Source organism: Myotis yumanensis, unplaced genomic scaffold (genome assembly GCF_028538775.1).
Source record: "Myotis yumanensis isolate MYYU_CA2020_CCGP unplaced genomic scaffold, mMyoYum1.0.hap1 SCAF_4, whole genome shotgun sequence".
NCBI classification, from domain to species: Eukaryota; Metazoa; Chordata; class Mammalia; order Chiroptera; family Vespertilionidae; genus Myotis; species Myotis yumanensis.
In genome coordinates this window covers 26,288,405-26,432,583 of record NW_027223755.1, presented here as the reverse complement: position 1 = coordinate 26,432,583, position 144,179 = coordinate 26,288,405, and the positions used below count along the sequence as shown (strand labels likewise).

The window sequence follows — 144,179 nt, the reverse complement described above, 5'->3', positions numbered from 1 at the left end:
TCACCACTGATAGGCAAATGTGCATCCCAGATATATATATATGCCGTGATGAATTACCAGATTTGACCGCCTGCTTGCAGAAATTTCTTCTGTTTGACACATGCACAGAACTTTAGATTGTGAAGAAAAAAAAAAAGAAAGAAAGAAAATACCCTGACCTGAGGAGCAATATAGAAGTGTTAGCATAGGTAGCTAGTTAGTATTAATTATGGAAGGGAGCAAAGGGAATCAGACATTAATCATAATAAACTAAGGAGCTGAATCAGACAATAAGCCTGCTTCCCTAGGAATTTACAGCATTCACACACACTCTAGGGGGCTGCTGCATCTTCCATGCCCTTAGGACCTAATCTCTTAAGTGAGTGGAAAGAATCCTTACCAGTCTTTAGCAGGGATTAACCAAGAGAGGAATAGAAACAGCAGGAGAAATTCCTCTGCTGGGCACATGCGCAGTAGAAGCCAAGAGGGTGCAGAGGAAGATCCTCCTATATATGGGGGAGGTGTCCAATCTGGGAAAATGACTGATTGGTTAGGAAGAGGGGCCAGCACAAGCCCCAGAAAGACTGGAAAATTGATTGGTTAATTGGAAAGAGCATCTGGTCCCTTGCACGCCTGAGATAATATAATTCAAGTTTTAACAAATGCTGCTGGCTTTGTAACATGCGTTTTCCCAGTCATTTGTTTGGTCTCTCTGTAGCAGCCATGCAGGACTAGCAGTCACTGGGGCCCCAAGTGTGGGCCTGGGAGGGTCAACACAGCACTGACTGGAGTGCAGAAAGAAACAGAGGCTAAGCCAGCCAGATGTGGACAGAGACTGAACTGGACTGAACCAATGGCACTGAATTCCTGGACCCTGGCCTTTCTTCTGGGCTTGATGAAGACAAGACTGGACTTCCTCCACCTCAGAATGAACATCGGGAATCTGGGGCAGTTTTTCATTTCCAGTCCAATAAATCTTCCCATTAAACCTTGTCCTTCCATGTGTGGGTCCCCAAAATGCTTTTCTTGCGACTTCTTGAAAGGAACCCATCTCCACCAGCAACAAAATTATTTGTTAAAAAGTATATTATGGGGCTGCCACTTTCACTACACATTTGGAACTTTGCAGATGTAAACACATAATGTGTTCATTTGCTTCATTTTTCACTTTTGCCTAAGATTCCCTACCTGGAGTACATGAAACTTTGAAAGCAAAAGCCATAGCAATTTGCCTTTACAACCTTGTATTTAGCATGTCAATTCCTAAACGACATCCTAATGGAACCTAGTCCTTTGCAATGGCCCTCAGTAAGGCTGTCCTCTGTGCTGTGGGAGGCTGGAGTCCCCTCCAGGGAATCAGAGGACCCCTGGTCAGGTTAAAGGTATGGCAGTTCTGCTACAAAGAACCATGCCAGCTAGGCTCCACCATGTGTTTCTGAACTTTATCTGATCCCAGATTCTTTCCATTAAGAAACACCTGTTAGCACTCCCAGGAAAAGGCATGGGGGGGGGGGGGGGGGGGGCAGGGGGATGACGCTGGAAGACTTCCTTCTGTAGAGGAAAACATGGCTACAGATCACATTGATTAAAGACACCAATTTTTTTTTTTTAAATCTGAGATAAACCTAAATGAGCACAAGAAACAGAAGAAAATATGAACATGATAAAGCTTAATTACAGAGAGCATTCAAAAGCTAACTGCAAGGTCAGTCAGGGACTAAATCAGCATTTCTGTCACGCACAGTCCTGTGACTGGTTACAGTAGCTAAAATCAGGTCCTCACTTGTCACGTTGCCCCCAAGACAGAGGTGAGCCTTGAACACAATGGCAGAGGCAAAACAGGGTGCTTTCCAAAAGAAAATGAGCAAACATGAAACAAACACATGTTGATCGTTGATGTTCAGATTGGCAAACTAACTTTCATTCTTACTGCACTGTAAGGAACTCGGACCGTAATGTGGTGATTCCTTTGTATTTCCTCCTCATTTCAAAGGGAATAAGCTCAAAGCATGTGTTTGGCATAACAATTCATTGTTAGCCACCTACTTAACATCAGAAAGCATGTGAGTGATCAATTCCCTTGTAGAATTTAGGACATTTATTCTCAGAAAGCTATTTCTACACTCAGAAAGTCTACCAGCATTGAAGAGATGAATAATCATCATAAACACATTAGGTTTGTAAATCCTGACCAAATCACTGTTTTCAAGACGGTTATTTCTTGGTGCATAGTAGCCTGAGAGAATCAACAGCAACAGTGGCTTCTGCATCCAGAGCCAGCAAACCCAGTGGATACCATTAGACCACAGAGCTCTGAGCACCTGCAGGTGACCAGGGAGCCCAGTGGGGAGGATATTGCTAAGAGCACAGATGCTGAGGCCAGAATAACCAGGTCAAATCATGCCTTGCACCTCTGGGTCTCAGTGTCCCTACTTGTGAAATAGGGATACTCGTCTACCTCATTTCCCTCAAAGAGTGACGGTGCTAATTAAATAGGCTAATAAAGAGAGTCTCTGACACAGAGTAGGTGCCCTCAGACTGTCAGCTGGAAATCTGTAATCAAAATGAGTAACGGTGCTTCCTGGCATTCATAGGAGCCATGTTTACTGGGTTGTTATTTCCCTGCCTGGAGCCACCCCAGGGGGAGCAGAGAACATGGAAGCCACATGGGAGGCTTTTGTAGAAAAAAGAGAATTTGGAATTCTCATTGCTGCTACCCCTGCCACACCTGCCACTCAGAGCCTTGTCACCAAAGAGAAGGTCAGCCTTGCTCTTGGTGTTGCCACCAATGCACTGGCTTTGCAGCAGTACATTTGTTAGATCACGTTTCCCCCAATATGGGCAAATACATGCAACAAAAATCCAGGAGCCTGATGGAAGCCAAATCTCAGACAGGAAAGCCCCTGGTGTCCAAACCCCTTGAGGTTGCAGGCTTTAGAGCTCATGGACAAGATAGAGATGCTGGTGTAAGCTGGGGCCCTGGGGCCTGGGAATAGGAATCTCTGCGCATATGACCAGCACCACCACCAAACAGGACAGCTCTGGGCAGTGCCAGGACCATGTTCATCCCTCCTGTTTAAGTTTCAGTACATATTTAAAGGTTGGCTTTGAACAAGATGCTTTAGCATTTTCACCTTGAAACAGCTAGATGCCTTAGGAAAGTATGTTCATAAGCCAGAGTCAGCAGCACCCCAGAGGAGATGGGAGGCACTTCCTCTGTCTCCCTACATGGTGTGCGTGTGTTGGTGTCAGTTCATGTGGGGAGTACACCTACTCAGGCGGGATGGCATAACCTCAGTTGTGAGCAATACCCCCTTTGCCACTTTCAGAACCAGGATGAATGGATTGTCCCAAAGCCTTACCCAACCTCCTTGGTGCTCCACTGCCCTCCTTGGGGTTTAGGAGTCCACTCTGCATAAAACATTAATCTTTTGGCCAAAGGGAAAATGATTCTCAACATGACGTATGGCACAGAGGCCTAAGTAGAAACATTTGGAGGGGCTGTGGCGATGTGTTTTGTGTTCACCCCCAGTTACTCAATGACAAGGTCAGTCACTGGAACACTTGAAATAACACTGGGGTCAGGAATAAGTTATGAGAAGAGTGAACTATTAACGGAGGTCGGGAGTTCTGAGTAACACAGACCTCCCTGGCATCGCCATGTTTTCCAGCAAAAAGAAAAGGCAGCGCTGGGTCTGCTGAAAGGTGTTTCACAAGACCCACTGCTGTTCATCATATAAAGCAGCGGTTCTCAACCTGTGGGTTGTGACCCCTTTGGCGGTCAAAGGACCCTTTCACAGGGGTCGCCTAAGACCATCCTGCACATCAGATATTTACATTACGATTCATAACAGTAGCAACATTACAGTTATGAAGAAACAATGAAAATAATTTTATGGTTGGGTCACAACATGAGGAACTATTTAAAGGGCCAGAAGGTTGAGAACCACTGATAAAGGGCATGTCAACATACGGAGCTTGGCCACATACGGAGTGTCTTACATCCTCGGTGCCTCTTCTGCATGCCCTCATGCTTGATGGAGACAGTGTATGGACAGTAATTGTGGGATCCCAGTGGGGAGGATATTGCTGACACTTCACTCTGCAAGCTGAGCTCACACACTCCCATGCGTCATGCCCCATGCCCAAGGAAAAGCAAAGGTAATATATGCTGATGTCAAACAAAGTAACAGTCGTTCAAACCAGCTATCTGATTACAGCCACAAACAGTAAGAAACACCACAATGAAGCCCTAGCGGGTTTTGCTCAGTGGATAGAGCATCCGTGTATAAACTAAAGGGTCCTGGGTTTGATTCCAGTCAAGGGCATGTACCTCAGTTGCAGGCTCCTCCCTGGCCCCAGGGCCCTGGTCAGAGCACATGCAGGAGGCAACCAATCCATGTATTTCTCTCACATTGATATTTCTGTCTTTCCCTCTCCCACGCTCTCTAAAAAATCAACAAAAAAATATCCTTGGGTGAAATGTAAAAAGAAAAAAAAAAAAAGAAAGAAAGAAAGAAAAAGAAACACCACAATTAATAAAATGAGAGAGACTTACATACAAATACTAACAGAAATGAAGAAAAAAATGTAAGCTGTTGTAGGGTGCGGCTATAGGGTTAAGCCTCGGACTGACCTGTTGGCAAAGCCACAAACAAGTCCCAGCTTAGAGGGCACAGTACTCTTAACATAATTAGGCTTGACCTTATGACACTCCCTAGATCCTATCTGGTAATCTAATGGATTTAGGGAGATGTAGCAAGTGCTGCCAAAACAAGTGAAACTCACAAGAACATTGCAACTATGGTGACCACTACCTTGTTTACCTCTGGCTATAAAATAAAGGCTCAGCTTCCCTCTGGATCTCTCTCTGTGGCCTCAGCCAGGCACAGGAAGATCCACCTAGCCTAGACCCAGCTTATTCTTTGTCCGTCATTTCTTCATCCTTTCGCCGCCCTCACTCAGGCTTTCGAACCCTTGGCTGAACTGGCTCGGCACATGCTGTTATTTCAACCATTAACTCAGGTTCAAATAGTGAAATGAATTTCTTGTTATATCATTTCAGAATATTATTGTTCCCTTTGTTTCCTGAAATATCTGCTCCCCCTTCATTGTCATCTCTTTCTTTATATGTAACTATGAGTCATTCTGGGAGTGAGTAGCCTCCTAACCTAGAAGTGACCTATAGAATAGTGGTCGTTATTTCTGTCCCTGGAAGAAGTGATGTGTCTTTCTCCCTCATCAGAGAGAAGTCCGGACAAGCAGTGGCGGGCAGGGGGTAGGCTTCACAGGTCTTAGAGGCTCCTGCCATCTCAGTGCCACCGTTCTAGGACATAGCACACAGTGCCACCTCAGTGTCTGAGACTGCCATTGGAGCTCCCACCATTGTGTCCACTTTCCAGCCAGCAGGAAGGAGGCAGCAAGGAGCACACCCATCCTTCAAGGATTTCACCTCTGCTGACATTCTACTGGCTGGAACTGCTCTCCTGACCTTGCCAAGTGTCATTGAAAACTGGGACATGACGTCTTTACTTGAGGTAACCACATGCCCAAATCAGAATAAAATAATGCGGGTCAGATTAGTCAGGAAGAAAGGACAACAACTGCTAGGAGTTGTTCTTGTTATGATATGAGAAGATGAATCAAGTGGTCAAAGAGGTGACATTTATCATGAGGTACAAGTTTAAGTTTCTGGGTCATATGAAGGCAGGACTGCATACTTGCTTTCTATTTTTCTGACACCCAGGTTGTCCCTAAGAACACCACTTCTTAGCACCCAGTGAAATCTGTCCTTCCATTATTGGAACTTCATCCAAGTGTATTTTGAAAGCACAACTAAAACTGTTGTCCAAATGAGAGTTGCCATTCCAAGCCTTTACTTCAAACCTGCCTGGCCATCGATTAGGGATTTTACTTTAGAAATAGACTTCTAGACCAGCCCCTGAGGAACAGTAGAATCAAAACCCCATGCCTGCACATCCCAGGTCATTTCCAGAAAGTAGTGGACTCCATAGACGGCAATGTTGTCCAGTGAACAGGATGACCACCCACGTGGCTTCTGCTGGCAATCCTAAAGAGTTCTTCCTGCAATTACTGCTTTCACCTTTCTCCACTGTGGCAGGTGTGTGTTAAGTTGTTCCATCTTGAGAATCTACAAATAGGTAGAATTATTATCCCACCCTGTTTTACAAATGAGGAAATTAAGGCTTAGAGAAGGGGAGTGACATATCCTGGTTCATGCAGGTTGGTGGTGGGGACTTGGGCAAGGTGACCTCAGAGCCGCAGTCCCCACCACCATTGTGGACACGGTCAACTCCATGCCTGTTCAGGCCAGGCAGGGCCTCATACTGTATCCTTGAAACTTGATTAAACTGAAATATAATTTTAGAGAAGAAGGCAGCAAGATGCTGTACACTTTGTGTAAAATTTCCTATAAGTATATTCAAGCCAATTTATTGTGGCTGCAAACCAAATTTAGTGGCTTCAAACCACTCTTCTTTGCATTAGTATTGTTTCAAAGCCAATGATGGATTTGTTAATATGATTTTTATATGCCTAGCTTCTCTCCAGCTTTCTCCCTAGAGATGGATTGTTGGGTAGGGAGTTTTCACATTCACATGTGTCTTTTATTGTAATTGTATTAACCAATACCTGCTGATTTCCTACTTATGGCCCCTGGGACTCTGGTCTGGAAGCTGCCCCCTGAACCAGCGTGGCCTTTACTGCTGTGATTCATTTTTTATGGGTAAAAAACTATCATTATCAACTGGTTTCTAAAAGAGCAGTTGAGCCCTGGTCTGAAGACACCTAGTGGGTGAGAGGCCAACATTGTGGACTGGGTCCTTTCCTGCCTCTCCAGTCTTCCCTCTGCTCTCTCCCACCCTAATTTTCCTGCCACCTATTTTTCCATCACTGATAAGTTCTCATCTATATTGATATATATCTATATGGATATGAAAATCCACAATAGGTGTAGAGAACATTGCAATTATAAATAACATCATATTAAATTACTTAATGGTTTTTGGTGTTATGCAGTGAGACCTGTATTATCCCATGGAATTTTCAAGGTCAACGATGTAAAGTGATTAAGGAAAAAATATCCTCAGCTACCGATTACATTATTAATTCAAAGCAATTTTATGAGTAATGTACATTTCTATAGCTATAATTTAGAATGTCAAACTCAAACCAAAGTCTTACTTCTCCCCCAGTGTTCTCTCCTACATAACAAAGCACTTTAGCTCATGAACTTGACCTTCATAATCATTCAACCTTCTCACTTTACCAGCATGTCAGTCACTCAGAGAAGCCTAAAGAAGTGGAAATATTTTTCTAAAATGCTACTGATAGTGAAACTAATTTTTCCATGAGTAAAACTAATAATTCCTTCAAGTTTTAATGATTGAGGAGTCGATTCCAATTGAGATTGTAAACTAAGTAAAAAAAATAAATAATTTTTCTAAAGAAAATGTCCCTCAGTGATTCCTGTCAGACCCGTATGTATTGTGAATCAGACACTGAGGTTTAGGAGTCCAGATGCTAGGTTGATAATTCCTCAAAATTCAGACTTTGTTTCCTACTATAGTCTTAGGACAGATATATCAGTGAATAAATGATACCCATATGGTGGGATATTGCATAGAAATTTAAATGAATAAACTAGATACCCAGTATGAATACAGAGTGCAACAATAATAAAATGTTGAGAGGTTAAGAGAAAAACGGTGGGCCTCAAAAGTTATTAGATGGAGCAAATGAGTGGTCCAAGGTCTTCATTTTGTCAATTAAGGTACCTCAGGGGTTAAATGGCTTACCCAAGATGAAAAACATGGTCCCCACAGACATCCACAGCCAGCTGGCAATGTAGAGGCATTCTAGGTGGATTACTCTGGTCCATGACACCCATAGAGCAGACATGGCAAATCAGAGGACTCACATGTACCCCTGATAAAGGAGAGAAATGTTTATACTTTTAAGATCATGGTTCATTTCAAATGGATCTAGTAAATTCTGTGCCTATCACAGACACTGGTGGCCAGCACTAAGTTTGTATTGAAAGCACCATATATTTGGGGAGGGAGAGCCCTGCCCCAGTGCCTGGGTAAGACTGATTGGCTACTTGCATGAAAAGTGGGGTCCCATAGCTGGACCACTCGGTGTCTCAGTGCTGCATCTGATGACACGTGGCACCCATGTCATCCAAAGTCTGACGCCCAAATGTTTGCCATGTCCCCAACATGGAGAACCTCACTGTGATTCCATGAGCCAGAACTCAGTGGTGGTCCTCTGGGCCCTTGGAACAGGCAGACTTCATAGATTCTGGTCATGCAGGGTCTGTGCATGTGGAAAGGAATTCTCTAGGCAGCAAGCATATAGTTTCTATTCTTTCCAACAAGAGTTTTTACAAAGGATCCCTTTGGTGGCTATAACCTCCAAGAAAACCTTGAACTGCAAATAGGCCTGCAACTCTGGCCTCCCTTAATCCTGGGCTTAATGTGTGCACACATGTGTACATTCACTTTTCTTTCTCTTTTTTTTCCTGCTTCTTTTTCCAAAAAATTCTCCATAAAATCTATTTCTGTACATCAAGAATTCTTAATGGGTTTATTATTTTTGAGCCAAATGTTATATTCATTATTTTGTATTGTATGTGTTTTATATGCTTTTCTACATTAAAAACTTGCCCCCCAAAATAATGCTGGAATTTAATTCTCAAAGGGGGCAGAACATAGACCTCATTGTCAAGTAGCCATGTGCCATCATGAACCAAGAGCCCACTTTCCTAGAGCGAGTAGGTATGGCCCTGATCCTCACCACTCAGTCAACCTCTGACCGCCCTCTCACATGGGATCTCGCCCAGTTCTTCTTACCTCAGAGAAGTTGCCCTGACAGTTTATTCTCTTATACACACAAAAAGATTCCTGCTTCTGAGGAAAATGTGTCCATTATATAACTTTTATTTACTTGTGAGAAAATTAAAGTTTAAAAGGTTCTGGTAAATCTCTCTTACTGAACTTCCTTTGAAAACCTGATTAGATACTTTCCTTAAAACTAATAATTTTTAAAGTAGAGGAATGATAATAATAATAATCTATATATATAAAAGGCTAAGTGTCTGTCCATCCGTCCAGTAGCTATGATGTGAACTGACCACCAGGGGGCAAACGCGCAACACAGGAGCTGCCATGATGCACACTGGCCATTTAAAAATAAACCGTAACGTGGACGTGGTGCCGACAAACCAACACTTGGCTTCCCCCAAGTGGGACACAGGCCCGGCCACCACCCCGTAGCGACACCCTACCAAATCTCAGCCAACGCTGTCAAGACCCCATGGCGCAAAATGCAGCCCACAGCCCAGCCCAGCTCATGAACTTGACCTTCATAATCATTCAACCTTCTCACTTTACCAGCATGTCAGTCACTCAGAGAAGCCTAAAGAAGTGGGAATAGCCCTAACTGGTTTGGCTCAGTGGATAGAGCATCGGCCTGTGGACTGAAGGGTCCCAGGTTCGATTCTGGTTAAGGATGTACTTTGGTTATGGGCATATCCCCAGTAGGGGGTGTGCAGGAGGCAGCTGATTGAGGTTTCTCTCTCATTGATGTTTCTAATTCTCTATCCCTCTTCCTTCCTCTCTGTAAAAAAAATCAATAAAATATATTTTTAAAAAAAGAAGTGGGAATATTTTTCTAAAATGCTACTGATAGTGAAACTAATTTTTCCGTGAGTAAAACTAATAATTCCTTCAAGTTTTAATGATTGAGGAGTCAATTCAATTGAGATTGTAAACTAAGTAAAAAAATGAATAATTTTTCTAAAGAAAATGTCCCTCAGTGATTCCTGCCAGACCTGTATGTATTGTGAATCAGACACTGAGGTTTAGGAGTCCAGATGCTAGGTTGATAATTCCTCAAAATTTGGTGGACACTTCTATTATAGAGAAAGGGCAAATAGTGATATTAAAATATTTCTTCTAATTAATTTCCTTTCAATGTGCATGAATCCATGCACCAGGACACTAGTATTAAATAATAAGAGTTAAGAATAATATGTAAATTGTTCTTAACATAATTGTTAATCCTGTGGGGAATTCTGGGTATGAGTATTGCACAGACTTCCTAGTGTGCCCCCATAGATGGCTGGGAACAGAGCTGTTTACCCACCAATAGGGGTCAGTCATTGGTAAGGGGCAGGTGTTCCCTCATAAGTTCCATCTCCCATGTGCACTGAAAGAGCAGCCCAGGGGCCAAGAGAAGCAGGTGCCTGGCAGCTGGTGTGCACTGTGGTGATGGGGCTGCCACCAGGTGTCATCATGACATCCTCTTAACCTGTGTACCTAGTGTTAATTCTTTTTTAAGAGAGTGGGTAAACCTATTTTCTTCCTTAGAGAGCCAATGGTCCTCTATTTTAAGTGACACCAAGGAGGTGCACATTTTTTCATTGTGAATGAGTTTTACCATAAATTTACCACTAATTTAACTAATCATATTTATATAAAGTCCTTGTTAATATATTTTGCCAAATTTTCTGTAACAATTTTTTTCCATAAATTTATAAGAAACTTTAGTACTTATGTCAACCATTAGGCTTTCATGAAGTGTCTTTTTTGAGGAGTAAGTGTGTAATTTGTCTTTTGAATCATTTATTGTTTTACTCTGGCCTCGGCCTGTAGTCCCCCCCAACAGTGGTTTGTGCTCTTTGGGGACATTTTGCCTGTTGGTTGTCACCTTAAACCAGCTCTGCCTTGAGTTTGCCCTGCACTGTCTCTTCAACGTTTCTTCTCTGTGGATGGCACCTCTGTTTTGATTTTTGATTTTGTTTTACAGAAGTGTTCCATCTCCCTAAAAACCTTGAATAGAGAGAATGGAACTCAACACAAGTGATTAAAAGTACATGTTTTATTCCCTCAGATGGGAGGGTAAGAAAAGGTATTTGTTTTCATCATAAGGGAAGTGAAAGAGAGGAGATAACCTAATGTCTGACAATATCCATGAAGTACCAAGGCCACCTGTAGTGGATGGTGTCAGATCTTAATGAGACAGATGTCTTATCCCCATTAGGACCAGCCTGCAGGGTGGTTGGGCACAGGACAGGGGGCTGAGCCAATGGCTGCCCTCCAAAGATCAGGATGTGTACCTTTGCAGGAATCTTCTGCCCATGGAATTTTATCTCTTTATTTCTCATCTCTTCCTTTCTATTATTACTAAGATTCAAACACTTTCTGCTACTTGTTGACATAAGAAACATCCAAACCTATAAAGATCTTTTATGAGTTTATTTGAACCAAACTGCCAGGAAGCAAAATTTCACATGCTTCAGAGAATGACAGCTTTGCAGCTTCTTTTATGTATTTGAAATTAATGAGAGAGCATACAGAAGATTACAAGGAGGTGGAAGAAAGCAAGGCAGGGATTGGATTACAGAATAGTTAGACTCAGAAAATCTGAGCTCAAATACTGTATTTGCCACTCCCCTAAACAGTAAATAAATACCCTCTGGTTTGGGAGTTTAAGGTTTTGCTCTGTGAGAAATTGGAAATAATAGACCCCTACCAGGATTGATGTGTGATGTACAGGAAAGGTGAGTCTCAAGGAGTGGTAGTCAATGAAGAATCCAGAAGAATCCTGAGGGGCATTGTCACCGGGAGCACAGATGGGAGAAATAACATTGACAAAGAGAAGTGCTTGTCCACTTAAGGTGTGAGAGCAGCTTAGAACCCGTGACACCGCGGGCAACACCTCAGCGGCTCTGTCACTAATAGGTGAATGTGCTATGAAATTCATCTGTACAGAGATATTTATATTCAATTCATTGTGTTCATCTGTGGAGCAAGAGGACCAGCCCCATGAATGTGTATAGGAAAACGACTCCTCTGAACTCATGAGCCCTGTATTCTGGACAGTTGCACAGAAAGCTTATGCTGTACTTATTCCTGAAATCCTGTGCCTAAAAAGGAAAGTTTAAAGACACCTCTCTAGGTTATGTCCCAAATCAGAGCAGAGACAACCAGTTTCCAAAGGCAGTGTGTTGTTAAGGCTCAGCTTCAAAATCGCCTGGCCAGCTTTCTGCCTCACTTGGAAGCATTAATGAGTGTCTTGCATTTACGACACTTTGAAGTTGTTAAATGGAAATAGGTCATTAGATTAACACGTACTTTACAAATATTCCATTATTTCCCAGATTCCCCACTGAGTAAAAGAGGCATCTGCAAATCTAATTTGAAAGATTGGTTTGAAGTGAAGCTTTGGCAAACTTCCCGGAGTCTTTGGTTTTCTGGGTCCCTGACTCTTCGTTTGTCTCCTGGAGTCATCTTAGGGGTGTGAGCACTACCACCAAACCCAGGCCATTCCTCAAACAACCAGGAAAGAAATACACTTAGTAAGAGTTCACACTCAAAATAAACATGCATTTTATATACAACATATGTAATAGAAAAGTTGCATGTGCTCTTACTGTATTCAAGTTAATATGGGGTTTCCTAGGAGGTGCTAAAAATAAGGACCTGAAAATAAATATCAGGTGAAGGAAAGATAGGAATTGTCAAAAAAGAAGAGCTTATCCTTTAGTCCTTTATGAATTACTAGCACTTTTGCATTTCGTAAAGTTTCCTTTAGAGATTCAATAGAGTCAACTGTTACTAATCCATGTGGAGGTCAAATTCTGAGTCTTGCAGACAACGTATGCATGTTCTATTTAATTTTATTTATTGGTCCCCCTGTGCTTGCAACTCTTTATAACCAACCTCCATATCTCTGCTACTCTCTCCTCCCTTTGTTACATTCCAAGTAAAACTTCTATTGTGCTATCTTTTGCCCCCCCCAAAAAATATCTTTTGATTATTTACAATTAGCATTCAATACTAGTAGATGTTGCAAAATATATAAAATTGAAAAAGCAAGCATTCCTTTATTATGGAGGTTACTAAATGAGTTAGATGTTAAAAAATAAGGATACATGGCAAGATATACATGCCAAGAGAGAAAGAGGGTTTATTAATCATGTGTTTTCTTTTCTGTATCCTTGATGCTTTGAAATCTGAACCTTGTTAGTCCTGGGAAGAGAGCTCCTCACAGGGCTCACCTGCAAGTGCACCTTTCATATGCTAACCAGCCAACCCAGAGCCCTTTATCTGGGGCTTACACTTGGGACACTGCCTTAGTCAACCCAGATGCCAGACATCTAAGAATGACCCCTATCCCCAGAACCCACTGCAGTTATTCAAATTAGCCAACCCCAAGCCTTCCTGCACTACCTGACCTGTTACTTCTGGTGGAAACCACAAAAAAAGGTTCTTGCCCACTTTTTCCAGCTCTCCCTCTGCCTCCTGACCCTGATGCTCCCAAATGTGCCCATCATGTGATATGCACCCCCCGCCCGCTTTGGGGATCTGTGAGTAGCAAACTATATTTACAGTGAAGTCATCTCATGCTCTGTTGGCCTTACTGTGCCTGAAAAATAATAATTATAATATAATATAATAAATATAATATAATATAATATGATATAATATAATATAATATAATATATATTTTAAAGAGAGAGAGAGAGATGATAAGTGAAGTGACTGAGTAAGCGAGTGAGGCTTGAAGAAGGATGTAGTATCAGTCCAGTCTATAAAACATGGGAAGGCTTTGGCAGGCAGAGAGGGAAGGCACTAAGTCCAAAGAAAAGCACCAGAAGAGAAACCAATATAAGATATCTTGCTCGATCAGCAAAATGGTCAGTGGGGTGGAGTTAGATCACATGCAGCTTTATGTGGATGAGCTGTGGGTGGTGCAGATTAATTCCACAGTGTGGATTGGAGAAGACTGAGCCTGCGTTTACTCTGAAGGTCACTCTGGCACCGGAAATAAGTCCACCTTGTTAGATAGGTGGGTAGGTGGATTGAACAATATCTCATGCCATGTGCCTTTACATAAATCATCATCAGGTAGGATTTGTTTTGGGTGGTTAACAGGGACATGAATGGGGTGCAAAGAGAGATGAGGGAGGCTAAGGCCTGGGCTGCAGAGGCCAAGTCAGATGCTGCATCTGAGGACCATATCCCAGATCAAGGTCAGGAATCGAGGGAACAGGCTGAGAGACGTGGTGACAACTGAGTTAAGGCAAGTGACTTAGAACTGAGCGTGGGGTCATATGAAGGTCAGAGACTTGATGTTCTGGACAGCAGCCATGTGAGCAGGGCCTGACGAGCAATGAAAGGGTCTGTTAGTACTTTGTTTCTTGGACTTCCCTCAGCAGCAGCCTAAGAGCTGCCATAATTTAGCTCAGCCCAGTAGGTTCCTCCCCAATAAAAACTGTCTATGTCTTTTTTACTACTTCTGTCTTAACCCACGCCCATCACACACACATATCTTTCATTTTTAGGACCAAGTCCAGAAAGTACATAGCCTACCAGTTACTACTTTCCTTGGGCTCCTAAGGGCACAGGTAAATTGGAACCACCTGGGAAAGTGCTACCAAGTCAACCTCTAGACCAGTGATGGCGAACCTCTGACACGCGAACTTATTTTTTTGGTTGATTTTTCTTTGTTAAATGGCATTTAAATATATAAAATAAATATCAAAAATATAAGTCTTTGTTTTACTATGGTTGCAAATATCAAAAAATTTCTATATGTGACACGGCACCAGAGTTAAGTTAGGGTTTTTCAAAATGCTGACACGCCGAGCTCAAAAGGTTCACCATCACTGCTCTAGACCCTTATAAACATAATGTGCTAACAGGACCGAGCAGGAATTCTTGCTGACTGCATCCCTGCCGTTACATACATCTTGATTTGCTGCCACATTTGTGGGCAAATTTAGGAAGGGAGAGTTTATTATGGAACTGCAAACCTACTTTATTATAGCTATCAAAAATAATAATAAGCAAAGCCACTTTAATTTTTTTAATTGATTTGAGAGAAGAGAGGGAGAGAGAGAGAAAGAGAGGGAGAGAGAGAGAGAGAGAGAGAGAGAGAAATATCCATTTGTTATTCCATTTATTTATGCATTCATTGGACACTTCTTCTATGTGCCCTGACTGGGGATGAAACTCACAACCTTGGTGTAGCAGGATGATGCTCTAACCCACTGAGCTACACTGCCAGGGTTAAACAGAGTCACTTTAAAATGGAGTTGAAGTTGTCTTCCCAGAGGAACAGCTTTGCAAGTCTTATGCCTCAAATCTTTGACATGTAAAAACAGAACAAAATAACCTTTGGGCTAGTCCTAAAGCAACGTTATGTCCCAAATAACTTTTTTCAAAAATAACAAGAAAGCAGATATTATGACTACTAAACTAATGCCAACCAGACTGAAAAGTAAAGGCATTTTTTTACAATTAGCATTTACATATAGCATGTTATGTTATCTGCACCAATAGAAATGCCTTCCTTCTATTGATGTAATCGCCCCCTTCCCTTTCTCATAAATACCCCTTGCCTTTGTCTCCTAATCAGAACACTGTTTGGGCTTCTGTCTAAATCAGTGTGCCCTGAAAAGCTATTCTTATTGCTTTCAAATAAATGCGTGTTGCCTCTCACTTTGAAAGGTCTTGTATGTTTTGGTTAGCTTTAGACTGTGAGCCCCAAACATGTTGGGACTTATATCGAAACCACACATGGTGCCCAGAAGCTGCTGATTAAGTGGAGCAGCAGCCTCGCTGTCACTTCTTCAAAATTGTACAGCATCTCAAAGGGCACACACTCACCCCTTCATAGCTGTCATCTCTGTCAGACAACCAGGCTCTCATTGGTTAAATCTGCCCTCTGCTCTCATCTTCTGATTGGGGCTTTGCTCTTACCATCTGCTTCCATGCCTGAGCCTTCACCCCTGCCCTAGAGCCATTTTCTGCCTCTTGGTTCTGCCACACAGTTCTGCACTGAGCTGTTGTTCATGTGGCCCAGTTCTGAGCACCAGTGTCCCCTTGCCTGGTGCCAACTGAGGTCTAGCATCCACCTGGGCCTCCTGGGGTAGGTCCTTTCCTGGAATCTGATCAATTCTTCCTCCCTTCTAGTCAGTTTCTGCTCTGAAGTATGACAAAGGAGAAGCTCAGATGATGTAAAATATGTGGGCAGATTTTGAATTGAAAGGCTTAAATCCACTGTGTGTTCTAAAATGTAAACTTTCGAATTCTCGTCTCCCTGTGGTGACTTCTGCGGGGTATGGTCGGGAGAAAGTGGACATTGATTATATGTTCACAGTTAACAGGCATTTTACCTGGGAAGACCACGTCTTCTGTGTCAGCTGTTGCCTCTGGGCACAGAAATGTTATTCTTCCAACAATTTGCATCAGTGGTTCTCAACCTTCTGGCCCTTTAAATGCAGTTCCTCATGTTGTGACCCAACCATAAAATTATTTTCATTGCTACTTCATAACTGTAATGTTGCTACTGTTATGAATCATAATGTAAATATCTGATATGCAGGATGGTCTTAGGCGACCCCTGCCAAATGGGTCGCGACCCACAGGTTGAGAACCGCTGATTTGCATGCTAACATGCAAGTAAGAGCTCATGCCTTCTGCCTCTCACTAAAGCAGAGTTTGGGGGTTCTCAGGACAGGCTGGGAGGTAACTGCTCCCCTACTACTGGACTATTGTCTGGAGCCTGACAATCATGGCTTTTCCTAACATAAAAGGTAAGAGGAAACTTGAATGTAGCCCTGTTCCTTCACAGAGATAGTCCCAACCACGTGCTGGGACCTTGAGTGGGAGAGATATAGCTGTGAGCAAGACATTCCAGGAGAATGAAGGCAATAAACAAGGTTCCCAGCAAATACATGATGTGATGCCAGGTAGAGGAAGAGAGAGAAAGAGAATAAAGCCTGCTAAGCAGAGGGATACGATGATCTGTTCTGAGAAAAGTGTGTTTGATCAGAACTTCCCAAGTGAAAGGACTGGAAAAAAATGAGGATGATATTGTCCAGGACTGTCTGATCAACAGTTTAATTTTCTAGAAAGTGACTTTTCAACATCTAAATTCGCACTTCATAATCAGTGTCTGTCCCTGCTAAGAGGGATCTACCCAGTGTTTGAGGCAGATAGAGTTTGAAAAAGCATAATCTATATTTGCATTCACTTAATTTATCTTAGTTATTATATATTTAGTTTATTCTTAAATTCCAAATTGTATCAAAGTGTGGACGAAGAAAGGGCCACGTGCTAACCTAACTAACTCAGGAAAGGCCTGTGAGGTGGCCTTGCAAACTCAAGAGACCTAAATAACCACAAAGGGTGGTCTGAAATAAAAACCTTTAATTAAAAAGCAATTTATAGAGGGTAGTCATATCCTAGGCCAGTATCTTCCCTGACAAAGATCAACTTCAATCTTTACTGAGCCTATTGTCTTTTTGCATCTTTAACATACTTGTGAAATGTCAGGATAACTAGTAACTCCCCTTTTTCTGGACCCCCTTAGGGCACAACCAAATGCTCCTGGGTGCCAGGACTGAGACCATAAATTCCCTCGTTGTTATAGTTATCATGTTAATTGTTGACTGTTAACTACCTTGTACCCACCTAACTAAATGAAGTATGTGTCTATCATTTTACGTTTTATCCAATCCCAGAGCCCCCGCTACCACTTGTTTTGCTCTCTCCAGCCTCCCTAACCTATCACCAATGGATTTTATGTAACTCACTTAAGTCTTCTCTTTTGATTGTAATGTATGAAACAAGGTGAAAAACTGCCATTCTCAGGAGCATTATCCCAATACCTTGAGATTCTGTTTCCTGGCACTTGTTGACAGTTTGGCTCAAATAAACTCACAAAAATTCTTTATAGCTTTGAATGTTTTTTATGTTAACAAAAGGATGCTATCAGACTTGTACACTTACCAATCTGAATTTAGAAAGACCAGCCAAATGCGTCAGCTCTTTTGAGTGAACTGGTAGACAAAGCTAGAAAGTGAGAAGCTCTTTTTGAATTATACATAAGTAAAAATGGAGAATTCAGATTTTCCAAAACAAATTATTGCTTAGATCTCAGGAATCAACGGAGACATTTTCATCCTAGTGATTTTACAGACCCACACTTTCTTTTTTTTTTTTTTTAATATTTTAATAATTTTTATTTCTTAAAGTATTACAAAGAGTATTACATATGACTCCTTTTTTCCCTCCCTTGACATTCCCCCGGCCCCTACCCCCCGCCCCCCCCCCCCCCCCGCCCCGTGTCTTGTGTCCATTGGTTAATCTTATATGCATGCATATAAGTCCTTCAGTTGGTCTCTTAATCCCCCCCCCCAACCCTCCCCAGGCTTCCCACTGTAGTTTAACATTCTGTTCAATGTTGCTCTGCTTCTGTATCTACCCCTGTTCATCAGTCCATACTGGTCCCCTTTATTTGTCCCAACCTCACTGGAGTAATCTCAACCTCACCAGGGCCGTCTGAGCCTCACCAGGGCCGTTTCAACCTCACCGGGGCCGTCCCTACCTCACGGGGGCCATTTCAACCTCACCGGGGTCGTCCCTACCTCACAGGGGCAGTTTCAACCTCACCGGGGTCGTCCCTACCTCACGGGGGCCGTTTCAACCTCACCGGGGTCGTCCCTACCACACCGGGGCCGTTTCAACCTCACCGGGGTTGTCCCTACCACACCGGGGCCGTTTCGACCTGACCGGGGTTGTCCCTACCAGACTGGGGTCGTCCCTACCTCACGGGGGCCGTTTCAACCTCACCGGGGTTGTCCCTACCACACCGGGGCCGTTTCAACCTGACCGGGGTTGTCCCTACCACACCGGGGCCATTTCGACCTGACCGGGGCCGTCCCTACCTCACTGGGGCCGTTTCAACCTCACTGGGGTCGTCCCTACCACACCGGGGCCGTTTCAACCTGACCGGGGTTGTCCCTACCAGACTGGGGTCGTCCCTACCTCACGGGGGCCGTTTCAACCTCACCGGGGTTGTCCCTACCACACCGGGGCCGTTTCAACCTGACCGGGGTTGTCCCTACCACACCGGGGCCGTTTCGACCTGACCAGGGCCGTCCCTACCTCACGGGGGCCGTTTCAACCTCACTGGGGTCGTCCCTACCACACCGGGGCCGTTTCAACCTGACCGGGGTTGTCCCTACCACACCAGGGCCGTTTCGACCTGACCAGGGTCGTCCCTACCTCACGGGGGCCGTTTCAACCTCACCGGAGACCCACACTTTCTTCATTAAAGAAACATTACTAATAGGATAGTATGGACACTGGTCTTAATCTGTAAATACTACCATGTGGTTACTGATCTGGAATTTTGGAATTTGGGAGCTTGGATTTCTCCATCTCATGAAGATAGAATAAGACAGCTGAGCTAAAATTGCTCCATAATGGAGTCATGGTAATTAGCTGTAGATGGGGGGTTGGGGGGGGGGGGGAGGTTGCCATTTGAATCTGTCCCAGGGCACTAACTACCACATACACTGTGGTGTTTGCAACATTGCAGATGAGATTCTATATCTCTGAAAATCATCTGATGTTTTCCAGGCACTTTTATAAACAGTAAGACTGGTTCTTTTCTCCCATGATTTGTGAGTCTGATGGGCAGTCAGTCCACTTAGTCAAGGTATTCACACATGAGATGTGATATGGGAAAATGAATCGGATTGGTCACAACAGATTTGCTGTGTAGTTCTTGGTCTCCAGTTGGCAGAAATGCTAAACTCTGTTCAAGGAAGCAATCTTTATTCTGGAATAATCACTGGAACTACTTCTCATGCAAATCAACTAGATTTGGAACTACTTCTCACGCAAATCGAGTGGATTTGGAAGCAAAGTTTTAAACTGAGGAAATGTTGATATTCATGTTTAATTCGGTCTGTACTGATCTGATACTGCCAATTATCTTTCCCATTTGTTTTATTTTGTCAGAGTAAAGATACCATTGCAATTAGCTAGTTATTAATAATAGGAAAGAAGCAAAGGGGGAAGCCAGACATTAGAAGCATGTCATTTGGGCAGCTTCACCAGGAAGCTGCAACTTTGCACTCCCCAAGGAGCCCCCGTTCTATTCACTGCAAAACACTGGGAGAAGGGATCCAACAAAGGAAAGATAGATCCATGCCCTATAAAGTTGGGGTAACATAGGGAAGGTACTTGCCTGTCAGTCAAACCTGAGGACAGGGATGGTTGGCCAGAAAGGGTGTGGCCACTGCAAGTGCAGGAAAATTTGGGACAACATTATCTCCTAAACAAAGGAGTTCACTCTCTTGTTGCTCTTGACATGCTTGACTTGTGACTCTTATTTCTCTTGTGCTTTGGCTCACTCTTGGTTCCCTTGCATTTGCCTGTGTTTCCTCCATAGCCATGTGGCCCTGTGGACCCCACATGTAATCAACTAAGGACTGCAGCAGGGAGCACAAGCTAAGCTAGCCTGATGCTAGACTGGACATTGCTCCAACATAGAAAGGAAACTCTGGATACTGACTGATTTTAGTTCTGCTGAAACTAAAGCTATACTTCTTCTATAACTGTACCGAGGGAAATGGGACTTTGTAAACTCAGGGATTTGATTCCACAGAAATAAAATTTCCTACAATATGACATCCTCCCATTCAAATCTCAAAAAATTCTTTTTCTTGGGATAGTGCAAGAATTTAACCCCCATAAGCAACTGGAGGAGATGAGGCCCTCTCCCCTCTGTTAACAGTAGTATGTACTATTTTTATATAAATGCATTAAATTTCATTTAAAGTTTAATTCAACTTATATAGCAATTTCTACATTCCAGGCATTGTTCTAAGTTCTAAATTGATACTTACAAGTATCAATTTATTGCATCCTCATATCAACCTTCTGAAGAAGGTTCTGTTTTTATCATGTCCTTTACATAGATGGAAAAATGAAGTCTCCTTGAAGGGAAAAATAAGACATTTGGGGGGCTAGCTTTCTGAATCTGTGCTAGCAACCTGCCTTCTGACATACACCCTTGCTTGCTGATAACCATACACCTTTGCTTGCCGATAAACTCCATTCTTATCAAACTTCCTTCTTATCTGTGATGCCTATCCTGCCTTTCAGAACCTGTTTCCCAGAATACTCCCATTTTACAGAGGCCATAAACCGTGAACCATATAGAATCCCCGGAGGGGCTGGTGCCAGTGCTGGCAAGCCTCTGGGTGTAATCTCACTTCCCCCATCCCAACTCATGAGGGTCTGCAAAGCCCATGAAGGGTCCAGAAGCCTGATCCATATTTTTGGGACAAAGAAACTAAGAGTATAAAGGGAAAGCTTCGTCCATATTCATCACTCAGGATTTGGAGACTGATTCCCCTGAGTCACGGCACCAGTGCAATCTGCAATAAAGGCAACCTTTCTGAATATCCTCATGAGTGCCCAGCTGATTAATTCTCCCACACCACCTGGCAGCTTATCTGCAACATCCTGGGGGTTAGAAAATGTACCCAGGGTCATATTTTGGCAGTCTCAATTTTATTTTATTTCTCTGGAAAATATTCTAATTTAATATTAGTTGAGTAATTTAATATTTTAGTTTTTGTGTACTTTTAAGAGTATATGATTGAAGTTTACTACCATAACAAAATCTAAGACTTTGTTCTATAGTAAGTAAATTTAACCCATTGTATGTATTGTTATAATTTTTTGTATTTTGTTGTCACACCCTATACCTTCTGATTTTTATTTTCCCTGTTGTTATTCTCTATTTTTTCCATATATTCAAAATATATTATTTACTTTTCTATTCTCATATAATCTTATTTTAGCCACCAGTATTTACTTTCAACTTTTCAAGAGGATCTTAGCTTAATTCTCTGATGTTCAAAGTTACCAATAAAGCCTATATGTTGACTCCCTAATCTGTTGAATAGAATTTTAGTAGCATTTCATTTGCTTTTCTGTGCTTTCTCCCCTTTCTGTTCCTTGAAAATATTTTGTGAAACATGAAACATGCCGAAACCGGTTTGGCTCAGTGGATAGAGCGTCGGCCTGCGGACTGAAATGTTCCAGGTTCAATTTCGGTCAACGGCATGTACCTGGGTTGTGGGCACATCCCCAGTGGGGGATGTGCAGGAGGCAGCTGATCGATGTTTCTCTCTCATCGATGTTTCTAACTCTCTCTATCTCTCTCCCTTCCTCTCTGTAAAAAAAAATCAATAAAAATATATTTTAAAAAAATAAAAATAAAAATAAATATGAAACATGCTATTTCTATTTACCTCACTTAGTTGTATACATGTGTACATACTTTCTTTTTCAGTAATCATCTTTGTCATTTTATGTCAGCAATTATCTAAACTGTCTATTTTAGTACTAAATACCACTTATTAAATATCATGTCTCCCAAATAATAAGCACATAACTATCTATATCTTCCCAAAGCTGAAAAAAACCTACACACTTATGATGTTTCAGGAAAAAATATGACAAAATGCACAGCCAAACACATCCTAAAAGAACCCAAAAGCAAGGATAAGTGATGGTTCTTTGAGGATCCGAACTGAAGAACAAAATCAAACCTGCTTCCAGACTTCTCCGCAAAAGTAAATGCCAGATCACACAGTGTTTGGAAGGAAAATGCTGTGGTTTACACATGTTACTCCAAGTTGACTTTGTTGTGATGCAGGGAACAGGAATACATCGTCAAATGTGCTCTATTGTCCCTGGTGTCCCTCCTCAGTGAGTCTGACTTAAGTCAAACTCTTCCACCCTCTTCCTTGGGGACACTTAGCTCCAGGTTGATCTCCACTCCCAGTAGCTGGGGAAGGAGGAGGAGAACGGGGTTGAGCTCTTTCTTGCTATGTGTATAGATCAGTGCGCCTAACCCCAACACATCTGCAAGCCATCACTGCCATTCTTGTTGTGCAGATAGAAAAGCGAGGTCCAGAGAGACCAGATCAGCTGTAGAGAGCCAGATCAAGCACATGGACCCATTGACAAAGACAGAGGTGATTCCAGGTCTGCAAGTAGAGAGTAGAAACAGCTTCCCTTCAGGACTGGTATTTAGGAATTCACTATGTGGTTCTCCTGGCAACTAACCAACAGCCTAGGGTGCAAAGCCAACTCATTAGCATTACAAAAGACACCTTTAATGCTCTCAGCACTTGGGAAATTCCAAGGCTTTTAGGAGCCCTGTGCCACAACTAGAAGACCACGTGTGTGTGTGTGTGTGTGTGTGTGTGTGTGTTATCTTATTATAAGTCACAGATCATATTATTGCACTGTGTTCTTGGCAGTTCTGGTTACACCCAGTGTACCAGTTTCCCTCATCTCAGCTCCCAACCCAGACCCCCAGGCTGGAGTTTGCCTTTGGTCTGTGTGATCTAGAGGCATTCCAGGTGTAGGATGAACACTGAATTCAGTGAACAGCTAAAGGAACTGGAAAAATGCTCACTATTGTAAAAAATATTGTTTCTTTCCTCACAATGGAAAGAGACTCATATTGATATTACTAAAAAAAAAAAATTAAATTGAATCCTTTTAGGCCAGCCATTCTTCTTTTGTTGCATTTATTTAAACATAGAAAGAGAGCCCCTGGGTGTCTTCATGTCAGACTTGGGGAATCTGACTCCCTGCAGGCTCTATTTGACCTAATTAGAGATTATTAGAGATCCCCACTTACTGAGCATGTAGTGCTCCCTACTCACTCAGGACAAAGGGAAACTCTGCCCTGAGTGAAACTCACAACCTTTGTGAGACCCTTGGCTATACTGAATATGAGCCACAAAGACCAGAGAACTGCAGGATGTAAGTGGTCGAAAAGATTAAGAGCAACCAGTGGAGCAAAGTGGTCACAAGCAGTAACAGGTGTACTCATGCACAAGCTCATACACATGCACAAATGTGCACACACAGGGGGCATTGACATACATAGGTGCACACACAAGTGCATGTACACAGCGTTCACAATGAAATGTACACATGCGCATGTATACACACAAGCTGTGGAGAGATGCAGAACCAGGGTTGGGATTGTTGCCAGGCCCATGGCCGCCCTCCTGCCCCTCCTTGGGATCCAAAGGCTCCCCCAGAAGCCCCTGCACAGGCAGTCCCAGGCAAGGCCAGTCGAGGGCAGCCTAAGCCCCGGGGACCAGGAGCGCAGCTACATCCCCGGCCAGATGGCCCGGAAGTGGGAGCTTCTTCCATCTCCAGTTCACCCATCACCTCACAAGCCCCAGAGCAACGCACATACACGTAGATCCACTAGTTCCCCAGAAGGTTCGGGCGCCCCAGACCACACCCCATCTTCTCCACCAGGCAGGAGGGCGGACCCAGCAGGGCCCCAGCGAGTCCAGCCTCACTCCAACCAGCAGGTGTCTGCCCCTTCCACTGCGCAGGCAAAGCCCTCGGGAAGGGGGTCCGGAGAAGCGGTGCGCACAGCTAAGCACGGCCAGGTCGGTAGACAAACAGTAGGTCTGGAGGGCAACGGGCAGGCCGTTCAACCTGCTCACTGCCCAGCGTCTCCAGGCCCCTCTCCACCCTCGTGAGCACCGGGCGCCCTTTGAGGATCCGACTTCGGACAGGCGAGCATCCCGATCCTCCCAGTCCTCAATGCTCTCCTTCCCCACCCCTTTCTTCCCTGCCTCTTCCCTCCCCCTCTTTTCTGCCCTCCTGCCCTCCTCCTTCTCTCTCCGCTCCTCTCCAACTCCCCTTTCTCCCCCCTCTGCTCCCCTCCTCCGTCCCCTTCGCTTCTCCCTCCCCTCCCCTGTCCTCTCCCGCCTTCCTTCCAACACCCTCCCCCATTCTCCCACGATGCGGGCGGGTGCTCCGCACCGCCCCCGCCGAGCCGCGGTCGCCACTCCGCCCCCCGCGCGGTGCGGAGCCGCAGTAAAAGCCCCTCGCGGGTGGCGGAGTCGCGGAGGGAAAGGCTCCTGCACTCCAGCCGGATCGGGTCCCGGGTGCCCACTTGCACGCCACCCGGCTGGGGACCATCCCGCGGTCCTGGACCCTTCCGAGCTCCCCCGGGTGAAGCCGTGCTTTCTCCCCTCGGGGTCCGCTGCTTGGGCGACGGGCGTGGGGCGCGCTGGGCGGTGAGGCCATGTGGGGCCCCGGCTGCGCGACGCTCTTGGCGCTGCTGCTGGTGCAGGTGGGTGTGCAGGTGAGTCCCCGACGGCGGGGCAGGGTCCCCGCGGCTCCCCTCGCGCAGCCCCCAGTCTGACCGAGGTGTCGCCGCTGTTTTCCAGCAGGCACCTGCGTGCGCCTGGAGACCCCCAGCGGCCTCACCTGGGAGCCCGAGCAGCCGGCGTCCTCCAGGTCCTGCGGAGTGGCCCGCCGGGGTGAAAAAGGGCGGTAAGTCCGCGAGCGGGGTTCCAGTCCTAGCAGGGTAGCCGCTGGTGACCCCCTAACGCGAACGTTCATCACTTAGGAACTCTCTTAAGATACCTCTGCTTCCTATGAGGGAGCACCTGAGTCCACTCACCCAGACTTAGGTTATATTTCCGTGTGAACCAGCAAGAACTCACCAGCGTTATTACCACAAACATCAGAGGGAAAGGCAAGGGGATATATTTTATTTTAAAAAATGAAAGAGCCAAGGAGGAATCTAGAGGTTGTATGAATGTGCGCACCGAAGAATTTTTATAAAGAGCATATTACTCAATTCTCCACTCCGCCTCCCCCCCACCCTCCCCTCCCCCCCGCCCCCCCTCCCGCCGCCGCACCTGATTTTTAACTTAAGCTCTATCCTAGACTCAGAACCCGAGGCAGAGGTAGTCATTTCTGCTCAGCACTCACCATCTTAATATCAAAGTTGGTGCTCTTCAAGAGCATAGTGTGGCATCATAAGCAATGTCCATATCCTGTGCCACCATCTGTCATAAAAACAAAGCTGACCCTTTTGCACTGCGTGGTTTTACTTCCGCGGCTCAGAAGCAGCATTTCACAAACAGAATTGGGGAATTTCACATTTCCTGGGTGAATGGGAAAGCAGGTGTGGAACATCAGTGGCTAGATGGTTCTTATTTGAACCCAATCCATTGGGTATTAATCAATGTTAGTACTTCACATCATTTCCAACAATGAACGGTCATCTTAAATGTGAAAAAAAATGACTTTTAGAGGGAGAACAAGCTTTGATTATCACAGCATAATTTCAGAAATTTTTGAAAATTAAAGAGGTAATAATTCAAAATACCTGAATGTAATTTCTTCACCATGATAAAATAATTTAATGTCTGCATTTACTGTTGAAATTGTCTCCTTCTGGCCCTGGACAGTGTGGCTTAGTTGGTTGGAGCCTCCTCCACATGCACCAAAACGCCGTAGGTCTGGTTCCTGGTCTCGGCACATACCGAGGTTCTGGGTTCAATCCCCAGTTGGGGCTCTATGGAAGGCAACCAATCGATGTCTCTCTCTCCTTCTCCCTTTCTCTCTCTCTCTCTCTCTCTCTCTCATCAATTAAAAAACATCCTCGGGTAAGAATTAAATTTTTTTAAATGACATCATCTTCTGAACGAAGATATAAATCGTATATAAAGTGATAAAACAGATGAATGCGGGAACAGAGGACCTTTTCCGGGACCACCAGAGGGCGCTAGATGTAAATGATAGAAACTATTTAAAGCTCAGTTTTCACTGTGTATTTAAAGCTCACCTACTTGGGGCTGCCCTAGTCGTCTTTATTGTTTCTCTTACCGTGCATTATGCAATATACTTATCCACATTAGAAGTTAATTGCCCCCCCCACACACACTTAAAAAATATTTTTGTAAAAACTTTAGTTTTCTAAAATTATGAAAATTCCTGAGTCTCGGGAGATTTTCAGAGTACTTTATTAAGTTTCCTTTAAGATAAGAGTTTTATAGACAGAGAAACATTTCTTTCCAGGAGGAGAAGCCAAGGCATCCCGGCTAAGTGTGCTTTTCCAAACCCTGGGAGAATAGATCCCTGTGAGCTGGACTCCCTGCAGGCTGGCACGCAGCTCCAATCTGGCAGGCGTCACAGCCCAGATTGTCCATGACAGCCACTCACCTGGCTTGGTCAGAACCTGAAGGGGCAGGTGCAATCCATCATCAGTGAAGTCCAGCTTAGTGGACAAACCACCCTCATTCCCCATCTGCATTTGTTTTAGGTCTTTAATTATAATAGACTCAGCTGAGAGAGTGAGTGTCCAGGGGCGGCTTTCACAGAACCAGAGAAAGATTTTCTCCTCAGCAGTGTTACCTGTTTCCATGGAGAACAGCAGAGCTAGAGTACACTGTGTGTGATGCTGGGGTCAGTTTACTGTTGGAAATCCAGGCATCCGTTATGTAAGTTGAAATAACTCTTTTGGCCATAATGTTTGTTTAAAACATATTTCAAACTATACTGCAAGTTTTGCTGGCTATATGAAATAATTATGCCTCCATACACTTAGAGGCGACAAAGAGTAACTAAATTGAGATAAATTCTATTTTCAAACATTAGGAACACCCATTTTACTATGGCTGATTTAGCGTTGCTTTTCCTTATTACTGAGTGATTTTTCCTACAAATTTGCCACTGTAATAAAAATTGTGGCTCATTTTTGAGCAGGAACATATCACAGATTTGCTAACTTTTTAATTCTAGAGTAAGTTAAGCTCCTAGGAAGTTTTACAAGATCCTCAGAACTTTGTTTCATTGGGCATAATAGGTCTGTGTTTGTGCTCTGGAAATTTATATTGATTTACATTCAAGCATTCACATCACAGGAGGCAGGGCAATGTCCTTGAGGTTGGCCCAGTGGTGTAAATGTTTAACAAGAGGCTCTTTGGAGCTCTGATTTGGAACGTTTGCTGGTTAACATGGGGTCATTAATCCCATCATGGCAGATTTCAGGCTATCGATATGACATCCCTAAACACAGAATGAGGAGACAGTGTGCAAAATCAGCTCTCTGCAGCTGGTCAGCTCAGCCCGAGTACACGCACAGATGGTCCACACCCCACGTCCTGCGCTTGAAACCAGAGCAGTGGTGGGAAAACTGAGGCTCGGCAAACCGCGGCTCGTGAGCCACATGCGGCTCTTTGGCCCCTTGAGTGTGGCTCTTCCACAAAATACCGACTTCTGCGCATGGGCCACGAAGTTTCAATCGCACTGTACGTGCGCGCCCGCACGTGTTATTTTGTGGAAGAGCCACACTCAAGGGGCCAAAGAGCCGCATGTGGCTTGCGAGCCGTGGTTTGCTGACCACGGAACCAGAGTCTTCCTAGGCTGGTTGCTGTGGTCAAAAACCTTTCGACATCAAGTAGTCCAGGGTACTGACTGAAGCAGCCATGTGTATTTTTCCTTCTTTAAAAAAAAAAAAACCTGATTAGGACCAAGATCTTGTTTAAAGGATTCTCAAAGGTCAGGAATCACATTAAGTTTTTCTTGAAATCACAAACCAATAGTTTTGGGGATTATAATCTTAAAACATAAGATGAAAAGTTAGTTTAGAATTTTCAGTTTACTGCAATTATATATTAACTGCCCTCCAAATAATAATAACTGTATGGTGAGATTCGGTAGTTATTTTGTTCATTCATTGAATTCTTTAGCTATAACCTTTTTCACATTGATTTACTTTTTTCCTTTTTATTGAATTTAGTGGGTGACACTGAGTAACAAAATTATACAGGTTTCAGGTGCACAATTCCACAACACATCATATGTACACTGTATTGCATGTTCACCACCTCAAGTTAAGTCTCCTTCCATCACCATTTACCCCCCTATAACCTCCTCCACCTCCCATCACCACTCCTCCCCCCCCCCCAGGAATCACCAAAGTATTCTCCATGTCCATGAGTTTTTTCTTTCTCTCTTATTTTTCTTTTTTGTTCAATCCCTCCACCTCCCCAAGCCCCCCTACACTCCCAGATAACTGTCAGTCTGCTTTCTATCTATGAGTCTACCTATATTTATAAGATTACTAGAGGCCCAGTGCATGAAAATCGTGCACTCGTGGGGGGAGGGGTGCCTCAGCCCTGCCTGCAACCTCTCGCAGTCCAGGAGCCCTCGGGAGATGTCCAATTGATGGCTTAGGCCCATTTCCCACAGGGAGCGGGCTTAAGCCATCAGTCGGACATCCTTAGCACTGCTGCGGAGGTGGGAGGGGCTCCCGCTGCCACAGCTGCACTCGCCAGCCGTGAGCGCGGCATCTGGCTGAGCAGCACTCCCCCTGTGGGAGTGCACTGATCACCAGGGCGCAGCTCCTGCATTGAATGTCTGACCCTCGTGGTCAGTGCACATCATAGTGACTGGTTATTCCGCTGTTTGGTCGATTTGCATATTAGCCTTTTATTATATAGGATTTGCTTGTATAGCATCAGTAAGGTGGAGATACCATGTAACTGTCTGCTACTATGCGTCTCTTCTAAACTCCGTGTTCAGTGATTTCACACACTGGTAATCAAAATCAGCCATGGTGGGAGTATTTACACCAGAGAAATTGGAAAATTCTGCAAACCAGCCTGTTTTTCCCCCCAGACAACTGGTTGTCACACATTTATCAGTACAACATCACATGTGTTTATGCAAAAGGGGCTTATCAGTTATCGTTTTAAAAACTAGACAATATCTGCCATCCAAAATAAAGGTCATGAGAATATGGCTTATATCATCTGGAAACAATTTGATTTTTTTAAAATGGTAATCATCTTTTTACGTGCAATAAATTTGAGGGTTAGCCAGTGTTTGGAGCAGTCCACATGCTTCTGTGCTCACTCCAGGGCCTCTGTTGCAATGGAGACAGGCTAGTGGTTACTGGATAGTACTCCCTGAGAGGTCCAGAGTGCAGGATGACAGGTGATAACTGGGCCACGTCACACCAGCCTGTCCCCTTAGTCCAGAAATCCAGGAATGGGGAAGGCTGGTTGGCCATGAACTTTTCACTTCTGTTTTTCAGAATAGCTCAGGCTGTGATCATATACTTATGCCACACACACACAATCCTGACATGTTTTCCTTTTCTGCATACAATTTAACTGGGTTTGTTTTATTCTCTCATTCTCCTCAAAATTATGAAATGATTCCAATGTATTTTACCCTATGTGCCACAGTGCCCTGCTTTGATATATATTTCAATGGTTGGTTATCATGTTGTCTGCCTGAACCTGCTGCCTGTCTAATCTGCATATAGCCCATCTCATCAGTCACCCTCTAAGTGCCTGTGGGCCCAGCAATGGGCCTAGAGGGGTCATACACCAAAACTCTTGAGCAGAGGAAACAGAAACCTGGGGTCACAGAGACCACAGCCAAGGTCTCAGTTATTCTGCCTCTTGTTTAGATGGGCCCTCTGGCCTCAAACCCTCACCTGCTATGGGCTTCAGCACCAACACTCCATCCTTGGCTTCTCTGCCTTCCCATCCTTGGCTTCCTCTGCCTCTCCCAAACCTGAGGCATGCCTTTTCTGACCGTCCCTGGATGCCACCCACTCTGTTCCATGTAACCACAGCTATCTGCCGGGACAGCACAGGGACATGTGGACAGTTTTGTTTGTGAATAAAACCTTCTTTTTCCAGAAAATAAATAATTACTCGAGTACTGTTCAATTGTGACCAAATGCCACTTCTGTAGGGAGATGTTTTATTTTACCTTATGACTCCAAGAACTGTGTTCAGCTCACATAAAAGCTGTATAGAGCCCCAGTTTTAAGCATCTAACAGAACAGCCTCCTAATGACATATATTGGTAATAAGAGAGGAATATATATATATATATGACATTAGAGTCTGCATGAGAATATTAGTATCGGGGTCTCATTAGGCATGCAAGAGGTCTTTGAAGACTGTTCACCTCATTGCTGGGGTAGATCTTCCCATCCCTCTTTAGTGCTGCAGCCTAACATCTGTTTCAGGCCTGCTGGCATGCTAAGCTGCTATTTTCTGATCATTAGAAAAAATATGGGGTAGGCAGCAGGCCCTCTTGGGAGGTGTGCAGGCCCATCACTTGCATGCAGATGGAGGCACATATACCATTGTTTAAATAACTGAAAGGTGTAAATCAAGCTAACACATCATTAGCTAAGAAAATTTTGACCCCAGCCTTGACAAATGCAGCTTCATGTGGTCTCAAAGCCCAGCTCTGAGTGTGGAGGATGGCCTCACAGGGAGAGCTGCCCCTGGCATGAAGCCACCCGTTCCTAGACAAAGACCTGTCCTGCTTGGGATAGCAACAACCTTTCCCGACCTTTGAAGAGCAGAGGTGATATCATTAGTGATGGTATCGAGAGAACAAATCCTGGCTATAAAATAAAAATAAGCAGTTTTCTATAAGGGAGACACTTTTTAGAGAAGAAAACTACAATGTTTCCAGGAAGCCTCTTCCTGTACTTTTCACAGAGAGGAAGTGACTCAGGTGTACACGGAGTACAATTGTAAGACTGTGATCGAAGCTCCACAGACCTATATGGGTGCCCAGAAATCTTATAGCTCCTTGGAATTTTCTTGACTTAAAAAAAATCATTTATTTGAATTTGGTTTTGGCTAAATACTGTAAATTCCAGTGGGAAGAAGAGTGTGGCACATGTCTTGGAAAGGCCCTGGAGTGTGAAATAGGATCAAGCACTAAGAGCTCAGGCCAACTGGAGGGTCAACAGTGGCTTTCATTGGGAGCAAATACTCAAATCAACATTTAAAAATGTTCACATCTGGGAAAACCGCAAGTGTGTATTCTGCCTTTTCTCCTAGATGTTCAATGATTTAGTAACCAAATATCAAAAAATTAGAAGCAAAGAATGCCCGTCATATTTGTCTTTTTAACTGTTGTCTGAAAACTTGACAACATGATTAAGGCAAAATTTCTTAGCACAATGAAGATGTTTGTAAAAGACTGAAATATATGACTAAAGAAATGTTTACTGCTATAAAAATTATAGTAAAATTATTAAATATAATTATCAAAGTCAATTTTTTAGTTTTACTCAGCCTACCATCTGTTTTCCCTTTGAAGTGTTACAGAATTTGCTGGATTGGTTATAGGAACAGCGTGACTTCCCTTTGAAAGGCCACTTTTAAAGTTTTCCCTCATCTCTGATTTTTGTGCATTGTACAGTTTGGACTTGTGGATGGGTTGATATTGAAAATTCCTCCATCATTTTGTACTGAGTGAATGTGTCATCTGGTAATAGGTTACATTTGAAAGCTTTTGTATTCTGTTTTTTTTGTTGTTGTTAGCTATTTCTTTTTTTATCTTTAATTTCTTTATTGGTTAAGGTATTACAAATATGTCCTCATCCCCCCATTAACCCCCAACCCCACACACACACACTCATGCTCTCATCCCCCTGTTGTCTGTGTCCATTGGTTTGGCTTATATGTATGCATACAAGTCCTTTGGTTGATCTCTCCCCCTTACCCACACCCTCCCCTAGTTTCCCTCTGGGGATTGACAGTCTGATCGCTGCTTCTCTGTCTCTGGATCTGTCCCTGTTCATCAGTCTATGTAGTTCTCTATATTCCACAAATGAGTGAGATCATGTTGTATTTATCTTTCTCTGACTGGCTTATTTCACTTAGCATAATGCTCTCCAGTTCCATCCATGCTGTTGCAAATGGCAAGAATTCCTTCTTTTTTTACCGCAGTGTAGTATTCCATTGTGTAGATGTACCACAGTTTTTTAATCCACTCATCTGCTGATGGGCACTTAGGCTGTTTCCAAATCTTAGCTATGGTGAATTGTGCTGCTATGAACATAGGGGTGCATATATCCTTTCTGATTGGTGTTTCTAGCTTCTTGGGGTATATTCCTAGAAGTGGGATCACTGGGTCAAATGTATTCTTTTTGAGAATTCTGAAATTACTCTTCTACTTTCAGAATATGACCTGGTGTCTCCCTATGAGGTTGACTACAGTGGCAACTACGTGTCCCATGAAATCACACACCCTCAGAGGAGGAAAAGGGCACTGGCCCAGCCTGGAGTGGACTCTCTTCACCTGCGGCTGAAAGGCTCCAGGCACGACTTCCACATGGAATTGAAGACATCCAGCCATCTGGTGGCTCCTGGATTCATTGTACAGACACTGGGAAAGGGCGGCATTAAGTCAGTGCAGGCTTTCCCACCTGAGGATTTCTGTTTTTATCAAGGCTCCTTACGATCCCACAAAAATTCCTCAGTGGCTCTTTCAACCTGCAAAGGTTTGGTGAGTATAGCTCTTGCTACCTGCAATGAGATGGTGGGAACAGTGATGTGTGAAAGAGGAAAGATGACCCATTTCCCTTAAAATATTTGAGCTCGATTTTCTATTATTGCAGTGAAGACTTCTTTGATCTTAAAAGCTGGAGAAAATTGCCAAATAATCAGTTTAAAATATGTCATGCTGCCTTCTTTGGCCCATTTGAAAATAGCACACACATGTCTAGCCTTTTGTTGCCTCTGCTGTTCTAGAATAATTGTGGGAAAGCACTGCATCTTGAAAACTGTGCCTACGAATTTATGGCCACCTCTAAAGGCACTGACATTTTAGAAGATGGTTGCACTCTAACGGCTGGTCCATTATTAGTGTCCTAATTTTTAATAGAATGCAGTACTCAGCTGATTGGCCATGGCAATTATTTGATCAGTTGCTTGAAAGCACTACTGTCATTCTGAAGAGGACTAGTGGCCCGGTGCACGAAATATGTGTGTGGGGGGGGGTGGGGGGAGGAGGATTCCCTTAGCCCAGCCTCGGGCCTAAACCGGCAATCGGACATCCCTCTCACAATCTGGGACTGCTGGCTCCTAACCACTCACCTGCCTGCCTGCCTGATTGCCCTTAACTGCTTTCCCTGTCAGTCTGATCACCCCTAACTGCCTCTGCCTGCCTGATCACTCCTAACTGCCCCCCCCCCACCCCCCGCCAGCCTGATCTCGCCCCCAACTGCCCTCCCCTGCTGGCCTTATCTCACCCCCAACTGCCCTCCCCTGCCGGCCTGATCACTCCTAACTGCCTCTGCCTCGGCCCCCACCACCATGGCTTTGTCCAGAACAAAGTTGGATGTCCAGAAGATGGCTGGTCGACCTGATCTAATTAGCATATTACCCTTTTATTAGTATATATAACATGCTTGCAAACTTGGGTGTTCATTTCAAATGGGTTGATGAATTCATGGCAGGGCATTGCTGATCTTATCAGACTGATGATTCTATTGGTGCATCCCCCATTTTCTTAATATCAGAATGAGACATTAAGCATCATTTAGGTGCTTCATGTGGTCCCCTTTACTGGGACTCCTAGAGTGAGGGTCATCTGGGCAAGTTGAGAAGATACTGATCTTCAGGCTGACCTAAGCTGAAATATTAATGGTTTGTCTTTGACTTTCCTTAAAATGTCTTAATATTTTTAGGAAAGAAAATATTATTAGATTCTTTAGCATAATTTAATCAGTGACACACACAGAGATATAACTTAGAGTGAAAATGTGTGGTCCAAATGCCTTAAGGTCTTGACCATATTAAAGGTTTGGCAAACAGGTTTTTGAACATTTATTACATATCTAGAAAGTGATTTAAGTCTGCCTTGAATTTCTTTTCCTTTCTTGAAAAGGTGAAATCAGACTCCATATATCAGAAGAATTTTGTGCATGTATGTGAATAGTGGGTGCTGAAAGAGCATTCATAACCAACTTCTTAAATACTGAATATTTGTGGATGCTAAATCCTGTTAATATTTTTTTAAAAAATATTAACTTCTACTTTTTAGGGGAATTTGGTATGGGTTGGTCTCATGTCCCCTTTCATTTGTAAAAGGCTTCTGGTTTGAGAATGGATACAGTAGGAAGTGGCCAAGGATAAGGTGGTGGTTATTTGGCAAACTTGTTAAGCATGAAGAGAGTGTGGCTGATTTCTTCCATGCTTTCCCAAGAAAAATAGATCATAATTACTGGGCTAACCTCTTCACATAATGCACTAAAGGAAGATAACTGTTCCTTGGCTTTCTTCAACAAAGGTTCAGATCAGAAATGGAAGCCATCTGTGTGGTAGGGAGATGCGCCATGCCCTTTAGAGCTCAGTATGATTGGATTCCTTTACAGAGATTGGGCAAGGCGTTCCCTATAACCCAGCAGGGGTGCAGGCTCATTGGCTCTAGGGTCTCTGTGAGACCAGCCTCTCCCAGGACCTCTGAGCTGTGCCTGGAGTCTATCCCATGAATCGCCTTAGCTGGCAGCAGGTTGAGATTTCTGCCTCTCTTTGAACTCATTGAGAGTTAACAGTGAAAGTTGTAAATTGCAATTACATGAAAGATAAAGAATTGAAAAAGAATAGGAAAAAAGCCTCTTCTGGATAATAAACACTGGAATTTAATATTTTGGTCACTAGAATAGAAATCTGTATGATTTCACCATTAATCTTCCAAATACATTAATTCCGACTTCACTGACACTTTGTCTGTAGATGGCCATTACAAACATGACCTCAAATAGACTTTCGAGTGTGAGGTTCAGGGGATTTTGCCATATGATAAGACAAATCAAAGGCATATTTAAGGAGAAAAAGGGAGGATAAAGAAGTCCTCTCTCTTTAGCCAGATTTAAAAAAATAAAAATGTTGAATGGGAATGTCCCTCGTGTGGCTGCCAAGTCTGTTATCCGTTTTCTGATTGATGGTTACCCAGCCCTCATCTTCCAAATCTGTTAACATATAAAGAAAACTAGCATGTGTTTTAAGTTAGATGATGGGTCTTTTTTGTTATTGTTGTTGTTCTTGGTTCTTTCAGATTCTAATTAAGTTCCAGGTAGATCTCAGTTAAGTGTTTATTTGTTTGTTTGTTTATTTTAACAGGGTTTCTAGTTGACCCAGCCATCTTATGGGAGTCTAGAGTCAGTAGAATTCTCTTTTATCTGCTTTGCTGGAGCTAAACACACCTTTGTAGATCCTAGTGGAGACCGCTTTGAAAACGAGATCCCTGATGATGGGAAATAACCAATAGTCCATTCTTCTAATTTCATCTGTAGTATGGAACTATTTATTACCTTAAGTGAATATATATTGTTTAAATAAGAGTTTAATATGTTGTACCATTCAACTTAAAAAACTGGTTTACAATTAGCAATTTCCAAACTGATAAATAGTTTTTCCTCTGGTCATCAGATATGGAGTTTGGGAACATATTGCTATAGTCCTCTAATAAGTGATTTGAGGAACAATGTGGAATATATTTGGCTGTTGTGAGTAACGCTGCTATGAACATTTATTTACAAGTTTTTGTGCAGATATATGTTTCATTTCTCTTGGGTTTATACCTAAGGATATAATTACTGGGTCATATGGAAATTCTATGTTGAACATTTTGAGGAAGTGCCAAACTGCTCTTCACAGTAGCTGTACCATTTTGCATCTCCCCCAGCAATGTACAAGGATTCTAATTTCTGCCCATTTTGGCCGATTTTTGCAGTCCATCTTTTTTATCATAGCTGTCTTAGGGGTATAAAGTGGTATCTCATTGTGGTTTTGATTTACTCGATAGAGAGTATTAGTTGACAGAATTGTTGTTGTATTTGGGGTGTTTTTTTCCCAGTACTTTGGATATGTCATCTTACTGCCTTCTGGATCCCATTGTTTCTAATTATAAGTCAGCTGTTTGTCTCACTATAGTTTTTATGTTGCTATTTCAAGATTTTCTCTTTGTATTTCAGCATTTTTTACTATGATATTTATTGATATAGGCGTCTTTGTGTTTATTCTTTGGCACTCCCATTATGCATATGTTGGTGTGCTAATATTTCCAACATTTCTCTGAAGCTCCATTTATTTTACTACATTATTTTTTTCTGTCTTCAGATTGCATAATCTTCATAGATTTATCTTCAGGTGTCCTCATTCTCTGCTGGCAGTTCAAATATATTGCTAAGTTTCTGTAGTAAGTTTTCAACTTAAATATTGTACCGTTCAACTCCATAATAATATCAAGTTCTTGGCACAAATCTGAATGAACTTTAGTTCCTCTTGCAAAAAACATATTGTTTGTTATGGCATTAATACATAGAATACATATCACTTCTCCTAATCATTCACGTTTTTAACAATTTTGGAATACTTGTAAATGCCACATTTCTCAGGTCTCTTTAAGAATTTCCTCACTTGGTTGGAGACTTACTTTGGACCCTGGTTTGAATTATACAAGGTTTTATTTCCAGCCACAAACCCCAGGGATTCTCTGGAAACTTTAGTCATTGAGAGTTTCTCTAAAGCACCCAATAAATCCTAGGAAACTATCTGAAATATTGCCAAAATTTCAACTGATGCTGAAAAATGTTCATGAGTTTGAAAAATAAAATGGGAGTACAAAGAAAGAATCAACATGAAGATTTTCAGAAGAGATAATATGAATTTTAAAAGAAAAGTGTCACTATCTGAAAAGGCTGGTGATAGTAAACCCAGTGGAAAATATGTCAGTCTGGGAAGACATGTGAGAGAGTTATAGAAAAAGTAAAGTTTTTAGGTAAAGTATGACCAAAATTTGTGGATATTAGGAAACATAAAAAGTGAGTGTGGAGAACTGAATGAAAATACTTGATAATTCAATAAATTTCTGCTAATTAAGAAAAATATAGTTAGAAATTTGAAATTTATAAAAATGAATTTATTAATCACTAGAAATAGATCAAGGGAACATTTTATAAGATAAACTTTTATACTTGAAAGGACCAAATATTTTTCCAATAGCTTACCATTAGTTGTAAACAAAAATTAGAAAAAATTAATTATAAAACTTATGGTTTTGTTCCACTTTCCTTATAGATAGGAAGTATAATGGAGATGATTAAAAGTCCGTAGGAAGAAGACAGGAAGTCCACAGGGCAGACAGGAAGTCCAGAGGGGGTCAACAGGATGTCTACAAGTAACCAAAAGGAAATCCACAGGAAACAGGGAACAGGCAGAAAGTTTATAGGGATCAGACAAGAAGTTCACTGTGGGAAGACGGGAAGTTCACAAGGAGAAGGTAGGAAATTTATAGGGAGAAGACAAGAAGTCTATTGGTATAGTTAATTGACAGTAAATGGATGTATCCAATATGGCATTCACTGTCAATATATAAAGAAGGTACCAGAGAGATGCCCCAGTGAAGGTTGAAAAACAGAGTTCTGATCTTGTCATTATCCTTCTCAATATGCTCCCATTTTACTCGGAGTAAACCCCTACATCCTCATTATGGCTGACTATGCCCTGGAGGTTTGCCCTTACCTATAACTCCAGCCTAATGAGGAAAACTCTCTAGATTGAAGCAGCACCAACTTATTTCTTTCCAAATAAGGCTGAGCTCCTCACCCTCTCTGGGCCTTAGAAAATGCGGTTCTCACTGCCTGGAGCACAATTCCCACCCCTCTTCAACTGGCTAAGGGTCTCAATTGGAAAATTACTCCTGGAAGTCATATTTCTCTTCTAAGCCAGGGTAGGTTCCCATGTAATACATTCATGACTCACCTTGGTTTTCTCCTTGAAAGGAATTTAATCCTTATTTTGGTTACTAGATCAGTATTTACCCCTTATAACATACACTGAACATCCTAAGGACAGCACCATAACCTCGATGAATGATCCCTTCGACCACCAGCACATAACAATATTCCTTGCCCATGGAAGTAACTGAATGGATGGTAGAAGGAAGAGGGGTTGGATGAATGGATGATTGGATAAATGAATGGATGGATAGGTAAAAGGTTGTAGTTTCAAATTCTAGTTTCATTAATGCTGGAGAGAATCCCTGTATCCAGACAGAGGGTGCAGTGATTGTAAATAGCCATGTCTAGAAATGGTGCTGTGTAAGTTGTGTTCGGAAAGCATACGTTTCCTAGGCAACCACCACACAGACCCAAGCCAGTCTGTTGAGGCCTTGGGAGCATATTTACATAGCCCAAGTGCTCTTCACATTAGCATGATCTCAGGAAAGGCCGTCTGCAAGTGAGTACTTTTCCAGTCATAACCCTATAAGCAATTTTCTTTAAAGGGTAGCTAGAATCTCTAAACAAAATTCTAAATAGCAAATGTTGCATTGAGAGGTTATGATGCAACTGGCATTTGTTCATTGCTTAGCCTTTTATACCTTAGTGTGTGCTCAGATACATTGTCCCCATTTCTTGGACATATGTCTTGATTCTCAAGCTTATGACAAAGGTGGGTTGTCTATTGCACATTCAGATTTCTGAGAAATGGCATTCTTACCACCCCAAATCCTTCACAAAAGGTGATGAAGCAAATTTATTCTGTGTTAACTTTCAGAGGTAAAAAGATGTCACTTATTATAAAATAAGAAAAATAATACATATTTATTATATTAAGATAAACATATTAAGCAATTGTTTTATCAAAATCCAGAACCAACTTAGTCAACAAGCATTTTGGAGCACCTAAAATTTAAAGGCTGTGGTAGTTACCCTGATAAATAAAAGAACAGACATACATGAACTCTTTTTATGCAAAAAAGGTGCCTGGATATACATTCAAACAAGAAACAGAATAAAATGACTTCTTAAAATAAGCAAATGGGAAATATAATGGGGAAAAATGGCCTTTAGAGTCAGACAAATTGAATTTCTCTCACTAGCCAAGTGGCTCATGTGCAGTCCAGTTTTCTTAATTTGTAAATAACACTGGCCTCAGATAGTTGCATGAGGATTAAGTGAGACTATAGATATATATTTTTAAAAGCCCTTTGCACAGTGCTTGGTGCATACTAAGGGCTGAGCAAGTATTTGTTCTCTTCCTCCTACCCCCATTATTAAACTATGTAATTTGGATTAAAATCTAATTAGAGAATAACTGTGCATGTTGTAATACAAGCAAGTTCAACTAAAGTTAAAGAACCAAGAGATGGAGTTACACTGACCTTCAGAGAAGCCGCACAGATGAGGTGGGGAAAGGATTAGACCATATTTTGGTTACAATAGAAACTTTTAGGTGATTTATTGAAAGCACTTTAGGATGATAAAAAGACATATCATTTGAGAAAGCAATTTAAAATGCAAGAGCATTGTTTATGCAATTCTTAGAATTATTGCTTATGCCCACGTGGTTGATAGAAAATTTTCTATTCCCAACACCTGGGAGATTATTTTGTGCTTAGTGAGGTACCATAAATGAGGGAAGTGCCCAGAACAGCTGACATTTTGACTTTGTATTCCCCCTGCAGCAGCCAAAGGAGCTATAAACCTTTTTTTATGTGCATAGATTATCTCTAACTGCAGATTGGGAGTCTTGACTATTCCCTTTGCAGGTCATCATTAGGTAATAAAACAAAAAGTGATGTATTAAAGAATAATTAAGCCAAAAGAGAAGCTAGGATGTTTTATATCACAGTTCTGTTTCTGGTTGAGATGTACAAGTATGTGTAGAAGACTTGGGAGACTAAATATTAGATGTTGCAATATGCAAGGGCTGTGCCGTGTAAGTGTGCCATATATAGAAACGTAAGTCATTAATGTTCCTTAAGAAGGTCTATAATATAAGGCAGTCTTTTATTCACTATTCAGTATCATTACTATTAATTTTGACTATTGCTTTGATGCATACTGTAATTATATGTTTACTGCCTGAAAACTTTTTTTGGTTCTATTTGCAATCATAATTTCTTACCTCTGCCTCTAATAATCCAATATGTTGTCTTTCAGGAGTAGTTTATGAGTTTATACATTTAAATAAAGTTGAGCTCACTAACCCCCACCACTTTTAAGTTTCTTGTTATTAAATCTCTGAAAAGATATAATAATACATGTGTCATACCCTCCTCCAGCGGAAGAAAGACTAGACCCACTTGGTTTATTAAATTTTTTGAAGAAATACTGACACCCACGTATTTGAGGTGGGAACAAGTCTAAAGTCTCAGAATGACTGCAATCCAGACTGTTCAGTGCAATGACTTTATGGGAAACAAGTGTTTTCTCTGAAATTGGGTTCCAAATTCGTACTGGATCATGCAAAATTTTACATTTACTTAGAATAATGGATGCACTCCTTACTTAAACTAAGCAAACAAAGCTTCAACTCAGGCCTGAGTCACACATGTGCACTAGTGAGTGAAAGAAGGCAAATACAGCTTTTAGCCTCACCAGAATAGCCAACTGCTCCTGGATGACTGAGTCCCTATTTGTAAAGGGGACACACAGTGTTTAAAATGACCTGTGTACTTATGTCTTAAAATATGATGTAAATTAGTGAGAATAATTTGACAGTCTCACAGATTGCAATTTAAATGTAAAAATGTTGTAAGAACCCATAACTTAAAATTATATTGTTGAATGGCAGTCCTCGATTACATATATACCCAATAATTACATATCTTATTGTATATGTATGCTATAATAAAAGTATTACTATATACACTGTAATCAGGCGTTAACATCCATTCTAGCCAATATCCTTACCCAACTATGAAGGCCAACCATATTAATTACATGTTGACATTGTATCATGTTCTATTTTATAGTTTGCAAGTTAATCATCTCATTTGGCAATTATTCACAGTTTAGATTTCACCCTCATCTCATGCAATTTAAAATGGATTCGATTTGGAAACTTCCAAGATGTCTCTTTTGTTTGATCTTAGTTTCAAAGTCAACCCCAACCAACTTGCTTCTCTGATTTCAGCCCTTTCATCTACCCTTGGTCAAAGGTGTGACCAGCTTCAGGCTCTGACATGCGATGCAGTGGCCATGACATGGCTGTTGCACACACAATGCACATGTGCATAAAGTTGTAGAGTAAGCATAATAGGTAATTTATTCTTTTATATTTGGCTAGACATAGAGACAAAGATGCATGAGGGGAGTCTGGTTGTCATCGCCATCATTTTAGTTGGATCCTGTATGGAGAATTTCTTTTATGATGAGTTAACTTCCCAAATTCCTATAGTGCTTTGATTCACTTTCCATTCACATATTCTTTCTACTGTTTTTTATGTCAATAATCTCACAGCACACATTTATACTCTTGCCCAGAAAGGTAGCCTGTGATAATATTTTTCTGTCATAAGAAAAGTAAACACATCCTTAAGGCTTTGACATGCTTCAGTTATGGTGGTTCTTTGAAAATGGTGGTTCCTCTGTTCTTTGTAACCAGACAATGAGGAGGATTGTGATGGTTTTACGCAAAGGTTGTTTATCTCACCTACCCATTGCTTTTCTTCAACACCTAAACCAGAACCTTGGGGAAAAATTCTTAACCTAAAACTGATCTAATGCTTAGTGGACTCAAGTAATTGGAGTCAAAACTGTTCCAATGCTTAATGTACTCAATGCGTCATTATTTTGAAAAGACTTAGTTGCAATCTAGTCCATGTTTAGTTGTTACAAAACAAACATATATGGTGAATTCTGCTTCTTTATTATAGGATGATGTATGTTAAAGTATGTGTTAGTGATGCAATTTGAATGATTTTAAGAAATATGATAATACACCCATTATAAATAATGATGAACATTGATATTAAAATGAGCACTTACTGTATGCCAGGCTGGGCATTTTTGTAAGCAAATTAATTGCATGCATTACTATTGCATTCTATTAGCAATACTAGAAGAGGTTCTGTTCCCATTATGTACAAAAGGAATCTGAGGATCAGACAGATTATGTAGCCTGCCAAAAGCTGCCATCTAACAAGGGACAGAATCCAGATTCCAAGGCAAATCTGTTGGGTCTCAGAACAAATGATGAGCTTTCCACACAGCACCCATGTCTCCTTCCAGGGTCATTCGCCATCTGGTATCCTTGTGTATCCTTGTAATCTAATTGATTGGTTAGACAACATTGGATCTTGTCAGTAAAAACAAAAAATGTCCAAAACCTGCGCTTTTAATCACGTTGATGCTTGCGAGGGGGACAACTGTGCAATAATTGAGCACCACCTCACTCAGAAAACTGATTCCTCCAGAAAATTTGTAGGTGAGGGCTTTTATAGCTCTGTGTTTATAGCTCTAATGGTTATCAACTCACATGATTATAAAATTTGGTGACAAAAGACCAAAAAGAGAGGACAAGACAGAGAACATATGTTTAAAACATTTTTAAAAACATTTTTAATCCAACACTAATCAAGGAAGGCTATATAAATTTCCCATTGAAATAATGGCGGGTCCCTCTAATTCACCCTAATTCTCACTAGCAGACACTGTGCCTTCCTAATGGATAAGACAACAGTGTTTACAACAGCATTACTCCCTTTCATATGGCTGAGTCAGAAATGGATGTGAGAACTGGCAGAAAGGCAACTTCAGAGAGCATTGTGATCTTAGCCATCATTGGATGACCAAGAGAAGTGAATGTCTCACTTGGAAATGACTAGAAAACTGATTTTAGGATATTCTATTTTTATTTTGTGTGTGAAAAAAAGTATGTAAGAGATCATATAAATATCCCTCATCTATCTTTTGGGATATTTTGTGGTTGAATGGATTAGGAGCCTAAATTAGCATTAGCATCCAGTTATGGAACAGTGTATTTGAAGGATGGCTGTTTACCCCTCATGGGGCTGCACACTATTTTTATGGCCACAGAAGGGGAGGATGAAGCCGAGCCCACGCTTATTAGGAGTTGCTCTCTCTGAGCCACAGTGAGGATCGAATTCTTTCCTCACTGGCGGGCAAAGGTAACAGCTGACTGCCCTGTGAAGGTTTAGACAAACCAGCTGTGAATCACACTAAGGAACCAACCTAGCCTGTTCTTTTCATTATTTGTTTTGCTTTTGTTTCCTTTGTTTCCCTCTGGAAGTGATGGACCTGCCCGAGAGAGCTTTCCAATAGTGAGCTCTCCCCTTGTGCCGGTGCTGTTTGGAAGATCTCTACATTCTCATAGATTAATTTTGCCATAGCATTTGCCAATGTTTTATTTCTACAAAAAAAAAAAAAGATGGCATTTGCTTAATAGATTCTTCAGCACAGCGTATTAAGAAGGCAATCAAAAATACACCATTTTGAATATGCATTGCCACATTGTATAATGATTATAGGATTTGATCTGGCAGCCTGGGAATAGGACTGATCATAACTTTTATAATCCCCTTGAGATACTCTGACATGTGTATGAAAGTATATGCAGTCATATATATAACTGAGGCTGGAATTTGTGAATGGTCAACTTTGGTATCCAGAGTAACGGATGTTTAAAGGAGCTGCCTAGAATGTTCCATGCCTAACAGAGGTCATGTAGAACAGACAGTGTTGATATAAATGACCATCCCCAGGCCTTATGGTACAACAGCAATTATTTAGCTATCTTTTACTAGTAAGTCTATTCCAGTGAACTTAATGGATAGTGTTGTACTTGGTACTGCTGTTGATATTTACTAATATACCATCAGAAAATATTGATGTCTAAAGTCATCACTTCATTGCTTGAAAAGGAGGAAGATTAGTAGTAACAAACTTTATACCAAGTCACATTGTGTCCTAGAAAGCCAGCCAATATATGAAAGACATTGACAAAAATGGAGGGGTTGTGTGTGTCCTTCCTGAGCTCTGGGCTAGGAAGTGAAAGATGACAGTTAAGCACAGGATGTGTGGGCCTTGGCCCTCAGAACTCATGCCCTGGATGTGTCTTGGTGGTGGGTTTGTGAATCTTATTAAATAAACCTGTTTTCACAAACCCTCTTCCCACCCCAGAGCTGCTGAATTAGAACATCAGAGGATTGAAGGTAGGAGGAGCATGAATTTCAATGAGCTGTTCACTTACTTCTCGTGGACAGAAAGTTTTGAGAATCATGGCTGGATATGCAAAGGTTATCAGACTCTATGAATAATACCCGTGATCTATGGGCCCTTCTTCAGGGAGATCCATGAGTGCCTACTGTGTACCCACAGCTGGACACCCATAGGTAAAGTATATGTGTCGTCCTTTTCTTTTGGACTGCCCAGTTCGGTGGCAGTGGGAGGAGGAGAGGAACTGATTTCAAATCTTAATCATCTTTTAGAGTTGCTTTGGTGAAAATGAAACTGGACAGATTACTTTTCTCAGCCTTGCAATTTTCCACGCAATCAAGGAAGGAAGCTCAGACAGCTCTCATGCTCCTGGGGCTTTAGGCACCCTCTTGGCTTCATTATTTGCCTCTGTTTTCTTTTGCAAGAAACCTGACCTTTGAATGGCCTTGCAGTCTGTGCTGCACTGTTTGTTAGGCTGTTGTTTCCAAGAACACATCTTCGAATGAACTTCATCCCACTGTGCACCTAGGAAGCACCCAGGTGTGGAGGGAATGGCCATAAAAACTCAGCAGGTCTGGCCTCCTGTCCTAGTTGTGAGCCCTTGTTCCTGGTGCCTCCATCTTATTGTCTTAATGCTTTAGTGAGGTGTAATTTACACAACAGAAACTCACCAATTTATGTGCACAATTCAGTGATATTGTGCAGCCATCTCCTCAATCCAGCTTTAGACCGCTCCCACCACTCCGTGCCCACCTGTAGTATTCTCTGCTCCCAGTCCCAGTTCACAATAACTGTTCTGGTTCCTGCCTCTATAGTTTTGCCTCTTTTTCTTTGGCATGTAGTAGAAACAAAATCAGACAATACAGGGTCTTTTGCTCTGGCTTATTTTGCTTGTCATGATGTTTTTTGATTCAGCCATGTTCAGTAGTACTTCCTTGCCTTCCTTGCTGAATGACATTCCATTGTAAAACTATACCACGTTTTGTTTATTTGTTCACCAGTTGATGGACATTTAGATTGTTCTTTTTCCCACAAAAATGTAGCTGTTACTTCCTACCTTGCAAATCTGTTCTCAGGATCATTGATAATAGGGTGTTCAGCCCCTAGAACAGAGGCAAGCACATCGTAGGTGATCAATAAATGAATGCCATTATATTAATATGATTAACAGGAATATGATGTGACCTTCCTGGAGCCTTCAGCTTCAAGAGCACTAGATAACAACACCAAAGAGACTAGATATCAACACCAAGAGCACTGGAGAAGAGAAATACCCAGTGGCATAACTAAATAGAGAAAACAGCTGACTCATGAGCTAAGTGTCAGCTTGATGAGTTCATAGCAGAATTCGCCTCAAGCTGGCAACCTGCCACTGCCAGAGGGAAGGGTGCCATGGGCTTGCACGCTGGGATGGATCGAGTGTGTGTGGAAAAAACATGATAATTTCAGCAATGGCTTATAGATCCAGGTGACAACACCCTGGGGTCCCATGGCCTCTAATGAGAAACATGTGTGCCTGCCCACGTCATGACTGTGGTTTACCTCTCTCCCATGAGGACCTGTCAATGGCTGTCCCACTCTGCTGTGACTCTCTCTGCCATGACACACTGGTAGTGGCTGTCTAGCTCTGTTGTGACTCTCTCACTACCTTTGGCCTTTTGGTCTTTTTTCTTTTCAACCTGCACAGAGTCTTGTACACACACAACCTCCTCTTTTTTTTTTTTGCAACTTTCTATATGCTGCCCTCATTAAAAAATATATATGTATATGTAATCTTCACAGCCATGCTAGGAAATAGCTGTAGATGTATCATCTGCTTGAAAATATAGGAACTGGGTCTCAGGACACACACACACACACACACACACACACACACACACACACACACAGGAGTTCACCCTCTGAAGAGAGGCAGATCCAGGATTTGAACCATATATTTTGCTTTATGAGCCACTGCTTGCCATTATACCACCGCAGCGTGTGCCACAAGGCCGAGACTAACATCTGCTCCATCATTAAGAACATGATGGCAAGCAAATCCCTATACCTCACACTGTCACTCCAAACTGAGTAATGAGGAAGATCCAGGCCAGTAGAGGTCTGGTGGTGGTGTGTACAGGAAACAAAAGAGTGGGGGTGAAGGCTTTGAGGCCATGGGGAGTCCGTGTGTTTCTGGAACAGGAATAATGGCTGGCACAGCAGAAACATCCTGAGCCACAGGGCCTCCCTCTGGTGTCTTCACAGCCAGCTCATCTCATTTAGGGCTTTGCTGAAATGCCACCTTCTTAGTGAGGCCCCTGGCCACCTATCTAAAGCTGAACCCCCCTTTCCTCCACTTCTGATGTCCTTTGTCATCCTGGGTTGTTTCTTTTTTATTTAAATTTTTTATTATAGTTTACATTCAGTATTATTTTGTATTGGTTCTGGGCATACAGCTTAGTGGTTAGATAATCATATACTTTACAAAGCGATCCCCCAAGTGCCCACCTGGCACCATATATAGTTTTTACAATATTACTCACTGTATAGCTGTACATTCCCTATACAACATAGGGAATGTAGTCTTTATTTCAAAATAGACTTTACTTTTTAGAGCAGTTTTAATGAAACAAAAATTGAGCAGAAGGTACAGATATTTACCATTTACACCCTGCTCCCCACACAAAAAGCCTCCTCCATTATCAACATTCCCCACCAGAGTGGTACATTTGTTACAACTGATGAACTTACATTGACACATCATAATCACCCAAAGTCCATAGGTTACATTAGGGCTCACTTTTGGTGTTGTGCATTGTATGGATTTAGACAAATATATAATAACATGTACCCATCATTATAATATCACACAAAGTATTTGACCTGCCCGAAAAATCCTCTGTGCTCTGTCTAGTCATTCCTCTCTCCATATTAACCTCTAGTAGCCACTTTTCTTTTCACTATCTCCATAGTTTTGCCTTTTCCAGATGTCATATAGTGAAATCATAGAGGATGTAACCTTTTCATTTTGGTTTCCTTCATTTAGCAACGTTAATTTAAGTTTACTCCATGCCTTTTTATGGTTTGACAGCTCTTTTTCTTTACCGCGGAATAATATTCCATTGTCTGAATGTGCCACAGCTTACTCATCTATTCACTTACTAAAGGGCATCTATGTTGCTTCCAAGTTTTGGCAATTATGAAGCTGCTATAAATATTCATGTGCAAAGGTTTTTGTGTGAATATAAATTTTAACTCATTTGTATAAATACAAAGGAGTGTGATTGCTGGATCTTATAGTAAGAGTTTGTTTAATTTTTGTAAGAAACAGCTGAACTGTCTTCTAAAGTGGCTGCACCGTTTTGATTCTCACCAACAGTGAATGAAAGTTCCTGTAACTTACATCCTTACTAGCGTTTGATGTTGTCAGTTTGGCTATTCTAATAGGTATGTAGTGGTATCTCATTGTTTTAATTTGCATTTTCCTGATGACATGTGATATGGAGCATCTTTTCATATACTTATTTCCCATCTGTATATCTTTCTGTTGAGGTGGCTACTAAGATCTTTGGACCTTTTTTTAATTGAATTGTTTTCTTTCTTTTAAATGGGAATATTAATCCTCAGTTTACATGTTTGTTATTAGGATAGGAGTAATATATAGAGCAAATCACATGGCACATTATCTGCCACATAGATGGTGCCCAAGACAAAGTAACTGTTATTTTTATTCATATTTATATACATACACAGTCCCTGGTGGTCTAGTGGTTAGGATTCGGCGCTCTCATATTTATATACATAACTAGAGGCCTGGTGCATGAAATTTGTGCACTCGGGGGGTTCCCTCAGCCCGGCCTGTGCCCTCTCGCAATCCAGGAGCCCTTGGGGGATGTCCAACTGATGGCTTAGGCCCTTAGCACTGCAGCAGAGGTGGGAGAGGCTCCCACACCACCACTGTGCATGCCAGTCATGAGCCCAGCTCAGGGCTTCACACTGACTATCAGGGGGCAGCTCCTGCGTTAAGCATCTGCCCCCTGGTGGTCAGTGTACATTATAGTGACCACTGTTTGGTTGATTTGCATATTAGCATTTTATTATATAGGACTAGTGGCCTAGTGCACTAAATTCGTGCAGGGGAGAGTGTCCCTCAGCTTGGCCTACATCCTCTCCAATCTGGGACCCCTCGGGGGATGTCCAACTGCCAGTTTAGGCCCAATCCCCAATCCCCGGCAGTCGGACATCCCTCTCACAATCCAGGACAGCTGGCTCCTAACCGCTCACCTGCCTGCCTGACTGATCACCCTTAACCACTCTACCTGCTGGCCTGATCACCCCCAACTACCCTCCCCTGCCATCCTGATCTCCCCTAACCACCTCTGCCTCAGCCCCACCACCATAGCTTTGTCCAGAAGGATGTCTGGAAGGTCTGCCAGAAGGTCTCCCAGTCTAATTAGCATATTACCCTTTTATTAGTATAGATAGTATACATAATAATTAGTCTATTAATTAATAAACCACCTGAGAGCTAAAAAAGAATGTTGGGTTTTGAGATGGTCCAATACATAGCTTCCTTTTTTCTTACATTTTTCTTTCCCTTTTTGTTTTTCATAAATCCTGTATTCTCAGTTAATTATAAAATGTGAAGAAAAAAAAAGAGTAACTTAGATGGTAGACCTATGTATTTTTAAATCATGTTTAGAGAAAGTGGAATATTTATACAGGTGAGTGGCTTTCCTAAAACTGAGCTCCAATTTAGACCTATACACTGAGTTGCAGGAGGTGCTAGGTCCATGGAAGTGACCAACCTGGGACAGCTTCTCACCTATGCTGCCCATCTGGCAGCTAAACCTATCCTATGATCAAGATCCATTGAGTAGTTGAGCTTCCTCTAGGATATTGTTCATGAGAGGAAAGGGCTATACTACTCATGCCCAGTTTTGAGTTCAAATTTGCAGATAAGGCATTTTCTCCTTGGAGAGGAACCAGTGAGGGGCAAGAAGTGTGGTGCTCCTGGATCCCAACATGCTAAAGAAATGATAAAGTGGGGAGAAGTATTTACCTCAAACAGTGGGTCACCCTTCACTCTAGGTTTGTTGTTCAGCCAAGCATGCTACTGGGAGTCACAAATGATCATATTTATCTAAGCTCTAATCATAAGTTATGTCAGTACTAAGATTAGATCATAGGGTAAGGCAAGAAATGCTGATAATTTAATGTTCAAGTGAATTAAATTAATATGACAAACAAAAATATGAGAGCTCTTCAAATTTTAAGGAAAAGTGATGAAAGATGAGCATTCACTGTGCTGCACCCTTGAAGCTTCAGTTATGAGGTTTTAAGACAAAAATCACTTTATCAAACAGCAGATGAAAAGCATAGATTCCAGAATAGTCTTGAATAATTATTTGGAGTAGCCAGGGATCATTCTAGTGCAATGATTAATTGTACTCTAAAATTACAACTCTGCTTCCTCCTGCCATAAAATTTATTCAAAGCCTGATTGTCTAAAGGCTCAGGTGTGCTCAGCTCAGCTGTGCAGCCATTGATCCTGCAACGATGTGTGTTGGCACTTCATCCAAGTCCCACTTGTTGTCTTTGGCCTGATCACATGGTCCAGGTAGAATTCAACAAAGTGAATGAATTTGTTTGAGTCATGCAAGTGGGAAAGGCATAGAAAAAGTCTTGTGACTAGTGACCAAGATTTGGACTGAGCAAATGACTGAATTTGAAGACTGGACTGATTTTGGTTTGTGATGATGGGTGATTCCTATGACCAGCACACAGCCCCATTATCCTTGAAGGCAAGAGGCCCAATGCCTAAGCCAGGTGCACAGTAGGGACAGGAATAATAGGAATCAGATGCAAAATCTCCTGGGAAAGAAAGAACCTTTTGGTTATTTAACTTCTTAGGAGATTTTGGCTGAATTTTGATTTTCAAAGCATCACAAATAATTGTGCAACAAAGCTTACTGTGATTTTGGGCACTTAGCAAGTGATGGACTGGCCTCGGGCCAGGTTCATGTTTGACCCTGAGGTATAAGGAAATAAAAAGCAGAGTTTGGCTTTTATGAAAGTTCTATAAATGTTAAAATTTTCTTGTGTTTCTGAGACATCGTTAAGAAGACTAGAACAAGTAGAATATTCTCAAAACAAATAACACTTGAGAGTAAAAATGCAGTTACTAGGGAATTAAAATGCATGTTTCTCTTAATGAGCCCGATCATGCTTTCACTGTGTTTATTGACAGCTAGTTGTCTTGAAAATAGTTTATGGTGTCATCTGAGACAATCTTGGAACCAGTTCAGTGAGGACTTCTTACACTGCAGGAGAAACAGACTCAGTGGTTGGGCATTTATCTATTTCTTCTTAATTTCCATTTTATTTTTTGATTATGCAACTTTTATAGACAGTGTCTATAAATAGATACACAATAATAGAAATCTACCAACTTTTAATTGTGGATAACCGCACATAGATCACATAAACATCCTACTTTCAAACTTCAACACTTTCTTTACTTACATTGCTCAAAAGCAGCGTTTTCTCAGCGCTAACATGACACACATTTTTTCCTTCCTCATAAATGCAACATGAGTGTTTGGTAGGCTTCCCAGTGTGAAATGATTTACAGAATTGGCCATGCTAGAGTTGCAGGCCCCAGGAGAGCTCCTTTGCAGAACATGGAGGACATTAGCCTTTTCTGAAGCCTGGTTAATAATCCACCCAGCTGACATCCCAGTGGTTACTGTGGGCAGGCATACACTAGACATTTTATGAGTTTCCAAATAAATATGTTTGACTCAACAAGGAAAAACTTTGATAAGGAGAAAGCATTAATCTTCCATGATTTGCCTAATCTTTTAAATAAACTTGCAAACTAATAATGCAGCAAGATAATGAAGTAACCGTGTTTTTTCTTTTTTTTTTTTTTGGTAATTTTTATTATCTATTGATTATCAAAGAATGTCTTATCAGTTATTATGCTCTATGTATTTAATGAAATTTAGGATCGTTTAAACAGAATGTTGTAACAGACTAAATTACAAATGCAACAAGTACTGTGCTTGACCACTTTGTTAATGAAAATTCAAAAATCCACCAGCTGTGACAGGTCACTCCTGCCTGAAGATCTTGTCCCTCAGCCTGGGCCACCCAGAATATAGCCTTGAACCCAGGGAAAAGCAGGGGAGTCTGGAACAGCTGTTACAGAACACAAGTGTTTTAGTTGAAGCCAGAAAGAGTATAAAAAATAACGGATCAGGCCAGAAGCAAAGATGTGTTTGGGGCAACTGTGTCATGGGGTGCACCAACACTCGGGCTTTAGAAATCTCATACTATACAGTGCAAAGTCCCCCAAAGCCTCCTTAATTGTCAGGGTGACGTATGACATTTTACACTCTTTGTTTTATTAATCCAGCGTATTTTGTTCACACATTTATTGCAGGTCATATGTTTAAAATACGTTATTTTTAATTCTTATGTGCTCATAGAAAGTAGCGCTCTTTATATCCACTGTCCAGATGACAAAATGGCACAGAGAGGCTAAGTAAATATCCTCCAAGATCACACAGATGATATGTAGAATTAGATGATAATTCTACCTGGGATGTTTGCCTTATCTGGCCAATCTCTCTGAGTCCACTTGGGCTTGCATGAGAGATGCCGAATGCTGTCTACTCCAGAGAACCTAGAGAAGCTGGTAGTCTTCCAAGCGGTGACTTGAAAAGCAAGGAATTGTTTGTATAGCAGACAAGTTTTTTTGTGTTTTTTTTTTAAAAAAAAACAATGACTTTTCCTTTTTTTTTCTTTTTTAGTTTAATATTTAAGCTAGTTACCTGCAATAGAGTGCAATACCTCTTTGGGTAGTGTTATTACACAAGGTTGAACATATCCAAGATGGCTCTGCTACTCCTGGGTTAGTTTAAATGCATAAAGGATGAAACCCAACTGGCTTTGGCTACTATTTAATTTCAGACTTGGCTATTTCTTGATAGAACTGCAAACTTTAAAGTATTATTGTATTCTAGTTTAGTTGGTAGAGTCCTAGGAGGCAAGAAAGATTTCCAAGTCGCTCATGTGGAATATGGTGTGAGAGGCTGCTTTCTCTGTGATCCAGAGCATAAATTCCAAGTATTTCACTTTCCACTGTGAGGTGGCAGTTAGGCCCCAGGAGGTCTACCCCCCATGGTGCTGATAGCTTCATTGATAATTTACCAAGTTTACCTTTCCCCACCAGTAGGAACACTAGGGCCAGAGCTTAACCTCAGAAGGGGGGAATGGTATGCTTGTAAGCAAAGATACAAAGGAATGCTTGGAGAGCTGACTATGGCTCCAATTGGAAGTGTAATTGTGTTTTCTTTCCTCTCCCTGTTTTTCCAGTCAGGCATGATAAGAACACAAGAAGCAGATTACTTCTTAAAGCCACTTCCTTCCCACCTAGCAGGACGACTCAATGATTCTGCCGGGGGTGGGCCTCCTTCCCACATACTGTACAAGAGATCCACAGAGCCACAGGCTCCAAGGGGGCGCCAGGCAATGATGGTCCAGAGGCAGCGGGAGCTGGAAAATCACCACCTCTTCTACCACGAAAATCAAAATCTGCAAGGTGGCTTTGACCTCGGGCACCCACAAAAGCAGCATTTCTGTGGAAGACGCAAGAAATGTATGTAAGGGCGATTCTCTTCATGTGTTTAATGATTTTAACATTTACATAAGCCGATGGAATATTTTTAATTTTCATCAAATTATGTCTGTTTCCAAAGTGACATGTATTAACTGTCCTTACTAAATGTTAGCGACAATTCCAAAGAGAGTCCATTATCTGCATGTTCAGTATAAAAGCTCTCTCCATGATAGATGGATAGATAATGGTAGATGTTATCATTTTTTTAAAAAAAAGCTGTTCCCTGGACAGATTAAATGATGCACTGCTGACGAATACCGAATCTACCAGACGTCTTCAAAAGAACTCTGGCATGTCTACTCAGTAATTCTATATTTTTGAGGTCTAGATTTATTAAAGCCCACATAGTTTTCCTGCTGAGGTCATTTATCTCTATACATATTTATGTACTTGAATCACCACATCAAAAGACAGACTTGCAAGACATAAATTTACCTACAATTTATCACCAAGCTTTATCAAAGTCTTTTTTTGTCATGAACATTTAGGAGGTGATGTGTTATTTACATTGTATGTAGGAACCTCTCACAAATTCAAAATAGGAGTTCAGTGTTCTCTGGAACTTCCCTCACTTCCTTCAGCTTCTCCGTCCACCATCACTTCAGTAAGCCTTCCTCCCATGAGCCCATCTTCACCCAGCCCCGTCTTTTTCTGCTGTTTGGTTTCCTGTGTTGCTATACCCAATGTCCTAAAATAGAGGTGGGCATGAGCAGAAGCTCCATATATGTTGTGGAAGGGAATGAACCACCCATAACCAGTGGGCACCTATAATGAAAGAATAAGTACCATAATACCTGTGGATATTTTAAAGTCTATTTTCCCACGATACAATTATAACCACATTTTCTAAGGCATGCACTAAACCGAATTGTTTTTAACCTAGATTTAACTTACTGATTATAAATGCCAAAACTATTTTTTTAAAGACAGATTCTTCAACTTTTTTTTTTAATTGATTTCAGAGAAGAAGGGAGAGGGAGAGAGAAAGATGGAAACATTAATGATGAGAGAAATCATTGATCGGCTGCCTCCTGCATGTCCCCCCACTGGGGATTGAGGCCACAACCCGGGCATGTGCCCTGACTGGGAATCAAACCCTGACCTCCTGATTCACAGGTCGATGCCCAACCCTGAGCTCTGCTGGCCAGGCATCATCATTATTTTTAAATGGCTTGCTTCAAGAGGACAGAGTATATTTTGTCTTCTAATTAAGTTAGGTAAATATTTATGGTGCTTTCTAGGAAAGCCAGCTCTGCAGTGAGGTTGATCTGTCCCAAGTCATTTAGAATCTGTTTGAGACACTACAGACAAACCAGTCATGTGTGCAGACATAGGACTCAGCTTTAAAGCTGTCAGGTCATTAAAATCCTTCAAATAAGGAAATGATGCAAGACAACACTCTTTCTTGTAATTGTTAGTTTTATTGCTTTATCAATAATTCATTTGCACAGCCCATTCCATAAATTCTTATGCTAATAGTCTTTGAGCTTTATGTTTCTAGATGCTGGCACTACAGAGCAAAAATGACCTTCTCTTGTTTTAAATCAGGACAAAATTATACAAAGGTAAATAAAGCAATGATTTCCATGACATCTAGACTCTACAGACTTTATTTGAATTGTGTTCCACTTTAACACAAGTTTTGTATCACAAAGTTTTACGGATTATATGGTTCATATATAATGAACAATCACTTTTTAAATTCCATTTCTATATAACAAGTTCCACCACTCATTTTAGTGATTAATTTGCTCTAATTCACTGTCTATACATCCCTCATAGACATGCCCAAGCCTCCCAAGGAAGACCTTTTCATCTTGCCTGATGAGTACAAGTCTTGCTCACGGCACAAGCGCTCTCTGCTGAAGTCCCATAGGAATAAGGAACTGAATGTGGAGACGTTGGTGGTGGTCGACAAAAAGATGATGCAAAATCATGGCCATGAAAATATCACCACCTATGTGCTGACAATACTCAACATGGTAAGAACATCCATCGTGTTGAGGCTGAGTGTATAGTTACACCTAATGGGGTGTGTGTGCATATGTGTTTTACATTCTGCTTTTTACTTATGGATTTATGTCTCATACATAGAAATATTTTATCTGTGGTAAGTCCTTCAGTTTTACTATGCTCGGATCAAAAGAGCCATTTTTAGAACTTCAGAGAAAAAATTAAGGTGGATGAAGAATTTGATCCTCTCTGTAAGCCAGTAACCTGTTTTGATGTACTAATGTCTGAAATCTAAAAGTGTATGCTGAGACATTTTGGTGCATCAAATCTTTTTATCACCACTGTATGTGTGGTTTTTTAGATGGTTACATAGAAATACTCATTTTAGGAATGTTAATGTCCAGCTATTGAGTATACATTATTTTATCTAGAAAAGCAGAAAAAACAATACAGCTTTTTAGAATGTCATCTCAGATAAGGAGTGTCTGTCCCCAGAGTGGCAGCTATAGTAATTATGGAAGAGTGGTAAGAGGTATCTAAGGCTCATTTCACTTAAGTGACATCTAGGTAACAGTATATAAAATCTTGGGTCACCAAAATGTGTTTTAAAAAATAGTTAAAATTGACATATAACATTCTGTAAATTTAGGCTGTATAAAGTGATAATTTGACATACAAATATGTGGCATAATGATTACCAAAATAAAGTTACTTAGCACATCTATCACAACACATAGATACTTGTGTTTGTGTATGTATGCGGTAAGAACTTTTAAGACAAAAAAAAAAAAATAGTTGTGCCCTGGCCGGTGTGGCTCAATTGGTTGAGCATTGTCCCATGCACCTAGAGGTCACTTGTTTGATTCCTGGTCAGGGCACATGCCCAGATTCTGGGCTCAATCCCCAATAGGGGACATACAGGAGATAAAAGATCAATATTTCCCTCTCCCTCTCCCTTCCTCTGTCTCTAGAAAAAAAAATCAATAGAAACATATTTTAAAAAGAGTTGTGATAACAATATTTTAAAAATCTACTTTATGTTCTGCCTTAATGAACAGAGTACCCCTAAGTGTGTTTTATATTCCATTATGCCACATGCCTATTATGGCTAGGGTCATTTTTGGTAGGTTGACCCATGTGGTTTATGACCTCCTAGGGAACTGAGGGAGACAGTGACACTGAGGCACCTACAACTACACAGCCACAGGGCTGAGGACAGCAGGGCCCAGGATGCTCTGATTTGAGCAAGTGTCACCTCTATTATGTATAACTTTTCTAATGTTTCTACACCTCAAGTGTAGAGTGGGGAGAGGTATATCAGTGCCAAGTCACCTCCCTATTGTATCCCACACTGCCGACTATCATCACTTATCACCCCAAATGCCATCTCAAATGTTTGTGATCATCATCTCAAATGTTTGTCTCTTTCTTCGATCATCTTCCCATGTTTTCTTTTATTTCTCATGCCCTCTTGGTCTTTTCCCAGCATTTGTTTTATGCTTCTGGAATCTCTTGCCGGGAGAACATGGGGAGTACTTACCTACGCAGTTATCACTATGAGTAAAATATCTTCTATTCAATTCAATTGAGGACACTTTGTAATTCAGAGACCTTGTAATCCCCACATTGGGGTTTGAGAAGAAGTGGAACCTCCCTCCCCAAACTTCAGTTTTTCACTCCCAGCACCAATGACAGGGATTCAACAATTGGTCTTTTGGTAGAAAGATATTCATATACTTGTCTGTCGGGCAGTATAAGAAACATAATGTTGGTACATTACTAGGAAACATGGGGATTGGCCTTCAGCATCAGAACTCCAGGCAGACTGAGGGCAGGGGGAAAATGGTGTCACCTATGGAGGCTGACATGGATTACCTGTCTTTTTCAGGTGTCTGCTTTATTCAAAGATGGAACAATAGGAGGAAACATCAACATTGCAATTGTAGGTCTGATTCTTCTAGAAGAAGAACAGGTATTCTGTCTTTAAAACATCAACTTTTCTCCCAGAAAAATAAATGCAAAATAACGCTTTGTTTTCTTTAATATGGATTCTTTAATTCTCTTTCCCTTGGGGACAAAAAATTTTAATATTTTGTGTCTTATGCAATGGGTTGATTGTCAGTTCCTTTAATGATTATTTGACAGTTTGTGTTTTTTGTGCAGAGGTAGTAAGAAGTACTCATGTAATTGCTTTATGAGAAAATGGAATAGAAAAGCTGCCTTTAATATATGGGTGGGAACCACACTTGGGAGACAAAGTGCAAACTGTGTCTTCAGCCACCGTGAGCTTTCAGGATGCCACATGGAACTGAGCCCCTTTTGTCTTTTGCTAGAAGACTAAGAATGTCCTGTAGAGTAGAAGTTAAATTGTACTGTGTCGCATTGCATTGCTTTGCTCTGTTGTCTCCCAACTGCTAAGACTGATTGATCCCACTAACCCTCACCATCTTTAATCCTAGGATTTTATTTTCATAGAGATTCTGAAGCGTTGAGCACATTTCTCTCATTACATATAAAAAAATCAAATTATGCTGGATCTTAGTAGCATTTGGTAAAAGCACCTCCTTTGCCTCCATTCCAGAGTCCCAGTCTAAATGTCCAGACATACATTTCAGTTCACAAGAGGATGCATATGAACATCTCGTGGCATAAGTAACCGGGCGGGGCAGGGTGGGGGGGAACATCTCAGCCATCAAAGGCTCTCGCTTCTATTCTGGCCCAAGGTGATCATTGACTGGGCATGGGAGAGTGAGCCTGGGACCCGAGTCAGGCACCCTGCATCCAGTTCCCCCATTGCTGATGTCTTAGCAGAATCTCCTGTTAGCCATAGTTTATTTGTTTATTTATAAAACAAAAGATTTTTAGATGAAATCTAAGATCTAAGATGCCCACGGGCTTTAATATTCTGGGGCTCTGCTTTTTTCCTGGGCAGAGTGGGGGTAGCTAGGACATGCCTGTTTCTAGCCTGAATAGTCAGGAAGATACAACCTCATTGTCTTTGTGTAAGTATGTGTCTGGGGAGGGGGTGCTGAGCCAGCAGGGTTTCTCAGGTGACAGGTTAATTATTCCTTGTATTAAATTGTTTTCACCTTGGAATTCCTCCAAGCTGCAAAGAATAGGAGAGGTTATCTTTTGATCGTACACCTGTGTTAACTTTGATTAATGCAGTGTTCCTGGAAATCGCCAGCTGAAGAATGGAAGGCATGCCCCAGTTTTGATGTACAACATCTAGCTCAGGTGTATTTGACTTTCTGGAAAGACAAAAACTTGTAAAGAGAAAACATATTGCATGACTGAAGGACAAAAATTCCAACACAACATTCCAGTCATGAGAGCCTTACACAGGTTGTCCTAGAATTGAGGTATTTGATCTGGTTTTCTGTGACCATTATAGGAAAATATAGCATTGCTATAAAGAAGGTTCACACCTTTCATTGCAGCCTGTTCTGGATGTTCCTGCGGCTCCCAAATTCGTCATTTCCCAAGTGTTCACAAGTTCTTCTGATATTTCAGTTACTTTACTAGACCTTGGTATATGCAATTAAGGTCACATGTTTTCTATGTGGTTTCCTTCCATTTCCAGTCTATTTTCCAGAAATAAAGCTTTCCCAATTGACCTGCCTTCCTCATGAATATGATGCCTCTGTGGTGACTTAGTAACACTGCAATAATAAATATTAAAAGGGCTATAAGTTGGAAATCCCACTTGCTCAACTTGCTAATGAAGTAAACATGCAGTGACTAGGTGTGCTTTGTGTATGTGTTTAGTCACATGCAATTGATCCTATTGTCTTATATAATTTTGCAAACTGTTTTACAAAGATTTTTAACGCAAAAATTTGATACACAAAAATAATCTTTCATGGCTCACTGAAAATGCATTCAGGGTCAGCTAAATGCATCCCAACTGTTTTAGCACAGAACTAGAGAAATGTACACTAAATCTCTATGGTTTTATGTAACATACTTTTTTGTGTTGTAATACATAAAATGGATGCATTAGTACATATGCTATTTGGATCCATCTATGTATTTGAAATCCAAGTTAATGAGAGTTTGCTGTGATACCAATGCTAGTAACAATTGCATTATACTCTGTTTTCTTTCTGTTCTCATGGTGGTCTTGCTCTCTCTTGCATAGCCAGGGCTTGTGATAAGCCATCACGCGGATCACACCTTAAGTAGCTTCTGCCAGTGGCAGTCTGGTTTGATGGGGAAAGATGGAACTCGCCATGACCACGCCATCTTACTCACAGGTCTGGACATATGCTCCTGGAAGAATGAGCCCTGTGATACTTTGGGTAAGATCATCCAGCAGAGTTTTGAGGACCACAAATGTGCTATGCACCTTCTGTGGCCATATATAGTGAATTCTTGCCCCTATTCCCAATCTATAAGTGGTAGCCACTGCTGAGTGCAATTTTAAAGAAGAAAATGGCATCCGTCTATGAACTTTGGCCAAAAATAAGAGTTTGAATTTATTCATCAAAAGTGATTACTTCACAAAGGAATGTTCGTAACATATTCAAGAGTTTTTGTCTATTCGAACTTAAGAAATAAATTTTTTCATTTCTTCTTCTGAGAGAATGGGGTCAATAGAGTCAAGGGTGTCTTATTATGTGGCAGAAATGGTACATTTATGAATATCATAGAGATATTACAACTATATTATATTCCTAATTTTTAAAAATTCCTTTATTAATGTTTCAGTCATAACAATCTTATATGTTTATAGGGCTGAGTAGATCTTAGAGGCAGTACTTTGACATTTTTTCCAAATAGTTAGTATTAAGCATAGTGTGCTCCTGACCAGAGCTCTCCTGGACATTTTTCCCTAACTCTCCATTTTCCCTAGGATTTTAGTGAGAAAGATCCTTTATTATAAAACCACTCAGATAGGACTTAGTTTAATATAGGTTAACCTGACTGCTTGTCCTAGGAAGACCTGCTTATGAGGTTGACCCTTAGCTGGCCTCTGAGAACTTATATTTCAAGAAGGTTCCCATCATCTTACCTCACAAGTGTGGCTCACTTTGACAAAATTGTTTGTACAAATAATGTGAATTACATGGAACGCCTGCTTTCCTCCTAGGAGTCTGGAATTTGGGTCCATGCCAGGCAGAGGCTGCCTCTGTGATCAGCCCCAATAAAACCCCTGGGTACTGAGTCTCTAATGAGCTTCTCTGGTGGACAACAGTCTACACTTGTTGTGACTTGTTACTAAGGAAACCAATCCTGTCCTGTGTGGATTTACTGGGAGAGGGCTCTGGAAGCTCATGCCTGCTTCCCCCAAGCTTCTCATGTACCTGTTTCCTTTGCTAATGTTTCTCTCTATCCTTTTGCCATGCTAAATCATACCTATGAATATAACAAATTCTGAGTCTATGTGTGTCCTCCAGGCAAATCCTTGAACCTGTGTGGTCTTGGGACTTCCTGACACACCCATTCCCCATAGCACTTTTTATTTCGTCTTTTGAGAATACATATGCTTATAGAAAGAGACAGAAATTCTCTTCCATCTGCAGTGAAACCCCTCTTCTACTCTGTCCAAGTTGTAGCCTGTGATATGAACATTTCATAGAGCCCTGAAGAGTTTTCCATGCAGAGAACAGATCCCCTACTCCCACATTGTTAAGAGCCCTTCTTGTTAAGAGTCTAAAGGTTTCCTATTTCATATTTCAGCAGATGGATATGAGAACCAAATTTCCCTAAAGGGTGGACAGTAAATTAGCCTGTATAATAAACCCTCTTCCTTTATTTTATTGAAAACTCTTATATATTCGTTTGACCTTTATGCCCATAGGATTTGCGCCCATAAGTGGAATGTGTAGTAAATATCGCAGCTGTACGATTAATGAAGATACAGGTCTTGGGCTGGCTTTCACCATCGCCCATGAGTCTGGACACAAGTAAGTACATGTACATGGGAGGGTCAAGCCCAGGGTCCTTTCCCTCTTGGTTGGTTGCAATAGAAATATGGATTTATTAGGTCAAGTCTGTAAGGGGGGTTCACATATATCCAAGGAGAATGTCATTGACAGGCTGTAAATATTGTCACTTAGGTACTTCTTTTGTTTTTATCTTAATACCTTGTCCTGCACATTCAGTGCATGTGTTTATACTTTCCTCACCCTGTTCTTCCCTTATATTCCTGCTCATACTTGCACCTGCCATTGCAGACACTTGTATCAGTCCTGCTCCTCTGTCCTGTGTTAATCCTATTCCATGGTCAGCTCCTGTTAGAGGCTCCAGACAACAGAGGGCAGTAATAGGCCCTTCTATTGTTAACTTGTTATTGAGTTCATGTTCTCATATCTCTTTTAGAATTTGGAGAGGTATTTTTTTTTATTGGTGTACTGAGCAGAGTTTGGGGAGTGCAAGTATTACAGGATATTGGGCCCAGTAGGAAATGGTTTGCTTCCCACATTCCCATTTTCCAAGTGTTGCCAGTTTTGAAATGGGGTAGCATCAGGGCAAGCAGTGAGCCTGGCAGCTTGGCACAGACAGATGCTGCTGCTGGACAAGCAGCTCTCAGCAATGGATGGCTTGTCATGGGTGGCATCTTTTTATGTTAAAAGCTTATATTTATTCCTATTGAATGAAAAATTTCTATCAATAGAAACTTATTACTAGATAAGGTTTCTTGGACCTATAATGCTGTAAGCTTGCCTTACCTTGAGGCACCATCTATTAATTTTTTAATGGGCCCTTGCTAACTTCCTACAATTGCCATGATTCATAGGAGCACTGACCATATGAAGGTATTTTCCTACTATACTGCAGCTAAACTTGAAATTTCTCCTAGAAAATGCACAACCAGGAAATATAATTTTCTCTTTTTTACATTAACCCCAATTTTACTTGCAAATGGCCTGAGGTCACTCATTACCCTGACCTGTTCAAAGCATCTGTATGTGCATGTCTGTGTGTGTATGTTCACATGTGCACCTTTGTGTGTAATGGAACCACACAGAGGCCATGCAGACTTGAATTGTGTATGAACTGATGACCTGAAAGTGAAACTGTATATCCCATTACTGATCCCTTCATCATTACAGGTAATGATTGACTTTTTCAGTGCCCAGAAAATTGCACCTACACTTCATAAAGCTTTCAGCAGTTACATCATAATTGTTTTTTTAATAGACTACTAGAGTTAGAACTTCAAAAACTCTCATTATTTTAACGACACGGGGCTCTTGCTGTCCTCTGAACCATACCTGAATTTAATTAAACAATCAAGGTAAGAAATGTTTAAGTCACCGAGGGCTGAGCAAATCGGCATTAGATAAGCAGTTGAGATATGGGCATTGGCAGTGCAAGCAGTTGCAGGTGGTGAACTTAACAGAAGCTAAACTTGATACATCCAACACTGGGGTCTTCAATGTCAATGACTAACAGTGTTTGCTATTATTTTCTCTTAGAAGTCCATTGTTAATATTTCCTCTTATCACTTGGGCTCGGTCTAGATGGAAAAAGAGATTTTTCCAAACAAGAGATAAGTGCTTGTACTTGCAAGAGGGAATATAGATGGAAGAAGGACAGATGCTCTAGATTTGGATGAAGAGGAGTCTCACTCCCTATAGAATTAACCTCCAGAAAATTAGCAACTCCTTAGTGAGCACCTGATGTGTAGAGGACATTGTGCAAGAGATAGAGGAACTGGGAGCTCAAAAGAGTCAATTTGCCCATGAAATAGCTTTTGATCTTATCGAAATAGGACATAGCTGTAAGAGATGTGCAAATTAATTGCATGTGCTAAATGCCAAATTGAGTGATAATAATAGTTATAACAATAATGGCAATAATAATTATAGTACCTTCTCTTTGTGGAGCACTTTTTATAAATGTGCAAAGCAATTTTTCATGTATCTCAAACCATATAAACCACTCAGAACAATCTCTCATCTTCCTTCACTGGCTCAGCAGAGAGGCTATACTGAATATTCAGCAAATCTGAATGAATGGCATGGGAGGAGTGAGTTGGGGAGTGAGCAAGTGAACAAATGAGGAGTATTTTAAAGTACATCAAATGAGAGAGGGTGTGGCATAGAAGACTCAGTAATTAAACTCTGTGAATTTTATTTGAAGACAAGCACATTTATTCAGTTCATTTATTTAATAACTATTGTTCTTAGAAAAGGGACTATAGGTTTTCTATATGGATAAAACATTATAAATAAACAGCATGCCTTTATCTTATCCTTTGCAATGAGCTCCAAGCAAAGTCAGTTTTAGAGTTTGGTACCTTAAGAATTAAAAGACAACTTTAAATCTACTAGGTCTGTGTAAAAATCATATTTCACAGGTGCCACTTACATTCAGAGGACATTGCTTAGGGTGGAGGAGTGCTTCTCCATGCTTTCAGCCATGGGCTTTCTAATCTTTAACTCGAAGAAAGATTTCAGTTAATGTCCGGACAGTTTCTTCTATTAAACTTAGTTGTTTTCATCTCCAAAACATCTTGAGGTTTATACTGGGGAATCTGACCTAAACATAGAAATTGCTAAGAACCAGCATTTAGATTTGTGTTGGAAAATAGAGGAAGAAAGACTGGAAGCAGAAGCGAGAATTTGTGTTCTCTGCATGTATGTGGGATTGAGTCAGGATTGCTCGTAAGCAGGTGGGGAAGGAAGAGTGTCCTGGTTAAATTAAATCTCATGACACAGGATGTGTGGTTTGCTACATGCAAGTGTGGAGGAATTGGCATAAACATATTGAGGAACAAATTATACATTTTGGAGAACATGTCATCTATTTGGAAATCCCCGTTTGCAAAGGGAAGTCATATCATTTAATGGTTAGCACCCTGGGACTCAGATACATGGTGGTTCTCCCACAGCCTGAGAGTGACCAGGGCACATTGCCTGGTCTTCCCTTACCTACCTTTCTATCTTCAAAACCAGTGGAGCCTGTGGAATCCTTAGCAGGTATGTGCATGCACAATTACAATGATATTATTTGAGTTGAACATCCCTATTATATACTAGTACATATGCTGAAATACTTGATTTGCATGATCATTTCAGACCATTAAGACAATATTAAAACACATTTACTGTGCTCAAAAGTATATATAATCTATCATTTTATTTCCTGTTTGTTTGTTTATTTAATATTTATGGACCTATTCTCTGGACACAATTTGCATTCTGCTAGCAAAGCATTGTTTAGGATTCTATAAAAGGACTAGTGATCTAAATCCCCCAAATATCTAACAGAAAGATAAAATAAACATGGCATACTAGAGAAAAAACGTGAGGGCTGTAGGCATTACAAGAGATATAGTCAGGGAAGATGAGGGACATGTTCTCAAAAGAAACAGAATTGGCTTGCTAATATTCACTTCAAGCATACTCGGCTAGTGATGTTAGATGTCTTTTGAGCATTTGATGGTGATATGTGCACACCACCGGTTTGTGGCTGTGCTGTCATTAACCTGAACTCTTCTTGCTGGGTCTGGAGGCACTGGGTGATATGACGGATATGTACACTATCAGGGCAAGCCTGTGCCACAGAGATCATTGGTCCTGTGATTCTCAGACTGTACTCCAGGGATCCCCAGCAATTAGAGGGTCACTTCTTACCAATTATATTAATTGTCATTCTTCCTAAATCATTTTGTTTGTTCATGTGTCCAAAAGTATTTGGAACCCATTGACCTTTGGCCAAACCCACACATGCAAACACACACACACATCATATATACATCATATATACATATATATACATATATATACATATATACATATATACATATGTATATATGATGTATATATGATTTATGTATATGCTATATATGTATACAAACACACACACACAAATGGTGTCTAGGTGTTAAGTGATTTGACCAAGATCATATTTGAATCAGAGAAATGGATAGAAATTTTGAAATTTAGTTTGTGACATGCAGGGTGGCAAGTATTCTGAGGAGACTTTTATTATCCCATTTTATGTGAGGAAACTGAAACTCAGGGATTTAAGTAATTTGCCCAAAGTCAAACCATTTATGAATGACAGAGACTTTTTGAAAAACCTGCATCAGAGCTCTGGACATCTGGGTTCTACCAGCGGTTACCATCATCAGGCCAAGGATGTGATTTATTATCCAAGATGGTTTCTTTAGAGACTTTCTCATTTCCTCAACCCTTTTATCTAAACAGCCTGAAATAATTGATACAACCTCTAAATATACTTGGCTGTTCATCTGAGTATATCATTAATAATGAAGGAATACATGATGTAATTGAATCACTCGAGAAAGTACTATAGAAGATATTAAAGGCATCTGACACTGAACATAATTCTCCAGTCTAATTTATTTTAAAATTATGTTTCTATTTGGATAATTGAGTTGGTGTTAAAGCTGGAAGGTTGTTCTTTGTTCATTCAACAAATATGACTAGAGAACCTGTTATGGACTGGTGAGCCCACTGGCTCTGGGGTTATGAGCATGGATAACAAGAATCTCTGTTCTTTAGAAATTTATTAGATAGTAGGTAGGAAAGAAAAAATACGTATTTATATATTTAATGCATTAATATATGGGGTGTAGTCACTTTGAATAAAGTACTATGGTTCATGGAAGCAAAAATTTATCCAACATGTTAACTTGAATATTAATCATATTTCTGGGTTGCCAAATACCAACCTTATCTTTAGAATGTGTTCTAGTCATTCATCCATGACTATATTAATGTGAATATCAAATGTGATCATTGTGGCACTTTCATGCTAATGTGTTGGCAAACATCACAGTACCATTTATGGGAGTTGTACTACTTGGAAACACAACTCTTAAAATAGTGGTGCCCAGATTGGGTGGGTATGAGAATCAACTTACTGTGTCAGAATACACCCAAATGCTAGAGCCAAACCCACAATCTACTAAATCAGAAACCTATCAGGGTGGGCTTTGCATAGACACACTATACAGTATATTTTTCAGGTATTCTGATGCACAGCAGAGTTTGAGATTAATGCTAGAAAGAATCATTGAAAATATGTTAGAGATAAGTTCAAGACCAAGATGTTCTCAGAACTGGGGTATTGTGACTGAATTTCTTAGAAATGTAGGCAAAAGTGGTGACAAACTTATCTAGGGTACTTGATGGCCCATAATGTGTCTTCTCCACATTCAGATCAAGGGCCAGCCAGGGGTGGGTATGTTGGTATTTCATTTTGGTCACTTTCTCCCCAAAGCAGCCACCCATATGTGATTACATTCTGAATCTTTTCCATAGCCATGACACATTTTCTCTGCCTTATGGTTACTCTGGCCTTGATTGATTGCTTTTAATAGAACTTCAGAGAATGGGTGGAGGCTGAAATGACTGCATATACATCACCCTTGGTACTGAGTAGGAATTTTGCAGAAGTTGGACAATGTTTGCACACTAGAATTTCTCAGATACATCCTTCAATCACGCTTGGATTATACTATTGCATGGGTCCCGCCTGGGCTCTGACATTAGACTTTCAGGTTCCAGTCCTGACTCTGAGACCCTGGACAAGCTTCTCTCAAGTCCTCAGTCTTGCTGTCATTATATTATACCTATGTTATAGGCTTGTAGTGAGGTTTACATTTAAAAACATAGGTAGCATGCTTAACATTCTGTCTGTAACAGGTTCACTGTCAAACAAGGCCCAGAAATAAAGGTAACTATAGCCACTCATTGGGGTCCCATGGAGCCACTTCCTCCAAAGGACTGCAGGGAGTATTTGGGTTAATAAATGTCCAGCTGTCACAGCTTCTGGCAGTGTAGACCTAGATTAGATGGAGCAGTACTGGGTAGGTGTAGGAACCAAGAGTTGCAGTAATTGGCTAGTAATTCTCAAATTGTGTTAGGTATCAAACACACCTGGGGAGTCTGGCATCTGTATTTCTGACAAACACTGGAAATTCTGAGCAGAAGAGAGCAGAGGGAATGAAGAAACATAGAACAGTTTTAGCTCTACCAAGATCAAGCAAATGGTCCACCCCATGCCATTTGAAATGCTTTTTTATAAAGAAAGCATCTGCCCTCAGCAACATCTGGACAGTGCTCTGTTTTGATATTTGTGAGTACTTTCAAACAACCCAGTGAATGGGTAGTTCTTCAGGAAAAGTCTATGAATCTGTGCCTTGTCTCCACAATTTGGCTGTTAAAGCAATAATTTCTCTGCCTGACTAGCCCTCAAAAGTAGGGGAGTCTTCACAGTGTTTTTACATGTGCTTGTTAGAGTATATTAGACAATTTAAACCATTCTTTGTTTTGAAAGAACCATTTTTCTCTCTCGTAGCTTTGGCATGATCCATGATGGAGAAGGGAACATGTGCAAAAAGTCTGAGGGCAACATAATGTCCCCTACATTAGCAGGACGCAATGGGGTCTTCTCCTGGTCACCCTGCAGCCGCCAGTACCTGCACAAATTTTTAAGGTATGAACTTTTGAAGCTGGTCGTATATCTCTTGGTGCTTTTCATGGTCAATACCTAGTCAGCCTGATCCTGTCCAAGCAGCCACCGAGCTTGGGTGTGACTTCCCAAGGTGGATCCCATTTGAAAGTGTCTTGAGATATTTATTTGAGTAAGGAGTTTGCCAAACACTTCCTTAGAGCATGTAGGCTTGTAGGCTTAATCCAGCATCATTCAACCTTTAAACTCAAAGGAAGTCCATATGATACTTACCAAGCCAAAATATTTTGTCTACATTTAGGGTGTTTTTTTTTTTTAATTCTCTTGTCTATAACTAGACATTTCAGTCCTTGAATGGGAAGATCTGGCAGGTATATATCAGTGCACACAAAAGCACACGTAAATTTTTTTAACAAAATTCATTTCTTAATAGGAGGAAAAACTTGAATATATAAACCTTAACCTGGCTGTAAAAGCCTATTATTTTAATCATTATTTTTAGGAAATTTGATTATAGCACTAATTCATTTAAGGTATAGAATATTTGGAAGGTAGGATTTGACTTCCTGAACAATAGTCATTATATTTTAAAATTTTAGAGAAAGAAGTGACTTTAAGAAATATCATTAGATCTGTTAATAAGGTAGATTACTCCCCAAATCTCAATGAATTTGCATTTATGGTTTAAGCTTTAAACCATAACTATTTCTGACTTGCATCACATGCCAGTGTAGGTTGGTGAGATCTCTGCTCCATGTAGTCATTCGGAGACCCAGGTTCCTTTCACCCTTTGGCTCTTTCCTCTTTTAGGATCTTGTTCTCTACTCCATCCAGCCAGTGGCTGGCAAAAGACAGTACTGGAGGATGTGAAGGGAAGGGGCTGTATTTTTGGAACTGAGAATTCCGCTGAGGGCCCTCCAAAGTGAAGTGGGGCTAAGAGATGTCTACCTGTGTGCTCTTGAGGAAAAGAATAAGAGGATTCATACAGAAAGGAACATGTGCTGTATCACCAGCCCCAAATCACATTATAGGTGAAGTAGCTGAGATTGCAGGGACCAGATAACTATTGGCAGAATTGAAAATAGAACCTAGGAATGCTGAACCTTAGACGTGACTTCACTGACCCCAAGAACCATATATTTAAAGAGCCAAGGAAAAGCAATTCTGTTGAACTCATAACATTTAGTTTTGTTTTTACATGTAGTTATTTTAAAAAAATTACTTGGCTCACATATTATAAAGATGAGGAAGAATTTTTATTTGCTTAGAAAGTAGGTCTTAACTCTTGATGACTTATATCTGATAATAAACATAGACAGCTGATTACATAGGCATAAGAATTTAGGTGCTGGATCCACCTGAACTTCTCACCATCCCTTTCTTCGCTTCTGAATACAGTCTTTGAGGACCATGGCGATACCTGGATAAGACTAAGGTTTGATATCTTTGTTCCTCCTGTAAGACACCCAAAATGGGAACATTATTATTTCTTTAGCTCCCAGGAAGGAGAACTGCTCTTATTCAGGATGAAGGACATGTTTATTCATCAGAAATGTATTTTACCAGACACAGAAGAATTGTGTTTGCTTGCTAACAACTCACTGACTCACAATCATCTACTGATTCTAGTACTTCTCAACTAAACACATTCATATTTTTTAGATTTGTGAAAGAAAATATAAGAATTATCACTTCTATTTTAATTGTATATTCTTGTAGAAAGCTAATAAATGAAACCACCTTACCTTAAGAAATTAAAATTTAAAAAAGAATAAGGGAAAAAAAGGACAGATGTATTTTAAGTCATTCTGACTCAATCTGATTTGCTTAGTCAGAAATTATTTGTTAGCATTTTGTGAAAACTGTATTAAAATTATACAGACTGTTGGAATTTTCAGGTTGGTTAATTCATTTCCTAGTAAAGTTACCTAAAGCTAATCAATATGTATTCTACTAGCTGACATACATTAGCTTATAAACACCTTGGATATAAAGAATTTATTTTTTTTTAATTTGAGAGATTTCTTTCTTCTAATTTATATTGTTTATTACATACACAAAATAAAAATGTAGTAGTTACAGATTTTTAAAAACAATTTCTTTTAAATACAGAGTATCCAGAAAGAAAAATTCCTGGCCTAGGGAAATAAAGACTTCTTTAGTAATTGAAAAGTACCTGTACAATGAGAAAGATGGAATTATCAGACACATCTTTTCCAATATAATTTCTCATTGCTCCAGAATATGTTTAAAGTGATGATTCCTATATTTTTTTGCTATAAAAACATTATGTGCTTGATTACAGGGCCCTGCTCTATCCCCTGCTGGAGTGGTTATATAATATACAGTATATGCACTGTATTAGTTTTCTAAAATCTGAACAATCCTAAAAAGACAGCTGACACCAGAGGTTTGGATAAGGGAGCATAGTCCTGTGTGAATGTTCTTTTCTGGATGTCTGAGTGAATATAAAAGAATCACAATCTCCAAAGAATCATCCAGCACTAAGAGCTTAAGTGTTGAAAAATGAAACTATCTATACTAATAAAAGGGTAATATGCTAATTAGACCGGATAGACTGGACGTTTTCCGAACGTCCTTCCGGACAAAGCCACGGTGGCGGGGCCAAGACAGAGGCGATTAGGGGTGATCAGGTGGCAGGGGAGAGCAGTTAGGAGCAATCAGGCCGGCAGGGGAGAGCAGTTAGGGGCGATCAAGCTGGCAGGGGAGAGCAGTTAGGGGTGATCAGGCCAGCAGGAGAGCAGTTAGGGGCAATCAGGCAGGCAGGGGAGCAGTTAGGGGCATCAGGCAGGCAGACAGAGTGATTAGGGACAATCAGGCAGGCAGGCAGGTGAGTGGTTAGGAGCCAGTGGTCCCGGATTGCAAGAGAGATGTCTGACAGTCGAACATCCCTCGAGGGGTCCCGGATTGGAGAGGGTGCAGGCCGGGCTGAGGGACCCCCCCCACCCCCTGCACGAATTTCATGCACCAGGCCTCTAGTTCTATATATTCGGAATGCCTTGGCACCTACATCTTTTCTGTGAAGTAAAGACTAACAAGAAATATGAACACAATAAAAATTATTAAATAAAAAAAGGAATTGGAATAGGTTATCATACAAAAAATAGTATAATTCACAAGCAGATGCAGAGAAAAGCAAAAGGGGGAAAAAATGAAGACCAAGGGAAAAAAACAATTATATAGATCCTAAAGGACAATCTTTAGCTGTGATTGTGAAGCTTAAAATTGGTCTATGATCTTTCTAGAAACCAAAGCAACAAAAAGGAGATATAATCTGTTCATATTAACATAAAATAGAGCAAATACCAATATTTCAAGGAAAGCAAAGCTTTCATCAGCACAGAATTTTAAAAATAAATAGAACTGTGCATATGTATATATAAAAATAACTAAAGATTTACATATGTGCATGCACTTATAAAATGTTTCTTTATACTTTATGAATATACCTTACGTTTACATAATACTTTATATATTATACATTTGATATATAAAATATATTTTACAAATTTTTAACAATAAAATTATATTTATATGTTGTATAGTGTGTATTTATAAATATTAATACAAACACAGAAAAGAAAACCATTGATATAAAGTTACCTGTCTGTACCATTCCATACCTGATGACACACGTGTGATCTCCCACTTTTACCCTCCTCTAGACCCAACTCTGGAGTGATTCCATCCTGGGTCAGTCTACACAACCACTGGGAACACTTTTCTTGTACTTTTATTGGTTTTACTACAACATGATGCCAGCAATTGAACAGGCAACACAGCATAGAGAGGCAGCTGCAGAGCTCATGACTGGCACTGGCTCGATCAGAGTTGATGGAAGAAGAAATAGGTTGGCAGCACCCAAAAAGTGCCAGACTAGCAGGAAGCTAGCTGTCTTCCAAGTCTTTGTAACATATATTATTGTGGTCAAAACTAAGAACTAGTTACTCCAAGCTAAAAATTAAGGACAAAAGTATGCCATCCCTGTTAGTTTCTCTGGATACCATTCACAGTTCTACTGGCCTCTCTGGCCAGTTTCACTGAGGTCCTTACTTTGGGTTTTAGGTTTTCATTCTTTTTCTCTCTTTCTTTCTTATTTTTTTTTCAGTAGAGTTCCTCTTTTCCTCTTCTTTCTTTCTTTTCCCCCCACAATTTACATTGTCTTGTTTCTAGAACACCATTCCGGCATGGTAATGAACTCTTTTTGTCAGTTTTACTAATATTTGTTGTCTATTATCGGATGGACTGCTCCTCCATGCCCACCTGAATCAGTGAACCTATGGCTGGTTTACCTTGATTGCTGCCTCTTCCTTTATTTCTCCTCATAACACATTTTCTGAGCCAGCATCCTGGCCACCAGCATGCATGGACTCCAGCCTTCAGCTTGTGGTCCCTCCCTCATAGTCCTATTTTAAGACTGCAGGTAAAATATTAACTCTGACTGATTTTCATAGTTAATGCCACCTAGGAAGAGTGAGAATTGTGTGGACAATATCTGTATCCTGGTAATATAAGCCTATATACTAGGGGTATACACTTGGTCATTTTTCTATTTTTATTATTTAAAAAGGCAGTGTTAACATTATTCTACAATTGACACGACACACACAGGGGTTCCTTTTAGCATTTGTTCCCTACACAGTATTCTCATGAAAGCAAGTTGGGGATTGTTAGTATTATGTTTAGCTTTTTCTTGCAGCTGTGTGTGTGTGTATGTGGGTGTGTAAAGAATTCTGCTTACTGTAATAAAGAACATTCGTTTTAAGGCTCTCGGTATTCTCCTATTAATAAGAAAAATTAGGAATTTTCTATATCTCAAATTCTTTCTATAATTTTGGAGTCTTCTAAAAAAAATTGTATTGCTTTTTCATCCTTTTACTTATGATGAAGATAACATAAACATTTTCAGCTTTTATAAATGTTCACTGACATCTTGGGAAACAGGGGAGGGCCAGGTTCAGATGTGCAGTGAAAATCAGCATCATAAAAGTGTCCAGAAAATGTGTTTTAACTGCCAATAAGTATAGGGAAATTCATGGAAAGAAAATATTTATATGCTTAGAGAATACTTATTTTGATGACACTAAATATGGGTTGTAATCTTCAAATCAGAATATGATTTTCAGAATGATTACAGTATTAAGATTCTGGAATTCAAAGCCATTTTTGTCCTGTGTTATTGGAACGGTTTAATGTAATCTGAAGTATGTTCATTTATTTTTGTGCCAATCAGTAAAACCTTTCTGTTGCAATTCAGTAATGGGCCTTTGTTTTCAGGGACTTTTTAAATTTCTTTGGACCCCATGATGATAAGTAAATATGCAAGATTTTACATGCTCATTAAGTCTGTTTTCTTGGAAGATTAAATTTTCCCAAAAAAAAGACATTCAATATCAAGTTCGCTATGAAGGTTTACTTGAGATGACCAGTTATAAATTGGACATGTCTACAGCGTGTTAACACTGACTTTTCATCAGCTTAATGAATCTGACTTGGTCTTCTTTGACATGTTTGCTGACTTCCTGATTTCCAAGGAATCAAAACACTGCTACATTCTCCACCAATTTAGGTGGCTCTTTGGATATGATCCCGACAATGAGTAAGGATAAATGCAAACTCTTAATGATGAATCTAACTTCCTTTATTAGCAACTTAGCATGTAGTACACGGAAAAAACATAATAAGGAACTCAATTGGCCTAAAGTTGTCAGCACAACTTTTCTCCCTACTTGGTAGAGTCAAGAAGGACAGATGCGTGTTTGGAGTACATTCATCAACCTAGTCAATAAAGTAATGTGTCATTTCCTATGAACAGAAACAGGCCTCATCACATTTACTCATGTCTACATCCTGGAGGCTTAGGACTTAGGGAAAATTTAGCTCATTATTTTAAATTTAATGACAACATGGACTCATCTTCAATTTATTTTTTTTAAATGTAAGTCATGTACTACTGGTCATTGAACATGCCTCCCCTCTGACCACACCAGTCCACATCATTACATGAGGAAGGTGACCAGAACTGGAAGTTTGAGGGGTGCATGGGTCCCCTGTCATACCCTATACCCTGTCGATGAGAAATTGTGATTTGACTGTAGAGTTGATTATGCTTGCTTTAGGGTTTAATGGAAATAGTACAGTTCAGTGCACATTTTGCTCCGCTATATAATGTTCATCTTAAGAAAAACAAACCGGTAAGTCACAGCGTGTTGCTGTTTCTGCAGAGCACATATGACGTGAAGACTGGAAAACGGGTACCACCATGTGATGGAAAGAGCAGCAGAGGGAAACAGAGCTTACATGCTGATCAGGCCTTTATCACTATGTCTGGGAAGGTCCTGATGGTGGCAAGAGACATAACCTTTCTGGGGGACCTGGAGTTTTTACTTGGAAAAGGAAGAAATACAACTAAAAGATCTCTCAGGCTGTTTAATATTTTATGGTTCATGAATAAGAGTGGGAAAAGGATGTTGACATGTTGTGGTACCTTTGACCTTGCCTCATTTTCTTTAACACAAGTTTAATGGAATCCAAATTATCAATATTTTCCCTTCAGTAGAAGCATTTTTTGGTGCATTGCTGAAAAAACACTCTGCCTACCTTAAAGTCATGCATATCGTCTGTCCCATGATCTCCTACAACAGTGGTCGCCAACCGGTGGTCTGTGGACCACTGTTGGTCCGTGAGGTCCGAAAGGTTGGCAACCGCTGTCCTACAATGTTTACTGTTTTTCTTGTCACATGCAAGCTACCTGATTTTGGTGCAGGGCATGTGAAAGAGTCAAGACCTCTTTTATCCTTGTAGATATTTTGGTAGGTTGTTTATAAAATATCTGTCATGTGTTTCCTTCTTGCACCCACATTCTGGGGGATCCCTATACTTACCTCATTGACTGGGCTTAGCTGTGTGACCGGATTTGGCCAATAGGGCAGGAGCAAGCAGGTCCAAGCATGAGCCTAACCAGATCTAAAAGGGGTGAGCTCAACACGTGGAGTTTCAGCTCTTCATATGTGACGCTAATCAGAGCTGACTGTCATATCCTGGCATTGATATGTGTGTTCCTGCATCTTCCCCAACTGTGGGGTTCTTCCAGGCTCTCAGTCTGTGCACTGTGTGTTTATTGACCAGGCAGGGACCTCTTCCTCACCAGCATGTGCTTTTCTCTATGGTTTTGTGACAAACATAATTACCCTTACATTGCTCTTCATTGCTTCTAGCATTTCCATTTTCCATCTGAGAGCATTTCCTCTGTGTCTGAGCCAGTCCTATTAGAGTGTTATTTGTTTGTTTGTTTGTTTGTTTGTTTTATTGTGGGCTTCTTAGTGGGATATTCATGTTTGTCTTTATTTTACTCTCTTTGTAAAGGGTATTTTGCTTTTGAATGGGATTCTAGCTCAGCAGTTATCTTTCTCTTGTAATTTGAAGCTGTCATTTCATTGTTTCCTGGCTTTTGTCATTTCTATTGATAAGACAGCTGTCAGTCTTGTCTCTTTTTCTTCAGGTAGCTTTTGATTTTTTGTGTGTGTGTTTTTGGTTTCCTGTAGAATTCCTATATGTACCTATGTGTGCTTTCTGTTTGGGATTTTAGAACTGCTTAAATCTATGGTTTGCTGTGTTCTATCAGTTTTTGAACATTCTTGGCCATTTTATTTACAAATATTTACTCTGTCCCATTCTTCCTATCCTCTCTTTTTTGGGGGGATTCCAATTTTGTAAATATTATAACTTTTAACAATACACCATATGCATTATTTCTTTGGTGAAATTCTTCATTTTTTATTTTCTTGAATCTATTAATTACAGTAATTTTGAATTCTATTTCTGATTATACTAGTAGCTAAATTTCCTATGAGTCTGCCTCTATTATGTGTATATTCTCTTGGATTTCAATCATTTGGTCTTATCTCCTAGTAAACATACTAATGTTGATAAATGAGGGCATTGTTTATGAAACGTTTAAAGACAAAGTAATGATTTTATTTTTAGCAGATGGGGTGGTTGGAGTTTATCCTCATTCACTTTCTAACCTGGCCTATTGAGGTTGTTCTCACTCCTAGAATTAGGCCTATTGTACTGTCAATGAAAATCCTGTGGTGTACCAGGGCCCCTCCTTTCCGGCAGAGCCTCGGTTCCAATGTTCATCTCCCAGCCCCACCAGGTTGCCAAAAACTTTACTCAGCTCCTCAGGCCCTCAGCTTTCACTTTCTACTCTGCCACTTGTCTTCCTAGCAGATGCTTACAACTCAACAAATTCCCTTTTTGAGGAGGAAAATAACACTGGGTGTCAGACTCAGCTCTGGGCCTCCCTTTGCTCTGTACATTTTCATCCCTTGTGTCCTTTTTAGTTTAATAGTTTTCTGATGCCTACAGAAGGATCCATTTGATACATGCCAGGCCACCATAGTTAGAAGGGGAAGTTCTCTTTGATTTTAATTTTAAGGCTGAATTATAAATAGCAAGTTACATTTACACAAACTGTAAAAATTCCTGAACCTGTGAACCTCTTTGTAATTTTTCAATCTCTCATGTGAACCAATCAGTATAGCTGACTTTACCTAGTTTCCTGCCCATGGACAGGGAATAATATTGCCAACCCTGATGTAAACTTTGGGAAATAATTTGAGACATCTTACTAGTATACAGAAATCATTTGAGATCCATTGGAGAGAGGGGCTGTGGAATTCACAGTTTGACAAATCACTCCTGTCTTGAAGTGTTAATTATGCTTTTATTCATTTTTCTTTACTCATAAATATGCCCTTGGTTTGCTCTGAAAAACCTTCTGACCTCATTGCATGTAGGATTAATGTCTCGTGCAGAGTGGCTTGTGCCATCCCTCATGTTTTTTGTGTGTGGATATTAATTGAAGTCATGCATCAGTGGGCTCCAAGGCACTGGAATCTGGGACTAGGGCCCTGAAGACTGGGGCCAGAAAGATTCCAATCAAGGTGGACAAGCACACAATGAAAAGGTTGGAGATGCATGAGCAGATCTGCTGTTGATTAATTTATTGTGATTACAGAGGCCTTTTTTCCCCTTTTGGCTTATTGAAATTTATAAGTAGGATTTAGTTGCTATTTGCAAACACTTGTTCCTCCTCCCTCCAAATGCAAACATTATACCTAAGTACAGCCCTGGTAGGGAAGGGGATACTGTATTTGTGGAGGAAGGAATTATTAGTTGGCCTTTAGCCATCTGCTAGTAAACTTAAGCAGAGTTATTTTCCTCCTGGACTTCGAAGTCTAGTAAGAAATTAGCATGAGTATAGAGCATTGCTGGTGGAAAGTGTTGCAATGGTTCATACAGAACCTTTGGAAGCGATAATCTGTTGTGCAGGTGTCCCCTAGCCTAGAAGAAGAAGGAAGAAAGGGAGGCAGGCAGAGAGAGAGAGGGAGAGAAAACACATTTTAATCTTTGAAATTGGCAGATTGTGTTTTGCCTTTTACAATACCCATTTCCATCTTTTGATTGTTCCTGGCAAGAAGTGTACATAAAAGTGGTCTGTAATAGGAGCTTTTCACATTGAACATCTGGTTGTATTATTCCATTTCGCTTTTCCCCATGAAGATTTTGAGTAATCTAAGAAAAAACAAATTGCCTTCCTGGAAAAAGCAAAATGAACAGTTTCTGAAAATGTGGCCCCTATATTGAAATTTAATTAAGATAATTGTTATATTGGACCTTTAGGGAAAAAAATCTCCTCTTCTCTATATAATATATGTGGTAAATTGTATGGCATAACTGATGTACCTCTTTGATAATTCTTTTGGCATCTCATCTTTGATTCAGCACTGCCCAAGCGACATGCCTTGCTGATCAGCCAAAGCCTGTGAAAGAATACAAGTATCCTGAGAAATTGCCGGGACAGTTATACGATGCAAACACGCAGTGCAAGTGGCAATTTGGAGAGAAAGCCAAGCTTTGCATGCTGGATTTTAAAAAGGCAAGTGATTACTGGCCAGTGTTCAGTGCACTATTATTCATAAAACCGTTTTATTCAGTGTAACTGACATTGATGTATTCTGCACTTATTGGGTACCTACCAAATGTCAAATCCTGTATGTTAGGGCTGGCCCCGTATAACAGGAAACACATGTTTTACTGGCAAAGAAAATGATGACTGATACTGTTGTGGGTATCAGTTTTCACTTGAGAACGACTTGGCCTGTTAGGTCACTTCTTTCTTTCTGATTTATCACGTGGGAGATCAGCAATTACTTTTGGTTGGTGTAAGTTGGCAAACTAATACTCTGCATTTTTTTAAAGTGGTATTAAAAAAACCAGGTCCACCATTATCTTCCACCTCTTTAAGCATAATTTACTATAAAGTAGCAGCTTATCTAGGGCTTCTGATTACTAAATTCTCCAAATAAAGTATATATAGACAAGTTTCTTGAAGCAGATGCTAGCTAGTTCACCAACCCCAGGGACATCACCCGCATGCTCTCCTAATATAAATTCCTCATATAACACAGAGAGGAGTGTTCTTGCTAGACAGGGAAATGGAGATTTAGGAACTTGCTTTACTGAACCACAAGGAGACCTACCCATAGATTAAATGAAAGTAACTCTTTTTGAGATTTCTTTTATTCTAGTTTATAATAGAATTAAGACGAAGGTAGACAAAAAAATATATAGTCCTCCAGAAACCTCCAAACATTTCAAAATGCACCAGAATATTCCCAATTTCTAAACTCAAATAGAGCTCCTACAAAGGTCAGTTATAGCCATGTGCTAGACTGGGTTTTTATCTCCTCAGCTGAGTCATCTCAGCTTGGACCAAGAATAATAAATCAGTCCACATCAGTATATATTCCATGGGCACAATGTGAATTTCCTAAGAATTTTTTGAGTGTTACTCTTCTTTATGTTAAAAAAAAAAAGTGCTTAAAATGAATGTTTTATTTCAAACTAGAAACATACTTCTGGTTTCCACATTACTTTGCTCTGTGACCATGGATTATGTCATCCATGATATCCTCATACCATTTGGAAAATATAGAAAATAAGTTAATGTGCATATTTTTCCATTTTTTCATTACTGAGGAAATATTTGCAGGCAATGAAACATTTGCAGGGAGCTGAGGCAAATTTGTCACTCACCTGTGAGTTTCCCTTCTCTCCAGGATCATGTACTATGTTCCCTGTCATGAGAGGTCTAAAACAATTCACCTCTATATTTTTTCTAGTTTTATAGTTTTCGTATGCAAAAAAGTAAGCCTATTATCAGTTACTTAATTATGACAGTAGAAGAAAAACCTTTTGAAATAAAAAAAAACTTTTCAACAAAATGTCAGCTCATCATCATGTAAAATTGTTCTTCAACACAAATAAACTTGATGTATTTTGTCTTTATAAGTTAAATTATATTTTTGTGACAGAATCTCTAATATATTGAATTCAAAATTACATATTATATGGCAATTAGAGATTTTTTTTTATTTTTTATGTGGACTGAATTATCTCAGGTCATTTTTAATTATGAAATTTATCTTTTTTAATGAACTTCTGAAATTTTATGAAAATAGTTCTATTTTGTTAGGTTGAAATGTAAAGAATAGTAAGTCTTCTGATAGAAGAACATAAAAGAATAAGTGGGAAGAAAATTACCCAGTGCCTACGCCAACACCTATCACATAAGAGCCACTTAATTAAATTTGCTGAGCAGGGTGATAGATAGATGGATAGATGATACTTTAGAAAGGGATGTACCTCTTCTAAGTACCACATGCTAATTAGTTTCAAAAGTTAATATACAGTGCAAATGCAAAGGCATCTTTGGATGCATGTACATTTGATGTATATGTATGTATGTTTACATACTCATGTGTAAACTCCCATGCTTAAATGGCCATGGTTTTCTCTGTTACTGATGAGTTACATAGTGATAATCAAAATTAGTGATAAAAACAGCCCACTGCTTGCAAAACAAATAATTGTAATAGATTGTATACCTTATTATTACATCATTTGTAATTACATTTTCAGTTTACATTTTTGGAGAGCATAATACAGACAGTTTGAGAAAATGAATCTGCTGACACTCTATTCACAATATAGAAACAATAAATTTTCAACACAGTCATTGAAAATGGTTTTATGGAGGTGTTAGGTTGTAATGTTAAAATGCACCAAGTCATATTACTAAAGTTAGTCTTTGCAAGCATAGATCTTAAATTAGGGGATAGAATAGCAAGTGAGAGCCTTCATTAAGATAGTATTTCTTAGCTGCAAAAATAAAATCATGAGTGAACTATCTACAACTTGGGCTTCAACTTGTTTTCTGAGTTAAATATTGATTATTATAAATGTTGTGTCTTCATCAAGTACCTGTATGCTTTGTCAACATTGCTTGCTGCCCTGACCCTGCAGTCTGAAATACAAGCTGCCAGAATACTTGGAAATTTGATCACCTTTGTGTCCTGGCTTCTGTGGAAATTGGGAGATTCCCCCATGCCCAGAACATCTTACATTCCAACTCTCAGGCCCTAGAACCATGATTAAAAGGATCTTTGTTCTAAGAGGACCCTGAAGTTTTATTAAGAATATAATGATGTGCAACAACGATGCTGAATTTAATACAATAACTGTACATTATGTCCAGCGGTCAGCGGCTAAGTCAAAGTACGATAAATGTGAACAGGAGTAATTGGTTTTGGTTGTCTGGTTGTGGTTTAATTTTTACTGTATTATCTAATTCTTTGAGGTACTAGAAATTTTATTTGTTTTTCAGAATAGAGTGTCTGTCATGTTTCATCTGATGGCAGACAGTTATATCTATAGGGTACCAAAGTATCAAATAATTTTTGATATGTTGAAAAAACAGTAACAAGGATTGTATGATATTTTAAGGGTTTTCTAACTCTATGATTTATTTCTGGATATATGGATGGATCAATGGACAAGGCAGCAAGATTCATAATCCTCTTTAATTTGAAAATTGGGGATTCAGACTTGGAGAACTTAATGAAAGATGGGGTCAAGGATAAATTATAATATCTTAAGTTTTATTGTTTTGTTAATTTTAATTTTTTGGAGTTGTCTGCAATGTCTGGATTAGGCATATTTTACTTATTAATTTTTTAGCCTCACCCTAGGATTGATTTTAGACAGAGAAGAAGGGAAAGAAAGAGAAAGAGAAACTGATCAGTTGCCTCCCGTATGTCCCCAACTAAAGGTCAAATACACAACCTTTTGGTATATGGGACTCCAACCAATCGAACTACCAGGTGAGGGATATATTTAACTTATTAGCTTAGAAAATATAATTTTGGTAAATTTATAATGAAAAACAAATAAAGTTTCAGGGATGAACCAAATCTAGAACATGAATCTTCAGGGTTCTCACTCTATCTATGCATCTACTGCTAAGCAGATATCAGTTTTAATTTATATCAGTTGTTTCCTCTTAAAGTTTTCATGGGTCATTTGTAATACTGATGACCTTTTTTCTCCTTTTAGGATATCTGTAAAGCCTTATGGTGTCATCGGATTGGAAGGAAGTGTGAGACTAAATTTATGCCAGCAGCAGAAGGCACCATTTGTGGGCATGACATGGTAAGATGCTGATCTTAGGCACATACAGTGTCATATTTAGATGTCAGTCTTTTAGCCTATTCATCTCTCCTCATCTTGCCTTGGTATTTTTTTTAATATATTGTTATTGATTTTTTACAGAGAGGAAGGGAGAGGGATAGAGAGCTAGAAACATCAGTGAGAGAGAGACATTGATCAGCTGCCTCCTGCACACCCCCGACTGGGGATGTGCCCGCAACCAAGGTACATGCCCTTGACCGGAATCGAACCTGGGACCCTTCAGTCCGCAGGCCAATGCTCTATCCACTGAGCCAAACCAGTTAGGGCTTGCCTTGGTATTTTTAAGCCCTTCTTTCTCATATATATGTGCAGACCTACACATGTGAAAATATTGTGTATATATTGATATCATGAAGAAGACTTTTTTTTCACTTTGTTCAATGATATAATTGATGAGTTGGCTGGAATTAAGAGATGTGGATGTTCAGGCAAAGGTGACAGCTGAACCTATTTAGTAAGGGAAAACATTAAACCCTTAACGACCATTTAACCACCTAGAGATCCAGCACTAAGTAGTAATGTTAAAGGCACAGAGCATAGATTTGGAGAGAGGGGTCTCCAAATGCCCCTCATGGACCTGAGAGGGGTCAGGGCTGTGAGACTTCAGTTTTTCAGCTGGGGTGAGGGAAGGCAGTAGTGAAAGAGAGACTTTTTTTGCTTGTAGCAAAGAACCAAAGAATTCAATAGATGAGGCTTTAGTCCTCAGACTTACTTATATTTTAAAATTTTAATTTTTTTTTCTTAAATAATATTAAATTGAACTATTTGAAATTGTCACTCCCATGTGCCAACAATGATCAAATAGCAACAATACATTCATTAATAATTGAAATATTTTTACCGGCCTCTTATAAAAACAGCATTTTTTTTCCTCTCAGAACAAATCAGGTGGCTCTAAATTGTCCTACCCCTCACCCCAGGACAGGCTCTGCCAGCCACAAGGAACAAGGCAGGTACTTACCTCCTCTCAACAGATGGCCTAGGTCTACACCAAGCCATAGGTAGAAAATCCAACACCACTGAACACAATGTGAGAGCTTGTGTAGCTTTTATGTGGGGTGGGAGTGAAGGAACCATGTAGATGTTAGCATGAATCCACATTGATGGGCCCTTCTCTTGAGAAAGGGGAGCTGATAGCATCTCCAGAGACAGACAAGTTCTGTGCAGATTATTTCATCTTAGAAAGCCCTGTGACCTCTGACGTGCATCAGTTATGACCTCCAGGCTCTGAGTCCAGGTGCCTTCGAGAAAAGTCACAGTCCACCTGCCAGAAATGACAAGGTGTTGAATCATGTGGAACCTCCAGCTGGATTTCTCTACCTGAAACTCGGTCTCAGCTGAAAATGAGATGTGAAAAGCACATTGTTTTCAGGAGAGATCTGCGTCCATTCACTTGAGAGCTGACTATCTATGCAACACTACTTAATTAAATGTGTCCAGTTCCAGCAGCTCAGCTGGGTTTTTTTTTTCTATTTATGTTTCGTTTACATGGATTTACAGAGCAATGATAGGTGTGGAAAGACAAAAGAAGCATCCTTAAGTGTGTTTGTATGATGTGCTACTAATGGTTAGGGACAAGAATGTCTGCTTATGGTACCAGACTCCCCGTGACTGAGCATTAAGCATTACAAGAGTGCTGATCCACCGATCTATCCATGAGGTCATATCTACTATTTTTTTTTTTAACTTTTAGTGGTGCCGTGGAGGGCAGTGTGTGAAATATGGTGATGAAGGCCCTAAGCCTACCCACGGCCACTGGTCAGACTGGTCTCCCTGGTCACCATGCTCCAGGACCTGCGGAGGAGGGGTGTCCCACAGAGACCGCCTCTGCACTAATCCCAAGTAAGCAAGTCTGAATTTCCCAACTCACAAGTGAGCATCTCTCTGCCACAGCCTTTCAAACAGTGCCTGTACCTGAGCTCAGTCGTACTCATTCCGTACTTCAAATATTATTGTAAGAACCATTACACAGGATAGCCTTTTCCCTCAAACATTTCTAAAACAATGATATTTTTTTATATGAGATGCTTGTAACTATCTAACCATAGCAAAAAGTAATAGATCCAACAGTGATATTCCAAAATTGGATTGTAACCATGTATACTTGAAATGCCAAGGGAGTGCCTAAAACAAAGAAAACATCATAAGAAAAGTATAGAGGATAAAAATGAACAAGAACAATTATTTTATGTGAAAAAACATAATTTTTGGTTTTTATCAAAAATATTTACCTTTCCAATATGTGCTTTCATTGTGGTGGCCTCCTGTTATATGACAAGAATGTTAAATGCAGTCACCAGTACAGTGGAGTGAATAGATTTCTAAATCCTCTTTATGCGCCTCGGTTTGTTTAAGATATGTCATATTGCCATTATCTCAGTCCTGGCTTTAACATGTGAGACCCAATAGGTTCCTGCATGGACAGGATGCTCTCATCCTGGTGGTCCACATGAATTCTGAGCGGGTAGCAGAGAACCTGGGGCATTTGCTGTCAGTGCCAACAAGTGGAAGGTGACTGTTACTTCTGACCCAATTGGGTGCCCTGGCCTTGTCGCAGGAAGCTAGTAGTGGAGAGAAGTGGTATAGTTCAATTTCATTCTCAATTCTGCTTTCTATCAACTGCGTAATTCTGGGAGAGCCACTGCCCTCCCTTGTTGTCCCCTCCTTTATGGAATTCGGAGCAATGCTGACCCTATTCCCGCAGAAGGAGGCTGGGAGGCGGCATTAACAAATACACACAAAGCTGCTTACCACATTCTAACCTCTTCTGCCAACATTGTAAACTATACACTCAATAGAAAAGGAAACACTGCCCATGTCGTTAATATATAAGAAATTATCAGTGACTACTTAGTAGCCCCTGTAAGTAATTTAACATTATCTGCTACATCTCTTCAATAAGCCCAATTTGAAGGAAGGGGCAAGTCCCTATTAAAATGTAAGGTTTCTAACAGCAAAATATGTGTTCCAGACCATCCCATGGCGGGAAGTTTTGTGAGGGCTCCACTCGCACTCTGAAGCTTTGCAACAGTCAGAAATGTCCCCACGATAGTGTTGACTTCCGTGCCATGCAGTGTGCGGAATACAACAGCAAACGGTTTCGAGGGTGGCACTACAAGTGGAAGCCTTACACGCAAGTAGAAGGTAAATCCCAAACCCTACTCAATAGTGATAGCCTCCTACTTTATTATCTTTCCTCCTGAAAGAACTACATGATAGATGGTGTGGTGTTCGGGTAGATCAGATACCCCTATATGAGATCAGTGTCACAGATCCGTTTCTGGGGTATTTTGACACATGGCCACTGGCATCTTAATCTAAACTTGACCAGCTGTGTGGTCAGAAATTAACAAGCCAAACAGAGAACAAGTTTATAATACCATTAAATTTAGAAGTGGTAAAAAATGGAAAGTAGATGTTTAATTGTCAATAGGTCAATGCTTATTTTAATTACAAATCCCTATAGTTGATGGTGATATTTCTATAAGCATGTTACCCAATGAACACATAATTGCCAAATAATGAAGGAACAACTTTAGTATCTTTTGGAAAATCAGATAATTTTAAAGTATACTATATTCAGAAAGTCTTGATCTATAATATAACTAAAAACCGAGATGTTTATTTGTGACATATGTAAGATTTTACTCTCTAGTTGGAGAAAAATATGCATTAGTCTTATGATTATTATAACTTGAGCTTGGTAGCTTAAGTGGTATAATTTAAGAATAAGTCCAAATAACATCTAATCATCTTATTCTTAGAAATTTGGAATATTGTCCAAGCAACACTCAAGAAATACATAACTTGGAACTTCTCATGTGACATTTACTTTCTTCATCATAATATATAATATTTTCATGCTGAAAGGTTTATGAAATTAGTAGATTATGGAAAGAAAATTGTCAGCAATTTCATACAAAGCATTCTTGGTGGTATTTTCACTCTTTAACTCAGAGAAAATTAAGCCAGTGAAAAAAGTAGAAAGAACTTTGAAATTGGGGTCAAAAAATGTGCATGTTATTCCTGACCTTGCTAGTCTTCAGTAAATAAACATATTAATAATGGAAGCACTAAGTTTGATCTTAAAATTGTTCAGGTGGGTGTCTTATAAAATAAAGAAAATATTTGTAGATGAGTCTTGAGCCTATGAGAACTCCTAAGGCAGACAAAAACGTTCATCATAAATTGTTCCCTTCTTACCAAGGAGAAAACAAAGGGATATGGTTTTTACAAAAGTTTATATTTAATCATATAAATCATAAACCCTTGAAATGAGAGAGGAAGTGAACTTTACCAGTCTTAAGGATATGATGATACCCACGTTCTTTATGTATCAATATTTTTATAATAAATTTTAGAAAACATAATTTTCTGGAGATTTCATCTAAAAGTGATGCCCTCTATCAATTTAAAATATTATGTATTTTTTCAACTGTATTAGCAATTAAGAAATTCAATACTTTTATTTCTTGTTACATTTTATTTGTGAGAATTTGACATATTGTTATAAAATTGTAGTGACTTCTTTGCATTTCTACAAGAGAGTAGTTAATTATACTAGTAGAATAGTTAATAGTAATGTAGTTCAAATCAACAAATGTTTATTGAATGCCTACTATGTGCCAACCACTGTGTAAAGAACAAAGACTAGTAGAGAGTTGAGTAAAAAGTAACAGTGAACATTTAGATAATAAATTAAAGGGGAAAAAAACAAGCCTAAAGAAACAACCATACAAAAATGTCTTTGCAATGTATTATTGTGTGGGAGTTTATTTTATGGGCAAAAAAGAAAAAAAGTCTATCTAAAATTTAGAGCAAAAATGATCAGAGCTTAAGTATCTTTCTTATTTGTGTTTGTGTGTGTATTTCTTTTTAAGATCAGGACTTATGCAAACTCTACTGTATCGCAGAAGGATTTGATTTCTTCTTTTCTTTGTCAAATAAAGTCAAAGATGGGACTCCATGCTCGGAGGATAGCCGTAATGTTTGTATAGATGGGATATGTGAGGTAATAATGATCGTTCATTCATTCAACAAACATCTCCAGACAGTCTGCTTTGTGCCAGGCATCCTGTAAGAAGCTAGAGAGAACAGACAAAAAACAAGCCCTTTCAGGTCACAGCCCAGTGGGGGAGAAGCCAGATGTACACATGCTGAGACACAGTGGTTTGTGGCACTGAAGGGGCAGAGCGCAGGGAGAAGGAAATAGATGATTCTCTCTTAGATGTGGATCTGGGAGATTTGCAGGGCTCCTTGGAGAAGAGAGCTTCCAAGCTAAATCTGAAAGGGTGAGTTGGAAGGGGAATGTTAGGGAGGCAGGCAGAGGAGCATAGGTGGGTAAGACCCAACTCGGTCATCAGAGTATCCAGAAGGCAGGCAAGGGTTGGGGTCTGGGGGAGGTGAGGGATGGGGAATGGGCTCTCACAAGAACAATCGCTGCCAGAACGAGGAGTCCGGTTTTGATCATTGTGTCTGTGTAGATCAGGCACTGAGATTGGGAACTAGTGGAGTTGTGGGGTCAGATGCAGTGGCTGAACGGTAGCGTGGAGAGTAATGAAGGGGGGCGGGCAGCTCAGAGCCGAGAGCCACTCTGCAGCTATTCCAGGGGTCTCCAGAAGACCCAGTAGCCTCAACATCTATTAGAGAGGGACTTAGGACAGGCTGGGAAAGACTCAGTGACTAAGTGGACATCACCCTTGGAGCTTGTTACCATGTGCAGAAGTAAATTATGGAAAGAATTTCATTATAAACAAAGTGATGGCGTGACCAGATCACACACAGAAGTTACTCAATATTCTTATTCACTGGAGTCCAACAACCTCAGTCCAAGTTCTAGTTTCTCTAAGTTATAGGACCATAGCAAAGTAGAACCACCCACTAAGACCTCGGTGTAATTCTTTTTAATGCATGAAGATTAGGCTAGATGATTCTATTAAAATCTTTTTCAGCTTTAAAATGCTCAAGTCTCTACCTGTTTTGTCTAATTAGTAGTTGATTTGTTAAATATTTCAGTATTTTCAGGTATTCTTAATGATAATATTGCAATCCCTTATTTGTAATTTTGAAATCTAAAAATCTATGAAATAGAAATTTTGTTTGGATGGAAAATATAAGCTGACCTGAATTTGTTTGGTGGTAAAAACCTTCCCTGAACAGATGTAAGACTATTTGATAGTTTTCTTTTAACCACGTAGTATGAAGATGTCTGCATTTTGTTATAGAAATATCATTGCTATCCTAGGCCCATCTGGGACTTTCACATTATATACACAATATGTCAATTTCCATCCTAAAATCTCTGAAATGCATCCATCCCTATGGATTACAAACAAGGGATTGTGGACTAGTTATTTCATTTCTGAGTAGATCTATAGACGTTGTTAGGAAATATAAAACTAACAAGAATTGTACAAAGAATGAGTTCCTAAGATTGTAAGAGGGTGAACAAATATGCCCTTTATATTATTTACTGCTGGGAATTACTTCCACATGGCATGTGCTACTTCTCTGCCATTGAACAAGGAGATTCAAAAGCACCAGGGCACATTCCAGTGGACCCTTGTGAGAACATATTGCTTGTCGTTTGTAGTAAGTGCTTTATGTCAGTCTGCACTTGACCCATGTTTCCAACATAACAACTGGATAGATGCAATTCAGGGCTCAGGATACAATAGCTGTGAGTAATCCTGAAGAGTTCACGTTATGTTTGACATTTAAAGTTTTCCAACTTTGGGCCTGAAGAGTAGATTTGCAGGCTTTCTGTGCACATATTGGGTATCCAATAAATATTTGTTAATTTCCCTGTGTTGGTGGAATTTTCAACTATAGCGGGGAGGAGGTTTCCTGCTTTAGGTTTGTGATGTTGCTCGTGTTATCTTTTCTTTCATGAATGACGTGTGACCTCATGAATATCCCAGAGAGTTGGATGTGACAACATCCTTGGATCCCGTGCCGTGGAAGACTCTTGCGGTGTGTGCAAGGGGAATAACTCAGACTGCACGGTGCACAAGGGCCTCTATGCCAAGCACCACCGCACCAACCGTGAGTATGCCACAGCTGCCTGCGGAGGTTGAGAGACAAGATCGAAACGGGAACTTCTTGGTGGGAAGAATTTGAGGTGTAGTGAATGCAGCAGGTGTTGAGACTCTTGACAGGAGGTGGAGGTGAGCAATAGTGTCAACAATAAAAATGAACAGGTCCCACAACTGCCTCCTTTTCTGCCTACTCTCAATCCTTTGTTTTGACAGAAAGTGGTTGCTAGGTTATTTGAATTAGAGTCATCCTTAGGAATAGTGAAAATTACAATAACTCTGCTTCAATTACAAATAAGTCACTTATAGGATTCTCACGTTGTAGTTATGGAGTACTGAAGATGCTGAGAGATTTGGCCTTGGCATAAATGAATGAAATACCCCATCCTCCCTGCTCCTGTCTGCTTTAATCTAGAGTATTATCAGATGGTTACCATTCCTTCTGGAGCCCGGAGTATTCGCATCTATGAAATGAATGTATCTACCTCCTACATTGCTGTGCGCAATGCCCTCAAAACATACTACCTGAATGGACACTGGACCGTGGACTGGCCCGGACGCTACAAGTTTTCAGGCACTGCCTTCAACTACCGACGGTCCCACAGGGAGCCGGAGAGCTTGACCTCTGCGGGGCCAACCAACGAAACACTGATCGTGGAGGTAGATTCCAGCCTCATGGTTTTGGGGCTTGGATTTGGGGGTCTTCTAGCATTTCTGTAGGTCCAAGGCTATTGGTATAATTTTAAGTGCACAGAAGCATGCTTACAATTAGGTAATGCATCAGAAACAAGACTAATCAATGCATAGGCTGAATGGGTCAGTGGACTTTTTTAATCATCTTCATTTCTTGGTGCATGATTAAGTGTGTATTTATGCACGTCCTGCAGTTCCCATGTTGGGGTCTTTATCTGTCAGTCTTTACAAATGTCTGCTTCTCTTTTGTAAGCTCTGTGGCTGGGAGAGGCTCTGTGTGTGCCTCCTGACTCTGAACGGCTTCCTTCACCCTGTGGTAAACTATTCACCCTACATTCTTGCCTTGATTATTTCTCTCTCACCATCTCAGGCTGTTAGCTATAATAATCATAGAGAAAGAGAAATGGGTCAGGGTTGAAAATGAGTTCAGCTTATTAGGAACTGTTTTTGTGGAAGAAGAGTCACAGAGCCTCAGGGTGTCAGAAGGGGAGCATCTCAATGGCCTTGCAGTACAGCCCACTCTCCAGGGTGCCAACCTGCCCTACACCAATGGAGACCTGAGCTGAGTTGTCAGGGAGGGGACTGTGGTGCCAGGGTGTCAGAAAAGGGCCAGTGTCATTATCCACTGGAACATCACATCAAGGATGCATAATGGCTCCAAGGCTCAGAAATGCAGATGTCTATCAACAGGATAATGGTGATGTTGCTTTAAAAATGAATAAATAAATAGATAGATAACCTACTCACTGAGATCAGGGACCTGATACACTTATGAGAGTAAAGGTGGTTACTGATCCATGTGTTCAGGTTTTACACGGGAAGGTGAAGAGTCCAAATGCAATGTTATACCCTAAACCATGGCTCACAGTTATGCTGAGCCTGAGAGATCAGCTTGACTAGTAAGATATGTTTCTCCTGGAACTCCTGGGTACACGCCAACAGGCAACCAGTCACAGGGGAAGTCCTCTGACCTAGCTTTGGCAGTGGCATGGATGACATCACTTCAGCGTCCTGGGTTGTTACTAGGAAGTTTGATGGTGCTTTTTAAGTATCACTTTCTGATTCACTCTCATGGGGAGGATTTGCAGGGAAGTCAGAAGGAACATGGAGAGAAAGCAAGAGATAACCAAATATGTTTATTGGGTGGCAAAGGCATCTAACATCTTGTGTGGAGAAAACACTAAGTATATGGCAAGTCAAATGTCTATATAGTTACTAGATATACTTGAGTCCAGTTGGGAGTTTATTCCTGTTCAGAAAGTTAATGCAAATTTTGGAGACTGAACACTGTTTATTTTATCACTTTAAACAACATTTTGTTGACATTGCTATTGTTTCAAGTTTTTCAAACAAATCGTGTAGTTATTGGTTCCATTTTAACTAGTTATATTTCCCTTCATCTTATGTTGTAGCTTCTGCTTCAGGGAAGGAACCCGGGCATTGCCTGGGAATACTCGGTGCCTCGGCGGGCCGGTGAGCAGAAGCCCAGTGCCCAGCCCAGCTACACGTGGGTCATCGTCCGCTCTGAGTGCTCTGTTTCCTGTGGTGGGGGTAGGTCACTTCTCTGTCTCTCCTGCTGGTGGGCACAGAGGTGCCCGGAGCACGGTCAAGCTGTGACATGTACTACACTGGTCCTCATCATGCCCTAATGAGCCACCCAAGGCGTCTGCCTGAGAGTAGCAGTAATATTCCCAGAAGCAGAGGAGAGAACACTGGTCCTGAGTATCACTTGAAAGCCTCAACTACTTTCTCTGGTTCATATGCATTAGCATGTAGCTTTGAGGAAATTCTTTAGTGAATTGGTTTCTGCTTTTCATCTAATTTAAGGGTGTAGTTTTTGGCATAATTTTGTTATGAAAGTCAGATGAAAGTCACTCAATATATATATATATATATATATATATATATATATATATCATGTTCGTGATGAGAAATAGAAGCTTACATGAAAAGTATAGTAATATAGAATGAGTTTTTTTATCAAATGGTCTTGTTCAAAACATTCAGTGGAAAGAAAATGGCTATAAAGTTGTACACTGAAACTCATAGAGAAATTATAATAATCTTATTAAAATTGCAGTGTAAGAGACAAGAAACAACATTTCAAAAGAATCTCACAAGACAATGGATGGCTTTTTTATGTTAATACTATAAGAATTTTAAGTACATGTTTAGATTGTTGAAGTTGATTCACTAGAAGACATTTTTAGCTAGAGCCAGTATGGACTATCTGACAAAGAGTGGCAAGTACATATTTGCAAATTTAGAAACAAAATAGTAAATACTGTCTGATATTTTAGAAACGAATTTCCACTCGAGCCAATGTATTTCAGCTTTGTGCATTCTCAGTTTTTATAATTAAGAAAATAATTCAGACAGTACTATATTTAAATATAAAAATGGTACACAAATGAGAACTTGCATAAAATAAGAATCTAATGAATGGGTGAAGAAAAATAATAATGAACTCATATTCTTAATAAAGAAATTAAGAAAAACTGAAAGATTCACAAAAATATCATGGTCTGAAAAGTTAATACTATGTACTTGACATATGTTAATTCTTCCCATTTTAAGCTAAGAATAAAATATTAAAATTATATTTAAATTCTGACATTAAAACATCCTAAGAAAAAAATGTGATTCCCTCTGTACAGTTGGATAGCAAGCTAATGGCTCTAATGGCAACTGAAAAGCTCCCCACCTCTTCTGTCATTCAAGAACCATTACCAGGGCCCTAGCTGGTAGCTCAACTCATTAGAGCATCGTGCTGATACACCAAGTTTGCAGGTTTGATCCCCTGTCAGAGCACATACAAGAATTAATCAATGAATGGACAAATAAGTGGAACAACAAATTAGGAATCCCCCTACCCTCGTGTCCTGGAGTATCTTCCCTCTTCTGATTTTAGGGTCTTCATGCTTATGAAGGCCCTCAGTATATCCAGCACTCCCTGAAGTAATGACACATGTTTCTCATGGGACAATGTGCATTCATTTGTGTAATATTTTCTAGTTTTCTGTGTAATTTTGCTTAACTGATTGTTTCTAAGGCTTTTGGCAACAGCTGGAATTAATTCTATAGTTAGAAGTATTGAAAACTTGGAGATTTTGATAAAATTAGAGTCTTTAAGACTGGATACTTCTCTTCCAGATACTTTGGCAAAATGTGGAAATTTCAAAATACTTTCCAAAGAACTGGCCGGGGCTGGTTTCTGAAAAGATAAAGGCAGAGCCTGGCCACATTGATCATGACACTCACCACCTCCCAGGGCCAGGGTTCAGCTCTGGACTTTCCAGTTAAAGGGTGTTTTCTCTGACTTTCTTACTTTCACCTTTGAATTGCATACTCTTCTCTCTTATCTATTAATATGGATCACTTTAGAAAATTGGCTTGATTCTGGCATTTCCACAGACTAGGTGATATTTCTTTCTGATAAACAGTTGAGTGATTGTGAGTGCTGTTGAGAAATTCCTTCACAGATGTGCCCTTAGTCAGAGAAATAATACCTGAGTCTTTTTAAAAGTTCAGCTATATGGCTAAGCAGACCCCATTCCATCAAAGGAAACTCATCTGAAAACATAGTTATCTACCACCTCCTGTAGAAATAGAACTTGGAAATCCTATGTTCTACTGGACATGTGACTGTCTATGTATATTTTTATTTTCTCAGAATATTTAGATATTTGAAAAATGTCAAAGGAAGGAACATTTAATTTCATTTTTACATCCATTATTATTTATATGGGCTGAGGAAATAAAATTTAAATTAAAATCTCAAGTATCCTTATCACTTATAAACAGATTTGACCTCAAAAATTAACTCACCAGATGTCAAGTATATACTTGTTGAATAAATGAACACAAGATCTTAACCACTTACTGATTTATCAATATGCAAGACCCATGTTGATTTTAAAGATGTTAAAATGTAGTGGGAAAATGAATGTATCTTAGAACTGATGAAATTCACTAATAAAAGTCATGAGGAATGGTCAGAAAAGTAGAATATCAACAGCTGGCCAATTGGTCAGTAACACAAAGACATGCAAATACAGTAAAGTGTGTGTTTTTTCTGATGAACTTCATTAGCTCTTCACCTGCCTTTTACCATGGGACATGTCCCTGAGTCTTTATCATGTATCCCACCCTTTCATACAGGGCAGATGACCACCCGAGAAGGCTGCTACAGAGACCTGAGGTTTCAAGTAAATACGTCATTCTGCAATCCCAACACCCGGCCTGCCACAGGGGTGGTGCCTTGCAAAGTATCTGCCTGTCCTCCCAGGTAAGAACCGCCAGGCCATCGGAACTAGTTTCATAGTTTGCAAATATACTTGGGGAATCCTAGGAGCTCCTGTGTCTAAAGGTAGAAGCACTGAACACCATCACGTAATCCCGATGAGCAAAGAGGCCGAAGTCACCAGGACTGCCTGCACAAGCGAGCTTTAAAATGTGTCTGGAAAATCTTGTGAATGTCAGTGGAAGTTCTTAGAGTAGCATCCTTTTTTATTTTTTCTTTAATCTGCATGCTGCCAGGGATGATAGTACACTGTGGTGATAGTGAAGTTTTAGCTCCCAGCTTTCTGTCTCCTTCCTAGTATTTATTTTTCTTTTTAAAAAAACGTTATTAGATGTATTGGGCTGACATTGGTTAATACAATTATATAGGTTTCAGGTGTACAATTCTATATTACATCATCTATATATTGTATTATGTATTCATCCCCCAAAGTCAAGTTTCCTTTTCTCACCATGTAGTTGACCCCATTTATCTTTTTCTCCCCTCCAGCCCCCTTCCCCTCTGATAATCACCATACTGTTGTCTGTGTCTATGAGTTTTGTTTGTCTGTTGCTTTCAGTTTTATACCCCACATGTTAATGAAATCATATGGTTCTTGACTTTTTCCATCTGACTTATTTCATTTAGCATGATATTCTCAAGATTCATCCATGTCGTCACAAATGGAAGTATTTCATCTTTTCTGTGGCTTACTGAATGAAGGCTTCCTGGGTTGTCAAGGGTGTGTGGGTGACTGCTGTGCACTGTGCATGCTCACATGTGAGATGGAGGTGCAGAACACTTGGGCTCTGTCCTTCCATCATGCTGTCCTCAATACTGCTGCCCTTGGATATTTCTTTATTTTTTTAAATATATTTTTATTGATTTCAGAGAGGAAGGGAGAGGGAGAGAGAGCTAGAAACATCCTTGATGAGAGAGACCAGTGATCGGTTGCCTCCTGCATGCCCCCTACTAGGGATCAAGCCCACAATCCAGGCATGTGCCCTTGACTGGAATCGAACCCAGGACCCTTCAGTCCGCAGGCCGACACACTATCCACTGAGCCAAACCAGAAGGGGCTAAATATTTCTAAATAAAGCTCAGGTTTACTGAGATGGTGGCCTGGGAAGGACCCAGGAGGCAGCTGTGTCCCTGCCCTGATCTCATCAGCCATCATCCCTGAGCACGTCCTTAGTCTCTCTGCTCCTCACTTTCTTTCTCTTTCCAGGGCTATGTCACATGTAAACATCATCTGAGTAACAAATTTAAGAAATTAAATTCTAACTCCAACTAGAGCTTCAGACAGCCAAGGCACTATGTACAAAATAGTCTTATACATCTTGTTGTAAAGATCCATAAGCTGGGATATGGATCCCACCCAGGTTTGCTAAACTGAGCCTCCCAGCATAAAATTGATGTTTTTCCTAAAGATGGTAAAATAGAGGAGGGTGAGAGACACTGTCTGCTTTCATCTCTGGCCTGTGTGGGACCTGGTTACTTGCTCAGGATAGTGATAAGGCCACTTATCAACATTTAAGGGTCAGAGACCTTTCTTCCTACTAGGATGCCTGAATGGGCATCCCTGGAAAGATTATGTATTCCCAGCCCACCAGCCTCCTCAGGGGCTGGGGACCCACCACTCTAGATTCACTGACCTTGCCTCAGCCAGGATCCCCTGTCCTCCCTCCCAGCAGGATGCCAACAGAAGTGAAGCAGGTCCTTCCATGTGTGTCCTGCAAAGACTCTGCCTCCTCCTCCTCCTCTCACCCCTCCATGGCCTGCAACAGGCTTGGCTGTAGTGAGCCAGCTCTAGTCACATGGGCAAGGGCAACCTGCAAGGTGGGTGGAGTCCCAGGATGGAGGGTGTCGGAATGAGCAGAGCTACCACACCTTCCTACCAACTCAGGCTTCCTCTTGAAAGGGACATGCCACCTCCCGGGGGTGAGCCCTGGTTACATGGTCTCTGTTGGTGCAGCTAAGCCACTCTCCTAACTTCTATGTGCCTCATCTATGAAACCTGGGTCCCAGCACTCCATTCTGGCCACCACCTCTGGTCATGGTAGCTCATGTGCTCTCGCATCCAATTGTCCTTATGTCTTCCTGGGGCGCCAGCATTTCCACCCTCCCTGTCCAGGATGTCATGTCCTCTCCCCAGTCCAGAGTCCATGAGTAGTGCTGTCATCCTTCTCTGGAGAGCTGGCTTAACACTTTCTCCCAATTCTTCCCCCTTATCCTTCCCCAGAGACCCAACTTGGCTACATCCATCTTATCACCCATTCCACACTTGGAGCTCAGTTGTTAAATACTGCCAGAAAATGTACAAGCCCCTGTTCTTACTCAAAAAGGTCACCATCTCACATAGCCACCCCAGAATGGCAGCCAATCCTAACACCCTTGACCAGTCATTTCCTCCCTCCCAGGACAGTGATTTGATATTCCCGCCCGCCTCCTCCAGCATTCCTCCTTCTCCCATTCCGCACTCTGGGCCACAGCCAGGAAACGACCACCCTTCCTGCCATGAACAGCCCACCTGGGAGTCCAGCCCTCACACTGCCTTTCCCAGTGGGCTAATGTCCTGCCTCTTCTGAAAGCTCTCCTAGAGCATGTCTCTGCTTCCCCTTTGGTTTCACACTTCTGGATTTCTTTGAAGAAAGATTTTTAAATGGATGTCGGATTTCCCTTATGCTCTGTTGTAAATATGTATATATGTGGAGGTACTAATTTTTCCTCACAGTCACCTGTTCTGCCCATTGCTCTTCTCACTGGGCCTTCCCTGCAGTTTATCTTTCTGGTTTTGAGGGATCTAGAGCCAAAGACATTTCTGTGTTCTTCCATGTCCTATAGTCCTTACTTATCTCGTTCAGGTCCAATGTTATAGGTAAATTCTGGTAAGAGCTCTCTGTGCTGAAAGGAAAGGCATTATTCCCAGAGGAAGGGTCTGTCTGGGGAAGTTGAACCTGCTGTATGGGAGCAGCCGGTAGAAAACACACTGAGAGCTCATCAGAGTCACCTAAGAAAAACCCAGAGGCCCCTTCTTAACTCTTTGATTTATATGTCTCACATTTTTGAATATATGCATATTCTCCTAAAAGAAAGTTTTGGGAGATGATATAAATCCCAGCTGGAAACCTACTGCTATGCTTTCCTGCTGGGAGAGAACTCAGAGGACACTCCAGACCAGGGGTCCTCAAACTTTTTAAACAGGGGGCCAGTTCACTGTCCCCCAGACCGTTGTAGGGCTGGACTATAGTTAAAAAAAAAACTATGAATAAATTCCTGTGCACACTGCACATATCTTATTTTGAAGTAAAAAAACAAAACGGGAACAAGTACAATATTTGTATTTGCATGTGGCCCTCGGGCCGTAATTTAAGGACCCCTGCCCCAGACAGTAGCAGGGGCTAGAGGACTAGCAGCCCCAGAGGTTCCTATGGTTCAGGTGGGACAAATATCCTGGCTCCCATCCCACACCTCTGCTTGGAGTGGACTTAATGGGCCTGGGTGATGCCGAACAGATTATGGTACGTGCTAGGCAGAATGTGTGTGGTTAAAGGTGTGGGCTGTGTTTTCACCAACCTGGGTGCAAACCCCCTTTGTCTGCACGGCTTCTACATAATCCGGGGAATACAGGGAAGGATATGCTGAGGAAATCCACATAAATGCTCTTAGCACAGCACATGTGCTAACTACACAATAAATCTTGGCTGTTTTAATTTTGCTGTAAAAGGAGAAACAAATTCACATCAGTTACTTATTTAGTCTGTGAAGCAAAACTATCAATGACGAAGCACAGAAGAATGAACCTATATTATATATATTAATCCTTGTGGAGTTTTGTTTTAACAATTGAATTGGGAAAATAGATCTTAATTTAAAAAGTTGCTTTGTTTCCCTCTGAGATGCGAGATACATTTCTCTCTTGCCCAGAATACCGACAATATTTTGTTCCTGATTAAGTGGGCAGAAAGCCCCAGTTTTATATTTCGGAACATGAGAGCGTGTTTTTCTTATTAGAGCCTGTCTCTGCTGAGGTGTGGGGCCCTCTCCAAGCCCTGGTGTCCTGCGGTGTCCCTCTAGTGGCCTCCCAAAGCCAGAGTGACTGCAATAGCTCATTCTCTCACATCTCGCTCAGTGGACAGGATGGCCGGATACAGCGGAGTGCAATCTGGTGTCCCATGTCCCATGCGTAGGAGGGTCCCGAAAGGATTGGGAAGCGGGATCTTTAAAACATCTTAATCCACAGCCTTCTCATTTGTACTTTAAATAAAAAAGGAAAGCTGCTCTTTTGGTTCGAACCTCTGACCTCCTGCATCAGCGTCCAAATGGCATGCCTGGGCAGTGTCTAAGGCTTACACAACTGGAGCGCTGGCAAGCTCCTGGGTCATTAGCAGGATGGGGGTCCCAGGACATGAATCTCTGCAGGGGGCAGAGTACTAGGAATCCAGGGGTCTCCTTGCTGGAGGAAGATGATCTTAAAAAGTCTGGTTGGCTCCAGCCCACAGGAGCATCATGGCTAAATGACAGAGCTTAGGCAATTCCCAGCTGCTCCTCCGGAAGGCAGCTGAGTAGACACATAACCTCAGGCCTCTCCTCCTCGCACCAGGCAAGGCTGGCTGGGCAGTGACCTCGGAACAGACTAGCAGTGCACAGCAACCACCCTCCCTCCACCCATAGCTCAGCTGCCTCCATCTTCATTTTAGCATGAATCAGGCATTTTTATCTCTTGCTTTTGAAACACGAACTATAAATCACACAGATATTTATTTCCTTTCTCTTTCTCAGTTTATCTAAGTGGAGTGGCTCCTCGTGTCATTTATCTTAACTAGCTCGTTTTCAAAGCATAAACCCATAGGATGTGTGCTTTCCTGGACAGTGGATTGAAGATTCAAGAGGAAATGCTTTCCAGATGCTAAAAGGATACTCTTCCCCTCCCTGCAGTATTCTTCTAGGAATGCAGAGGAAGAATTTAGATGAAAAATATTGCGATCAAATGCCTTGTTTTCTCTTCTTAGGAATCCATACAAAAGTACCCTCTCTCTGTGCTCCTCTGCACGTGATCTTTGGATGGTCATATTATCGTTGCCTATCCTGTGGTGCCTCCTTACAAACCCGTTAGCAGAATGGTTTCATTCTGTGGACTGAAACCTATCGGCAATGTTTCACTTGAGGCCAGTTTTCTTTGTGGTTTTCATGTTGTATTTTTAAGAGAAAGGAAAGATGTGGGTCAGGTATAGGGTGGCTGTTTGAATATTTAATTGAATATTGAACAAGGATATGTAATCATTCTGTTCATTTAAAATTGTTTATTTAAAACTCTTCTTTAGACATCACCTTGAAAGGTGTTGATTTGCGAACATCTCTCCCATGTAGCCCCATCTGTGCTGAATGTCCATATTCAGTCATGTTTCCCACCAGAATCCTCCTCCTTTTTGCCCACCTCTCCACCCCACCTTTATAAGAGTTTCACTAAATAAAAATTTTAAAATCTCTGACCTTACAGGACTAGGAAATGTGCGTAGATAAGTACAGTGACACATGTAACCTTGAAAGAGCTTTCGCTTAAGAAGCTTAAGAAGGAAACCAAACTAATTGACTTCCAAACTTGATATAGGAGTTTAATAATTTATTTTGCAATTCACCTTATCATTTGCTTAAGAATTTAGGTTAGTTTGGGTTGACATGTTGATGTGTTGTCATTCACATGTCACCTGTGAACCATGATTTTGTTAAGCATTTCCACCAGTTGTGAGACCTGAGAATCTTTCCTTGGAGAGTTGTTAAGGACTAGAAGGAAAATAAGACTTATGCATTAACTTTATCAGGTGGTATGAGATTTTTCTGACAGGTCTGAATATGATTACTACATCTTAGAATTTTCTCATTCCCCACCTCCACTCCTGCTTGGGTTTCTGCTTAAACAGTCCTTATTTTCATTGTGAAGTTTCCAATAAATGTTACATATCTTTCATTGCATTTTTATGGGCATGCATAGATTTTTAAACAATATTCCCAGAGCCAAAGAGATTCTCAAAATAACTTGTTTAGATGAATTACATTTTCAATTAAATCACCACTTTTAAGACAAGACCTCATTTTGATGAAGGAGTAGTGTTGCAAAATAAAAAATATGACACATGAGAGATTAAAACTTTTTTATGTGCAACTTGATTTGTTTTCCTATAGGTTCCATATAAGTTCAGGGCAAAACAACCTGAAGCAGAAAAAAATTCTTAATATGCTCTGACTGTGGTCACCAGGAATGCAATTGTCACAAAGGAAAGACCACAGTCTCCTACAATATTTACATTTGTCTGGATCCAATGCAAAACAGGAATCCACGTGAAAATTCCACCTCCACCTTCAGCTGCCACATTACTGCAGTCTTGTTACACTTTCATGTCAAAAAAAATTCCAACAATAAGAGATTTTTAATTTTTGATGTGATATTACATATTTTCTTAATTTAAAGAAAGATCTAAAGAAAGGAATCCATATAAATTCTCAAAATTCAACACTTAATTAATTCTAGATGTTTGCTTCTGACATCTATTTTTTTTATTTTATTTAGTAACAACATGCAGATAATTTTAAAAGGCATATTGTATTTTAAAGTTCACTACGAGAAATCATCATCCCTGCTGCAACCGTCATCCCACTCTCAATCCTACTAACCTGAGGCAACAATTTCAGTTACTTTGTCTCTCTCCTCTGGTATGTGTTCTAATATTTCTAAATAGTATTCATAATTAATCATTTTTCTATTTTTTTAAAAAATTAAAATATATTTCTTTATTGATTTCAGAGTGGAAGGAAGAGGGAGAGATAGAAACGTCAATGATAAGAGAGAATCATTGATTGGCTGCCTCCTGCGCATACCCCACTGGGGACTGAGCCCGCAACCCGGGCATGTGCCCTTGGCCAGAATCAAACCTGGGACCCTTTGGTCCACAGGCCGATGCCTCATCCACTGAGCCAAACCGGCCAGGGCATCATTTTTCTATTTATTGGTTTTAGAGATTATTCTCTTATCCGTCATAGGAAGGATATAGTCCTTTTACATCACTTTTTATGACTCACATCACTTTTAGTACCAACTTCCTTGGCCTCCATTTTTCCAATATGGTGACATCCCATTATTATACACTATTCACATCTTTATTATCAGTCCTTACTGGCTAAGTAGGATATCCTGATTCTGTCTTTCTGTATATAAAATTTCATTTTCCAAAAGTTAACTGTCTGAATTTTGTCTGCTTGGGTTTCTTTATATATTTACAGTGTATGGATTCATTTAACCAATATCAGTTGGATGTCTCCTGTGTGTCAGGCACTTGGTATACATTAGTGAGTGAACAAAGGTCCCTGTCTTTGAGGAGTTTATTGAGGGAGAGATACAGTCAGCAATAAGCACAAGGTATTTTTAAATGATGGCCCATTTTGGAAGGTGATAAGAGCTGTGGATTAAAAGAAAGACTAGGGAAAGACAGAGGAGGTGGGAGTGGTGAGAGCAGGAGGTGCAGAGTGTGGATGCCCCTCATAGAGAACAGGACAAGGAGGAGGTGAGAACTTCATAGGCTTCTCACAGCTGCCCCCCCCCCCCCCCCACGGTCAGACATGTCAGAGGACCTCTCAGTTGGTTTTTCTTTGGGGTCCTCATCCCTGGGGCCACCATTCTTGTCCCACCTTGAACCTGTTGTGCTGGGACTCCCTCTGTTTCTCTGTGAAATGGAATAGTGTTTCCTGTTACCAGGCCATGGCCTGTCTTTGTTTATACCACATTCAGGGAACAACCTCTTTCCACTGTCTGAGAAAGTTTCCGGGAGCTGAATTTTCTCAGCTTCGCCAGTGACAGAGAGTCTGAGAACAGAGTTCAGGGGGGAAATTCACTCTCCCTTGGAGTTTTATGGGCATGACATCATTGACTTCCATCTCCTGTGGCTGCCAAGGAGTCTGCTGCTATACTGATTACATTTACCTCCTCCTTTTTGGAAGCCTTAGGGTCTTTTATTTATTCCTGGGTTACCAATGTGCTTTAATCTCATTGTATCTTCATTCATTTGCTGAGTCCATATGGGCCCTTTCAGTGTAGGGGGAGAAAAGGTTTTGATACTATTCTCCTTCATTCTTTATATTCTTGCCTCCTGAATTCCTCATATATTAGATTCATGTTTTAATGTTCTTATGTTTTCTTTTCAAATTCCATCCCTTTATCTTTTTGTTTGGGGAGATTTTTATTATCTTACAGATTTCCTGCTCTTTGTTGCTCATTGTTTAATACCTGACAACAAATGTTTTCTTACTTTTGTGGTCTTTGATTGTAACCTTTCTTTTAAAGCATCTTGCTCCTCTCTTTATTTGAAAGTACAATTATTGTTCTTCCTTTACTTCTGTCGTTCTTTCTCTTTCTCTATTTCTCCCCCCCCCCCCCCACTCTTCCTCTCTCCTCTTACCTGCAGAGTCTATTCCCTTAATTTTCCTTTTTCTACTAGTTGGTTGGTGGGCTTTTCTGTTGTCTTTCATGCTGAGATCTTCTTCCAAAGCCTAGCTGTGCTTGTCTTTTAATTTGTTTCTAACTTTTGATTTATGTTTTTCTCCTTTTTTATTCCTCTGATTATTTAGAAGACATACAGTATATTTCTAATCCTACTTTAGTTACCTATACAATTTTAAATAATGTGCTTAAGCTACGCTTTTATGATTTATCAACTTACAAATTAGCACATTTCTATTATCTTACAGATTTAAAATAGGCAACTAGCACATTTCTACTCCTTTTATTCTCAACTAGAGGCCCGATGTACAAAATATGTGCGAGGGCCTCAGCCCGCGCAGCCCTGGCTTCGTCCAGAAGGTCTTTCAGAAGGACGTCTGGAAGGTCATTCAGCTGTCCGGTCTAAGCATAATATGGTTTTATTATTATAGATTTCTCACACTTCAGGATCCAATCTTTGTCATAAGTGCTTGCAGGTTTCTCATTTCAATTTACTTTAATATAAAATAATTATTATTATTTACATGTTATATTATACTAGAGGCCTGGTGCACAAAAATTTGTGCACTGGGGTGGGGTCCCCCAGCCCGGCCTGTGCCCTCTCGCAGTCTGGGACCCCTCGGGAGATAATGACCTGCTGGCTTAGGCCTGCTCCCGGGTGGCAGAGGGCATGCCCAATCCCTAGGTGCAGCCCCTGGTCAGGCTCAGAGCAGGGCCCATCAGGGGGTTGAGGAGCTCCCCCTTGTCACTCACAGAGTAGGGCCAATAGGGGAGTTGGGGCACCGCCCCCTGTCACACACAGAGCAAGGCAGATCAGGAGGTTGGGGCGCTGCACCCTGTCACACTCAGGGCAGGGCCAATGGGGAGGTTATGGCTCTACCCTGTCACACACAGAGCAAGGCCCGTGGAGAGGGGTTGGGGCGCCACCCTCTATCACCCACAGAGCAGGGCCGATCAGGGGGTTGGGGAGCCGCCACTGTCACACTCGGGGCAGGGCCGATGGGGAGGTTATGGCTCTACCCTGTCACACACAGAGCAGGGCCGATCAGGGGGTTGGTGCGCTGCACCCTGTCAAACACAGAGCCGCAGGGCAATCAGGGGATTGGGGAGCTCCCCCCTATCAGGCACAGAGCAGGGCTGATCAGGGGGTTGGGGCGCCTTCCCCTGTCATGAACAGAGCAGGGCAGATAGGGAGGTTGTGGCCCCACCCCCTGTCACACACAGAGCCGCAGGGCGATCAGGGGGTTTGGGCTCTGCCCCCTGTCACGCTGATTCCGGTGCTGGGAGCCTCGCTGCTCCGCTGATCCCGGTGCCGGGAGGCATATTACCCTTTTACTATATAGGATAGAGGCCTGGTGCATGGGTAGGGGCTGGCTGGTTTGCCCTGAAGGGTGTCCTGTATCAGGGTGGGAGTCCCCACTGGGGTACCTGGCCAGTCTGGGTGAGGGGCTGAGGGCTGTTTTCCGGTTGGCGAGTGACTGAAGCTCCCAACCGCGCCTTGTTTTCTTTTCTTTTTTTTTTATTCTGGGCCAGCTTTAGCTCTGAGGCTTCACTGCTGAAAACATCGATACAATGTTGCGGTCAGGCTGTCTTTCAGTCCGGCTGGTTTCTGGGGTTTTGTTTAGCTTCTTATTTGCAACATAGTACATAGTTGCTTAGAGTTGAAGCTGAGAGGCCGGCAAGTTAGGCGGGGAACGTTGAAGTCCGCAGTCACTGAAGCAGCAAGCCTCCCTGCTTGCTTCAGTGCATGGCTGCCGGCCGCCATCTTGGTTGTCAGTTAATTTGCATATACTCACTGATTAGCCAATGAAAAGGGTAGCAGTCGTACACTAATTACCATGTTTCTCTTTTATTAGTGTAGATGTTATATACCTGCTTTCTTTCAATAATGATAGAATGGTATCCCGTGTTATAATCTTGACCACAGTTGTATAAACTTAATTATCTATTTTAATGGATCAAGGGACCTTGCCAGTCTTCATACAATAACATTCTCATTCTTGAGTTCAATAGTTTAAATCGTTTCCTCATCAACAGGAGTATGTCTTGAGGAGATTTTTAAAGAAGGATCTTCTAACTCCTTGCATATCTGGGAATGTCTTTCTGTTGCTTCTCTTCTCACTTCCTTTAATGTCATCCTGTCATCTTATCTCTTCCTTGATGTCTTGCTTCATGGAATTTTTACTCTCTTTTAAATTTTCTGATAGTGTAATCTATTTTGTAAAATTGTATTTGATAAAGTAAGTCTTCTTCCAGAATATTTTATTATTTTCTTCATCTTTCTTTTGAGTGCTATATATCTTTTTTACATGTGTCTTTTAGTGGGGGGGAGGGCTGCTCTATAATCTTCACATGTAAGGTTCCTTTTTCCCAGTTCAGTTCCGACATGGGCATTTGCATATAATCCTTTTATAGACCTAAATGGAGCTGGTCTCTTTCCTTCTGGCCTTGTTCCTGCAGTGTATGCTTTTCAAGTGCTTTCTGGAGCAAATACAAATGATTTGTTATGTGAGTAGTCTTTGTTTAGATTCTTTTGATAACTTCACAACTTCTCAGCCATTTATTTGCTTTTGGGAAAAGGAATCTCTGCACTCTCTCACTTGCATCATCTTTCCCAAAATCTCTACCTCAATTTTTAAATTTAAAAAAGAATTTCAGAGAGATGTGCTTTCTTTATGAAGCTATTGAAGAGTGGCCCACACCCATCAATATTTGTGTGGCCTACATGTGCTTACCAAAGACATTAACTTGGAATATGGTCTGTTGACCATCAACAGCATTATTTATCTTTTTTTTAAATTTATAAATACTTATTGTTCAGATTATTACAGATATTCCTCTTAGCTCCCCTCCACCTGGTTCCCACCCCACCCCATGCCCTTACCCCCTGCCACTGTCCTCATCCATAGGTGTAAGATTTTTGTCCAATCTCTTCCCGCACCCCCCATATCCCCTTCCCCCCAAGAATTGTCAGTCCACTCCCTTTCTATGCCCCTGCTTCTATTATATTCACCAGTTTATTCTGACTTAATTTTTAGGTTCACTTGTTGATAGGTATTTATTTGTTGTCACTTTGTTGTTCATAAATTTTATCTGTACCTTTTTCTTCTTCCTCTTCTTAAAGAATAACCTTCAGCATTTCATATAATCCTGGTTTGGTGGTGATGAACTCCTTTAGCTTTTTCTTATCTGTGAAGCTCTTTATCTTATCTTCAATTCTACATGATAGCTTTGCTGGGTAGAGTAATCTTGGTTGTAGGTTCTTGCTATTCATCGCTTTGAATATTTCTTGCCACTCCCTTCTGGCCTGCGTGGTTTCTGTTGAGAAATCAGCTGACAGTCGAATGGGTACTCCCTTGTAGGTAACTAACTGTTTTTCTCTTGCTGCTTTTAAGATTATCTCTTTGTCTTTTGCCCTTGGCATTTTCATTATGATGTGTATTGGTGTGGTCCTCTTTGAATTCCTCTTGTTTGGGGTTCTCTTCACTTCCTGGACTTGTAAGTCTATTTCTTTCATCAGGTAGGGGAAGTTTTCTGTCATGATTTCTTCTAATAGGCTTTCAGTATCTTGCTCTCTCTCTTCTTCTGGCACTCCGATAATTCAGATGTTGGAACGTTTGAAGTTGTCCCAGAGGCTCCTTACACTATCTTCATATTTTTTGGATTCTTTTTTCGTTTTGCTTTTCCAGATGGGTGTTTTTTGCTTCTTCATATTTCAAATCTTTGACTTGATTCTTGGGATCCTCTAGTCTTCTGTTGGATCTCTGTATGTTATTTTTAATTTCAGTCAGTGTATGTTTAATTTCTGACTGGTCTTTTTTCATTTTTTTTGGCATTCTCATTAAGATCCTTGAAGGTCTCACTAAGTTCCTCGGAGGTTCGTAGAAGATTCTTGAGTAATCTTATAACTGTGGTTTTGAACTCTATGTCCTCCATTAGTTTGCTTTCCTCCATTCATTTGTGATGTTTCTTTGTCTTCGCATTTTTGGCTGACTGCGAGGACCTGCTGTGTCTATAGTGGAAGAACTGCTGTGCTGGAGACACCCTTATGGGGCAGGACTTGCTTCAGTGGGGCTTTGGTGCTCCCTGAGTCTGCTTCTTGAGTGTGTCCCTTTTGGATGTGAGGAGTTGAAATCTGGTATCTGACCAGGGGTACCCTGGCTCCTGGATCTCCAAGTCAACCACTGTGTGAGTCCACCCAGCAGGAGCTACAGCGATACCAGCAGATTTCTCCTCTTTGTTTGGGGTTTGGAAATTTTGGAGCTCTCTGACCCAGCTGCAGTTTTTTAGGTTAGGCTGCAAAAGTGCAGGTAATTCCTTTGCGCAGTTGCGCACAGTTTGGGTGGGGATGTAAATTGAGTGGGGCGGGATCTCAGAGAATCACCAGGACAGAGCAAACAGCAATGGCTGTCGTCAGCGTCTCCACGACTCAGACTCCCCATCTCTGTGTCCCTCTGAGTCCCTCTGCGTCCCTGAGTCCCGCGCCCCCACAGCAACAATGATCCCTGCAAGCAGCTCTGCGAGAAAGCCACCCTCGCTTTCCAACCTGCTGCAAGACAGTCCAGTTTCTCCCCGTAGGAGTCTGGGACCCCAGAATCTTGCCTTAAACGAGCTCAGTGCATTGGAGAGCTTGTATCTCCTTCCAATTGAAAAAAACCACGCATCCAGGTGCAGCCCGCCTTGCACGCCCTTTATACCTCTGTTTTTGGCACCTCTGCACCTCCTACCCATTCTTAATGCGCTTCTTCCTTTCCTTCTAGTTGTAGAACTTCCACTCGGCCAGCTTTCATGTGGTTCTGGATGATAGCTGTTTTGTCTTATAGTTGTAGTTTCAATGTTGTTGTGGGGGGCAGAACGTATAGGTTTATATCTTATGCTGCCATCTTGGTTCTCACATTATTTATCTTTGCAGAGGGTTCTGCCATGTGTTTGCAGCAAAGAATGCTTATGAAGGGTTTCTCCAGAATTGGCAATCAGTCACACTGTCCTAGTGGCCATTGTGGCCCATATTTGTGGTTTGTCCCAAGTTTGGTGGGACTCAGATGATCCAGAGCACAGGCATCAGGTCAGGACACCTGTACTGGAATCCTGACTCCTCCATGTGCTCCTGTATATCCTTGTGCACATTACTTAGTATTTCTGCACCTCAGTTTTCATCTCTGAAATGGATATAATAATATCTACCATGTAAATGTTTGTGTGAATTAAAGAGTCAACAGAAATAAAGCACCTCATTAAATACTAGCCATCCATCATTACCGGTATTATTGGAACTCAGTAGACTAGAGGGATTTAGGATTGAACTCATCAGCCCGGATTGTCTGACTGTAGATTGTTAAGGACTTGGAATATATGTATATTGGTTTCTTGAGGACAATGAGATTTTTCAGAGCCTGTCCAATGTCATTTAATACCTATTAGATTGTAATACACAGGACACCTGCATTCAGTCCTCCACTAGTCTCACAGTTTTTAGGTGCCTACACTAGTTATTCTTCAGGAAACCTTTTTATTTTGTTCAAAGAATTGGATTTCCCACTGATTTTTTCCTGTGTCTGTGAAGGCAAATGCAATTCTCTCATGGCTACTTGTGCAAATGTAGACCTTACATCATAGGGTCAGTTAGAGAAAGATATCATAGTACTGTCTAAACTACCAGACGGTGTTTTTATGTTCTGCATATGATATTTTGGCATAAATTATTATAAATGCTACACTGGTTGGCTGATGTCCCAATTTGAGTCATTTAAAACAGCTGATCTAGAGAATGAGATCTTTAAATATAGGGTTTTTTTTTCTCTATCCCAACTCATTGTAAGAATATGGAGCATAGTATAAACTATTTAAATATAAAGAGTATTTTCTCATGTCAATGTACATTGAATCATTAGGTTCTTTTGCAACATAGGCTAATAAATTATACCAATTATAATACAGCAAATATGATTAATTAGATACCAGTATAGTACATTCCTCCTCACACCCCTTTCGTCTTCTTGCATCATTGTTGTTAAGAGCAGTAGATAATGACATTCACAACATGATTCATCTGATCATTTTTGTGATCTAATATCTGAAGCTTTACAATGGAGAGTTGATGCCAAAGAATATGACAATATTTAACTAACTAAATAACTTGCTACATTATTTAATAGTTAATTAAAACTATTTTTAAGAGCATCACAACCATTTAGTATTTACAAATACATAAGACCCATCAGATGGGAAAGAAATTCTACCAAGAGAATGAAAAATAACTAATCTGTGGATATGTTGAAGAATGAATGCGACTGTAAAAGGTAGTTTCATAGGGATGGGAGCCGGAGGTTACAGAAATATTATTCTAGTTACTCTGTGTGTTCATTTTCTGGTTCTGATTAATCTCCTCCAAGTGCCACAGTGAGAACTCCTTCCTGCAGAGAATGGAATGTTCCAGCCTCACCAAGAAAGATGACCCCAGCATCAAATGTTAACTGTATACTTTTGGCAACCACCTGGCCTAAAAGAATCAATTGGCCAGAAAAATCATCTACAGCATGTGGCACCTTCACACCTGGACCTCAGTTTGGAAACTGTTTGTCAGCTTAAAAGAAAAAATGTAGAGGTTATTAGAAACCACTGTAAAAGATCAAGTTCTGCTGTCATTTTGTAGGAACTATGGTAAATATTCACGTTATGTCTCATGTTCCCCATCATTCATTTGTCATCAGTGCTTTCATGAGTTTAGGGGAAAAAATCAAGGAAATGAGATTCTAGTTTTGTTTGGTTTTCAATGTGTCTAGCTCATAGACTCAGGTAGTATAACCGCATGACCGTGATATTCTCACTGTCTCTCTCTTTACTACTTGATTGCAAAGAATGTGTCTGAAACTCTGGGCAGGATACTGACCTTGAGTCTATCCATGGTGTCAATTTGCTTGCAGATCTGATCTGTGTAAAATATGGATTCAATATGTTTCTTTGAGTTCTCTCCTAAAACCAATTGGATTTATGGTAATTCCTGGTAACCTCGGTATATAAACGTTCCATTGATGGCCCTAAGTGACCAATCCCACTTGGCTAGCTGAGTGCATAAGCCGCAGAAACTGAGGGGCTGTGGTCTGGGCTCAAACTGTCCAGATCCACTGGACAAGGCCACCTGGAAAGCATTCTTAGAAAACTGACTCATGAGTCTGGAGAAGCTCATTTCAAAGTATTTATCTAAGAATGAACATCCAAGAAACCCTAAAGCAAAATGCCAGAAAAGCCTGAAACTGTAGAAGGAGTGATGCCATCATTTTAAAATTCTTGTCCTAAAAGGAAGCCCCAGTGAGCAAAGTTCAACTCCTGTAATAGAAGAGGAAGCTGACATTCCTTCCAAAAGAAGAAAAAAAAAATGAGGATCCAAAGAAAGTGAGTTGGAACACAGTGGTTAGTGAATCTTCCGTGACTTAAATTACACTTTGCACTTTGAGAGATGCTTATTAAACCATCTCCTGTGGGAAGGTCATTTATTTTAAAAGAAAGGAAAAAGAACCACAGTTGTGAAATGTTTAAATTTGTGTTAGACACATAAGCTTTCCCTAGAGCACCATTAATAGGCTCTCTTGAGAGGCAGGAAAAGATATTTCAGATGTTATAGAAACTCTGGGCCACATGATGACTAAGGGAAAATCATTTGGAAAGAGCATGGCCCTACCTAAGTATTTTGACACTGATTCAATATTGAATCATTAAGGACTTTTCAAAACACTACTCTGTGTGGCTATTCAGCCATAAAGTAGAAACACACAACTTTTACCTATAGTAATAAATTCTACACTTAGGTGCATATGAAATAGAGACACATACCAAATTTTGCAACTATCTAATTAAGATATGTAATGCCCATAAAATTCCTAAATATATACATTTTTCCTAGGACATTTTAGAGCTAAGCAATATTAGGTAACTACCTCACATCAATATTAGGTAACTTTCCCCCAGCTAAACAGCTAGCCTTGTAGAAGTGCTCATTCATTGAACAGCACACAGCAGAGTGAGTCGTCCCTCCCCCTGCCCCAGCCCTGCCACTTACCAGCTGTGTGACCTTGATCATCAAGAAGTAAAGTGCCTGCAGCAAAGGCTCTCACCATCTCTGGGCCTCAGTTTCTCATCTATAAAATGAGGATTCTAATAGCCCCTCCCCCTGGGGTTGTTGAGTGGGTCCATGTGTGTGCATGGGTTAATCATGTAAGCACTTAGAACAGTGCAAGGCACAGAGCAGGCACTGAATGTGTCTAAATCCAGCAATGAGAGTCCAGGTCCCAAAACTGCACTCACTGGGCTCAAATCCCAGCCCACACCTCTTCCATGACCTTTCTGCACGTCACTCTTGTCCTCTCTGAAGGGGAATAAAGAATAAGATCCAGCTTATTGGTTTGTGGGGAGAATTAAACAAGTTTATAGCTCTCAAAGATGTAGCTCCAGCTTGGCTTTTACTTAATTGAATTTGCACTCTACCTGTGAGATGCTGGTTCCCTTTCTGGTGCTTCAGTGTGTGAAGCTTCATTCTGACTCTTTAATATTCAAATCGATTCTGTTAGAAAGTCAAGATTTGACATGCGGGGCTTTGTTGCTGGTTTTTGTTGTTGTTGTTGTTGTTGTTGTTGTTGTTGTTAATATCTGTCTCTGACAGTGGGGTAGTGTGTCCTTTTCTTCCTAATAATCTGCTTTGGCTGCACTCAAAATAGGCCTAACACTCCAATGTACCTACCTTGTTCAGACGTACTGCCTACTGCCCTCAAGCCCATCGCTTCCCGGTTTCTGCAGATGTGTTTAATACTATTATTTCTAAATGGAACTGGTTATATCTGGGATTGGCAAACTGTGGCCTATGGTGATTCTGAAAATCAGGTCTTATTGGAACTCGGGAATGCCATTGGTTCCCGCATTGTCTCTGGTTGCTTTCCCTCTGCCACAGCAACACTGAGTGGTTGCAGCAGGGAGCATCTGGCCCACCAACCTAAAATATTTACTGTCTGGCTATTTAGTAAAATGTTTGCTGACTCCTGAGCTAGATGCAAATGTTTTCCCAGCAAAGTGAGTGTCTTAAGGAAAAGGTTGTTTCTGTTACCTTTCACTCTTTGTAGGGCAAAATAACAGTGTTAATATTGTTACAGCAACGTATTCCAAATAGTTCAGAAAACCTGAACCTGGTTTAGGTCCACAGTCTTTCTATCATTCATATTAAGTATATTGTACAGTGACTTACATGAGGAATTGATTAATATATTCATCTTCTCAGCAATTTGGGAAACGTGCTGTATCTTTTCTCTATTAGAAAATGGTGTTTCAATCTAGGACATTTTTAAAAATAAAAACATAAATTAGGTTAGTAATCATTAAGTCCATGTAACATGCAGCTTCGGTTTATATGGCTAGTTTTTACTTCAAGGGTAGCATTTCCTAGCCAGCTATCAGAAGATGTAGGCATTGTGGGCAGCCTCCAAAATCTGTGGATGGGTCAGCAGGTTGGATACTCAAGGAAGAGTTTATTCTGTAGTTCAATTTTGAAGGCCATTGACTGGCAGAATTCCCTCTTCTTCTGGGAAAGGTCAGTCTTTTTCTATTGAGGCCTGCAACTGATTGGACAAGGCCCACCTATGTTATGGAGGTCAATCTGCTTTACTCAAGTCTACTGATTTAAAATGTTGACCACTTCTAAAAAATACCTTTACAGAAATATCTAGAATAATGTTGGAGCAAACATCTGGGTACCATGGCCCAGCCAAGTTGACACATAAGGTAAACTATCACCTGGATTCAGTTAGATGTACAGGAGGATGCAGCTTTGTTGGAGAATCAGGGAATAGAATCTGTGACTTGGTGAAATATAGGATGGTCAGGGGAAAGGACACCTGGAGGGTTTCACTCCCTAATATGGGCACAAGGGCAGGAGGGCAGAGATGGGGACTATTGGCTCCAGTTTCCCATCACATGTCAGATGGGCATGCTTTGTGGACAGGTGCTACAGGGGTGAGGAGTTCAATGGAGAAAATTTGGGGATTCTCACCAGGTAGAAGAGAAGCTCTCATTCAGCACACTGTTGGAAAAGCAGATTAAGGAAAAAACTATTTAAACACACATACACACACAATAATAATAATAATAATAAATAAATAAAAATACACACATACACTTTGAATTTTTATTTTCACGTTAAGTTCATAAGTATGCATCCATTTGCTAATTCTTTTAGTTATGGCTAAAACCTACTTTGAGTAGGAATCTGATTAATAAAAATATAAGTGGATTATTTTGCAGAAAATATACCCAATACTTATGAGGTCCAGTTTGAGTTTCTTTAAAGAAGAGTGAATCTGGTCACATTCATTCATTTATTCATTCAAGTGTAAAATTATTTTTAGTTTTTAATCTTTTTCTATATTTTACTTGGTCTCAGCCACGCCTAAGCTGACAGCAATTTTGTTTAATGACTGGTCTTCACTGAGTCATTCCAGAGATCCAACTTTGTTTTCTTGGAAATAAGCTTCTCATTTTTCATGCTCATATGTCATCAGGCTACACCAAATTTAATTTTATTACATAATTCCAATAACAAGTTCAGCTGGGAGAAGCAGATTAGAATGTAGGCTCAGCTGGTTCCGTGTGCTCCTGCTTGTCAGTGGGTGGCAGCAGAAGGATGTTGACAACCCTGGGCAAGGCTGGCCTCATGTGGTGCTCAGCATGGCCTGGGCAGGTGCTGGGTTGTTTCACAAAGAGAATGAAGAGGCCCAATGAGTCTGTTGGGTCAGTTCAGATGAGTAAAGAAGAGAGCTACTCCTGCAGTGGGATATGGACTAAAGGCAGAGAGGTGAGGCATGTCTGGTGTCCAGAGAAGAGCAGATCAGATCTAAAGGACCGACAGGACGAGTTGATTCAGGGCGTGTCCCATTGCTTTGCCCTCCTGAAGACAAAACCAAGGAGTCTTATGTAGGAGGTTATATTGACCCTGCCCAGTGCAAAACCTCCTGTCTGCTTGGGCAGCAGGGTGGTATAAGAGGGATCTTTGTAACCTAGATGATGTCCCTAGTTATGAATCCATCCATTATCACAACCTTCTGTATCTAAGCATAATGTAAGTTTACAAAGACCTTGCACCATGTAGCCAATCTTGGATAAGAATATTTCCCCAGCTCTGAAGTTGGGTGGTTTGGGAGGCTTAGAAACATGCTAGTATTGGGCAAAGTTAACTTTTACCTCTCAGAGTTCTTCATATCAAGTTTGGACTGGTCAGTATACAAGGAAGCAGCTCTGGTCCATACCAGCTCTTCAGCCACTTTGGTTCTGGGATATTAGTTCTTTGGGATGGAGGCTAAGCTTGCATGACTTTACACTCCGAGAAGCTCAGTCTCTGGGTATGAGTACAGGAGCTGGCCCAGAGCGCAGTCTTAAAAACCAAAAGGGCTGCACTGAACCAGGGTACTGGGCCACCTGAGTAGACTTGTCTAATTCACCAGTAACAAGGAATGAAGGTGTCTGCCTTCCTCCAGAAGGACCTATTCACCAGGCTTCCCACTGCAACTTTATTAAATATCCTAGTTCTCATAACAGTTAAAAATAACATCAATACAACTCTATTACTAGGGATGGAGTGAAGATAGTGCCCATTTGCAGGGGCCCGTGTCCTGGACTGTCCTGAAGAGCAGGATGTTCCATTTATTAACAGCCATGTTCCCAACCCTGCTGGTCATCTTACTCATCAGGCTGAGGAAGAGATAGCTTTGTCAAAATTCAAAATCCTGACCCCAACCTCAGATTTGTGATTCCTGCAGAATTAAGGAGAGACCAGGAACACCTGGGTATATGAGAGCCCTGCCAGCCAGCTATGGTTTGGAGAACACTGTCTTAGTGCCAACTGGGTGACAGGAGCATAGACCAGGGTCCTCTCAGCCCCTTTGTACTATCCTTGGGCATGAAAATTTGGGATGTTAAAACTGCCTCTGTACTTGCCTGGAATGTAGCAGGTACCTCCTATTCACTCAGTACTCGATTTCAGTTGCAATCTAGTCTAGGTTGCTAATTTGTCTGCTCTATGTAGTTACCGCCCCAGTATTTTGTACTCCAGAGCAAAGGTGTTTGTAATATAACCAGTTGATTCCTTGGTTGGGTGTTGAATGGGTATGCAAGAGGAGCAAGAGGAAGCTATCCTTCCCACTTTGGAATCTGATGATGGAAAAGATGCTCATTCTTTTGAGTAGAGTAGGGTGGACACGGAGAGCAGCATTGTGGGGGGCACTGCTGACCCCTCCTCTTATTTGCATCTTCCACTACCTCGGGGACTGTCCTTTCTTCTTGGGGCTCGGTTGCCCAACTTAAGACACAGTTGGTATATTCCATCATTTCTGAGCTCCTTCCCAGCTCTAACACTCAGCCTCCTTTTTTCCAATACTCTGTAAACTGGATAGAGGAGCAACCACACAAAGAAACAGAACTTCATTCAAACTTGAATCTAATGATTTTCCTTTTCCCTTTTATGACCTGAAGTCTGTCATTTGAGTTTATGGGATGCAAACACCCTCCATGGTCTACAGAAAGAAAAACCTCAGAAGAAGGATTTTTGCTGAAACAGGGAATTGTTGAGGCTGTTTTGAACAGTGAGGTCAAATTCTTTGGTCTCTGTGTCCCTCATAATTTTGTTTTCCCTGTCTCCCCGTGTAAATGAAAGCTCTGTAGATCTTACTGATTCTTCCTAAGATAACAACTGATGACAGGATAGTGAGACAGGAAAATCTGGTAAAAATAGCATGTTGGCCCCCTAATAATAAAAATTCACATACCTCTGGCTTCTCACAGTCCATAAAATTAGCACCCACAGTGCTTCCTTTGTGGGGAGCTTTTGATGTCCTTCAATTTGGCTTGGTGTGATTCAGAGAAGAAATGCTGCGTTTAAAGATGAAAACAGCTCAGTGCCTGTGTCTGTCTCATTATAAATCTCTCCGTCAGTCTCACACGTCCACAAAGTGGTTTGCCTTTTGAGGCTGAACAAATGAAGTAACAGTCAAGGTACAGCTTCCAAGTGCTGACGGCAAAAGCCTGCAATCCCCATCCAGGTCTCCTGTTTTCTGAAGTCTGCCCCTGTCCTTGCCAACCAGTGGTCAGTAATGGTCTCTCAGTTCTAAAGTGAAAATCAGGGCCAATTCCAAGCATTGCCACCAGAACATCCCGCAAATAGACCATGGTGGAGGGAATGAGTGGGTGTCTGGCCCCTCGCTATTCTAATGTGCTTACTAATGAACTTTAGGTGGATGTGGAGACAAAGTGCATTGCTCTGGAAGGTAGAGCATGTGAGCAGATGCTATCTGTTTGTCCAATAATTCTGGCTATATCGACACCATTCACTTGCACATTTGGTTACCAAGATCATTGGCAGGGCTAGTTTTCTGCCTCTGTACTTGCCTGGAATGTAGCAGGTACCATTTGACGCTGATGAAATGTCCTTTGACACAGACCAATAATGCATTCCAAATCAGCAGATAGGGAAGGCAGGTGAAGGGCCTCTGGCCATCTGCCAGATGGGCTCATAAAAGCAGTTTCTCTCCTTCCTCATCCTCCCACGTTCTCTGACCTCCACTGCTGTGCTGTCAGCTTACAGTTCTGCCAGGCCCTCTTTAAGTTAACTTACTGTTTCCCAATGGAAAAAGCAGACTTTCAAACTAGCATCTGTTTATTGTTGGATCAGCATTGTTATCTTTAAAACATTTCATGTAGAAGAAAAGTGTGGTAGAAATAGAACAATCGATGCTGTCTTGAAAATTCAAAGAGAATAAGCAGAAAGATAAAACAACTGAAACTGAAGTCTACAATGAAATTAGCAGTTACTTGCCCTCTGAGTGACTCCCTGATGTGAGTCTGTGACACCCCTGGCTGGCTCAGCCGGCAGCAGAGCGGGCACTGGTCCATGCCAAGAGGGTTGGCCTCTGAATCGGAGGGTAGTTACAGCATGTGGCTGTCTGGGTGGTGCTTCATGACAGGGTATCTTACTAAAGCCAAACACTCTGGTTGGAAATTTGCATTTTTCAAAGGAAACTTTAAATAACCAAAACCAAAATGTTAGTATTATTTTAATGTAGAGGGGAAAGTCATTTTATTTAGAAATGACTAATGCCTGTGACAAATAGTGATATTGAATCTTGAACTAGTGGTGCCAGGAAACCCTGCCTCAAATGTTGAGTGACAGCAGTCAAGTCCATCACCTCTCCCAGCAGCCCTCTCTAAAAGAGCGCCCGACAAGGGCTATCCTGGGCCAGGGAAGCACAGACGATGGCTGGATGGCTGAGTCTTCTTGATCTGGGTAATTCCAGCTGCCTGCTTTGTTCTAGCTGGCAGGCAGACAGGAAGAACAGAACAAAGTGGGGCAAGTGGGGCCCCTGGTTCGCTACTGAACACACCTGGCATCTGCTCTTGGAACCCTCAGAAAGCATGGGAGTTTGTGTGGATGTTGACTCTATCATGAGCTGAAATTAAGACCTTTCCCCAGAGCTCTGCCTGTGAAAGGAAACAGACACTTGGCGTTTCCATATGCTCTGCGAACGATCTTGGTTCAGGAGGAGTTCTTAATGACGGGCAGTTAACAGAAGGGCAGAGAATGGATAGACCCAGTTGGAACAGCTTAAGATGATGGAGACAGAGGACTTAACGAGGGTGGTGAGAAAAGGCTGAGCGCAGCCAAGACGGCTTTGCAGCCCCTGTGTGGACACAGCAATTAGAATTTACAGGTCTGCAGGGCTGAGAGAGCAAACACAAGAAATGGGAGAAAACATAAAAGCAACAGGAAGCAACTGAGAAGCTCCAAAGGCAGAAGCATCACAGCCAAGAGGCTGAAAACCTAAGTTTCCTAGCAAGGAAGGAGGCATAATTTACATGATTTAACATGAAATAAAAGACAGTCATTTTATTGACCTTAAAAAATGGAAGCATTTCCACAGTTGAAATGGAACAATTCCTATAAGCCCAACATTGTTTGTTTTTTTATGAGAATAAGACGTTGTATTATTGGGATTTTTTGTAATTGTCTTAGACTCATAATAATAGAATTTCTTCAGGAGCAACCTTGGTATAAAATAGTTCAAGACTTCTACAAATGAAAGTAAGTAAAAATGTCATGGCACAACTCAGCCTAAAGGTGCAAGGGACCCGGCAGGGCTGCCGCATAGCTGGAGGGAGGTCACTGCTGCTTCCCATCCAGAAGTGTCACCGTCTTTCCTCTCCTTCCACCACTGACTTGTCCTGAGAACTTTCACAAGAGCCAAAAAACTGGCTCTGAAAATGGGGCCCATTTGAGAACTTGAAGAATGGCCCCGCCATTCTGCTCTTGGCAGAACAACACACGTGGAGCTGGCTCAGCCTTGGTGGTCAGGGTGCTCCTATAACATGGACCCTGATCCTTCTGCCTGATTCCTTTTTTAGAAATCATATACCGTGGTCCATATGTGAAATTAGAGACTCTGAAAATGTTTACAAAAGCTTTGTAGTATAGGAAAAATGCTTGTTCTAGACATTGAATTGTCAAAATGCTGAATGTAAAGGTTGTATATACTGTGTGTCCTCAATCATGTTACAAAGTAGAGAGAGAGAGAGCATGCACCGGAAGTGAATGTGCAGGACTAAGTGCAATGGTTATCTCTGTGTGTTTCTATCTTTCTCTTGATGGTTTTCTCTGTATAACTCGGGTTCCCACACTTCAGTCCTCACAAAACGTCTCCCAATGGTATGAGTGTCTCTGACCAAGTGTTCCAACTACTGCTTTGGGTCCTCAGCCCTAGTGTGACTTTGGGGGGAGAGGATGCAGAGTCATGACGCCCAAGGATGAATGGGGACATCGTCACAAATCCTCCATTTTACCTCAAGACTCAGGAGAAAATCACTGTTATATTAATTCTTACTCAGAAATGCTGAAGAACTGCAAAGTGGAGGCTTCATTTGGAATCTGATTCAAACACGAAGATTAAATTAAACTATGACATTTATGACACAATTGGGATTGGAACTCTGAATATATAGTGATATAAGATCATTGTCAATTTTTTAGATGTAATAGTTTTGTGGTTATATTAAAAAACAAAGAATCTGTATCTTTTGGAGATGCATACTGAAGTATTTATAGGTTGGAATTTGCTTCAAAATGCTATGGGGGTAGAGCATAAGTTGATAATTGTTGAAGTTGGGTGAATGGGACACAGAGGGCCTTTACTTTTGTATATGTTTAAAATTTTCCATTTTTTAAAAAGAAGCTAGAGCAGTGGTTCTCAACCTTCTGGCCCTTTAAATATAGTTCCTCATGTTGTGACCCAACCATAAAATTATTTTCATTGCTACTTCATAACTGTAATGTTGCTACTGTTATGAATCGTAATGTAAATATCTGATATGCAGTATGGTCTTGGGCGACCCCTGTGAAAGGTCTTTCGACCGCCAAAGGGGTCGCGACCCACAGGTTGAGAACCACTGAGCTAGAGGGGAAAACAGAAAAATTGTGTTAAAGAAAGTTATTTCCCAGTACAGGTGACCTTGAAAGCCAGGGCGGGGGGAAGAATGACAATTAGGAAAGCTAATCAGAAAGTGAGAAGCATCTGTGATCAGGGTGACCTCTAAAAATAACTCTGCACATGTAGACTGTAGGTGAGCAATAATGTCAGTGGCTTCCTGGACAGACATGCCCTCCCCTCAGGAAGAGGTGGCACTGTCCCTCACTGTAGGTCTCTCTGTCCCTTCCCAGTTGGTCCGTGGGGAACTGGAGTACCTGCAGCAGGACGTGTGGTGGAGGGACACAGAGCCGAGTGGTCCAGTGCACGCAGCGAGCCCATTACAGAGCAGAGCGGGTCTCGGCCAGCCTGTGCCCACAGCCTGTCCCTGCCAGCCGACAGGCCTGCCGCCCTCAGAGCTGCCCGCCCACTTGGAGTGCTGGGCCCTGGGCAGAGGTACCTTGGGCAGGGTTGATATGGGGGTGGTGGCAGCAGGGCCCCTCTTATGCAACACAGAGCTGGGTTTTCACCAGGCCTTGCAGGGCCTGTGGCCTAAGGTCTCCCCCCCCCCCCCCCCCCGCCACTCCCTACCCTACCCCCAGCAAGGTCTGAGCATTCCTTGCTGGGATCTGAGGCTTACTCTCCCTGTGCAGTGCTCTCGAACCTGCGGGAAGGGATGGAGGAAGAGGTCCGTGACCTGTAAGAGCACCAACCCCTCAGCCAGAGCGCAGCTGCTGCCTGACGCCCTCTGCAGCTCAGAGCCCAAGCCCAGGACCCACGAAGCCTGTCCACTTAAGCGCTGCTACAAGCACAAGAAGCTGCAGTGGCTTGTGTCTGCCTGGTCCCAGGTAGGTGCGCCTGGTCTCAGATAGATGCACCTGGTCCAGACAGAAGAAGGTTGACCAGCTCTCCCCTTGTGGCCATATCTCTTCATCTGGTTTCACTGCTTCCCTCTCCTCCCCCCTTCTCCTCCTCCCCTTTTTGCTCCAACTCTGCACCCCCATTCAGGCCACCATCTGGGCTTCAGCCAACATTAAGGTACTCCATTCCTAGACATATCCTTTAGTTTCCGTGGGTGTTGTGGAAACACAGACAGACAGACCGAGTATAATCTGTGGGCATCCAGGTGGGCAGTCCTCCTCCTGAATATTTAACAGTGTCCTTAAGCAGTGCATCCACAAGGTCATCACACAGTTGGTGCTAAGATGAGGATGAGTGGGTGAATGGGATACAAGTGAGAGAGTAGGGGACATTCATCATGCTCACAGTGAGGTCATGGGGACCCACCTAACCCCAGAACAGCTGCAGCCATTTCCCAGGAAAGGCTTACACAACACAGAGCCAGAGGAGAGTGGGTTACCGTGGGAAAGTTAGAGGACCCGGACTGTTTTCAGAGACCAGTGTCCATGGACAGTTCTTATATTAGAGAAGACACTGCTCGTGTTGGGTTTGCTGGAATCAAAGCCTTGTGCTGCTGAAGTCCAGAAGCCCCCTTATTTGCATTATTTGAGGACTGTCCTGGCCCTACTATGCTGGGACTAACAGAAGTTTGGAGTGCTGAAGGCTTTATGACTAGCTTTGGCCCAATTGAGGGCTGGGACAGCCTGTGAGGGCGCAGACAGAGCTGCCGCCTCTGCCCAGCACAGCCTCCCACACTAGGGAGAGGGCATTGGGACAGGTGTGGGGGCTGCCTGAGGGGCATGCCAGGGCTCCTTAATCATGCTGTGGTGTGCGTCAACTCAGAGGTGGTGTCAATAAACCCTGGAAGGACACCAGAAAGCTAACATGGTGCAGAATGACAGTAGCACCCCACCACGTGGAAACCCGTGGGAACGGGCATTGAGAGACCTCCTCCATAATCCCAGAGCTGTCTGTCTGCATTTCCACAGCACCTGTGAAAGGAAAGCCCCTAGATCCTGACCCCAAGTGCCTCTGGGACAGACAGAGTCTCTTCCCAGCCCACACCTGGACTGATGCCTTCATCAGGGTGGGGCATGAATCAATAAAAGGGTGGCTGTGCCAACCAGGGCTTTTAATCCCATTCAGACACTGTTTCAGTTTGCTACTGAAAAGTAAAAACACAGTCATTCACTGAAGCAAATGCCATGGTTAAGGGAGAACTCCGATTCTCTCACCTGGGACACAAGAATGTCGGCATCTCCTAGGACTGAACCATACTCCTTAGGAGGCTGAGTGCATTGGAGGGAAGTGACTGGGGCTGTATAATCTGTGGGTGTCCAGGTGGGTAGTCCTCCCCCTGAACATTTAACACACACACACATACAGAGAGAGAGAGAGAGAGAGAGAGAGAGAGAGGAGGGGAGGGCAGTGCCTCTCTTTGGCATAGCCATAGGAGGCAACTGAGTAGTCTCCAAGTTCTGCCTCCATTTTGGCATCAGGACACCCACAAAGCACACCTGTAAGCCACACCTGAACTCAAAGAGTGTGAAGCCAGAACCTAGACAGGTAAGGCCAACCAGGCTCCTCGTATGCAACCTGCAGACACTGCAGAGTAGATGGAATCACCCAGAAGGCTCAGCATCACCCACTCCTCTACCGCAGGCCAGCAACTTCAGACTCTGGGATCACTCTCCCGAGACCCTCTGAGCCCGGCCAGCCCTCTGGTACAACAGTGTGCCTTGGGCTTTTGTGTCCTCCCTGCACAACCTGCAGTTGCTGCCTCTGCCTAGCCCGCTGGTTTGCCCAGGACCCATTCTGCACGTGCCAAGTTTCCCACAGCAGTGACAGCTCAGGCTTGGAGCACCCCTCCATGGGGATCAAGTGGACTGGCTCCTGTGCACTTGCTGTCTTCATGGGGAGCACTGGGCTTTCTGGGGAAAATTTTTGAGCCCTGGGTTTCTTCTGCCTGCCCCTGCTTTAAGGTCCAGCTTCACACTGCAGTCAGTGTTAACCCATGGATCTCTGTGGTTCACCTCATGTCCTGTGAATTAAATTTCAGTGCACTCTAATATCAGTTACAGCTCAACATTTTGATTTCCCAGTGAAATGATTACTTCAGAATCACTCCTTCCATAGTTTTGATTGCCTTGCTCCTACTTACGCCCCCAAACTCTAGGCCACTGTGGTCTTAAGATATTCCTTAAAAAAAATAAAAAGTTTCTTGATTTTTAGAGAGAGAGGAAGGGAGAAGAGAGAAACATCAATGTGAGAGGGATACATTAATTGATTGCCTCCTGCTCACCCCCTACCCGTTACTGAGCCTACAACCTAGGCATGTGCCCTGACTGGGAATCGAACCAATGACTTTTCGTTGCTCAGGTCAATGCCCCACCAACTGAGCCACACTGGCCAGAGCCCACCTTTTTTAGCGATAGAATCAGTAATGCCTTTGAAATGCCAATAAAGTTCATTGAATGTTTACACTCCTGTAAAACTTCAAGCTGATATAATCAGGAGATGGTTTGACTCAATTATTTTGTAAGAGACAGCCGCCACAGAAGAAATATTTTTCATTCACATCTTTTGTTTACTTTTATTTTTAGTGCTCTGTTACGTGTGAAAGGGGAACACAGAAACGATTCTTAAGATGTGCTGAAAAGTACATTTCTGGGAAGTACCGGGAGCTGACCTCAAAGAAGTGCTTGCATTTGCCACAGCCTGACCTGGAGCTGGAACGTGCCTGCGCCCAGTTCCCCTGCCCCAAGCACCCTTTGTTTGCTGCCACAGGCCCCCCGCGGGCCACCTGGTTTGCCTCGCCCTGGTCTCAGGTAGGGGCCCTGCTTCCCACCTTGGCAGCTGGCTCAGGCAGGGATTTTCTCAGAGGGTATCCGAGCCCACTTAGCAGCTCCTGACCTCCTCTCCATGGTATGTGCAGGTGCCTGAGTTTCTTGGTGCCTGTGGCTTTCTGAAGAGGGTGCTCTACAAAAGCTGCAGAATCTTTTAGGGCACATGTTCTTTGCTCTTAACAGTCACCCAGTTAAGCATTGGAAAATGTCATGTTTGGGGTAAACGGTAGGCAGAATTCTCAGAGGTGAGTGAATGAGGAAGAAATTGGGAATAAGTAGGTGGTTGTGAGATTATACTAGGTTTATTACAAATTAAGTGAGAATAGGGGTCAAGACAGCCTGGAATGTCGTGTCCTGCCTGGGACTTCAGACTCGGGCAGCCCAGACCCAGAGAGGTACACAGGGTGCTCTTGGGGCCTTTGGTGTGCCCAGCTCCCTGCCCCTACCACACTCCCTTCACATCTAAGGAGAATTAGGCTATTATTCTTGTTAACTCACCCTCCTTCCTCACCCTGTTTTCTGCCTAGGGCTCCTGGCAGCCCTCACACTGCTGAGCTCTGTCCCTTTTCTGCCTGTAGTTCTGCTCCTCTGCCCTTAGTTTTGGATTCCTCCATGTCCAATGGCCACGTCCTCACTCCTCTGGCTCCTGCTGCTATTTCTGTCTCAGCTCTGTGGAGTTGACCCTCACCAGTGGGGTTCCAGGGGCTGACCCTGCCTAACCCATCCCAGCTGGCCAAACCTGGGGCACCTGCACTACTTGCTTCTGCCCAGGAGGGGGCGCTTTGATTTTTTTTTTTTTTTTTTCAGTCACTGCAGGGAGGGGAAGGGAACATATTTTTGTCTTTCTAATCTGTTGACCAGTGGGCCAGCCTTCTTTGCAGAGTGGAGGGCCCATCTCTGACTTTGTCCTTTCCAAAGAGATGAAGGTGGAGGAAGAGTGATGTAGTGTGCAGTGGTGACCAGCCTGTGTGTGCCCCTGTGCCAGACCCATCTTATAGAGGGTCCTCAAAATCATAGTCTTACACCCTGGGAAGCACTCTTGGATTCTCTGCTGAGAGCCTCAGTGCCATGGGCAGCAATAAAGGCAGTAACAAGGACGAACACCTGCTCGGAGCCATGCCCCTCCCACCGCTGGCACTGTGCTAGGCATTGTGGGACTCCTAACTCATTTGTCCCTCCCAGCGGCACTATGAGGGAGGTAACACTATCACCCCCATTTTACAGACGAACAAATTGAGGCATAGAGACTCTGGTGTCAATTTCAGCTCACAGTCACCATGTACCTCTCCATGGTCCTGACAGCTCAGCTTGGTCCCGGGGACACCTACTCTATCTCACCTCCACTCTGGGCAGCAGAACACAGACCTAGTCAGAGCTCATGGTCCTCATGGGCACATGGCAGAATGTAGGCTTTTAAAAGGCAAATGATGTCATGCATGACCACAAACTTGTGGTTTTCCACCTTATAATCACCTTGGTCCTTGACCAGGATGTCAGAACCCTATCAGGTAACATTTCCACCAACACATCCAAGTTCAAATCCTAAATTTATCAGAAACACAGGAGTGTTGCACCACCAAATTGTCACAACACATGTATGTACTCAGGTCCCCCAAGCTGGGCCTTCGATGACTCTAGCAGCTGATCCCAAATAGCACTGGGCTGGTGTCTGTCTTTTGTCACTTCCAAAGGAACTTCCACGGGTCTTTGTCTTTCTCCAAAAATATTTCTCAGAATATCTACTCAATGCCTGGTGCCATAGAAACGACCCAGCTGGCAGCGTTATCACAGCTTTCCCTGCCCCCACAGTTGTTCTTGCCTGAACAGTGTCTGCTTGTCCTATCTGCCCATTTGCCCACTCACTCACTCATCATGCCAAACTCTCCCTGAGAGCCTGCACTGGACACTGAATGGGGATGGCTCTGAGCTCTCAGCATAACTCACCCATCCCACTATTAGTTGGGGTAACATCCAGGTAATGTGCCCTACACCCCAAGTTCACCGAGGGGAAAGCTCTGGGGTCCTGTACTGGAAGGAAGCATGTAGAGAAAGTAGACTCTGGAGGGGAGACCCCTCCCATGCTGAATCATGCTCTGTCCTCCCTCTAGCCTAATGACCGGCAGAAATCAAGGCTGCCCACTTGAACATGAGCTGCTAGAAAACAGATATGGTCACAAAACAACCATTAAGACTGATGTTTGCCCAGAGATAGCTTTGTGACAGATGTTATCCCAAGTGTTTTATATGTGCATTTTATACAATTGTATTTGTGTATATACATTCATACATTATATGTATGTTTGCGTGTATAGAAACTCTCTCTCTCTCTCTCTCTCTCTATATATATATATATATATATATATATATATATATGACCTACCAGGGTATTCGGGGGGAATGTTTGTTGAATGTAAGAATGTTAAAGAAAAAACAAATTCAATGAGTGGGTCAGGGCAGCCACTTCTCATCCTTATTTAAAGATATTTCTCTCCCAGCACAGTCAAACCACACACTTTTCTCAGGGTTTTTGTTTACATTGTCCATTGACATTGTGAGCTCTATTCAGAGACCCATGTGTAGGGGTACAATCTTTAAAATCCAAAGACAATGCTTGCTTGCCAACCACCCATTTCCCTCTGCTTCTATGACTAAATTTAAAACAAACACCCATCTCACATGGCTGGTGTATGACAGGCACATGTGTATGTGTGTGTGAGTGTGTGTGTGTGTGTGTAGAGAGAGAGAGAGAGAGAGAGAGAGAATGTGGCCAGACAAGTTCATTAAGAATTATCTGTGGTTTACTTCAGAGTCACACTTCTGTGTCCCCATCCCCACAGAAACCAGTAACTAAGTTTGATTTGTGTAAGAATTCCTGCTATTGATCTGAGTGGGAAACTCAAATGAACAAATGTGACAGAGCAAAAATCACACATAATTATTTTCTTTAAGTACAAAAGAAATATTTATCAGAACCAATTTAATCTATCATAGAATCTATTTTAATATTATCTAAATTTTTACTAGAATAAAATCAGTTCAAAACCCCCTCTAAATGATGTCCCCCTCCCAGCCATTGTGTCAGAGCTCTGGCTGTGTCTCTATGAGCCCAGATTTGACTATTTATCAGCCAGCTTCTTACAAAATTGTAATATCCCAGCCTGGCCACTGCCCCTCCTCTGCTTCCTCGGCCATAACTCCTGGTCCCAGGCTCTGAGTTCTGCAGAAGCAACCATTACCTCAGTCCTTGGGGAGGAAGAGGTACACCTTCCATAGACCTTTCATACTGACCTTGGCTTATGTTCCAGCTCCACTGTGGTTCTTGTTGTCTTCAAACTTGATAGATTTTTCATTTAGAAATGTATGAACTCCTCTCCAAAAGATATCCAAATTAGAAATAGTTTAATTTAAATTATTGGGGCAAGGGACATTTGAAGTGTATTATTTTTAAGCATTCCCTGCTTTAAATCCACAAGAGAATATCAATAGCTACAAACGTTTCCCTTTATTTTCTTCTGAGTCCACAGTCAGTCCAACAAGATGAAGCAGTGGATGGGCTAAGGAGTGGAATTGAGTTGTTCCTTTTTTTAATTTTTTTATTTATTGTCTAAAGTTGTACATATGTCTTGAGTTGTTTCTTGGGCAGGTATATGCTTACTCTGTCCCTAGAGAATTGTGAGTGGAGACAAATAGAAGTGTTTCCCCAAGATTATTGTCTCTCTGTTAGTAGGGAAACTAGATCCTGAAACAGGTTCCCCACCCTTTACCGGGCAGGCCACTCTGCTCAATTTGGAGACTAATAGGCAAATTTACAAAGAAGGGAGCAACACTCATCAGTATTTAATTTAAACCAAAACAAAAAGCCTAAAACATGTCTGTAATAGCTTTTACCAGTCTGAAATACTCAGCCTGTTTGTCTAATAAGTCACTTTTATCATATCCTGCCTAACATTTATTCAATGTGATTCATCTGTTATCTTCTGAGACTTTAACTTCTTGGGAATGATAACTCTTACGGCTGTGTTTGCCATAAGCCCTTGTAGCCAGAACTCTGGGACTCAGACTGTGGGAAATTGTCAGGCTGTGATGTATGGCCAGTGCCTGGCTGAACTTTGCCCCCAGACAGGTTTATTCTTGTAACAGTATAAAGATTGTGGTTCTATTGATTTCTGTTTATTTAAATGGCTTTGCTTTTCATCAAATTTAATGGCTTGTCACCTGGTAGGACTGATTTAAATTATTTGGGTCAATTTGGGCTTAGGGTGGTTCACATTCTAATTTGGTCTGGGAATGGCTTCAGTGGGAACACCTGTTGGACTGTCTGTCTGGCTGAAGGATGACAGTGACTGCTAAGGCCCACACAAAAGTTTCAGGCCTTTGACAGGATGACTTGTTAAAACATCTGACAAATATGGACTCTCTGCACCACTGTTCTTAAATTTAGATACAACTGAAGTCAGTCCGGAAAAGAGAAGTGGGTATTGGCTGATGCAATTCTGTCATCTAGAGCAGTGGCCGGACCTAGATAGAGCACCTGCAGCATCTTGGTTAGATATGCAGTGTCAACCGGTGACTATTGGTGTCCATTCAACACCCACGGGAATCCGCAATTTGGAGTGCAGAGAAGAAGGAAACTCTATTCAGTGCAAACAGCTCAGTTGTGATACAGTCTAGAGTTTGAGTTGCTTTCTTTTGGACAGATGGATTGCCACAGTTTGGGGTTCCCCTGTCTTTCTGAGCAACCCTCTCCTGATTTCTTACCTGCAGTAGATCTCAGATGACCCTGTCATATATTCTGTGTGTGTGCATCCAGCCAGCTAGTGGAAAATGCTCTAGTCATGCCATTGCATTCTCTAGCTCTGCTGTGCCATATACACCTTAAGGAACAGGGCCTCGGTGTCAAAGAACATTGCCCTTGGGAGGATGTAAATGCCATCACAAAATGAACCCAGGAAGCTGGTGTTGCCACTTCCAGGCATCCAGAGTCTGTGAACTTAGGGTGGAGAAGGGTCTTAGTGTTATCAAGCCTCTGTGGGAGTTGGCTTGTCGAGAGTACCAGAAAGATGGCTTTGTGGTGGCATCCATAAAGGGCACTGATTCCTTCATGCCAGACCCACAGCCTGGACAGGTCCAGGGAAAGATGCTGTATCCCCAGATGTGTACCAGTTTCCTGTGTCCATCAGCCCAGGGATGACTTAAGAACATTATAACTTCTGGGCACTTCTCCTCTCTGTCCATACCTGAGATTAATCCAAAATCTAGTCAGCCACCCACCATCATAGAGAGAGAGACACCTTGAGGAGTCTGGGTGGAGGGGGATGCTTGGAAGAGGAGAGTACCCTGAGAACTGAGCAGCCCTGGATGACTGACATGCATGTGTTTCTCACAGTGCACAGCTAGCTGTGGGGGTGGCGTGCAGACCAGGTCCGTGCAGTGCCTGGCAGGGGGCCAGCCGGCCGTGGGCTGCTTCATTCACCAGAAGCCCGAAGCCTCCCTGGCCTGCAACACTCATTTCTGCCCCATCGCAAAGAAGAAAGGTGAGTGCTGGGAGCCCCTAGGCTTGACCTTGGCATGTTGGCGGGGGCTGTCAAGTTTCTGGAGCCATTCCTTGGAGATCCTGAGGAAGTTGGGGTGCCACTGGTTAGAGAGCCCTAGAGTTCAGTTCTTGTCTCTGATACACCTTTTCTCTTTTCATCCACTCGCCTGTTTTCCCATGAAACAGTCCTCATTTCTCACACCTCCCTAGACATGACATCTATGGTGGTTAATTTTAACTGTAGCTTTAAGAAAGCATGATTTCTTTTCCTATATCAGTGCTATCCTCCTTATTCTTCAGGGACAAGTTACACAAAGGCCACCTTCTTCATCTTAAACTCCATCTCTGTGCACAGAGCCTCCAATGCCTTTGCAGAGATCAACAGTCTGTCTCTGGAGGCTTCTCAGAGAGGAGATGGAGCTGGGGAGAGCAAGTGGGTCAGCTCGATCAGAAAATTAATGGTTGACCTCCATCCACAGAGTGCCTGTGTCTCGGGTGGATGAGTGGTTGAGTGGGTGGGATTAACACAAAAAGAAGAAAGTTCAGTTTTGCTGGGACCTTCTAAGAAGGGCCTTATAAAAACAGCAGGTTACACGTGGCCCAATTTGACCTGAAGAGCTGCCATCCCTCAGCAGCTTCAAGACAATGACAAATTCACCTTGATTTGCCAGCAGAGTTACTAGCTATTAGCAGTGGACATGGCGTGGGGACACGGACTAAGGGGCGTTTGCTCGTTTCTAGATGCCGTCTGCAGAGACCACCTGCACTGGTGCTCCCTGGTGCCCCAGCATGGGATGTGCAGCCACCAGTTCTACGGCCAGCAGTGCTGCGAGACTTGCTCCAAATCCAACCTGTGAGGGTGGGGACCCCTCCCAGGGCCAGGGAAATGTCTGTTTTCAGCACCAACGAACTGTCCAGTTCACATGGGAATGCATCCAAAGATGGAAACTGGAAGAAAAACTGTTAGCTGTTAGGCTCTTTGTGCACAAGCGTGCACGTGTGGGGGTGTGTGGGGTCACCTGTGCACACACAAGCATATAGAGTCATGCTGTGTTGACACCTGGAGGAGGCAGCAGGGCTCGCTCTGCCGAACGGGAGCAGTGCTCCCTGCATGTGTATTACAGCTAAATCAAGTCTGAAAGACAGTGGAGCTGAACTTGCCTAATGCTAATAAATGTTTGGTGCTTTGTAAAAAGAAGAAAGGCCACGAAATTAGGAACAAGTACAAAATTCTGCTGCTAAGTGTGCCGGCCTTCCTCCCACCTCGGGGTCCCCTCCAGAGGTTAGGAGTAACCAGCTTCTGACCAGAACAAGCAGGCGGCCTGGACAGATCCTGGCTGTCTTCCCAGGGCCTTGCTTCATGCCCTAGCAACAGAGTTTCTCTTTGCAAGGACTTGGTGCTGTGACAAGAGCTGGTATTGTCTCTAAGGGGCACCTGCCTGCCCCGAGAGGTGGGATTCAGTCCTGCTTTCAGAGTTTGCCTCTGGAAACAGGAAAAATGAAATTCCTGCTAAGGTGCTCTATCTCTTACAGACTCGGGTGCTGGGGGAGAGGATTTTATATCTTAGGTTTTCTCTTTCGCAGTTATTTACAAGTGAGTGTCTCTATTTAAACTGTTTCTTAGTGCTTTTCGTTTTTAGATGACAGAATTACAGGTAATACCATGATTAGCGAATTGTTGCCTGCACCACAACCCTGCTGTCTTAGGAAGAGGTGTGGGTGGTTCTTCTCCAATGGATATGCCAACATGATAACCTTAGAAATCAGGTTTCATTTTTGTGCGTTGTGGGTTTTTAAACTGTTTTTCCATGAATGTTGGCTGTGTTTGTGAGGCCCATTCAGAGAGAAGGCACTAATTTCTCAGTGGGAAGCTGCCCCGCAGGCCCCAGCATCATCTGTCAGTGCGGGTGCTACTGTCATTCTCCCTTCCCGCCACGCAGCTGTGTTCAGAATGGGCATCTGGATATTTATATTTGCTGAAGTTTTATAATAAATTTTATATTGTACAGTGTGATTCTGACTGCTCACGATTCTTAACAAGAGATTAAGTTTAAGGAATTAGCTCACATGATTAAGGGGGCTGACATGTCCCATATCTGTAAGGCAGGTGGCAGTCTGTGCACCGACCATGGGCTGGGTGAGGTCACCTCCTCCAGCTGCTCGCTTCCCTGGAGCTCCGGGAATGGCTCACAGGCATGTGGCCCAGGCAGTTCCTGGAGTTGCCTGCTCCCACGTCCAGAGCCCTGCTCTGCCCACTCCCAGTGCTCCAGAAATAACTGGCTAGTGGGCAGTCTCTTTCCATCTGGCTCCATATGGGGGCCCAGAAAAGCTCATGGCTGGTTCAGTGAAACCAGAAAGGCCAGGGTGTAGTTGTCTTTACCGCCTAGTGTCCCTGCTTCCATAGGGAGGCCCCATATGACAGACAGCAGCAGTGGGGTATATATATGGCACGTAACCGGGAAGGGAATGAACCATCCAGAACAACAACACCATCCACCACACCTACCATGTGCCAGGCACTGTGCTTGCTTCTGTTCCAAACTAAACAAGGCCCCTTCCCTTCGGTCTGACTGTCTTTATACCATCTACCTGTGTGACCTTGGGCAAGTCACTTTACTTCTCTGGTTTTTGGATTTATCATCTATAAAGTAATTAGATCTTTCAAGCTTCACCAAAATTCTAAGATGCTACCTTTTCAATTGACTTGCTATTGTTAAACTAATACTTTCCTGGAAGTCATGAATCAACCCTGAGAACGGATTTAGCTAGACAGAGAATGTGCTCCTGCTCTGCATTAGAAGCCAGACAAAGAAACCTGCTCTTTAGGTTTTAGGGATGACTTTGGCCTATTGAAATCCTTACACCTACACCCATATACTCAGACTCCAGGTGGTGGCAGAGCAGAACCCAACTATAATTTTCCAAGAGGCCAGGTGGGTATATTCCAGGCCAGGCTGTCTGGGAGTCTCTAACAGGAGCTGTGCCCAGGCCCAGGTGCCTGCAGACTGGCCCTCACAGTGCCTTGGCTCCCTTTCCTGGTCAGGGCCCCAACAGAGCTGCCTGGGACTCCCACTGTATCAGCATCCAGCCTGTGACTCATAGTGACAGGCATTTCTTCTTCTGACCTCAGGGGTTTTGATGGCTGGTCCAAGCAGCTGGCACCCCAGAAGGTCTGTGGTGGGATTACAAATCATAAGAGCTTTAATCTGAAGTCTGGACAGAGACTCAGCCACACCCGTGTGCCCTGGAACCAAGAGGCAAGTGAGCTTTGTGCCCTGGCTGGAGCCCAGGCCCCATGATCCTGCCAGGTGGACAGCCTGGAGCTGGGGAGGGCAGAGAAACTCATTTCTGCCTGCTTTGCTTGCTCATCTGGTAGTTGCCGTCTCTTCAGGAGCTAAGGAGAGCAGGCTAGCCTCCCAGGGAAATAGGGCCAAAACCATCAAGATAGATGTGTGTGCTACATTTGTTTCCACGCTTTTCCCACAGGACTCTGCACTGTAGAGAGCCATTAGCTCCCACATCTCCTTCAAGTGGAAAATCATGCTTCCCATGGGGGCTCACAAAGCTGTCCTCCCCCTGAAGAGGGCTCCTACAAATGCAGATTAGTTCCAGCTGGTCCCTTTGTCTTCTGTAGCTGGGCCACACCTACATACCCCATCCAGACACTTGGGCCTGCCCCTGAGGGAAAATGGACCAAATATTTGTTCAGCTTTAACTCTCTCCCCTTATGTTTGAGTGGAATGTTCTAGAATCTGTCTTATTTTTGTAACACTTCTGCACCCTTCAAGATTACTCCCAGAACCTTAGATACCCTAAAACCCCCTCCTCCAGAACACTGCATGCTATGGGCTGAATTGCATACTGCCAAATTCGTATGTTAAAGCCCTTACCCCCAATGTGACTGTATTTGTCGACAAGGCCTGTAAAGAGGGAATTAAGATTAAATGAGGTCATATAGTGGGACCGTAACTGCATGGGCCTGGTGTCCTTAATAGAAAAGGAAGAGACACCAGAGATAGCCCCTCCCCGCCACCCCTACCACACACACATCTCACTGGTATGCTGGACCTGGCTTCCTCCTGAAAAGAAAAATACATGAAAGTCATAAAAAGGCTTTGAGAAGTTGAAACCCTATAAAATGTAAGATACTGTTATGATAGTGTCCTCATGACTCAGGCATGAATAATGACCACTTTAGAAAGTAATCTCTATGCGCACATCTCAGATCTCCTTAAATCACGCCCCAGTTGCTATCTTCTGACAAAGAAAAACACAGCTAGTCATTGAAGACACCTTTCTTTTCTCCTCCTCAACCGTGGCATCTTACTAACCAGCTCCCCAGGCAGTGGGTATGACAGAAGACACCGAGTAAGCATTCTTTCTTACCACAGAGAGGATTTCCAGGGAAAGGAAAGCCTGCTCTCCCGGTTTGCTTCAGTCTCTGTGTGCCAGGGCTCTCAGCCTGCAGGCCGTGCTTTGGTTTGGATTGCATGGGGCATTCTTTGTGGATGTTCTCAGATCATGGCCATCAGGGGGACATTCCCCAGCAGCTCAGCTGTCAATCCTTCACACCAGAACCACATAGTTTGTGGTTTCTAGGGTCACAAAGCCCAAGAAATGTTCATTCCAGGAATTCCCTCTGATTTCTCTTTCTCTTAACAAACTCTCTTTCACCCAATTCTATCCACCCTATATCATGTGAAACATTCAAGTTTTGAAACGTCCAATAACATCATGTGATCACCAAGGCTAAAAATGTCAGAGGTTTAATAAGCATTTAGATAAATTTATTCAATCCATTTCATCTATAACTCATGTGAGCGCCTACTGTGTGTATGGATGACATGGTGTTGTCCTTTGAAGACATAGGTTAAGTGTAAGATTCACTCCTGTCCTGAGCTGCTAATTTTATCATGGAGTTTGACAAATGTGAAGCAATGGACATCTAACATAATAGCTGATATAAATAAACGTTGAAATGAATATGCTGAGGTTATAACTGTGGTATAGGCATTGGGTTGATGAGGGAGGATGAGAAGAAGCATGTAGATGAGAAGAAGAAGCACGTATAAGGTCCAGTGGAACATGCTGGCATCTGGAGGAAAGGGTAAAGGGTCTCCAGGCTGATGCAACAACATGGCAAAAGAAACAACATACCAGAAGTGTGCATAACCAGTGACACATTCACACCATCTCTGTACACAGCAGGCATGGGGCATGTGAGGGGCTAGATAGGACGGGCACCTTCTCTCATAGATCCTCTATAAATGGAAGCTGGGCTGGAACTGACTCCAAAAGAAAACCCTAGACCTTGTCAGTCATTGAGCAAAGGCCAGACCAGTCAGGAAGCAGAGTCATGTGACTTGGCAAGGACAGCAAGGGTAAAACAAGGAGTCCAGGCTCAATGATGTGGTGAAAGACTGAGGTGGGAGTGGGTCATCAGTAACAGAATTAAGGAGTAAATTACCAAAAGTGGAGAACATAAAAGGGGCCACATGAACCTCCAACTTCCTGAGCCCCTGGGAAATTGAGGAACCACTCGTGATCATAGAGGACCCAGGGCTGCACTGGGCTGACCACAGTCTGACCATCTTTCTTCTGGAATCCTAATTCCCCTGAACTGATTATATGACTTAGGGTATCTCACGAAGTATCAAATGTAATGTCCAAGGTTTCATTTAAGCTGATAATGTGTTTTCCTTTAGGAGTCAGGGTTTGCCTAAGTTGGTGCCTGCACTGGGGGGCAAGATAATGCTGCACCGTGAATGATGATTCTGCCATTGTGGGATGGTTAGTGCTGTGTGCTGCTTATCCCAAACAGAATGTCGCCATGCCCTCCAGCAGCCGTGAGTAACAAGAACACACCATACCCTCCCAATGCTCCTGGGGGATGGGGCTTTGTTCTGCTCAGCTAAAGGAACATGTGCGTATTGCTAGCATAAGTCTAGCCCAAGCCCAGATGTCCAGTTTAAGGGGCTCACTTTTCACCTGTTCAGAGGAAAAAAAGGAGAGGAGGACTGTAAAATAAATAAGTAATTACACTTCAGTAATGGAAGCATGTAAAATATGGAGTTCGGAAGCCCTAAGGACGTACAGAGAAGGTATGGGATGGCTCTATCCTCAGAGCAGAGACTGGAATTAAGTCTTACATGGTAAATAAGAGGCCAGTGCAATTCAGGGGTGACACAGGGTTGTTGTAAAATATGTTTCCTTACAGAGGACACATGAGAATTTTTTAAACACACAGCATTTGTGTCAATTTTCAAATCCTTTTGAACATGACAGTTAAAATTAACAAAAAGGTTAAAATATATTTTTCAGTGAAAACCACCCCGAAATAACTCTAATGGAACTCTGAAATTAGGGTAAAAAGTAAGTTAGATAATATTTCAGGTTTTCTATTTATTATAAAACTTCAACCAAGACAATTCAATGGGGATAGAATAATCTTTCTAACAAATGGTTCTGGGACAAGTGGATATCCACAAGTGAAAGAATTAAGTTGGACCACTACCTCACACCATATGCCACAATTAATTCCAAATGCATCAAACACCTAACTGTAAGAGCTAAAACTATACAACTACTAAAAGATATAAATCAGCAAGATCTTGAATTTGGCAACAGTTTCTTAAATATGACACAAAAACCACAAGCAACCAAAGGGAAAAAATAGATAAATTAGATGTCATCAAATTTATAAACATTTGTTCATCGAAGAATACTATCAAGAAAATGAAAAAGATGGCCCAAAGAATGAGAGAAATATTTTAATCCATATATTGGTAAAGGTCTAATATTCAGGATAAAGACCTCTTAATAAGGAGTTAAAGAACTCTTAACAACTCAACTACTTAACAATAAAAAGACAGATAACCCAATTTAAAAATTGGCAAAGGATTTGAATAGACTCCAAAGAAAGTATACACATGGCCAACAAGCACACACACAGAAAAATGTTAATCATCAGTAGTCATTAGGGAAATGAAAATCAAAACCACAATGTGCTAGTACTTCACACTCACTAGGATAGCTGTGATAAAAAAATATCACAAAATTACAAGTGAGGATGTGGAGAACTTAGAACCCTCAGGCCTTGCTGATGGGAATTTCAAGTGTTGCAGCCACTGTGGAAAACAGTTGGGAGTTCAATCCAGCATCTCCACTTCTAGGTATAAACCCAAGAGAATTGAAAACTTATTTACACAAAAACACAAACACCAATGGTCGTTGCATCGTTGTTCATAATAGCCACACCCAGACTGGAGGGCTGTTAAAATACTAGGTTCTGGGAGATGGCTTTGGAGCCATCTGCCACAGCCTGAAGCCATCACGCTGTCTGAGGCTGCCCCAGTAAGCTGGTGCCTCGCTGAGTTCTGAACAGCCACTCTCCCTCCACCTCTCTGGGTTCCTGAAAGCCATGGTTCCCACTGGCATGCATCTCAGTAGCAGGACAAGCTCTTACCCAGCCCAGGGAGAGAGGGGTGGGGTGGTGCACCCATGTTTCCTTCCTGATGCGGCAAACCCAAGACCTGAAATAAACTGATCCCAATTTTCCTTTCATTTGTCCTGGGATATTTTGGTAAGCCACTTGCCAAAGTTGAGTTTAGAACTCAAGGGCAAACTTGCTGTCATGTAGGTTTTTCTTTTCTTCTCAAAGATATTAAACCATTTCTAGGGCACAGCCTTTTATTGTTGCTTAATTACTGGATTTGTCCACATTAAGTCTCTAAACAGTCCAAATGTATGAAGCAATGTTCATTTTGCCTCTTAGGTTTGTATTAATACAATTTGCAATAAAGTTGATTAAACTTGGCAGCTTCATCGTGGGACTTCCTTCTCCCTTGGAAGGATTTGAGGCCAGAAGAAAAATGCGTGGGTCTCCAGGGAGTCAAATCCTTGGCTAGGAGGTCAGGGATTTGGGGCAGGATCTCCAAGGTAAATAACTGAGGAAAGGGATTGATCTACCAGTCTACTTAGGCAAAATGTACTGTGATGCGACACTTCGAGGGGGTTGTAATGTGTGAGGAAGGGAAACCAGGAAAGCTGATCCTAAACATTAGCACACTTTTCCCAGACCTCCCACCACATTCTGTCCCACGGGCTCTGGCCAAGCCTCCCCAAATTTGAGGAAGCCTCCATACATTTGTTTCCTCTTAGTATGACTCATCTCACAATTATTCAGCTTTCACACGGCATGGGACTCCCACACATCCCCAGCCAGCTAGCAGATCACCCCTGCCTCTCCTTTTCTCTTAATGGATTCTGATTGATTTATCTCAAGTATCTGAAAAAATTGATAGCAGATGGACCTGTATGGCATTGCACCTCTTTCCCTCTGTGTGGGGTTTCCTAGAGTGTGTGTGGGATTGCTACAGACTCAGGTGCCCAGAATAGTTCCAGCAAGGCGCTCACAGACACAGGGCCCTCCATCCTTTATCAATGCATTAGCCCTTCAAACTGACTGGTGAGTTGATTTTGAGGAATGTCGGACATTCTGCAGAAATGGAAATTAAATTTGACATGGCAGAGTAACATTATGAGTTAATGGACTACAAAGCCACTCTGTGACTCTTAAGTTTTTTCAGTGAAAGGATGGTAGAATCATTCAGACACCCACCCACAATATATGCATTAAACCAGAGGAATCAACCACAGTAACACAGCCCTGCTAAGGAACATGAGCAGTACTGGGGGAGGGTGCTGAGAGAAGAGGGGAGTACCTGCTTCTGCTTGAGGCTCCCCTGTTCGCTATTTGATTGCTCAAAGGCTGTGACTGAGCAGTAGGTCCAGGACCTACCCTCACCCCACCCCAGGCTGGATCTGAAACTCAGAGTTAAGTAACAGTCCCTGGAGCTTGGGCTCTCCCGGGACAGCCGGGCCAGGCCCGTTCTCACTCTGTGCCCCCTGCCTCACAGAATGACTCATCCAGAAAGCCACTGGTGGATGCTGGAATGGTTCAGCTGACCAAATGCATCAACCCATCATCCATAACACTCCTCCCAAAATGTTTGTACACACACGCACACACACACACACACTGAAATATTTGGTAATCCAAAGCTTTGGTCTTTAAATAAGACTCCCACCATCTTATTTACAAATGGTTTATACATGGACTATGTTTTCTTCCTCTTTGTTGTTTTAACTAAGACATAATTCACATGTGATAAAATTCACCCTTTTAAAGTGTACATTTCAGTGTTTTGGGGCAGCGGTCGCCAACTGGTGGTCCGCAGACCACTGGTAGTACTTGAGACCCAAAAAGTTGGTGACTGCTGTTTTAGGGTATATTCACAAAACTGTGCAACTATCAACATTATTTAAATCCAGAACAGTTTCATCATACCCCAAAAAACTTCATAGCATTAGCAGTCAGGTCTTTAGCCCCTGACAACCACAAATTTACTTTGATGACTTGGGACATTTTCTGTAAAAGAAATCACACAATATGTAGCCATGTGACTGGCTTCTTTCACGTCACATGCTGTTTTCAAAGTTCATCCTTATAGCATGCATCACTCCTTTATTTCTTTTTATTGCAGACTAGAGGCCCGGTACATGAAATTCATGCACATGTGGGGTCCCTAGGCCTGGCTGGCTATCAGAGCCGATCAGGGCCAGCCCAATCAGGGCAGGCTGGAGAGGAGGCAACGGTCACTGGGCCAGGTGTGGAAGGAGCAGACACTGGATGCTGACACTGCCATCATGCAGTTTCCCGTCTCCCCCTCCCCCTTCCCTTGCTGCTGCACTGCCACCAGGCTGATCAGGGTCTGCCAGCCAGGGGGAGAGACAAGGCATGGGAGGTTGGCCATCACCCCAAGGAGGAAGTTGGCCTTCGGCCCCCCTGGGAAAGGGGCCATGTCTGCCACCACCCACCCCCGGTTCCCCGTCCCAGCCCAGGGGCCAGCCCCGATCGGGTGATCCCTGTATTGAGCATCTGCACCCTAGTGGTCAGTGTGCATCATAGTGACCAGTCATTCTGGTCATTCCGATCCCTTAGGCTTTTATATATAGAGATAATGAAAGTACCATATTTTCTTTATCCACTCATCTGTTGGTTGATATTTGGGTCATTTGCACCTTTTGGTTACTATGCAGAATGAACAATTGTATACAATTGTTTATATTTCTCTTAGATTTATACCTAAAGGTAGTAACTATATGTTTAATATTTGAAGGCATTTACATAACTTATAAAATGATCCTCTGATAAGCCTGATACCATACATAGTTATTACTATATTATTGACTGTATTCCCTATGCTATACTTTACATCCCCATGACTGCTTCCATAACTGCCAATTTGTACTTTAATTGGGCTACTTGTCTTTTTATTGATAGTGTCCTTGGAAGAACAAAAGTTAATTTTGATAAAGTCTAATTTATTTATTTTTTCTTTTGTTGTTTGTTATTTTGGTGTCATGTCTAAGAAACTGATACCTAAGGTGATAAGGATTTATGCCTATGTTTTCTTCCAAGAATTTAATCCTTTTTTTTGCTTTTGATGACTCCAGTGATGATCTATGCTTTTCAAGCAAGACAAGAAAAAGAGGGAAGTATTCCAGAAAAAAATGAGTCAGTTCATTTTATTATTTTCTAAGTAATCCTAAAAGAATAATGCCTGACATAATAGAGAACATCAATACTTAGGGCTAGATGGAAAGAGTTTCATTGTACATTTTAGGAAGACTCCTGATTTTTCCTCCAGGGTCACTTCCTTACCTACTATTCACGTTCCTAGTGTTTTCATTTGTGTGTATGATTTAGTTGAGGAAGGTTATCAGTTGAGGGGGATGGAGTCTCCCAGCCTTTTGATGATGCCAGTCTTCCTCCAATCATTCCTCTGCAGCTGAACTTTCTCCTGCCCCTCTTTCCAGAAGCACCACCTGCTGCTGCATCCACTGCAGCATGACCCTGATGACTGGCTTTTCCAGTGTGTGTCTGGGCTGTGACATCTGTACATACGTCTCAAGGTCACGGCAGATGAAGGGCGGTCATTTTATGCTGCATGTTCCATGATAAACTTGAAATCACTTAAAAGGACTAATCAATCTTTTTCAGTTCCTCCTTAAATCATCCCATGTCATGCTTCTGCCCCTCAAGGTCTTTCCTTCCCAGTATGGGCTGCACAAATCTAAAAACTCTGTTTTTGTCATTCCTACAAAACAAGAGGCCTTCCAGAGAAGTTTCATCCCTGGCTGCAGACAGACAGCACTTTCCAGCCACCTGACCATAATGTGTCTATTGTGCTAGAGCTAGACCCTCAGCTGGAAGTGACTCATCCTTCCCTCTCTCCCAGGCATGGAATCCAGCTCAGTTCCACAAAGTAACCCCCTTGAATCCTTCCCTCCTCTTCATTCTGTAATTCTCTGAGTGGGCTGCTACATGACTGCAGATCGACCCCCCCACCCCAGGCCTCCAGGGCTCACAACTGTTGCCTACATATTCAGGAAATTAATAAAAAATAAAATAAAAAGGCATTCAACCCACACATCCAGCCCTGGAAAAATCCAAGCATTGTTCTTAAACATTTAAGGCAACATTCTTAAAGCCCCACATTGACACAGATTTTTATCACATCTGTCCCTGGAGGCTGGAGTTTCTCATTAATACACAGTGATTCCTGGAGGGTGTTTGGTTTGGCTCACTGTTGCCAAACTGGGGGGAGTTAGCAGTTAAAGTCAAACCCTGGCATTCAATCACACTTTGCATTTCACCATTGATCTTCCCTATCCATTTTACCAACTAAATTTGATAGGAAAGAGAAGAAACTGATTTTAAACACACATATCACAGTGGTAGCAACATCTCAAATAGGTTCAGCCATAGGCTCAGAAATTATAACGCATGTTCATTTGCAATCGCTGCATGTTTCAAATCGCTTATTTAATATCAGCAGATTAGACAGTCCTTATCTCATGCCCTTCCCTCCAGCAGCTGCACACTGTCTAGCAGATGCTTCTTCCTGCCCAGATTCTCATGCTGTGCTTATTAGGTTTAAGATAATACAAATGATTCACCACCTCCTGGACACTGGTATATGTCTAGGTTATCCACATTTGACCCACATTGTGACCTAAATCAACCAAATAATTTAAAAGTTAAAATGTTTAGTTGAGCTTTGCACAAGGTCCATTGTGAGGTCTACTCAGAATTTTAGTACAAAATGACAAAAGTCCCCAAAGTGTCTGAAGAAAAAAATGCTCCTAGTCCCTTTGGGAAATAGAGAACTAACATAATTGTTCATACAAGTACCCTTCTCTAATTTAGACAATAGGCTTTATTTTGACTTCACATTTAGGGCACATAAGTTATCAGAGGCATATAAATTGCTAATAATATGTGTTCATAACAGACCTCTAACTATGAGATATACAAAACGTTTTGTTTATAAGTTAACAGGAATTTGAAATGTATAAAATAGTATTAGTGTTTTAATTTATAACAGAGTAAGATTAAATTTAAAGAGTTTATGTAAGATGACAGAAGTCATGTTTATGGAGGTTTGCCTTCATTAGCGCAATCCTTGGTCTTCTCAGTGCCCTTGTTCTTGCATTGGTTCAGCAGTTCTGGGGAGAAGAGAGCAAAGCTGTGCCCCCGCATGGGGTAAGCAGGCTTCCTCCACCTTCCCAGAGAATGTGCTCTGGCCATGCCCAGGTGTGCTACAGGAGACAGTTGGGGACCTACTCATTGACCCCACGCTGCTGTAGAACCCAGCATTATACCATGTCCTCTCCATGGGGACCCAAGGGAGAAATTTCTTCTCATCTCAATTACTGGAACATTCATATTCTTTCTGAGGATCTCATTTACTTTTTTTATTTTGGGGGTGTTATAACTAGTAACCATTCCTGTTTCTATCCTAATTTCATCCTAAAGTAAAATTGGGTCCTGTGTCCAGCAGACCACCGCATACTATCCACTTCATCGTCCTGGTTTCACTGCTTTCCTGCACTCATTGTTCTTTTTCCCAAATGCCCTTGGCTGCTGTTAATTTTGTTAGCGTGTATTTATTTTTATTAAGGTCTTCAAAGTCTTTGTTGATCTAAGTAAGCCTACATAAATAGTTTTTTACTTTAGAAAACAAAATACTGTTAATTTTTCAGGGCTTCTTAAAGATGACCATGCATCCTGGAGATACTCTAGTGGTACATGACAACTTTTTCAATTGAGTCCATTTAAATACATACCTGAATAAATAAAATATAATATATATAAAATATAATATTAAAGAGGTTTGAAAGGAGGCCAAAATCATGAAGGACTTGAGGACTTGAGCAAGTGGGAGTGGAGGTCAGGAGCATGGTGGTGGGTAAGGAGGGCTGCCATTGGGAAGGCCATTCTGCTGCTCTGAATGGAAGAGGTGAGGACACAAAAAAGGCAGAAGTGGAAACATGGTTGAGAGATGGCCTCTGCCATCTAGATGGGGGTGGTAGAGGCTATGAGAGAGAGGTTGAGCCTGGGTACATTCTGGGAATGGGACAGAAAACTTGCTGATGGATGGGATGTGGGTTGAGCAGAGAGAGGGGCCAAGGATGACCCCAAGGTTTGGGCCCACACAGCTGGCAGGATAGGCTTGGGCTCCCTTCAGTGACTGAACAAGGATAAAAGGCAGAGCCAACCAGCTCAAAGCAGTGTGGCAGTGGGACAGCATAGAATACTAAATTTTCATCTATATTTCTTAATTGTCAAACAATTTCTTCCTGCACTGTTGGAACTTAAACAGCAACTCTTGGATGCCAGCTAAAAGGTTGATGATATACACTCTGGCTTCCACCACCCTCTCCAAAGCCCGAAGCCTCTTCTATCTGTGCCTAGAGGCTGGGTGGTCCTCACGACTAAATTGATTGTCTGTCAGTTGACAGGCAATAATCTGGGTACACGCAACGTTTTCTTCTCCCAGCTGCAACTTAGCCAATCATTTTTGGGACAACTCAAGCAACACTTAGGTGTCCACATATGTAAATTAAAATCCAGCTGTGTGGTAGCTGCCCTTGGGACTGCAATGATAACTAAATGAATACATGCCTCCCTCCCATACACACAGAGGTAATATATTGAGAAAATGAGGCTATGAGAATTGTGATGGCTTGGTATAAGTCGGTTGACTTTGTAAAAAGCAGCTTATTTTATTAAAATTTAAAATAGAACCATTGTGTTTGGGAAGAGCCAGTGTTCTGTGAAAGAACCCTACAAAGCAGAGTGAATGGAAACCACCCCTCCTCCACTATTTATTCTAATGATCACATGACTGAAGCCCAGGAGTGTAAGTGATGCCCCAAGATCCAATGACAAAGCAGGTTGGACTCCCTACAGTCCTGGATCTCTGTCCCTTGTTCCAGAAAGCAACCCATGTCTTTCTTACTAGCTGCTCTGCCTGTCCTCATGTAAAATTTTAGGGAACCCATTTCTTTGTTGTCAGTAGCACATGGATACCTTAGCTCTCTTGACCTCACAGAGGAGAAGAGCTCATATGATAAGATAAACTAAAGCACAGACTGATAGTGCAAGGAGCCTTCCCTTCAGTCACCGCCTGGGCCGACACTCCTGTCTTGATGGTCCTTATAAACAGAGACTCACCTGTGCTCCATAGTCAGCTCACAATGGGTTTATAGGCAGCTTCAACCCTCTGAAGGGTAAACTGGAAAAATGTATTGAGAGACATTTAGAAGGGGAAAATTATATGACAGTTCTTGAAAAAGTAGCTATTTGAAAGAGGGAAAATGGACAATACTTTACTCAAAGTCTTTCCTGGGGCTACAGGGCACCTACATTGATTGGGTGGACTCTAGAGTTTGGGAGCTAGAGTAAGAAATGAGAGGAGTTAGGATGTAGAGAATGAATGCTACCAGACTCCATTGTATCCATGAGAGAGACACTGAGGTTTCCTGACATCTCAGAGGAGTAGTTCATTTTTCCCAAGGTTTATTTCACAAGTGGCCTTTCGAATTTCCAGAAGTCACTGTGCTGGAGCAGCCCACAATTGTCTGCATGGTTGGGTTTGTTGATTTTTTTTTTCTTCTTTCTCTTTTTTCTTTTTTTTTTCTTTTCTTCTTTTTTTCTTTTCTATTTGCACCCATGATTCAATTCCCTGATCTTGTAAACTTTCTCAGGCACTTGGTTCTAAGATCCTAGCGACAAGCTATGGCAATTGTCAAGATGAGTGATAAATGGATTTGCCAGGCTGACATGATATTTATAAATCAGCACTAAATATCTCTGTCTGGGCTATAAACGTCTTAGGTCTCTTTCATCCTGCTGAGAGTAATGTAAACAGTGTGCTTGTCTGACCTCTTCAACATTCTGCTGATGCCAGGCTGGCGAGCCCTTCCTGGGGGCTGGGGTGGGGGCTGCTGGGGCAGTGGAATTCTTTGGTCACCAATCTTCTCTACTGCCCAGAGGACATTCAGTGACTCATCTCACACCTGACTGCAGAGATCTCTCATCTGGAGGGTGAGCTCCTATTCCCCTGGTGATCATGCCCTCGGGCAGATAAACACAGGAGGGCTCACTCTGCAGCATTCCCCAGGGGATGGCACCCACCCTGCTAAAATGTGGGCAGCACAGCTCCATTGTTCTATCACTCTCAGAGCTCAAAGACATCATTTTCTTTTTTTCTTTTTTTAATTGTGTTTTATTGCTTAAAGTATTACAGAGAGTATTACATATGTCTCCTTTTTTTCCCCCCCTTTACCTTCCCCCGGCCTCCCCTACCCGCCAGTGTCTTGTGTCCATTGGTTATGCTTATATGCATGCATTTTCACTTTGCTCTAGTGGGAGTCCTGATGAAAGAGATCTTATAGAATTAAGTGGAAAGCAAATTCTCACTTCAAAATTCATTAGTGATCTTTTGAAAATTTCTGTAAATTTTAACATTGTCTAAAAGGCCTCAGAAATGGAGCCTGGTGCTCCTAAAAGTATCAGACTTTCCCTCTATGCTTTATCTTATTCTCCCAGCAGCCACCCTTTGTCCACACTGAACCTCTCCTGATTTTTTGAGTCTGTCAACCCCCTTTTAGACACTGATACTCCTGTGCTGTGGACCTTCAGCATGCCCCGCCCACCAATTAATCCTCAAAGCTCAATGAGCAGAGTCCTCTGTTTTCTCTGCTCCTGCTCTTGCTTATTTCTCCACAACTACTTCAATAAATATAAAAACAACATATACTTAAGTAATAATTGTTATCAAAACATCTTCAGTGTGTTACTAAGATGTGAACATGAATAAGCATGGCTGCAGAACCCACAATTTACCCAATAGCTAACTTTTTGTCTTATTTCCTTGAAGAAATGTTCATTGGTTACCAATTAGGAGAATGGCTCCTTGGAGAATCCTTAAGACAAAATTTCCATTTTTTGGGAGTAAAACTAAACCATCATGAAAAGCCACAGTCACACAGGGAGGCCTCTCTCTCCAGGAGCGTCAACCTGGTGTGGCCGAGCCGCTTCCTCTGGTGCTTGCCCACAAGGAGGACAGCTGGCCAAATAATGCAGTCCACTTCATCATTTTCCTACTTAGGAAATTACCACATGCTCACAATAGGTGAAATTTGGAAAGAACGGGGGCTAAATAGGTCACTGGCCTTACCAGCTAGAAACAATCTTATTAGTAAACTTCTTGTGTATCTCCTCCCAGCCTTTTAAAAAGAAGTTTGTGATTGCAAGCTTGTGGATGTTAAGACTCCCACTTCATTCTAAAATAAATTCACCAAGTTGGTATGGACGTATGGGATTTCCCAGTGGCTTCAGAGAGGTGTTCCCTGGCCCAGAAACTATCTGAGGAGGGATGAGGACCTGCTGGCTTCATCCTAACCCATCTACCTG

The 144,179-nt window shown here is 41.7% G+C and overlaps 1 protein-coding gene across 1 annotated transcript; it reads left to right on the top strand.

Annotated features, from left to right (window-relative positions):
* The first annotated feature begins 32,762 nt into the window (after positions 1–32,762).
* ADAMTS16 (ADAM metallopeptidase with thrombospondin type 1 motif 16) lies at positions 32,763–129,352 on the top strand. Its single transcript, XM_070411440.1, has 21 exons — positions 32,763–32,993; positions 52,819–53,101; positions 54,905–55,104; positions 56,964–57,047; positions 59,217–59,376; positions 60,879–60,984; positions 67,358–67,495; positions 77,282–77,435; positions 80,954–81,049; positions 82,782–82,930; positions 84,060–84,232; positions 85,969–86,099; positions 88,009–88,132; positions 88,538–88,782; positions 90,228–90,366; positions 92,977–93,103; positions 118,327–118,528; positions 118,726–118,920; positions 121,576–121,800; positions 127,205–127,352; positions 128,093–129,352. The coding sequence occupies exons 1-21, from the start codon at positions 32,820–32,822 to the stop codon at positions 128,206–128,208; spliced, it is 3,369 nt and encodes a 1,122-aa protein (XP_070267541.1). The 5' UTR covers positions 32,763–32,819; the 3' UTR covers positions 128,209–129,352.
* The last annotated feature ends 14,827 nt before the right edge of the window (positions 129,353–144,179 follow it).

Bases quoted from the DNA above. Each gene is read 5' to 3' on its own strand.
- ADAMTS16 (XM_070411440.1), top strand. From the start codon at position 32,820: ATGGAATTGAAGACATCCAGCCATCTGGTGGCTCCTGGATTCATTGTA. The intron at 82,931-84,059 runs GTAAGCAAGTCT...TATGTGTTCCAG, and splicing joins CGCCTCTGCACTAATCCCAA to ACCATCCCATGGCGGGAAGT. The intron at 118,921-121,575 runs GTAGGTGCGCCT...TTTTATTTTTAG, and splicing joins TTGTGTCTGCCTGGTCCCAG to TGCTCTGTTACGTGTGAAAG.